The sequence below is a fragment of the Psammomys obesus genome, unplaced genomic scaffold (assembly GCF_907164565.1).
Source record: "Psammomys obesus unplaced genomic scaffold, mPsaObe1.curated_primary_1811, whole genome shotgun sequence".
In the NCBI taxonomy this organism is placed as follows: Eukaryota; Metazoa; Chordata; class Mammalia; order Rodentia; family Muridae; genus Psammomys; species Psammomys obesus.
The window spans coordinates 51,944,636-52,088,814 of record NW_026585644.1 but is presented as its reverse complement, the minus strand read 5'-3'; the positions used below and the strand labels follow the sequence as shown (position 1 = coordinate 52,088,814).

At 42.8% G+C, this 144,179-nt stretch overlaps 2 protein-coding genes and 1 long non-coding RNA gene across 5 annotated transcripts in view; 1 reads left to right on the top strand and 2 right to left on the bottom strand.

Annotated features, from left to right (window-relative positions):
* Nucleotides 1-66,532: 66,532 nt before the first annotated feature.
* On the top strand, nt 66,533-126,007 carry Lhcgr (luteinizing hormone/choriogonadotropin receptor). The gene is made up of 11 exons (XM_055623082.1): nt 66,533-66,705; nt 94,682-94,753; nt 96,912-96,986; nt 99,522-99,596; nt 101,769-101,843; nt 101,932-102,009; nt 110,705-110,773; nt 113,555-113,629; nt 115,585-115,770; nt 119,096-119,176; nt 124,855-126,007. Exons 1-11 carry the CDS (start codon nt 66,533-66,535, stop codon nt 126,005-126,007), a joined length of 2,112 nt encoding a protein of 703 aa, XP_055479057.1.
* LOC129688325 (uncharacterized) lies at nt 87,190-115,789 on the bottom strand. 2 transcript variants are annotated; one of them, XR_008721917.1, is made up of 3 exons: nt 115,730-115,789; nt 89,765-89,901; nt 87,190-87,658 (listed from the first exon to the last, which is right to left on the bottom strand). It is a non-coding gene; the product is annotated as an uncharacterized LOC129688325 (long non-coding RNA). The 2 variants fall into 2 exon arrangements; XR_008721920.1 differs by lacking the exon at nt 115,730-115,789 and adding an exon at nt 115,410-115,454.
* A 12,428-nt stretch (nt 126,008-138,435) lies between the features above and the next one.
* Gtf2a1l (general transcription factor IIA subunit 1 like) overlaps nt 138,436-144,179 on the bottom strand; it is a 56,155-nt gene continuing 50,411 nt past the window's right edge. For both annotated transcript variants that reach the window (XM_055619610.1, XM_055619620.1), the window contains 3 exons: nt 141,264-141,524; nt 140,531-140,620; nt 138,436-138,543 (listed from right to left, as the gene is read on the bottom strand). In XM_055619610.1, coding sequence (XP_055475585.1) covers nt 138,436-138,543; nt 140,531-140,620; nt 141,264-141,524 — 459 coding nt within the window. The remainder of the gene's footprint in view (nt 138,544-140,530; nt 140,621-141,263; nt 141,525-144,179) is intronic.

Below are 144,179 nucleotides of genomic sequence, written 5' to 3'. Positions count from 1 at the left end.
GGTATTTTAATGGGAATTACATTGAATCTGTACATTGCTTTTCATATGATGACCATTTTTACTATATTAATCCTACCAATCCTACCAATCCATGAGCATGGGAGATCTCTCCATCTTCTGATGTCTTCTTCAATTTCTTTCTTCAGAGATTTAAAGTTTTTTTTCATACAGGTCTTTGACTTACTTGATTTGAGTAACACCAAGGCACTTTATGTTATTTTGGCTATTGTGAAGGCTGTTCTCTGTCCATTTGTCTTTGGTATACAGGAGGGCTATTAATTTTTTTTTTAGTTAATTTTCTATCCAGCCACTTTGCTGAAGGTATTTATCAGCTGAAGGAGTTCTCTGGTAGAATTTTGGGGGTCACTTATAGACTCTATCATATCATCTGCTAATAATGATACTTTGACTTCTTCCTTTCTGATTTGTATCCACTTTATCTCCTTTAGTTGTCTTATTGCTCTAGCTAGGACTTCAAGTACTATGTTGAGGAGATAGGGAAAGAGTAGACAGCCTTGCCTTGTCAATGATTTCAGTGGGATTGATTTAAGTTTCTCTCCATTTAGTTTGAGGTTGGCTTTAGGCCACCATCTTTTTTTCTTTTTTTTGAGAATGTTGTACATATATACAATGAAATATGTTCATATCTATCTCCCGTTTACAACTTCCACCTCTTTTTTTTTTTTTTTTTTTTTTTTTTTTGCCAGCTAAGTTCAGTCAGTGCTGCTATATGTGCATGGTGTAGGGCTGTCCACAGAGCATTATAGCTCACCATGGACACTCCCTCCCCAGCAACTACCCACTGCCAATACCTCCTCAGCAAGAGTGGGGCCTGGAGGTCACCTATATACTTATGGCAGGTGTTTACCTGGCTTGCTCTTGGGCAGGCCTTGGCAAGTCTTGGGCAAGTCTTGGGCAGGCCTTGGCAGGTCTTGGACAGGTAAGCAACTACAGCCACTGAGCTTGTGAGTGGAATGCCTCCAAAGATAGCAAAGATAGCGAAGCTCTCTTCCTCACCCTTTGGTTCTTACATTCTGCTTCCTCTTTTGTGATGTTCCATGGGCCTTGGTAATGATATGGCTAATATAGATGTTCCATTTGCAGCCAAGCACTAAAATAAGAGTTAATTAATTCACTGATTAGACTTGAATAAATAAAATTTTAATATAGTAAGAAATCCACCTTCTGGAAGATTTTGCCATTTCTCTCATCAATTTGCCCGTGTATCACAATGAGTATCTGTTGGGAAACCATGCTGTTAAGGCTGAAGTCTCATGTGACCCGTTAGAGCTCAGTGCAGAAATGATAGACTCCCTTTGTCAGTAGGGCTCCCTCTTCTCTACTTGATTTAGGGATCCTGAATCCCCACATCCTCTACCTAAGGAATGTCAAGTAGTCCTTAGGAAAGAAACAAGTTCAGCTCCCTTTCTCCCAGTTAGAACCTGTTGAGCAAGTACCTGAAATTCCTGGAAATACCTTCCACCCCATGCTAATGAGATCTTAGCTTTCAACCAATGACCTTTTTCCATACCTCTAACTGTACCTGGTGATCTCCCCCACTCACTCTGCCCCATGCCTATAGAATAATTAAATATTGTACTTCCCTTCTTATGTCAGCACTATACCACTGCATGTAAATGAAGTATCCTTGGCACCCCTAGCCCCAGTGAATCAAAAATGTTCATCCTAAAAATTCCTCCCACTGCCCAAGATTTATAAATCTCTGTTCCCACTAAATAAATGGGCTACAATCATCTATATCACCAGGACCATCTGAGATTTGTCATTTATTCTGGGGAAGGAAGGGCTCCCCTCCTCACTGAAGAATCATTGGTGGACCCCCGTCTTGGCTTCTAGTAAGGCAGCCATAGCTGCCTCCATCACTGCTGAAATCTGCCATGTAGCTGTTAATTGTAACACAGTAGAAACCTCTTTTCCACACCCCCAGTGACATAGGCATCCTTGTGCATGGACCCTCACTCTGAGCACTCTAGCCATTCCTGAGAGAAGCAGAACCTGCGGCTGAGGTTCCACCTGCTCCTGCCTAGAAGCCAACAGCACCTGGACTGGCCCATGAAAGGAGTGTGCACTTCCATCAGCAGTGGTGTGGAACTCTGAATGACAGGTATCCTCTATCTTTTACATATGTACCAATGTAATGTGTTTTTCCTGCAACCCCGAGACTACCGGTACATCTTTACATATGTATGCCCTTTGGCTACCTTACTCTGTGAATTACAGCTTGGTATTCTTAGTCTGCTTTTTGCTTGTGTGTCTTCTTCTGCTGCCACTGTCGCTGCTCCTTCTTCTTCTTTTTCTTCTTCGTCTTCTTCTTCTTCTTAATTTATTTATTTATTTATTATATACATAGTGTTCTACACACATGAATGCCTCCATACCAGAAGACAGCACCAGATCTTACTATAGATGGTTGGGAGCCACCATGTGGTTGCTGGGAATTGAATTCAGGACCTCTGGAAGAGCAGCCAGTGCTCTTAACCTCTGAGCCATCTCTCCATCCCCTTCTTCTTCTTCTTCTTCTTCTTCTTCTTCTTCTTCTTCTTCTTCTTCTTCTTCTTCTTCTTCTTCTTTTCTCTTCTCTTCTCCTCCTCCTCCTTCTTCTTTTTTTTTCTTCTTCTGCTGCTACTTCTTCTGTCTCTTCCTCCTCCTCCTTCTGCCTCTTCCTCTTCCTCCTTCTTTTCCTTCTTCCATGAAAGAGTTTTGACCTAACTCCTCATACATAAACCTTTGTTTTAACAATGTGTTTTTTTTTTTTTTTTGCTGCAGTTGATATATGTTTCATCTGCCCAGACTCATTACAGTCTTTATTGAGTGGGTACATTATGGCAACTGTGATAGAGCTATTTTTGTATTTGCCGATACCATTTATTGGCTGCCTACTATGCATACAGCATATGTCACTGCTCAGTCCCTGCACAGATGCAGACAGTACATGCAGAGTGGGGAGGGCCCTGAATTCTCATCAGAAGGTCTGAGTCTAAATTTTATCCCTGAACACAGTCTCTCTCTCTCTCTCTCTCTCTCTCTCTCTCTCTCTCTCACACACACACACACACACACACATATCAATGTACACACAAGATTAGTCAAATATATCTCTGTATGCCAGTGTCTTCATTTAACGCTGTCTCAGCCAATCTGCAAGGATATTTAAGACATCTCCTTTACATAAATATAAGCTTCTACTACTGTAAGCATTCAATTAGCAACTCTTACTGGATAGTAATTACAAGGTTTGAGGGTGAAGATTCTGTTCCAACTAATCCCATCAGAAGTATCAAAGTTATTAACAGAAAATTTCATGATGTCAGTTGCCTGAAACACTCTGTGGCCTGAAGTGGGGCAGTTTTCTGTTTATGGCAGTTTGCCTATGTGAGCCATAAAAAGGAGCAGTATTGTGATCAAATAACAAGTCCTGGAACATAACTGGAAACACAGCTCAGTATAGTTCATTGGTGAAGCATATTCTGAGTATGTGCAAGGCTAAGCTTCAATCCCCAGCACTGGGAAAGAAGTAGAATCCAAGGAACTCACTTCAGAGAAAAGAAACTGTGCAGGCTCTTTTTTTATTATTATTATTGTTCTCATTAGTTACATTTTGTTAATTCTGTATCCCAGCTGTATCCCTAATTCCCTCCCCAACCCCACTCTCCCTCCCTCATCTCCTCCCTGCCCCTTTCCAAGTCCACTGATAAGGGAGGACCTCCTCCCCTTTCATATGACTTCATTTTGTCAGGTATTTTCAGGACTGGCTGCAAAGTCCTCCTCTGTGGCCTAACAGTACTGTTCCTCCCTTGGGAGGTGGGGAGGTCAAAGAGCCAGTCATTGTGTTCCTGTTAGAAATAGTCTCTGTTCCCCTTACTATGGGAAACCAATTGATTATTGAGCTATCATGGGTCACATCCGAGCATAGGTTCTAGGTTTTATCCTCTCATGGTCTTTGGTTGAGTGTCCACTTCAGAAAAGACCCTGTGCCCAGATATGTTTGGTCCTTGTGGAGCTCCTATCCTTTCCACATCAAACTCCCCTTCTTTCATATGATTTCCTGCAATCTCTCTGTGCAGGCTCTTAACCACCACATGGTTAAATACTGGCTGCAGTCACTCTTTAGTACACAACTACAGGCGTCTGAAGACGTTGTGTTAAGACCTGCCATGTACAGAACAAATCTTACTCTGCAGAGCCCACTCATAAGGCTGTGGCTATCGTGGACAATAATCACCCAAGGAAGGTAACCACCTTAGGAAAAACTAGGCTTTCATTCTAACAAAGCCTTAGGCTGAGTTAAATCTTCAAGTTATTTTATTAAATTGTTGTAATCTCATTTTTCTTGAAGCAAATCTGATTTTCTTGGGGCTTCTAGAACATGTACAAATACAGAAAAAAAAAGTCTGTAGTAAGATTAAGATCACATGTACTTGTTAATAGCAATATAAATATAAAAATTATAATATTTTATGGACACTTGGGAGCTATAATTCAGCCTGAATAGTGAACATCAGATCTGTTTTGAAGACATCACCTATCTGTCAAAACAAGACCAACTCTCCCAGTGAGCCTCTACCGAGCAAGCACTGCCAGGTTGCCTCCCCTCAGTCCTCGGAGCCATGTCTGGGCTTTCGAGTATCTCAGCTCAGTCATTCAAGAGTTCGCTGGCAAACAGAATGAAACATCTGTCCTGTCCGTGAAAAACAGTATCTAGCACAAATTTCCCCACATCCTCACCCATCATACCTGACTCTAGGAACAAGCCCACGTCTGGCCCCTAGAAACATCTGAGATAAATGAGAGATCAGTAACTATACCTTACAGTATGAGGAAAAACGCAGGCTTGTTCATGATTCTTGCTTTCAGAGAAAACTTTCACCATGATTACGGCTTGCATCCAGTAACATTCATAAATCCACAAAATAACTAATTCTTTAAATATTAAAGAATCAAGTCTTCAAAATTAACAACTTACTAAGTGCTGTTTCACAAGTAATAAATCAATGCCCAACTTAACAAATTAGACTTTCTCGGACATTCTGACATTGAGTGTATACATTTTTATTTAAGTCTCTTAACCACATAATTACAATTACAAATCAAGTATCAGAGTCTTACAAATTCATTGAACACTTCAAAAAGTAGGTGAGACTTTTACAAATTATCCTGAAAAGTAAAGAACTTATCAGATACTCTTGTGCTAGTCACACCAGTTGAAACCCTGCCCTTTCGAGAGCTGCAGCAACTGGACATGTCAGATCCACCCCACCCCCTTAAGACACTGATCTGTTGGGCTTGTGGGGTCTGAGGCAGACATCCATTGGCCTTCTGTGTTTGCTGCTTGGCTGATTGGCTTATCCGGTTACACTATGGAACTAAAGTTTTCTTATTATGTCAGTAAGACTGTAAACTCATACTTTCACTTCCAAGTAAAGTTGGGTAAGTTTCATTTTGCCAGCAGGAGCCATTGTCTTATCATTACACCTCAGTGGCCCAGCTTGTCACCATTATTAGGAGATTTCATATTCTTAATTACTACATTATGATTAGCAAATCCATCCAGGGGCTCGGTTTCCTAGGAGATGAGAGATTGAGCTGGTAAAATTACCTCTTCTCCATAGGACATTTAGACAATTACAAATCTCACCTTCACCCTGCTAACCTCTTCCTCTACTCAGTTGCAATGATCATTGTGCCAATTAAACCTTATCACCCTGTGTATGTCACTTTTATGTGAGACAGTGGGTACTGACCAGCTACTCTGGTCTTTATCATTTCTGTTATCTTATCCAGTGCTATTTAGGGGCATATGTTGAATCACCACCATGTCTCTACAATGTAATCACAAATATAATATTAATAAGATCAACAAAATGCCAGTGTATAATAATACTCTCCTGGTGAGTAAAATACATTTATATTCATGTATTCCCTTTATTATCATAACTAGGCTTGGAGTACATACTATCTCTTTGCCTTTAAGGTACTGTTATGAATTTGTGAGCTTTCACATCTGGCTTTCTTTTTTTTAATTTATTTTTATTTTCTTTTTTATTTATTTTACACCTCAAGGATGCCCCCTCTTTCTTCTTCTCCGCCCAGCCCCACCTCCCCCCGCTTTCCCACTTCCCTCCTCCCTTTTCTCCCAGAAAAGGAGAGCCTGCTCCCACATATGAGCCTTCCTGAGCACATCAAGTCACATCAGGATTGATTCATCTCTGGAGGCCAGGCAAGGCCTGCCAAAGGCAAGTTATCCACAAGCAGCAATAGAGTCCATGTTAGAAGCAGCCCTGCCTCCACTTACCAGGCAACCCATATGAAGACCAAGCAGCCCACTGGCTATATTTGTGCAGGGGTCCAGATCAATGCATGCTCCTTAGTTGATGTCTCAGTCTCTGAAAGCCCCCGTGGGACTTGGTTAGGTGTCTCTGTTGGTCTTCTTGTGAAGTTCCTGTCACCTCCAGGTCCTTCCATCTTTTCCCCAATACTTCCAAAGACACCCCCCCAGCTCCACTCCATGCTTAGCTGCAAGCATCTGTCCCAGCATCTGTCTCAATCTGCTGCTGGCTGGAGCATGCCAGATTACAATCAAGTTAGGCTTCTGTCTGCAAGCATAGCAGAGCCTCATTATTAGGGTCAGGTTTTGTCTCTCTACCATGGGTGGCCCTCAGATTGGGCCAATTATTGATTGTACTTTCCCTCAATCTTTGTTCCCTCATTACCCCTGAACTTCTTATAGGCAGAGAAATTTTTGAAGAACAGGTTTTGTGGGTGGGTTACTATTCCCCTCCTTATACTAGTCCTACCTGGCTAGGAGGCTGTCACTTCTGTCGTCATGCCCCTCCCTTTAAGAGTCTCAGCTAGAGTCACACCCATGTCTTCCCAGGAGCCAACCTTGTCGCAGGCCTCCAGCTTGACCAAGAGATGTGTCCCCTCAGTTTCTCTTCTTGTTCCCAGCCCTCTCAGCTCTACCCCCATTCTCCCACATCTGATCCCCACCTTTGGTTTCCCTCCCCATTCCATCTCCTGCCCGGTTCCCTCTCTTCATCCACATCTGCTGTCTATTCTATTTCCCCTTCTAAATGACATTCTGGCACCCTCCCTTGGGCCCTCCTTGTTACTTAGCTTCTTTGCATCTGTGGGTTATAGTACGGTTATCCTGTACTATAGGTCTAATACCTGCTTATAAGGGAACACATACCATGTGCATCTTTTTGGGTCTGAGTTACTTCACTTAGGATGATGTGTTCTAGTTCCATCCATTTGCCTGAAATTTTCATTTTGTTTTTAAGAGCTGAGTAGCATTCCATTGTGTAAATATATAATTTCTGTATCCATTCTTCAGTTGAGGAACATATAGGTTGTTTCTAGTTTCTGACTATTATGAATAAAGCCCCTATGAACATAGTTGAACAAATGTCCTTGTTGTATGCTGGAGCATTTTTGGGTATATGCCCAGGAGTAGTATAGCTGTGTCTTAAGGTAGAACTATTCTTAGTTTTCTGAGAAAGTGCCAGATTGATTTCCACAGAGGTTGTACAAGTTTGCACTCAGTGGAGGAGGATTCCCCTTTCTCCGCATTATCTCCAGCATGTGTTGTCACTTGAGTTTTTGATCTTAGCCATTATGACTGGTGTAAGATAGAATCTTAGAGTTGTTTTGATTAGCATTTCTCAGATGGCTAAGGACATTGAACATTTCTTTAAGTGTTTCTCCAACATTCAATATTCCTCTGTTGAGAATTCTCAGTTTAGCTCTGGACCCCATTTTTTAATTGGATTACTTGATTTGTAGACATTTAATTTCTTAAGTTCTTTGTATATTTTAGATATTAGCTCTATGTCTGATGTAGGGTTAGTGAAGATCTTTTCCTAATCTGTAGGCTGTCATTTTTGTTCTATTGACAGAGTCCTTTGACTTACAGACTCTTCTCAGTTTTATGAGATCCCATTTCTTAATTGTTGACCTCAGGGCCTGTGCTGTTGGTGTTCTGTTCAGGAATTTGTCTCTTATGCCAGTGAGTTCCAGACGCTTACCCACTTTGTCTTCTAATATGTTTAGAGTTAACATAAAACATATGGTTTTATGTTAAGATCTTTGATCCATTTGGACTTGAGTTTTATGCAGGGTTATAAATATGGGTCTATTTGCATTTTTCTACATGCAGACATACAGTTAGACCAACTCCATTTGTTGAAGATGCTTTCTATTTTCTATTGTATGGTTTTGGATTCTTTGTCAAAAATCAAGTGCCTGTAGGAGTATGGATTTATTTCTGGGTCTTCAATTCAGTTCCATTGATCAACCTGTCTGTTTCTACGCCAATACCACTCAGTTTTTATTGCTGTTGCTCTGTAGTACAGCTTGAGATCAGGGATGTTGATAACATCAGAAGTTCTGTTATTTTAGAATTGTTTTGGCTATCCTGGGTCTTTTATTTTTCCATATGACATTAATGGTTGCTCATTCTAGGTCTGTAAAGAATTGTGTTGAAATTTTGATGGGAATTGCATTGAATCTGAAGGTGGCTTTTGGCAGGATGGCCATTTTTACTATGTTAATCCTGCCAGTCCATGAGCATGGGAGATCTTTGTACTTTGTAAAACCTTTTTCAATTTCTTGCTCCAAAGACTTGAAGTTCTTGTTATACGGTCTTTCACTTGCTTGGTTAGAGTTACAGCAAGATATTTTATATTATTTGTTGTTATCGTGAAGGGTGTTGTTTCTCTAATTTCTTTCTCAGCCTTTTGTCATTTGTGTGAAGGAGAGCTACTGACTTTTTTTGAGTTAGTTTTGTATTCAGACACTTTGTTGAAGGTGTTTATAAGCTGTAGGAGGTCTCTGGTAGAAACTTGAGGGTCACCTATGTATACTATTATATCATCTGTGAATAACAATGCTTTGACTTCTCTTTCAATTTGCATCCAATTTGCATTCCAATTTGTAGCTGTAGCCCCCTCCCTCATTCCCTCCAAATCCCACCCTCCTCATCTCCTCTCCTCCCTGCCCCTTTCTAAGTCCACTGATAGGGGAGGTTCTCCTCACCTTCCATCTGACCCAAGATTATCAGGTCTCATCAGGACTGGCTGCAATGTCCTTCTCTGTGGCCTAACAAGGCTGCTCCTCCCTCAGGGAGGGGGTGCTCAAAGAGCCAGCCACTGAGTTCATTGCAGAGACAGTCCATCTTCCCCGTACTAGTGAAACCACTTGGATACTGAACTGCCATGGGCTACATCTGAGCAGGGGTTCCAGGTTATAAAAGTATTTTATTGAGTATTTTTGCATCAATGTTAATAAGACAGATTGGTCTGAAATTCTCTTTCTTTTTTGGGGGGTCTTTGTATGGTTTATGTATCAGGGTGACTGTGGCCTTATAGAATGAGTTTGGCAGGGTTCCTTCTATTTCTATTTTGTGGAAAAGATTTAGGAGTATTGGTATTAGTGTGAATTCTATGATAAAACCATCTGGCCCAGAGATCTTTTTGCTTAGGAGGCTTTTGATGACTGCTTCTATTTTCTTGAGGGTTATAGGCTTATTTAAAATTGTTAACCTGACTTTGATTTAACTTTGGTAAGTGTTATCTACCAAGAAACATCCATTTCATTTAGGTTTTCCAATTTTGTGACATACAGGTTTTTTTGAAGTATGACTTAATGACTCTTTGGATTTCCTCAGCATCTGTTGTTATATACCCCCGTTCATTTCTAATTTTATTAATTTGGATACTCTCCCTATGTCTTTTAGTACATTTGGCTAAAGGTTTTTCTATTTTGTTGATTTTCTTTAAAACCCAGCTCTTGGTTTTGTTGATTCTCCGTATTGATCTCTTTGTTTCTAGGTTATTAATTTCCAGCCTTGAATTTGATTATTTCCTGCTGTCAATTCCTCTTCTGTGTGTTTGCTTCCTTTTTTTCTGGAGCTTTTAGGTAAGCTATTAAGTTGCTAGTGTGGGCTCTCTCTACTTTCTTTATGAAGGCACTTATCGCTATAAACTTTCCTCTTTGCACTGCTTTCATTGTGTCCCATAGGTTTGGTATTTTGTGCCTTCATTTTCATTGAATTCTAGAAAGTCTTTATTTTTTTTTTTATTTCCTACCTGACCCAGTGATCATTAAGAAGAGAGTTGTTCTGTTTCCATGAGTTTGTAGGCATTCTATTGTTTCTGTTGTTACTGAAGTCTAGCTTTAATCCATGGTTGTCTGGTAGAATACAAGGTATTATTTCAATTTTCTTGTATTTGTTGATGCTTGCTTTGTGTCTGAGTATGTGGTCAATTTTAGAGAAGGTTCCATGAGGTGCTGAGAAGAAGGTATATTCTTTTGTGTTTGGATGGAATGTTCTACAGATATCTGCTTGGTCCAATAGACTCATAATGTTGGTTAGTTTTGTTATTTCTCTGTTTAATTTCCATCTCAATGATCTGTCCATTAGTGAGAAAGTTGTTTTGAAGTCTCCTACTACTATCGTATGGAGTTCAATATGTGATGTAACCTTTAGGAATGTTTCTTTTATAAATGTGGATGCCCTTGCATTTGGGGCATATATGTTGAGAATTGAGATGTCATCTTGGTCAATTTTTCCTTTGATGAGTATGAAGTGCCCTTTCCCATCTTTTTTTATTTATTTTGGTTGAAAGTCTATTTTATTAGCTATTAGAATAGCTACTCCAGCTTGTTTCTTCTATTTGTTGGCTTGGAAAAGCTTTCTCAAGCCCTTTATTTTGAGATAATGTCTATCTTTTTGCTGAGATGTGTTTCTTGTATGCAACAGAATTCTAGGTCCTGTTTATGCATCCATTCTATTAGCCTGTGTCTTTTTATTGGGGAGTTGAGGCGACTGATAATGAGAGATATTAATGACCAGTTGTTAATTTCTGTTATTTTGATGTTGGTGGTGGAAGAGTATGTGTGTGTGCTTCCTTTCTTTTGGTTTTGTGGCTATGGGATTATTTGTTTCCTGTGTTTTCCTGGGTGTTGGAGAGAGAGCCAAGAGTTCTACATTTGGGCTTTTGAAACCCCAAAACCTATACCAGAGTGATGCACTTCCTCTAAGAAGGCCACACCTCCTAATCCTACTCAAGTAGTTCCTTTCCTTAGTGACCAAGCATTTAAATATGTGAGCCCATGTGGGCCATTCTTTTTCAATCCACCACATCACACTCCTTGGTCACCATAGGTTTGTAGCCATATCACAATGCAAAAAAAAAAAAAAAAAGACAAGAAAAGAAAAAAAATAAAGAAAAGAAAAAGAAAAAGAAAGAAATGCATTTCATCTGACTTCTAAAGTTCCCATAGCCTTTCAGTCTCAAGACTATTAAACTGCTTCAAAGTCTAAAGTCTCTTCTGAGACTCAAGAAAATTTCAGAGCTGTAATCCCTGTAAACTACAAATCAAAAAGCAGATCACAATGGAACAGAATATACATTACCATTCCAAAAGAGAGGAAAGGGAGCATGGTGAGGAAACACTTCACCAAAGCAAATAGAAAACCAGCTGGGTAAACTCCAAAGTCTGCATCTCCATGTCTGATGTCAAAGTGTTCTTCAGATCTCCAACTCCTTTCAGCTTTGTTCACTGAAACACTCTTCTTTCTCTTGGGTTTCCATATGCTACTAGATGCTCTTTTTAGCAGGTATCCCATGCCTCTGGCATCTCTAACATCTTGAGGTCTCCAAGGCAATCCAGGCTTCATTTTCAATTTTCACACAATGGCCTCTCTAGGCCTCCATGGAGAGACAAGCCTGACATCTCAGCAGCTTTCCTTAGCTGTGGGGGAAGACTTCAAACCTCTTTCTTCTATCCTTGACTGTAAAGCCAGAACCACGTGGCTGAAGCTGCCAGGTTTTTCTGTTTGCTGGGGCTGGAACTTGCCCCCCACCTCATTCAAATACATTTTCATCAGCTTTCAGTTTTCCATCTTCACTGCTTAAGCTTGTCTTTAATTCTTTTTTGAAATTGGAAGCTTAGCTGGGTGGGGTCTTGTCCTGAGGTCACTACTCCCTTTATTTCATTCTATTCCATCAGTCTTTTCTTAAAATGTTTTATCTTTTTGAGCAAGGACTTAGCTCCATTATGCTTCCTGGTGCTCCTTCTCTCCTCAAGCTGTGCATTTTGTATTTTTCCTTGTTCAACTTGCTTTTTTTCATTATAGATTTTCATAAAAGTGGCCACTACTAACCACATAGCACAGCTAATACTAGGCTGTCTTGCAATATTATCTGCCAATGTAATTAAAACTTTTCAATTTAACTTCAGGCAGAATTTTGGACAAGGGCAGAAAACAGCCACATTTTTTGACAAAATATTACACTAACAGTCTCTAGACCACCTACTAATATTTCTCTCCTCTGGAACCTCTTGAGCTGGGTCATCATAATCTACATTACTCTCAGTACCACTGTTTTCCATGCTTCTACCAGTGTGGCCCAGTAAGCCCTTCTTAAAGTGTTTAACTATATATTTAACCTAAGTCTCAAAGTCCACATTCTGCCAGCAAGCAGCATGGTCGGGCCTATCACGGCAATACCCTGCTCCGTGGTACTAACTTCTGTCTTAGTCAGTGTTCCATTGCTGTGAAGAGACACCATGACCATGGCAACTCTTATACAGGAACACATTTAATTGGGTCTTGCTTATAAAACAAAGGTTTACTCCATTTTTATCATCACAAGAAGCATGGTGGCACTCAGGCAGACATGGTGCTGGAGAAGGAGCAAAGAATTCTATATCAGGATTGACAGGCAGCAAGAAAAGAGAGACAGTGGGACTGGCTTGGAGTTTCGGAACCCCAAAGCCCACACCCAGGGCCACACTTCCTCCAATAAAGCCATATCACCTAATCCCACTCAAGTAGGGCCTCTCCTGATGACCAAGCATTCAAATATATGAGTCTATGGGGCCATTCTTTTTCAAACCACCATACATGTGATGCTAATACACTTTAATGTGTCTTAGGAATGATGTTCTACAGCCTTGAACATAGATCACCCTCCATTATCTATTAAGATGTTTGTTCTATAAATGTTTAATAAACCATACTGAATTTTAAGATGTTCTTCTTTCTTGTCATCCTGCTTCCCAATGCAATGAGTTGACTCACTTAATCACCATCATCACATGCCAGCCAACCCCAACCTCAGACCATCTGTTCCTCACAGTTCACAAGCAGAATGGAAACATTTTATAAAATAGCTGACCTACTGGAGTGTAGTCAGCACCTAAGCCAGAATCAAAGTCACCACAAAACCCATGTTCTTCTCCCTGCCTGGAGTGACTCTCATTCTTTCTTTGTCCTCTTATTGCCTCTTAAGATACTCAGATTCAGAGACAGGACAGAGTTGTTCAGACCTACACACATAGTCAAAGCTTTTACCAGCCCTCCTCTGCTCTCATTCAAATGTTTTGTTGTTGATTTTTTTTTTTTTGTTTTGGGTTTGTTTTTATTGTTTTGGTTTGTTTGTTTGGGGTTGAAATTTTTGTGTTGTTTGGTTTAGGTTTGTTTGGTTTTTTTTTTTTCTCTTTTTTTGGTTTTTTTTGTTTTGTTTGGTTTTGGTTTTGGTTTTGGTTTTGGTTTTGGTTTTGGTTTAGTTTGGATGGTTGACTTTTGTTGTTATTTTGTTCTGTTTTGTTTTATTTCTCAACTTTTCCAGGTAGCAGCACCAAAAAGTTATGGGTAATGGTACAATACTTCTGAGCATTTAATACTCCAAGAGGACTGCTGGGCAGGACCCCTTGTCCCCTCAGTCTTAGCACAGGACAGCCTTAACTCGATGTTTAAAAGCCATGAGGACATGCCAAAAATGCTTAACTGTTTCGGTGCAGGGCAGAAGGCTTCAAGAAAATGCGAAGGAATCTCTTTCCAGCCTGTATTTCCTTTCTCGTTGCTGTGATGAAATATCTAATGAAAGTAGTTTAAAGAAATTGGCTCAGTTTGAGAGTCCATCTTGGTGGGAAACTCAGAGAGGCAGAAGTTTGATACAGTTATCCACATTGCATCCAGAGAGGGGAAGCAGAGAGATGCATACTGGTGCCCAGCTCATCTTCACCCCTACCTCTTCAGTCCAGAATCCCGGCCCATGAAACAGTGTTGCCCAAATTCAGAAAGATCTTTCTTTCTCTCCTCACTTAGCTTTCCCCGTAGAAACACGTAGAGATATGTTTCCATGGGTGATGCTGAATCCAACCAAATTAATAATGAAGACAACCCATCACACATTTGTGGGAGGACTCTTTTGTTGTTATTCTTGTCAATGATGTTTTTGTTTCTTTTGGTTTGTTTGTTTGGTTGGTTTTGGTTGTTTTTGTTGTTGTTTTTCCAAACAAAGTTTCAGGGTTTCTGTGTGTAATAGCTCTTGCTAGGCTGGAATTCACTTTCTAGATCAGGCTGGCCTCAAACTCAGAGCTCCATCTGCCTCTGTCTCCCAAGTGCTGGATTAAAGGTGTGTGCCACCACCACACAGATGCATCAATTCTTCTATGAAGAGTATTTTATTATTAACAGTTTGTATTTTAGAAATGGCACTTCGACAACTATGTGGTGGATGTGCCAGGAATGTGCTATGCAGGGTATAATCTAGACTAGAAGTGATAGATGAACAAGTGATGGAAATAGAAAGAGAGGGAGGAATTTCAAAGCTATCTAAGAAGATGATTAGTCAAAGTCAGGGGTGGTTGGGATATGGAGAAACAGAAGGTAGAAATGAAGGCTAAGGCATGTCTCAGTTCTTTGATGAGAGTTGCTTGATTGGAGGCCCTAAGCACTACTCTGAAGATGCCTGAGTGAATACAGAAGTGAAGTGAAAGCCTAGACTTACTGTTAGTCTTCTTAGGATGGAACCTACAGGTTTGGCACAGAGCAGAAACCAGGTTCTAAGATGTGGATTAGGGATCACTTGTAGAATTGGGTGTAATGAAGGGGCTGCCAGTAAAGTAGGACCAGGATGAAGTGGCCCAGGAAGGAGAGTGAATCTAATAAGCCTGGAGGACATGAACCCCAGAGGAAGATATGAACCCCAGATAACAAGGCCAGAAGTTACTGCGTGGCAAGAAATAAGAGAATCTTGCTTGGTGAGGAAAAAAAAAAAAAAAGAAAAGAAAGAAAGAGAAAAGAAAAACAAAGCACTGTGGTTTAAAATTAATTTGTTTCCTTATATTCTGCCTCATGATTGCAAAGAAGGTTTTACAAATTACAAGATAATTTGATAAGACCCAAACTAGATAAGAGAGGGAGCACAAAGAAGAAAGCAAGGTAATTCAGTTCGTGAAACTGTAAGCAAAATGAGTGTGCTAAGCGCAGGCATCAGCTTTTCAGGTACGCTCCTTGTGGTCCAAAATCATGAGAGTGCATTATGGCAGCCAAAGAGCTAAAAGGAAAACATTACTGTGTAGACATCAGTAATGCCTGATGTGTGTAGACATCAGGCATCTAATAAATGCCTCTTCCCTTGTTATTTTTATTGCAGGGCAGACATCCTCCATCTTATAGAGGCAGAAAGTAAGGTGCAGCAGTCATATGACTTACCAAAGTTCCTTTACAGCTAAAAAAAAGCACCAGAATTGGACTCAATAGCTCTTGACCTTCTACTCAGCATTTCCGATGGCAAGGATCCTAATGAAATAAGCATGTTCAAAGCTCAGGCTGGGGATATGGTTCAGTGTTAGAGCTCTTGCTTGTCCAATGTGTATAAGTCCTGGTTTCCATGCCCAGCCCTCCCAAGGCAAAAGAAAGACCATTGTTCAAATACTCCTGAGGAAAGCAGATTTGCTTGTCATTTCGGTCTAAATGGAATGTCTCCTGAAGACATGGTAGACTGCAGCTGACAACACCTCAGTGCTTTCAAACGACTTCTTACAGCATCTTTGTTGCTGAACCTCTAAATCTGCTCAGCAGAAGCAGTTAAAAGGACAAAGCAGTGAGGGCCAGGTATGCGCTTCTAGGATGAGCTGGGTTAATCTTAGGATGGATTTGGAGCTGCTGGGAAGATCTGACATCCTCTCGGCAATCCCCTGAGAACTGCATTTCTTACAACTGAGCTTTCCATAAGGACAAAATAGCAAAGCTTAAGGTCGTGGCATCTGGCCACAACCTAGGGAACAAAAATCTGAGGGCAGCACTGTAATATGTAGATATTATTATATGTGTGTGTGCATATATATTTATGTATGTATGTAGTATGTATGTGTGTATATGTATGTATGCATGTATGTACAAATCTCCTAAGTAAATTCTCTTTGTAATCCTCTTCTGAAAACCAGAGAGTGAGTACGCTGTGCCTGACAGGAGAACCTTTGTGCCCTGCCTGCGAAGCCAAGCCCTTACCTCAGCAAGTGAGTCTGCAGACTCTGCTCACAATAATGTCCAGCAAAGCCTCCCTGCCCAGGACAGCTATAGCTCACTGCAGCTAGGGATCCTCGGAGCATTACAGTCGGAGTGAATATTTGTTCTGTGCCCTTGCGGTCCTAAGTAAAGAAGGACTTTACTTAGGCTCACGGAAATAGGAAGGGAACCCCAGGAAATAAACCATTTATATACTGAAATGGGTTTAATAGTGAAAAGTGGGGGAGGGTGTCCAGTTTGTCACTTAAAACCAGACGTCAGAAAAACCTTGCCTGATTCAGCCTAATCATGCTGAGTTCTCTTCTCCCTTATTGCTGCATTAGCAGTCTCCCCTTGGAGAGGAGTCCTCGAAAGGCAGTGCTGCTCCTTGCTGCTGGCTTCAGCCAGACTGAAACCCAAAGGAAGTTCAGCAGCATCTATTAGACAGGATGCCAGCTGTCTAATACCATTTTATAAACAAAACTAATCATTCAAAAAGAAATCCTAATGAGTTGCTAGCTGGCCCCTAAAAACTCCAAAGTAGTATGGGGACAGCTCATTCTGCCTAGTCTTCTGTGACAGACTGCAGGACGCAGTTGAGGGGAGGGAACCCCAAACTGAACTAAGGAGTTACTGGGTGTAGACCTTTGAGTGGCGGAGAAGGAGTACACGTTACAGTGTGTTACAGCTGAAGAAGGTGAAGGCGATGGCATCTCCACTCCTTAAACAGCAATTTAGGTGGACTAAGCTACCGGCTCTGCTGTGCCCGGCCACAGCCTTGCCCTCTGGACTCTTGTCTGCCTGCCTTCAGTAACTGCTTCCAAGTTTAGACAGGACACCCTGAAGCACATCAGAAAATTCTTCAATAAAGGGCATAGCCAAGGCTAGTGCAACAGATATGCTTCCAGTTACTTCCACAGGTAATGAAGTTCAAGAGGCTTCCATAGGAGCCGCGCTGCTTAGAGCCGAAGCACAGGTTACATCCCAGTTTCACTGAGGAGGCCGTACTCTCAGTGAGGACAGCCTTCCTCCACTACTGCAGTCTCAAAACACCAAAAACTGAGCTCCCTAACCACCAGAACTAATACATTAGTCCCAACCACATGCTCAAGACCCCAAAGCAGAGGCAAAATATTCTTGTGCCTTTTCGATTTCGTGTGTGTGTGTGTGTGTGTGTGTGTGTGTGTGTGTTGCCTTTAATGTGAGCACATGCATGTGGCTATAGCCACATGCATAGAATGTGATACAGATACAGACAGAAACCAGAAACCAACATTGTGTATCTTCTTCACTCACCCCCCATTTTTATTGTTTGAGCCTCTCACTGAACCTGAACCTGCAGCCAGTGATCTCTAGGATCCATCTGTCTGCCTGTGTATCTGTCTGTCTGTCTAGCACTAGCATTACAAGCACATGCCACTGAACTTGATTTTTTATGAATGGTCTGGAGATCTGAACTTGGGTCCTCAAGCCTGTTGAGCAGGCACTCTCCTGACTGAACCATTTCCCCAGCTCCCTTTCATTTTCTTAGAAAGAACAATGGTCACAAGTGTTAATCTGCTGCTTAGATCTCAACTCTACAAATATCACTGGGGCACTTAGAGAGCTAACTTAGTTTGTTTCCAAGCAACAGAAATATACTTTCTGGGCTTGAATGATAACTTAGGTATGAGATAACATTTGAGAAATCTGTGAGGCTTATTTTATTATTTGTTTTTAATGATTTAATGTCTACTTTCTCAATTTAATGACTGTAAAATGCAAGGCTGCTTGATGATGTTAGAAATTTCACGGCACTGGTGGCTTTCCTGACTAGTTTCAACTCTTCAGCAATGACCAGGAGTTACTTGTATGAAACCTCTGGCAAAACAATGGTTTTCCACCCTGTTTTATGAGGTTGTTGGTAACCTGGGCGTTTCTGCCACATGACCTTGTCTCCTTGTGTCATAAGGCCCAATTCCCTCTCATTCACTTCAATAGCTGAACATTTAGTAATTACACCAAGTTGTGTGTAGTGAGGATGGTCGATGGGTCCCACACACACGTCTGGTATTGCTTTCATATTCTAGCAACTTCAGCCCACTTGGCATTCTGGCAAAGCAAACTCCAGATAGAAGAAACTTACTTAGTCACCAGAAACTTAGCAATAGGGACACCTACTGCAGATTCCAAAGCAGTGACGAGAGGAACTCTTGAAGTCAGGGCTACATGGTGGCAAGGTTGAGAACGGCCTGTCACAACTGTAAGGTAAGAATCAAACCCTAGGGAGCAGGGAGCATGGAGACAGTCCACTGGGTCAAGAAAGTATGAGGAACAGCATTTGAATCACTAGCATCCAGATAAATACTAGACAGTCACGGCAGCCAAACTGTAACCCCAGTCAGTACATGAGTGGTAGACATAGAGAATTCCCAGAGCAAGCTAACTAGTGAGACCAGCCAAACTGGAAATCTCTGGGTTGGAGTGAGAGAACTTGTTTTAATATGTGAGACAGAAAGCAACCAAAGTCAGCACCAAACATCTCCTCTTGACTTCCACACACATGCACACACAAATCCATACGCACATGTGAACATGCATGAATTCACATCGCACACACAAGCAAATAAATAGTTTCCTCTTTTAAAATGAAGAATCAAGATCTAGTGATAGATAAACCTAAACCAAATTAATCTTGTTCAGTCTTATCTGGTGAAATGGAAGTGTAGGCACAATCCTTTTTTCCGTAGTAGAATGAGAGCTAGGTTTATGAAGTAGTACATAAATTGTGAAGGGCTGTTTACACCCACGTTGGTCATGACATTGACTTTATCTTTAGCCCTTTACTTGGGCCAGTATTGTGAGAGGGCTGCAGCAGGCTGGAGAAGTCATCCTCCCCTCCTTCTCACTGACATGTTTTGCACCATTTTGTATATGGCGCTGTGTGGTTTTAATTGTAAGACTTTACTGCACACATATAACGCGAGCATGGTTTCCTCTAGCAACATTGTTCCTTGTTTGCCTGCTGGGGTGAAATACATCACCTTTTTATGGTATTCCATAAAGACCGTGGTGTAAGCAGAGTGCCGGTTTGTCCAGAGGCTCTGTCACCCAGAGTAGCTTGAGGAGCCCTGCTCCTGGCTGCCTGTAATGTACAGAACGCCTTTGCTGTTGCTGGTAGGCTTTATAGCTTGAGCATTCCGTTGTAGCTGTTACTTCTGTTTGACCTCTTAATCTTGAGCCTACAGTGCATTGCTCATAAAGCTCTTCAGCCCCTCATCATTCCTCCGTAAATTTCTTCTGTACCAGAGAACATGATGGAAATATAGAGACTCTGTGGCTTACTATAGTCGGAAAACTATAAGGAAATCAAGTTTCTTTAACTAATATTAAGACCTTAGATACATTATACAGAGCCTTGTGTGTGTTTGTGTGTGTATGTGTGTGTGTGTTTATGTGTCTGTATATGTGTTTGTGTGTGTCTATGTGTTGAGGTAAATGTTAAACTGAATAATCTGAACTTGAAAATGAGTCATGCTTACACATTATCAGATACCTTGATTATCTTTACTCGATTATTTGGTTTTTTCTGTTATAATGAGAAACAAGAATTAATTATAAATACTCTTCAAAAAAAATAAAAGTGCTACAATTTGATCGAAAGTCAAACAAATTGTAGTTTTTCCTAAGTACACATGCAGGCTGGGACAGAAATGGCAGTGTACAAAGTCTCCTTACACAGGAGACTTGAAAAGAGATGAAGGAAAATAGACACGCCCGGTATCTTCTCAGTTTAGCCAGCATCCTGTGCTGTTAGCCCTGTGCAGGCCTCTCCAGGATGGGTTCTCCATGCTCTAATGAAAATGGAGAAAGAAACAGTCACTATATTCCTGCATAGGTGATTAGAAGTGGTTAGTTATTTGGAGGAATACAGAATATGCACAGAAAGCAAACAATAAGCACCAATTTTCAGTAAGTGCCAAGGAAACAGAACACCAACTGTGGTCTCTGGGAAAAGGAAGGGATGGTGCAATTGGTAGGATCACACACACTGGATTAGGAAAGTTTCAAGAAGATTTAAAGATTTTGGACTTGATCTTGAGCAACAATTCTTAGGTAAAGCTCAGTGTTCTCTTAAGAAGTTCATGAATGAAGATTTGTGGACCAATGAACCTTTTGGATTCTCATTTACTGAGATGAGGTTTCATGGCCTTCATCAGATTCTCAATGGATGACTGGAAAGGTGAAAAGTCACTCTCTTATGAACAATTGCATACAATTTGAAAAACATTATAAATTGGAGGCCAGTAAATAAGAAAATGAACAAAGCATGCTTAAATAGAAAAAGTGGCTTCATAGTCATATAGGCAGAGTCAAGAAACTGAACTGGGAAAACAGAAGGGGAAAGAAGAGAGATTTGACTGTCCAGATTGTCCTGTGGGCCACGTTCAAGGGAATTACACAGCCACCTGGGCTTTAAAATGATTAAGCTGACTGCAAGATACAACGGTTAGTGAGCCTCAAGTCACAAAGAATCTAAATTCAGGGATGAGGTCAAGAAAACAAGTTGAGCTGGTGGCTGTAGCCAGAGAATAACTATGATGGGATTTGGGGGTTACTTTGAGGAAAACAGCTAAAATGTAATAACTATAAATGTTAGTAGTTTGGGACACAGTTGGAGAGGAGAAAGAACCAAGAATAACTGAGAGCCCATGGCTGCATGACTGGCAGATGAAGACTTATTTGTGGAAATAAGGAACTACGGAAAGCTTTTTATTTTTTTTTCCAATGTCGTCAAGCATTTGCTGTGGCCAAGCGGAGTATCAGAGATGCCTCCAATTGAGCTCTTCCTGCCTACATATCTCATCTAACTTCTTGGGGTACTCTGCACTGTTAGTTAAGTCGGGCTGTATCATTTTTGTTTGTTATTAGCAATCTTTCTCTGCATGACGTTACAACAATGTGATAAGGAGACAGGCAAGGACATAAACATTCCAGAGAGATAAAAGCAGCCCCACTTTCTAGGAGCTCACCGCACTTCAGCCTCATTAGGCTCTGTGGTGTTTCATTAGAGCCAATGTCATTGAAGTTTTTATGTTCACATCAAGGCTATTTGTTTTGACAAAGGATTTTAAGAAAAGGCAGTTGGAACTTGCTGGGTTTTATTTAACTTTACAACCATCTAATTTACTCCCCAATAAAGAGATAGCTAAGCATCCCTGTTACGTCGCTAAAATGCTCCTTACATAATTTTGAAATACAACACAAAATTCTGCAAGGAGGAAATCAGTGCCAATAAAATGCTGACCCAACTATCTAGCTTTGATGTCAAGGTCTAGGTACTTCATACTTGCCTCTTTATCACACACACAGGCTCTATAATAGTAAAAGATGCTTCTTCCACTGGTATGTTGGTGCTTTTCTGAAAAAGTATGACTCTGACCCTGCCAAATACAGGATACATGCAAGAAGCTCCCCAGAACTGACAGCCAGGAATAACCATGACTAACAAGGTGTGGGGTGACTCAGAGGTAGGGAAGAATGAAGGTGTGGGATTGAAGATTTGTCTTCAGGCTGGGTCTTTAATCCCTGCACCTGGTAGGCAAAAGGCAGGTGGATTTCTGGTAGTTTGAGGCTAGCTTGGTCTACCTAGAGAGTTCCAGGACAACCAAAGCTACAGAGAAATAGAGAGAAAAAGAGTTGTCCTCTTTTCTCAAAGATGACTCAGGTTGATTCAGAAAGATCACTGTCTGATTTACCATCTCATAATTCAAACCTGTGTTCAATGTAGCATATTTGTTCAATATTGTTCTCTGCTAGGTAGAATTTCCTCCCTATCAGTGTAGGTACAGCTAATCTCATGCCTGTTCCCTGGACTTCCTTCCATTTGTTTCAGGTTCTTGTATCACACCTTCTCTCTACCACTCAATGAGCTGCCCAACACCACCTCCACCCCACTCCTACTGAAGACACACAGGTCAGCTGGGCTTGCTCCTCATCTCCCCCTCTGACAGTCTGACCATCTAACGCAGATGATGGTAGCATGTCTTCTCTCTTTCCCATAGCATGGTCCCAGTTCTTAGGCATGATGTCAGTAAATGCTCATGTGTAAAAAAGTGCCTGGTGTGTTCTGAAGGAAAAAAAAAGAAGAAAAAGCATCTTTAGACAAATTCAGAACCCACTCACATTGGAAAGAAAACTTAGAATATCCAGCTCTACAGTTGTTTGTTTTGGTTTAGTTCTTTGAGAAGAAGGAACAAAATTGACCTGGTATAATGGTGCATGTCCACAGCTCCAGCAATCCAAAACTTTGAGGTCCCACTCCAGTATGTGGCAAGACCTTGCTATAAATTATATACATAAGAAAAAAAGAAGACACTGGAAAATGTCTCTAATACAATATACTGAAGAATGTGTTTGGGTAGTCTTGTGAAAATGAAAGTAGGCGGAAGTAACTGACACTTGCGTCTCAAAGGTCTTGTTTGGGTAAGGCTGTGTGCTGTGTGCAGGCTGCACTTGAGCATGAACTCTACCTCTTTCATCTCACCTATGACAGCAGCTGGTCTGTGCTTTCAGAAATGGCCATGCAATTCATATATTCTAAAATCCAGATCCAGAAATTAAACTTCTCATGGCATCCTCTAGACATGTAGCTTGAACTCCTTTGCAGAGTGAAATAGGGGTTTCCAACATAAGCAAATATAGATAGATGGTGATAGATAGATGGATATATACATACATACATAGGTAGATACATAGGTAGATAGATATATAGATAGGTGGAAGATAAATGATTAATAGATATTATATAGAGGGGGTGTGTGTGTGTGTGTGTGTGTGTGTGTGTGTGTGTGTGTGTGATTATATTTAGAAGAAAATAGTTTTGAGGCAAGAGAGTAGTATGATGGAATATATTCTTATTTAGTGGAGACTTTTGTTTCTGCTTCTTTTCCTGACTATAAAGTCAGTGGCCTATAGTTTCTTTTCCAATACACACTCAAAGACTCTCTTTTATTTGTTTGTTTGTTCATTTATTTAGTTAGTTTTCATGACCCCGAAATAGCTTCTGTTGCCCTCTAGAATTCAGTAAATAATTACCCACCTGAATTGCTAGCTTTTCTCACAAACATATGGCAAGTTTTGTGGGCTTCTTAACTATCAGATTTCCATATCAAATGCATTTTCTATTTAAATCTTTTATTTATAATAGTTTCGAGTAAATCCAAACCAACAGAATGTACTCTGAAGCAGAAATTTTAGCAGAGGAAGGAAGCTCTTTTTCATTTGTAACTTTCATAGAGTGGCCATTTTAATGCAGAGGAGACAGGCAGGGCAATTAAAGAGATTGTGTATGGACTCAGAGGGAAGAAAGAAAGGAAAAGAAAAGCCTTTAGTTAAGTAGCCACAAAAGAAACATTTTTTTCCAAACATATGCTTCTCCCAGTACAGAGAGGCAAAAACATGATCATGCTCTGTAATGAGAAGAATCTGTGAAATGGTTGCTGAGAAACTTATCTTTGGTTTCAGTTCTAAGAAGCCGCTGATGTTTCAGTGATAAGGTACTACAGTGCCGAAACTGTCCTCCACACACATTCCTGTGGGATCTAAAACAATGCTCTCTTGGAGCTGAATATCAAATTTGTCATGCAGTCCATGAAACGGACACTGCTCTTGTTTCATTTCTGTTGCTATGATAAAATAATAAGTTGACCAAAAGCAATGTAAGGAGAAAGGGTTTATTTGGCTCACACTTTGAGGTTACAGTCCATCACTGTCAGGAAAGCAAGGTGGGAGTGACATAAATAGCTTATCCCATCATACCCTCAGTCAGAGCAGAAAGAAGAAATTTACACATGCTACATGCGCTCAGTGTCTTCTCTACACTGACACATCCAGAGGCCCCTGCCTCGGAAATGGTGCTGCCTATATTAGGCTGGATTTCCCCACAGCATGACCACGGGTGAACCTGGTGTAGAAAACCGCTCATTGACACTCTTTTCCCAAATGATTCTATGATATGCCAAGGTAATAATTAAAACTAGGCATCACAGTCACATTTACTAATAACCTGACAATATGAACATCCTATAGCTTCTCTGAGCTTCAACTACAATAAAAACAGCTAACTGTCAGCACTGCAGTCAGGACTAGAGAATAGAACAGACCACATGATGTCCTGGAAGAGCATCACACTGTCTGACACACAGTACATGCTCAATAAATGGTGATTTCTTTTCTCTTTTTATCTTGAAAACCATTTATCTTATAGAGCAAAACTACTAAGAAATTGAAGCAGGCACTCAGATCTGTCTTAAAATAACATTTATTGTGGGAATCTTTGAAATTAGCTCTTTGTCTTAGTTGCTTTTCTATTGCTATGATAAAACACCATGACTAAGGTAACTTATAAAAAAAAAAGCATTTAATTGGATTACAGCTTCCAGGGCTTAAAGTCCATGATGGCAGAGTGAAGGAACAGCTGAGAGCTCACAGCTTAGTCCATGGTGCGAGAACGGGCATGAGCATTTTGAAACCTCTAAGCCTACCTCAAGAGACACATCTCCTCCCCCAGCAAGTCTACACCTTCTAATCCTTCCCAAACAGTTCCACCAACTAGGAACCAAGTGTTCAAACATATAGCCTAAGGAAGGGGGGGGGGGATTCTGATTCAAACCTCCATACTCTTCATATCAGTTTGCATATATGCAAAATGAAAATTATATAGCTTACCTTACCAATTTAATAAGGTGCTGTGACATCTTTGAAAAACATACAGTACTGAGATTAAGAAAAAAAAAAAAGCAGTGAGATGGAAAAATCCTGACTGACCTTTAGAAAGCAATTCTAGTCATGTGACCTTTGCCAAGCCCCTAAGCATCATTGCACATCATTTCCCTTACAGTTACTACATCGATGATAATTGCATTTCTTCCTAGGTGTGCTTAAAGGTTAATAACATAGCACAGATTGTATAGGGGTGTGGTACACCCTCCTTTCCCATTATCTCTCTTAACCCTCATACTTAAATGAACTGTGTGGTTCCTCCATCTATCACATAGGAAAAATTCTAGACCTGACTTGTTATAAATAAAAAACAGTCTATATTTTCAGAATGCATGCAAAAAAAGTCAGCAATGGAGAGCACTGACTGGAAGGTAAGAACACAGTGGACCTCTGCAATCACAAAGAGAGTTTAAAAAGCACCGGAGGAGGACAGAGTTGAATCTTCCACCTTCCACATTATCAGGTCTGTCCAAGCTTTTACTATGACAAGATGAGCTAAGGTCTCAAGCAGGGAAAAGGAAGGTTCCACATCATCTCCATCCATCTCCATGTTTATGGTTGGGCCCTTTTAACAAAAGAGAAACATTATAACTTACACCAACTTACATAAAAGATGTTTCGAGTGGCATGGAAGCTTCAGAAACAAAAACCCAATACAACAGAGGGACCTGTGAATTTCTGTACCAAGTCTGATGAGGCAATGGAAAGTTGTAGAAGGACATGACTAGACAAGGGAGCCAGGATTCAACAGTTATACACAGAAAGACCTTAGCAAGACCTCTTTGTTCAGAGTCTTCCTCTAGTGTAAGATAGATACCTCTCCTATTAGGGTCCGATGAGGTGCAGAAGAAAGACAGAAAACTTCATGCCTCAGAAGATGGAGGTAAAAGGTCAGATACCTCCCTGCCTCTGCTGTTTCCTCAATTGCAGAGGTGCCATACTTCCAATACACACACACACACACACACACACACACACACACACACACACACCTAAGTTCAGAACCTCACAAAAACACAGATATTGAAGAGGCTGAGGCAGGAGGATAACCGCCAGTTTGACGTCAGCCTGGGATACATAGGGAGTTCTAGATAAGCTTGGACTACAGTGTAAGACCCTGTCTCACAGATAGATAGGTAGATAGATAGATAGATAGATAGATAGATAGATAGATAGATAGATAGATAGATAAAAAAGAAGTAGAGAAAACGGAGGCATACACACTAAGACATCCATCCCTTACTTCTGACCACCCTAAGTTCCCCAGTCCCACAGCAGCTCAAGGGACTCACATGAGCAGCAGGAAGCTGATAGGATTATTACAATTAAAATACAACCGATGGGCCTTCTGTTTAGACATGACAGACAAAGAAGTGCATTTCTCTTCAATTCTCCACAAATCCTATTAAAACGATGGTCATGCTTAAATTGCAGGAAGTGGGAGGTAGATGGCAGGTGACAAATGATCAGAAAAAGCTAAAATGTAAAGTAAGAGGGAAGGTAGCTGTGTCACCCACTCCAGAAAAATTTAAGAAATGGAGTCATCAGCCAGGCTTAATGGTGCATGCCTGTAGTCTAAGTATGCAGAACTGCTTATGAAAGGCAAAGACCTTTTTGTGGTTCTGCACAGAGGAAGTGGAACCCTGAAGCCTGGATTCCACCTGTCTGTCCTCAGCTCGAGGCTGAAGGGAATCATAAATCCCTTCAAAATCCTGGTGTGGAGAGCCATGGTGATTGGCGATCCACTTATTAATATACCAACAGTCTTCTTAAACTAATTTATCTAACTCTCTATCTCCCTATCTATTTGTGTTATGTTTGTTTGTTTGTTTGTTTGTTTGTTTGTTTCTTTCTTTCTTTCTTTCTTTCTTTCTTTGAAATAGAGTTTCCCTGTGTAACCCTGGCTGTCTTAGAACTCACTCTGTAGACCAAGCTGGCCTCTAACTCACAGAGCTCTGCCTGCCTCTGCCTCCCGAGTGCTAAGAGTAAGGGCATGTGACATCACTGCTCAGCACAAACTTTTTCACAGCCAGCTCAAAGGAGCAGAACATCCCCTTCAGCAGTCTGTAGACACCACCAGAACACAGAGTAAGGCCAGGAGCCAAGGAAGTCAGTGTGGTCGGGAGTGTCCACATCGAGTGTTGTCAGGCCTCTCTGTATCTGCTGCTCAGCCCCAAATGGGGTCTGAAATTAGGCTTTCCATGCTCGATCTTTAGGTCGAAGAAATGCCAATATCCTTGTCAAGTGAGTGGCCTACAGGAGCTCCTTTCTCTTCATGTGACTTTATTTAGGAGAAGTGAGGTTTTGAAACAATTGTTTTGATCAACTGGGTTTCGTTATCTGACATAAATGTTTTTGTTTCCTCTCAGTTGTCCTTTCCTTTACTTTTTGAATTCTGGGATCAAATGTAAGGCCTTGACCATGCTAAGGCTAGGCAGATCTGCTACCTCTGACCCACAGCCTCAGCTGTTGGGTATATATATATGCTTGCACACACACACACACACACACACACACAGAGAGAGAGAGAGAGAGAGGGGGGGGGGGGGGCCTCACAGAGCTCAAAGTGGCCTTGAACTTGCTATGTTGTGAAGACAACTTTGAATTTCTTATTCTCCTGCTCTTCCTACCAAGGGAAGAGGCACAGCCTTGTGCCACCATACCTTTGTGGGGGGGGGGGGCAGGGTGTCCTACTTTTAAGGTCAAACTCTGGCTTCCAGACAGCCTCTGAGCTCAGTATACAAGAACAACATCCTCTTCTCAGCAGAATTCCCTCTTTGCCTGATCTGGGGAGCCCCAGATCACATAAGAACATCACATAGCCCTCAGGGAGATTACAAGCCCAGCCCTTATGCAGGGACTGGGAAAGGGAATGTGACCTGCTTAAGCAAACTATACACTGGACTTTTAAAATCATGTTAAAGCTAATCTTTCAGTATTGACCTAGCAGTTAGTGGTACAGATGAGGGTAGCAAAAGAAGTAAGTACTGTCACCTTGAAATCAATGATTGGAGGTGATATAACTAAACACTGATTTTTAAAAACAAACAAACAAACAAACAAACAGACAAAAAAAAAAACAAAACAAAAACCTCTTCTAAAAAATCCAAGGACATCCCCTTTTATTCCTGGCCAAAAAAAAAAAAAAAAAAAAAAAAAAAAAAAACCCTTGTTTTAAAAAAAAAAAAAAAAAAAAAAAAAAAAAAAACCTATGCTCTGTGAACTCTTGGAAAGTGTAGTTTCACAGCTCAACCTCTCCCCAGGCAGGGGTGAGGTATTCCTGGGAGACCATCCGGCATTACCCTCTGCCACACAGCCTTTCTCCATCTGCTGGTTCCACAGAGTGGAAGTTCTTAGAACGACAGACACACAACTTAGACATAGAATGTTTCTGCAAGGAAGTGAAACAGCTCTGAGAAATGCTCCTGTAAAGATTTCAAGAAGCATATTCGTGTGTGTGTGCATGTGTGCATATGTGTGTGAGCATGTGTGTGGAATGCGTGTGTGTTTAGAAGGAAAAATTAAGATACCTCACTTGTTTCCTGATATCTGCTTTCTTTCTTTCTTTGAGTTTTCTAAAATGTCAACTCAACTAGATTAATAAGATTTGCCTGGAACTCTAAGAGAAGAATGAGGAAGGACTCTCATAGGAAAACAAACGAAACAGGCTCCTATACCCAGGGAGTTTACATCCATCTCACAATAGTTTTTTAAAGCTGATAATGTAATAAGTACCTTAAGAATTCAGGGTGAATAAAAATCAAGGCTCCACTGAAACTGGAGAAAGACCTGAAATGTAATTGTTCTGCCTAGAACTCTAAGAATCCAAGGTGAATAAAAAAATAAATAAATAAAAAATAAAAATTGAGGCTTCACTGAATCTGGAAAAAGTATATAAAATTTAAGCTGAGTTTGAGAATAGGGGAGGGAGAGATATCCAGGAGACAAGAGTTAGTGCTAGGGAAGGCCCCCTGCAGAAAGAGAAAATGTTCACCAAGGACACTTGATGGATGGAGGACAGCCTGAGAGAGAAGTACTAGTCTATTTCATGTTACAATGATTAAATGCTTGGGAGACATCATAAGGAAAAGAAGCCTGAGGTTCTGGAGGTTGAGAGACTTTGCTGGCAGGGTCTCCTAGCAGTGTAGAGTACTGTGTGGTAATGCCAAGAGACAGGGACTGGATTCCAGTGGTGTATGTATCCGTCTGGCCTCCCTCCCTCCAAGGCCTGGAGGATTCACTCCCACAAGCCTCTCCTATGATCTAAACTAAATGCTTTGCAAAGTTCCTGCCTCTGGACACCACAGGCAAATGAAGTGTCCACCCTCTTTCTACTTCACAGAGCGGACTGAACTTCAGTACATATTGCCTGGGAGAAAACATGAACCATGTCCAAACCACAGCAAGTACAAAGCATGGCCTATGCCTCTGAGAACATTGACCCAGCAACTATGACTTGTGTCCTGTGCTCCTGCATAGATGTCCACAGCTTTTGAACACAGGGAACTTCCCAGAGACTCATACTCCAACCAAGGACTATCCGTGGAGATAATCTAGAACCCTGACAATGCAGCCACTTCTGATGAGAACTGATAGACTAAGATCAGAAAGAAGGAGAGGAGGACCTCCCCTATAAGTGGACTTGGGGAGGGGCATATGTGGGAACAGGAGGGGAGGAGGGAGGGGCTTATGGGGGAATACAAAATTAATAAAGTGTAATTAATAATAATGAAAAAATGAAAAAAACTGTTCAAACAGAGAATCTGTTACTGGTTATCTAGTTTCTAGTAACAACTTCAAATGCTTACATGATAGAGAAACAATGCAAATAGTAGAATAGGTTTGTGAATAGGACTGTGGCCTCTATTCTAGGATGAAAAATATTATTTCTTGGAGAAATTATATTACCTAATTATGTGATGGCTCAGAAGGTACTTTTCTGACCCCATATTTTTTCTGTGATTTATAACACTGGGTGAAATTCAAATACATAATGGGCATTCACAGGGAAACTGTCTCAGATAAAAACCAGCCTGCAGAGAGAGTTCATATCAACAAATGTTCTTCAAATTCCAACCATATTGGACACAAGTTGATAATTTAAACTAACATTATTTTAATGTCACAAACCTGGGAGGGCTGGAGAATTCACTGGATAGACAGAATTGGTATTCGCAGCAAAATATGAGATGATGTGATGGATACAAGCCAACCAGATGTATTTAAACAAAAATAAACCCAGTGTTTATTAAAGTGTATAACATGCAGCTTAATGACTTAAATAGAAAGAGCTAGGAATCACAAATGTAATGTGCTTCCCTGACATAGAACAGAAGCAAATTTGGGCTGTGTTTAAAGAGGTCAGTGTCCATAGGCAGGGCAGGGACATTCTGGTCTATTCTGTCCAGAAAGCATCATGTGGTGTCATCACACACTCTAGACAAGAATGTGGAGTTCCAAAGGTGGGTACAAGGACAATCTATAGAGATCAGCTTAGGAACACAATGTTGTCTTCAGTATCTGACAGTCTCACCAGGCAGACGGATTAGATTGATTTTGTACTTTGTAGCTCCCAAACTTTCCAAATCCCAGGATATGGGATGTAGCAAAGTGCCTTTGAGCCATTCTCAAGAACATAAAGCAGCCTATGGTATATCGTTTGAATACTAAGAGAGTTTCAGAACTGTGAACAACTCTTTATTTTTTATTAAATTTTCTTTTTTTTACATTAATTACATTTTATTCGCTTTGTATCCCAGCTGTAACCACTTCCCTCATTCCCTTCCAACACCCCCCTCCTCCCTCGTCTCCTCCCATGCCCCTCTCCAAGTCCACTGATAAAGGAAGTCCTCCTCCCCTTCCATCTGACCCTAGTCTATCAGGTCTCATCAGGACTGGCTGCAATGTCCTCCTCCATGGCCTGGTAAGGCTACTCCTCCCTTGGGGGGAGGTGGTCAAAGAGCCAGCCACTGAGTTCATGTCAGAGACAGTTGTTGTTCCCCTTACTAGGAAATCCACTTGGATACTGAAGCTGCCATGGGCTACTTGTGAGCAGGGGTTCTAGGTTATATCCATGAATGGGCCTTGGTTCTTGGTTGGAGTATCAGTCTCTGAGCAACTCTTAAGATGACGTTTGAAATCCGATATGATGTTCTTGGAAATCTGGGTCATATATTAACAGAATGTAATTATAACAAATGAGTAGAAACTTGGGGATGGTAACTCCTAGCTCAATGTAAGAAATAATATTCCAAAAGAAAGAACAAAAGGTAACCATAAAACAAATGCTGGTCCATGTTCTACCTATATTAAATAGACATTTTTGCGATATTTATTGTGAAGCTGATAGGTAACCAACATCAGTTCACTCAGAACATAAAGTGGAACACAAGCAAGAGAGCTGTATGATTCCCAGGGTCAGAGGAAAAATGTTTAATAGATGTTATAAAAGTTCAAACTCAGAGTCTAGAGATTAAATGGTACAGAGAGTGACACTGGTGTTCTTCTCAGGGTTGGTTGCAGTAGAAACAATGAGATTCTTCCGGAATGAGAAATACAAGTAGGAAGGCATTGACATAATACAGGAAGGATACTGAAGTGGCCTAAGTCAAAAGAGAAGTAACAACAATAATAATAGCAGAATTAACAGGTATTATTAATAATGTTGGAATAATCAAGACTTATGATGAATAACTAAGACTTTGTAATTGCTGGTGTTCCTTGAGAGATATTAGTTCTATCCATTCAGAGAAAATGCATTTCGTTAAAGATGAGTTTGGTCCTAGACAGGAATTTGAAGAAAGTGAAGAGTAACCACATGGAGTGATCAAGAAGGCAGCTGGCACTGGCTTATATTTTCAGAAGTTTAGTCCATTATCATCATGGCAGAAAGCATGCAGCCTGCAGACAGACATGGTGCTGGAGAAGGAGCTGAGAGTTTTACATCTGGATCAGCATGCAACAGGCAGCAGAGAACTGTGATACACTTCCTCCAACAATGCCACACCTACTTCAGCAAGGCCACACCTTATAACAATGTCCCAATTGGGGACCTATGGGGACCACTTTTATTCAAACCACCACAATGACAAAAAACTTCATTCACAGAATGACAAAGTAGGATTCTGAAAATAAAGAAAGGATCTTTTAAAAAGACAAATGTTGAAGAACTGGAAAATATAGCAAGAAACTTTTCAACAGCATCACTGTTCGCTACAAGGAAGGCAGGTAAGTCCACAGTATCTTCTGAGGAGATTATGCCCAATTTGTAATTCTATACCTAGCTAAACTATGAATTGAAAGTAAAGGCAAGAGGGCTAGATGCTGTCAATATGTGACAAAGTGAAGTCTCAAAATAGGAAAGAAAGGAGAGGTCCAGAAAATAGATGGTAGGACAGCTAAAAATTACAGAGAAACAGAAGTAAAAAGCACCAAGAGGAAAGGCAAGCCAAGCACAACTCCACCAGGGCACCTGGAGGCAGAAGCTTCAACTGAATGAAAGCCCTGGTGAAAAAAAATTTTTCATTGCCACCCACAGGACAAGCCCACAGCCTCACAATTGTTAGAACTGGCTGCAATCTCACTGAGCAGAGCCTGGTCCAGCCATACATAGCTCAGAAGTGGAGAAACATCAGCCCTGAGGGTCATTTCCATCACCTTGTGAAAAGGCCTGTTTTTAACACTGAGCTACCCTGGGGGCCTGAAAATGGGGAGCATTGTAATTATAGAGCCTGAAATCAACCTGCCATAGCCCCAGGATGAGAAACTGCCTTGGGAAATAAGAAAGCCAGTGTCTAGGGAAAGTTAGGCCCACCTTTGGTGCCTGTGAACAGAGGTCAGCACCTGAGAATAAAACTCAGCAGTTCAATAGCCTGGAGCCTGTAAGCAGCAGGTGTATCAGACTCTGGACTTGACTACCTGCTGTGAAGGCCACTGCTGTGAGTCCATGAACTTGGAACCTCCACAGCTCTATCTCTCGACTGATGTTCAGTCAATTTAAAAGTTCAAAGGCATGTCCAGATCTCAGTACTGCAGTTGCTTTCCCAACCCCAACTAGAACACTCGCTTCCACCTTAGGGGCCACAAACCAGGGAGAGTGAGAGAGCTTGCCTACTCTATGGATAGGAAAACTGAGTATGGCCAGTGGTGGTGCCCACCACAGAAAAAAAGGAAAATCTGCTAACGATAAAAATCAGACACTTGTCCAGTTCAGTACAGGCTAACCAGGAGGAGCTGTAAACATTGCACACAAAAAGAAATAAAGAACCTCCAGAGCCCATGAGATAGCTCCAAGGATGGTGTTTGTTTGTGTTGCAAACCTGATAACTGGGGTTTGATCCCTAGAACTTATATAATGGTAGAGAAGAGGACTTCCTTTACAAAATTGTATTCTGGCCTCCATGCACAAGCCATGGCACCCATGCCTGCAGACAGAGATATGGGAGTGAATAATAAATTCTTAAAAACGTTTAAAACCATCGTTAATAAATAGGCTAGTGAATTGAATAGACAGCTGTTAACAAAAAAAAAATGTGACTGGCTAATAACTATTTGAAAAATATCATCAATAAAAAAAATTAACTCTTTCAGCCCAGTCAGTATTGCTATCACCAAGAGAACGGAAGACAACAAATGCTGGTGGGAAGTGGGGAAGAAAAATGCTTACACACTGCTGGTGGTAATGAAAACCAGTAAGGCCAGTATGAGATTCTGCAAAAATCTAAATAGAGAAATACCATATGATACAGGTATACCATTCCTGAGTATTTACTCTAAAAGCTCTCTGTCAGGACATAAAAAGATGTTCACCAATCCGTGATAGCACTCTCTCCAACAGCTGACACACCAGCCAATATACCTAGCCACACATGGGCGTGCAAAGAGAGTAAGGAACAGATGCACAATGGATTTTATTATGCTGAACAGAGTAAGCTGAACTCAGAAAACTAATACCATGTTTCCCCTCCTAGGTAACATACGGATGAGAATTGAGTGTACTCATATGTTTATTGATGTATATGACATGAAAGTAGAAAGGATGCTATGAGAAGGGAGAAGGACCTTGTAAAGGCAAGCTAGAAGAGCAGACAGAGAGAAGTTAGTACTTAGGAAGAGCAGCAGCAGGGGAGGAGTGGGGCGATGGGCAGAGGAGCAAAAGAACAACTTAGAATGAGAAGTGTATGAAACCGTCACAATGAGACCCATTTCCCTGTACACTAGCAAAAAAAAAAAAAAAAAATTACTTAAAAGGAAGATCCAGCTTCTTATATGCAAAAATCTTTTTTAAAAAAATATATTTCCTATGTTTGCTTTCTCAGGAAACATCTAGGAGATAACGCTTCTGCAAAAACAAAAAGGTTGCTGAAAAAGAATAAAGGAAGCATGGGAGGCATTTAACAGGAGATTAGGGGCAAAAGAGGTGAAAAGGACTCAGGATATAAGAAGAAAGCAAAGCTAGTCTCTGGGCAATAACTGGCAGCCATTTTATAGGGCCCATTTCAAGATTAAAATGGGACAGCAAAAGGATCTGAGACAGGGTTCTAGAAGAAAATAAAAATGATAGATCTATGACAGGCTCATAGTGAGGAAGAATGTATTGTGAGGCATTTTACAGAGTTATAAGAGAAGTAGAAAAATTTAACAAGAGATTGGAAGAAAGCTAAGTAAAACGTGTTAAGAGGCAAAAGGAACTGCTGGAAAATCAAAAGGAGCACAAGGAAAAAAAAACACTCGTAATGTAGTTCTGGGCTCTGTGTTGAACTAGTGTCAACATAGTTACTAACTATGAAAGGAATGAATATGCATATTATCAAATGCATGACAAAGATACAAGGAGATGAAATATGTATGAGTGATGGGATGTCATATCAGAAATCTATTTCTGTCTAACACACCACTCCTAAACAGTGAACTGAAACAGCTGCTGCAGTCTTACCTGCACAGCTTCGCAATCTGGACTGGCCTCAGATGGGCAGGCCTTCAGTCATGGCTCCTAACACCTGGGGGACTCAAGGAAAACATACCATACAGAAAGGTTTCACACACATATCAAGGACTGGAGCTGGCTGGCCGCTGGCAGGACTAGAGGCCTCAGTGAGGACACTGTGCTTCTGTGTTTCATGTGGGCTACCACACTTCTATGGATAAGGCTGCGCTTATCTATTTGAAAGCCTCAGGACAGTGTCCCACAAGGGCAAGAGCAAAGGTGAAGGTTTTCTCCATCTAGTTTAAGAAATGTCATTTCCAGAACGCTATTATTCAAACCAAGTCATAAGGCCCTCCCAAAGACACAGAAAAAAAAAAGTCCCATTTCTTGACAAGGGGCATTACAAGCATGAACAGGAGGATTGTGAGCTCCCTTCAGGCTCTCAGCTAAAATGACACATAATGAGAAAGCAGTATAAAACATAATGTGAAAATCAGCAAATAGCCATTTAGAAATGTGGAAAGTAGTACAAGTAGCTAAGGACTCTGAGCTGCTGACTCTGAAGAAAGGGTGGAGCAGAGAGAGCCAGGAGAAGGGGAATGATGTCACGTAGGACAGTCTGACATTTAAAACGGCATAAGTGATTGCGGTAAAAAAGCAAAAGTGAACAATGGGCTAGCTGAATAACCATTCCAAGTACTGCCTATATTCCAAACAATTAATAGAGAGGTCTTGAACAGACAGACACATCAATGATAGTTTATCTCAGTATTAGTCAAAGTAGCCAAAGGCAGAAGCCCAAGTATCTCAACAACCAAAGTGAGATATGCATGAACAGCGGAGTAGGCAGTAAATCCTGACTGACTCCACAGCACACACGACCCTTGAAGACATTATGCTGAGAAGCCAGACACAGAAGACCACTATTGGGTGAGTACACTTTCATCCAAAGCATCTGAGGCTTGAAAAAACATTTTCTAAGCTGAAAGTAGACGCTGGGTAATGGTTACATGACAATACAAAGACACACACAATGTCCCTGAACTGTGTGCTCAAAATGGTGTAATGATTTTTTATATATTTATATAAAAATATTTTTATGTATTTATTACAACAGAAAAGAAATATAGACATGGTCCTGCCCTTTTCTCCAAAGTAAGCTTGCTCATGAAAGGATAGAAAGCTTTGGAACGGCTTTTAGTTAGTTGATGCCATGAACAAAAAGCAAGTTGGAGAGAAAAAGATTTATTTGGATTACACTTCCATATCACTGTTCAGCACTGAAGAAAATCAGGAGAGGAACTCAAACAGAGGAGTAACCGGGAGGTAGGAGCTGATTCAGAAGCGGTGGAGGGGTGCTGCTTACTGGCTTGCTCATCATGGCTTCCTCAGCCTGCTCTCTTACAGAACCCAGGGTCACCAGCTCAGGGATCACCCTCTCCCACTGATGACTAATTAAGAAGATGCTGTACAAGCTTGCCTACAGCCTGATCTTATGGAGGCCTTTTGTTAGGTGAGGGTCTTTCCTCTGAAATGACTTTAGTTTGTGTCCATTGACATAAAACTAGCCAGCACAGACCCTTACATAAAGGAATAAGTCTAGGAGTGCCTGCTTATTGTCCTTGTTTGTTTGGGGTTCCTTGTTGTTGTTTGCTTGCTTGGTTCTCTTTTCTCCTATCAGCTGAGATGACTAGTATGGACCTGAAGGTTCTCACCACTGAGGAGTATGAGAGGGAGTGTCTGCTGAAGATCTCTGAGGAAGGAAATGAAGCTTCCCCCCCACAGGATGTGAGAAAAGACAACTAGATAAGCCCCTCCCATCATGAAATTGCCACAGATGACAGCAGCATCTCCCACCATCCTTGAAAAATCCTTGTAAAGTCATACATGCCTAAAAAAAAAAAAAAAAAAAAAAAAAAAATCCTACAAGTTGAACTACATCAACTGACAGGAGCATTTACCAAGCTCTTTCCATTTATCAATCTCTCTGACTGGTGAACCAGTGTGGGGGAAGAGAGCATTTTTATACAGAACCAGAATCCTGCATATTGTCAGTGGTGTTTCTCTAAGGGGTGATCCATAAATACTTTTCTGATTTAAAGGGCAAAGTCTCTTGTCGTCACTGAATAAGTTTCCTGGCAATGTGGTACTGTGACTCCTGGGATTCAGAGTCATCCGAGTCTACTAGGAATGAGTGACAGGAGAGTACATCCAGGGGTTGAGAAAGGAGGTCAAGCAATGGAGAGAGGAGTACCCTTAAGCAACCGCAAGCCAGAAGATTCACCTGTCTTTAGTGTCTATCGCTCTGAAGACACTCATGACCACGGCAACTATTACGAGGGAAGAAAAAATTGGGATTAGCTTAAAATTGGAGAGATTTAGTCCATTACCATCATGGCAGAAAGCATGGTGGCATGCAAGCAAATGTGAGCTGAGATTGGCAGGCTGCTGCCTCCTGTTGGCTCCTCCCCTTGAGCACAGAGCTGGACTGGAGGGAGGAAAGCTTAGCCAGGCAGGTGAGTGCGATGCAGAATCTCAGCCAATGGTGAGTCTCTCAGGAAACAGCCTGAGAGAGAGAGAGAGAGAGAGAGAGAGAGAGCTTTTTAAACTGGGGGTTGGGATAAACAAAGGCTGTTTAAACCTTTGGGGGATGGGTACAGGCTTTCTGGGTGAGTGAACATCATTGACTAGGGCCAAGGTGCTGGGAACACCTTATCTGCATGAAGAGGAATTCCAAGTGCCTGTTAGCCATGACCTTATAGGGAGAGAGGAAGTTTAACCTGGCACTCAGGCTACAGGACCAACCACCTCAAGGGTGGCAGAGGCGGGGGCCATAAGGCTACATGCACTGAGACATGCAGGCCCAGGACAGGGAGGGAACAGTCCTACTCCAGGCAGTCTCAAGAAGAGATTTTCAGGGTTTAGACACACCTTGACCTCACTCTTGCTCCAGGCCGGCTCCCCAAGTCACAGGGCTTCCCTGGCCTCAAAGCAGGAAAAAGAAGTAATGTCACATGGGTGTGGCTTGAGTATCTGAGACCTCAAAGCCTGCTCCCTAGTGATACAGCAACTCCAACAAAGCCATGCCTACTCCAACAAGGACATACCTCCTAATAGTGCCCCACCCTACAGACATATTGGAGCCATTTTCTTTCAAACCACCATATTCCACTCCCTGGCCCCCATAGACTTGTGGCCGTATTATAATGAAAAATACATTAGTCCAACTTCAAAAGTTCACATTGCCTATAATCGTATAAACTTGTTTAAAAGTCCAAAGTTCAAAGTCCCTTATAAGACTCATGTAATCCCTAAATTGTAATCTCCTACAAAATCAAAATGAAAAAGCAGATCACATACTTCTAACATACAATGGCACAAGATACACATTGTCATTCCAAAAGGGAGCACAGTAAAGAAAGGTTGGACCAAAGCAAGACCCAAAACCAGCTGGGCAGACTCCAAACTCTACATCTTCATGTCTGATGTCAAAGCACTCTTTATACCTCCAACTTCTTTCAACTTTTGTTGCCTGCAACACACTTATCTCTTCAGGGCAGGTTCCACTTCCTGTTAGCATCTTTCCTTAGCAGGTATCCATGCCTCTGAAATACCCAAAAATTTGGGTATTTTTTCTATCATTGACTCTAAAGCCAGAACCATGTGGCCAAAGCTGCCAAGTTCTGCTGTTTGCTGTGGCTGAACAAGGCCCCCTTCATCAGTTACATCTCCACCAGATTTATGGTTTTGATAGTTTCCTTCACTGGCTAAGCTTGTCTGTCCTGAAAATTGATCTGTAGACCAGGCTGGCCTTGAAGTCAGAGATCCATCTGCCTTTGCTTTTGGAGTGCTGAGATTAAAGGCATGTGCCACCACCCCTGGCTCTGAGCTTTTCTTTAATTCTTTTTTACAAGTTTGAAGATTAGCTGGGTGAGATCTTTCCCTAAGGCCACCACTCCATTTATTGCATTTAACATCAGGATTTTCTATAATCTGTTTATGTCACTGAACACAGGACTTAGCTCTATTTTACTTCCTGGTGCCTCTTTATCCTTATTACTCCGTTTTCTCCCTTTAATTATAGATCACAAGAGTGAACACTAATAACCACCCAACAGAGTCAGCACTAGGCTGTTTTGAAATTTCCTCTAGCAATGCAACTAATCCAAAACTCTTTAATTTAACCTCGGTCAGACTTTTTGGACAAGGGCAAAAAGCAGCCATATTCTTCACCAAAATATCTCTAGTCCCCATGTTAATGTTCTTCTCCTCTGAACCCTTTGAGCCAGGCACCCACAGTGCAAACCATCCTCAGTACCACTGTCTGCTGTGCTCCATCTAGCCCCCATCAAGCTCTGTGTAAAATGTCTGCTTACTTTTCTAGTACAAAGTCCCAAAACGTTTCCTATTCCTCCAAACAGAAACATGGTCAAGCCTGCTACAGAAATACCCCAGTCCCTGGTACCAAAATCACAACACTCCCCAAACAAAAAAAGTCAGAAGTCTTACACATCTTGTTCAGTCTTTTCCTAATAGTCTCCTGCCATCCACCCGTGCAGGATAATATACAATCTCAAAAAAAAAAAAAAAAATGGCATCTTCAAGAGGGAGAAGAAGCCCCCATATCAGAGAAGAGATTAGTGTCCTGGAGATGTACTCTGAGACAGGACTGGCACCTGACACCTAAGTCAAAATACTGGGATATTCTGAAAGGAGCTCATTAAAATTTGATGAACTATATAAATCTGCAGTATTACTAATTTGAAAAAAAAAAACTAAAAGACAATACTGGCATCCATATAACCATCAGAGGCAGAGAAATAGAACAGCGGTAGCACTCTTTCCTAGCCTGAGCTTTTTGGGTTTTTGAAATAGCAACTTACTACATTTGATATGTGAGGGTTGGCAAAATTTCTTCAAGTTGTGAGCATTCCTCAAAGGCAAGAAATTTATCAATTTGTAAGTAAAGAACAGTAATAAAACAGTTCACTATTCTAATTTTCCAACTCTTTACCCTGAAAGATTTATTCAGCTGTCTTCCCACAGCAGATGCAAGAATAAATGGTCTGAAATAGAAGCAACAATGAGGTAGACACCATTCACTGAGTCTCTCTGTGGACAGTTAGCCGTACCTCAAAAGACTTTCTGTCCTCCAGATTCCCTCACCCTGAAATTCTAGAGGCATTCTTAGCCTCTGATCCATCAAAGATCTGCTTAGATCATTTTGTCAAGGCTCAGGGTTTGGAATCTGTGTGTTTCCATGACAACTGTGCACTGTTATAGAATTCGACTCTTCAGGCAGTATTTTATAGATTCTTTATGGAGGAACTGGGGAGCAGGGAAAGAGGGGGTGAAGAAAGAAAGAAGAGGGGCAGGTGAGACAATAAGAATTGAGAGGAGCGAAGTTAGTGTTGGAAAGGAAAAGCCACTGGATAGGGAACTAGCAAACAGTACAGCCTAATAATATAAACCATATACTGCTCAGTATCTGAAAGACATTGGAATCTTTCTATTGTGATTTTTACTTTCGCCCTCCCTCCTGCTATTCCTCTCTCTTCCCCCACCCTAAAACTCCCAGCACCATCCTAGCTTTCCTCAATAAAGTTTATCTTCATGATTGTTCATTCCTTTGGAAATTTCTATCAACCAGCACCCTGAATATTTCTCCCTTTCCTCTTGGAAATTTAATATACAAAAGTGAGCAGGGGGTCAGCTTCAAGTGGTGAAACCACTAATCATTACAATACCCAAATTACATACACCTGGCATGTGGAAAATTGATTTTTACCATGGTCAAGAGTGTATGGGGCCTCACTGTGAAGTACAGATACCAACCCTGCCACAAGGTCCCAACAGTTCCTACAAAACTCATGAGGCTGCAATGATCTTCAAGATCCTGCGGAGAGAGCATATGGGTACGCGCGAGCGCGCGCGCGCACGCACACACACACACACACACACACACCATTGCACACAACTCATTGTCTGAGTAGTCTTCCCATCACTTTACAACACCCACTCTCCCCACCTTTAATGTACTGGCAGTGACACGACACTGCTTGATAGTTCTTCATTTTTACTTACAAGCAATTACTTCAAAGCCTGTTTAAAGATTACAATAAAATATTGCTCAGTTCTAGAGAATCTGTTACAGCTCTTCTAAGGGAAGGTCAGAAAAGTAAGGGGGAGGAAAGCAATGTCATAATTTTCTTCAGAAAACTCTGTGCTAATGGGGATAAGGTAAAAAAAAATGTACCCCATATTTCCTAACGATTAATATTCTCTTCAACGAATCTCTTTAAATGTCCAAAGAAGTAGTGAGATTTTTTTTTTCCAGTGTATTATGTTTGGTTTTTACAGAGAAATCTGAGCATGTGTAATTTAGTGGTAAAAGCAACACATTAAAACCAAATTTTCGGGTTACTTTATGCTTTATCCCTCTGCTTTTCTTAGCCACCCCAAAACACTGAAAGGAATGTAAAGGAGAAAGACAGAGCCCTAGTGGGTCTGCCCCACAGAGCTGCACTCAGCAGAAAGAGGGTACCAGATCTTTTAAGGCAGCTATGGAAGGCAATGGGAGACCAGGGTGAGGGCAAGGAAGTAGGCAAATGCAAACAGAGTTAGGAGAGGCTAATAAAAATATGGGAAGAGAAGTGGGAGAAAGATAGTAAAAGCAGAAGCAAGTGAAGGAGAAAGAAGAAATAAACAGGATAATTTTAAGGGGGAGGCAGAGAATCAATGGGAGCTGTCCCCCCTCAAAAAAAGTCTATAGAACACAGAGGGCAAAGTACAACAGGCAGCAGTGGCCCAATGGAGATCTGACACATCCATGTCAGTGTTAAACCTGAAAATTGTAAAGAGAAAGACTAAATCCATAATTGTCTAGTTAAAGCAAGCTTTATTTTAAAGGTGCACCATGGACAGCCCTAGATGTGCAAACATGGTTTTTATACCTCAGCAGTAGCAGGTATCCAAATAAAGAATTTGAGGAACCAAACAGTCAGGGTTATAGGACTAGAACATAACATAAGGAACTCCCAAAACAAAGACATGATTGCAAGGTGGCCGTAACAACAGGTAGTCATAACAAGGTAGGGTGGTAAGATGGTTATTGACCTTTTGATACAAAGGTATGATTGCCATTCCTAGGAGTGGCAGTATAGAGCATTTGCAGTTAAAGTTACAGTGGGGCATAGCCCAATCCTTGAGAAGCAGAGGTTTAATCATAGGCAGGAATGAACTCAGTTCGTCTTCACAATAAGATAGTTTTTGAGCCTAAGATGGAGGCAAGCTGCTTCTTCACCAGCCTACTCTCATCTGAGATGACAGCCTCCCGAGCCTCATTTTCTGGGGTCTTGGATTGCTTCAGCCAGTGCTCTGAGGATGATCTCTTAATATGTTTGGGGCCACGACCTGGTTGCAAGGTACAACAATTCAGGATTTTCTATTCACTTCTTGCCTGTGGTTGTGGATCTTTTATCTGCTTTATCTGTGGAGCCAAATGAATTCCTATAAAGTCTTGATAGCAGTTGTCTTCCCATTTAAATCATCCCCCTGCTCCTATTTACCAAAGTTTACAGTTCAGAGTGCTGGGTGCTAAATCATCTTTTTACAACCATCACTAAATGCTGACTTTGGAAAGTGGTTATGTTGCCAAGATGACAAGGAATAAGTACAGCCCGGTGGGCAGGAAGCACGTCCTTCTCTTTTCCACATGTTGTGTCTGCTCTTTCAGATCTCAGCACACACTGGGGCTCTTCCAGGAGCTCTGCTTGCCTAACTCTTTAATGGATGGACAGCAAGAAATCTCAATTATGTCCCAGTCTTGATGTGGCTAGCCAGGTGAGTTCAGCAAGTTCTTCAAGTTCCTCAGCTGTGGTTTTCACGGTTGTGCAGTCACCTGCCTCAACCACACCAGCACTGAGAAAGGAACGTGGGTATAAGTGGTGGGTGCTGCACAAGGAGCCCTAAGTACAGAGCTAGAGACAGGTAGACAGCTGGAGCCAAGTAAGCAATGTCTTGAATCTCTCAGATTCTTCTCAGACCACACCTGTAAAGGGGGTAGAAATTACACACAAAGAGCCAAAACTCCTCATAAGGAGTTCAGTTCTTTGGATTAAAAAGTAGTAAGGAAGGGCTGGAGAGATAGCTCAGGTTAATAGCACTGTCCACTCTTCCAGAGGTCCTGAGTTCAATTTCCAGCAACAGCATGGTGGCTCAGAACTATCTATAATGTGATCTGATGCACTCTTCTGGCATGTGTCCTGTAGACATACATACAGATAAGAGCACTTGTATACATAAAATAATAAATATTTTTAAAAGATTTTTAAAAATAAATAAACAAGTAAAAAAGTTCTAAGGAAAGAAAGGTGGCTCAGTCAGTAGAAGTGCTGAGAACAAGTTCAGTCTTCAAGACCCATGTGTTTGAACGCAAGAACCAACTCCACAAGTTGTCCTTCGGCGAAACAAACATACACATTTTTTTTAATTAAGCACTAAGCAGCCAGGGGTGGTGGTGCACACCTTTAATCCCAGCACTCTGGAGGCAGAGGTAGCTGGATCCCTGTGAGTTCAAGACCAGCCTGGTCTATAGAGTGAGTTCCAGGACAGCCAGAGCTATATAAAGAAACCCTGTCTCAAGATCTCAAGAAAGAAAAAGAGGGAGACAGGAAGGAAGGAAGGAAGGAAGGAAGGAAGGAAGGAAGGAAGGAAGGAAGGAAGGAAGGAAGGAAGGAAGGCAATCACTAAGCAGTCCCTGTTGCAATCTTCAAACACCTCTTGCAGCTCTAGTCCTTCTGTGTGTCCAAATCTCCCTAGCTCTGCACAAGGTCATACCTCTGCTTTGCCTAAAGTTGTCCCAAGAAAATCCCAGGTACCTTGCAGTATGATGTCACCAGAATCACTTTCTCACGAGGTCCAACTCTAAGAATCATGCCAAATGGCATCTCCATCCAATTGTTTTGCTACAAAAGCAAAGGCTTATTAAGACAAAGCAGCCAGCCTTGGGCAGAGCCCAGAAAGCTCTTCCGTGGGTGTCCCAACCTGCCTTTGCTTTCAGAGATGAGGGAATGGTCCATGCTAGGTGAGGTTTTTTTAAGCATTCTCCCAATAGTGAATTTTTCACACAAGCAATACATCCTTATGCATAAGATATAGTACAGAACTTGCATGCTTGAGGATTTTACCAGGTCTATGGATATATACATGTGTATGTATGTATGTATGTATGTATGTATGTATGTATGTATGTGCGTGTGTATGTATATGACACCTGGATGTACCAAAAGAGGAAATTAGGTCTCCCTGGAGCTGGAATTACAGGAGGGTGTAAGCTACTGAACATGAGTGCTGAGAACCAAACCTGGCTTTTCTGAAATATATGCAAGCATTTGTAGCCACTGAGCCACATCTCCAGCCCTTTTATCAGTCTATAACATCTTATAAAAGCAAGGCTTAAGGAAATAAATAATGACTGAAGGTATACTAGGCATATTGGAACTATGGTAGATACATTGACTACAAAGCTATGCGGGATCCATATCTACACAGTGACCCAAGTCTATTTTGATTTGGCTGAGATATTACTCAGAGAATATGCATGACTTGCCAAGGGTAACAAAGTTGATTAAAATCGTGAAATTAGGAGTGTAAAAAGTATGTGGGACAAAGTATGACAAGAAGACACTGTGGAAAGGGATCATGAGCCCAGCAAGGGGCATTGGGCCATCCAAAAGATGAGTATAAGAGACTTAGTAAGCTTTGAGGGCTGACCTACAGCTCATTCGCCTACTCTAATGACACCTATGTGTTCATTTATACTGTAAACAATTAATGAATGACTACTATGACCAAGTCAGTGCATCTGCTATTGCGTGATGGCCATCAGTGTGGAAGATGGATTCTGTTCTCCACAGCACAGAGCCTGGCAGGGGTAAACAGGCATGCACAGAACCCTCTTCCTCTATTACAAAGTGGATAGGTATGCTTGCTGAGAAGTATGCAGACAAAGCTCTGTGGTCACTTGTAGGGAAGGAGATGGATTTAGATGGTGGGATTTGGGAATAGATCACACAGAAGTGTGGTTGCATTTTAGATACAGGGAAAAGGGAAAGGAAGTCTGAGTGGGGAGATAGGAAAGATGAAGATGCAAAGCTAAAAGCATAGAGCATGCATAAGAAAAAAAGAATAAAAAAGGAATAAAAGAATGAAGGAGTAGAAAGCTATGGAGTTGTGGCCTACTACCTTAAAACAGCCCGCCATGTATTTTCGATATGCTAAGATTAAAAACAAAAACAAAGAAACAAGCCTGCAGAAATGGCAAGGCCTACACAATTAAACTGTTCCTCCCCATTTTCTTTTAGACTTATTTTTATTTGTTATGTGCATGTGTTTTGCCTTCATGCGTGTCATAGGGGCCTACAGGGCCCTACCTACAGGGAGCTGCCCTGTAGGTGCTGGGAATCAAACCATGGTCCTCTGGAAAAACAGCCAGTGCTGTTAACTGCTGAGCCATCTTTCCAGCCCCTGTTTCCTGACCTCTTGAAGCAGACCTCTCTGAAACCCAGAGGAAAGAAGTACATCATCTCCAAACACACAGGCCACCAACAGAATCTAAATATAAAGTCCTTTCTTTTGCCCCAGTTCATTATAGTTTCTCTTACTCTGTTTCTGGCTGGTTGTCAACAAAGTGTGACAGGCTTATTGACATTGGGTCCTTGTTTTCTTAACAAAGTCTCTGTGACATGGAAAACTTACATCCTTTTTTTTCTGTTAATCTCCATTTTGATATATAGACCCTTCAGTGTGTAGAGAAAAAACAATGTTTCCTCCCCTACAAAAGGAAAAGCAAAATATGAAGTTGAAAATTTAACATGGGCTCAGGTTCTTCAAAGAGCCAAACAGACCTGGTGACAGTGATGACAACAAATTAAGCTCTTTTGAGGGCCAGAGTACAAAATGAGGCTGATAAAAACCCCACCCTCCGGGCTGGTTTGAACATTCAGTGGGGTAAACACACTCAGATATTTAAACAGCAGAGTATAGCACACAGGAAATACTCGGGATCATGATGAATGACAAATGAGCAGTGCTGAGGAGGGCAGTCATGTGACTCAAGCTAGGCGGAAGTGCTTAAACAGGGTAGTTGCAGAAGAAGGCAGTAAGACTGAGGGGTATAGGGATAGCAGGTAAAGAGGCACTTGTTTAAGAAAGAAACAAAAAAGTTCAAATAAATGAGATTGGCACTGAGTCAAAAATATCTCATGGAGGTCTGGAGACATGGCTCAGGGGTTAAGAGCAATGGATTCTCAGCTGGAGAGACTGCACTTGATTCCTGGGACCTGCATCTGTGATGCTCACAACCATCTGTAACTCCAGTCCTCTTCTGGAATCCTCAGGCATTACATGTGTGTGGTACATAGACATACATGCTGACAAATACTCAGATACATGAAATAAAAGTAGATAAAATCTCAGAAAAGAATAAAAACATAAAAATAGGTCATGGTCCCTAAGGGTGAACCTACTATTAGTTTGCTAAATGAGCATAGCACCAAACTGCTGTCCAGAGATACACTTTATACTCATAGATGCATACAACTCTCAGTCCTAAAAGGAGGAATTTTTGAGAAATGTCTGTGTGCGGTTAGCAGATATTAATACAGAGGCTCAAAAGTGGTCAAAGTGCAGAGAACAAATGTCTATGAAGTGTTCAGCCATAAATGGTAAGTATGTGTCACAGCCCTTCTCACAAGCCTTAGCGAACATCACAGAAGGGGAGTGGAAAGAGTCTAAGAGCCCGAGGATGAGGAAGGGTCTATTACAGCTTTATCTGGACCTGACAGAACCACTGCACTGTAACTGTGGTTGCTGCACAAGATCAAGAAAGTCAACATCTCAGCATGGATAGGAAGAGGTTGCCAAGCCCCCACACCTAGCTGGGCAGCCAGCTGTGGGCTTATAAGGAAGGGAGAGCCCATGTGCTCTAAGGATATGATCCTTTGGTATGACGACAATGCTCCAGTGTTTACACCCATGAACAGCTGTGAGCACTAACTGGACTCGGTGAGTCATAAGTTAGTTCTAGCTAGTTAGTTAGTTGGTTAGTTAGTTAGCTAGCTAGTTAGTTAGTTGTTAATAATAAGGGAAAGAAGAAAGAAAGAATTCATGGGGGCCGATGGGGGAGCAGATTCAGGAGCAGCTGAAGGAAAAGAGTGGGGATGAATATTACCGGAGACTGGAAAAAAGTATTACTGGCAAACATGAGAACCACATGTCAGCAGCTTTGTTTATACCAAATCTGAGAATGTTCTGGGATCTTTAGGAACAGTTATCTTGCAAACACCTACAAAATTAATTTGATACCACACTACACGTAAAGTCACCGTACTACACATAAAGTTATCTGTTCGGAGCTCATTTCTAAGTTGCACAGCTGGGTATAGACAGAACCTCCCAGAGAGAGGAGAGATGGAAGTAAGCAGAGAACCGGTCCTTGGGGAAGCCTGCATGCAGGACTCAGGAAAAGAAGAAGAACTGCAGACACAGTCATGAAACTAGAAGAACCAGGAGAGGGACAGCTCCTGGATCTAAATGAACAAACAAGACAGTAAGGCCAAGGAGAAAGACTGGTTTGGGCAAAAAATGACTCTGTACCTTCAGTCATCAGTGATGGGTAAGTGATACTAGAGCAAGTGGGAACAGAGGGGGAAGCTGATCTGCTATTCTATTAAGACAGGGGCTCTAGGACAGCAGAGTTACCCAAGCATCTTCCTGGACAGAAAGGCAAGAGAAGGAAAAATTGGAAGTCTATGGGAAAGGGACACTGACAGCCCTTCACCAAATACCCTGCACATAACGAACCTAACAGGAAAACCATCCTGTAACATTAAGCAAGTGCTATGGTTTAGGTCCTCAATGTCCCTCCCAGACCTATGCTTTGAAGGCTTAGTTCTTCAAGCCTATGATTCTGCTGGGGGGTAAGGGTAGAACTTTAGGGAGAAAAGGTCACTGGGGACATATTCTTGAAAGAGATATTGGGACTGAGACTCCTCCTATTTCTTCTTTAATTTCCCAGTGACCAGGATGTGAAATATTTTGTTCAGCCACACAGTCTTGGGCCATGATGCTTAGCCTTACCAAAAGCTCTGTAGTAACAGAAGCAAGCAACCAACCACCATCTTCTTTTTTATTTCCTCAAGACAGGGCTCCTCTTTGTACTCCTGGCTCTCCTGGAACTTACTCTGCAGACAAGACTGGCCTCCAACTCACAGAGATCTGCCTGCCTCTGCCTCCCAAGTGCTGGGATTACAGGCGTGTACCACCTGCAAGCAAGGAGCCACCATCTTTTTTCTATTTTTATTTTTTAACAGTTTATTCATTGTCTACCCTGATTGTAATACCCTCCCTCAACTCCTCTGAGTCCCATCCTCCCTCCCTCTTTCCCCCATCCCCTTCCCCTAATTCACTGAAAAGGGGAGTTCTCCTTTCCTGCCATCTGTCCATAACATATCAAGTCTCATCAGGACTGCTTAGATCCTCTTCCTCTATGGTCTGGCAAGGCCTCATCACCAGAGACAAGTGATCGAAGAGCAGACAATCAAGTTCATGACAGAGGCAGCCCATGTTCCCCTTGTTTGGGAACCCACATGGAGTTCAGGGAGTCCTGCAGAGACTGATGCACCAACCAAGAAGCCACCATCTTAAAACTACAAAACTATGAGCCAAAATATAGCTCTCTTTTTTAAAAGTGGTTCATCTCAAGTATTTTTGGAATCATAACAGAAAAGTGACTAACACAAGTAGTGGTTAACCAGCAAATTTTTAATTTTCTGAGGAATGTATATTTCTTAACACAGATATGCAAACATAAAAAGACTTTGATACAGCAACACAGGGGTGTCTTTGCAAACAACAGCATCTTTCTTAGCTCTTAGTGAGCTTGGCTTGGGGACCCGGGGTCCTAAAAACCTCAACCACCATCAAAGCCATTCCAGTCAGTGCTTCTTGCCTCAAGATTTTAAAGAATGAAATTCATGGGAGATGAGTTTTAGAGAGAAGTTCATTATAGATTCATAAGCAGGGCTGAGAGAGAGAGCCTATATAGTGGGAGAAAGTCCCAGGAAATAGGGTACCACTGAGCTGCTGGTCTGAAAGTTTATAGAGATCATAGAGGGTAAGGACTTAGGAGACGGAGGAGCAGTGTGGTCCTGTTGGAGCAACCACAAGGTGTCCAGGTGCCACCTACTTTATTCAGTCATGTGGTAGCCTCCAGGAGAGGTAAATGGCTAAGAGACAGCAAAGAAAGAAGAACCAGAACTGTCTTCTGGCTCCCAGACTCCAGCAAGGACATCCTCGTTACTACTGTGCTGGGTCCTGGCCCCAAATGACCAGTTTCTGTCTCTTATTCTCATTAGTTTGATTACTTTTATGTTTCAGCAAGTGACTGAAAGGTGGCATGTTGAGGTAGCATACTAACTCTCTGTAGACAGGGTGCTGAGAGAGAGTGGAGGAGCAGTACACCCCAAAGGAGACAGAACACTTCCACTCTGCCAATAGCTATCCTATGCAGTCTGGCGATGACTGTCCAGTTCCATAAAAGCGCAAGCAGAACAAACAGGACAGGTGACCACCTGGATCAAAGGAGTCTCTTTATTTGTGGCATTCCCATAGGGCTTTGTGAGAATTTGTGACAATCCCATGACCATCAGAAAAGGTTTTTTGACTGAAACTATCTCAATGAAAAAAGAATAATGTCTTTACTGAGGTATCTGGCAAGCAAATCTCTGTTCTTCCTTAGAGAGACAAAAGACAAAACATCAGATGCTCCTGTTCAAATATTGCCAATAACCTAATTGCTTTAATCTCATTGTGGCTCCACAAACGATCATCTTAAATGTGTGAGACTCCAACTTTCATTAATTAAACCTGATGTTTTCATTTGGACATTTACGTTTAATCAACCCCGATAAAGAGCTTGATTACCTTGTGTATTAATAATAATAATCAATTTGCTAATGACTTCTTTTCCCTCTAAGTTGCAGGATTAAGCACCACCATTTAATCATTCTCATTAGCATTTTCTTCACTGGCGAAATGGAATAAAATGCAAATGCAAGAGCTCATTTTTTCATGTATATCCGCACTAACTTGTCAACACATTTTCCCACTCTTCCCCGGGTTTCTTATTTTAATCCCCAGTCAATAAAGCCACTTACTTTACTCTCCAAATAAACTGGACCCCAAATCAGATGATCACCAGGAAGCTGGGGGATAGGAGGGAGGTGGTCTTGAGAGGTAGAGAATAGGGGATTGGTAGTTCAAGGCCAGCTTCTGCTACAGAGCAAGTTTGTGGCCAATATGGGCTACATGACACCAAGTCTCATAAAACAAAAACCAGGGCTATGAAGATGGCTCAGTTGGTAAAATGATTGTCATTGAACCTGAGTTCAATCCCCAGAAACATAAAAAGACCAGATATGACAGCGCTAGGGATATGGAAACAGGCAAGACCTGGATCTCACCAGTCAGCTAAGCTTGCCTGCTTGGTGAGTTCCAGGCCACTGATACACCCTGTCTCAATAAACAAGGTGGTCAGCACCCAAGGAATGATGCCCAAGATTCTCCTCTGACTTTTATACGTACATAGAGACATGCACATGTACCTACACACCCATGTATACATATACACACATACACACACATCATCATCATCATGTATACAGCACTTGTGCCACAGTCATTGTTAATGATAACAGTAGCTGCAATTGAAGAGTCAGGACAGGCAGTGTTTACAAGCTCCACCTACATCTCATTTAAAATCCTGTGGGGGTTGATATTCATGGAACCTCGACTTTCAGGTAAGGAAACTGAGACACAGAGTGGACAAGAAGCAAACAGCAGCTTGGGGGTCTCCAGGCTGTTCAGAGCTGCCTACTTTTAGAGCAAACAGAGGAAAATGAGATAGCTACCTGTAGACCTGTGAATCCATTGCACACACATTAGTTACGGACATGAACAATCTGCTGAAAGGGTTTGTTGGCTCATTTTTATTCTCTGTGATCCTTCAAAGGCCAGGAGACACTTAGATCCTTATGTCAGGAAGATGGTTTCTATTTTTACTTTACTGAAACATTATTCTACCATAAAATTCACAGTTTTAGAGTGTATATAATTTGATGAGTTTTAGCATATTTACCATTCTCTATCTTAACACTATGCAATTCCAAAACAAATTTAACACTCCAAAAAGAAAACCCTTCCTTCCTCAACCCCCAGCATCCACTCACTTACTTCCTCTCCAGATTTGCCTATCTGAAACATTACTGTGAACAGAGTAATATTCCCCACAGATCTTTCATGACCAGCTTCTCTCCCTGAACATAATGTCTTTGAAATGTATTGCCCGCTGAGATCCGTGTCATAGCTATACCACCCACTGCTTACATAGTCATCAGTTGATGGACGCATGGGTTGTTTCTGGTTTTTAACTCTTCTGCACATTGTTGTCATAACTATGCATGTATAAATAGGAACCCAGTTTTTTAGGCATTCAGATTTCTCCTGAACTATACTCCTCTCCAGCTGAATGAGCCTGCAGTAAACAATGTTCTTCCTGAGACTTCCCCAAAGCTTTCTCCATGCTGTACTTCCTGAAATGGATTGTCTACACTCTTTTCCTGGTCATCCTGTGTCTGAACTCTCAGAGGCCTAGATGACATATCTTGCTTTATTTTCTTGGAACTGCTTTTCATGGAGACAATTCTGTACACAGACTCCTGGTTAGCACTCAAGCTTGGCATCTTCTCCCTACAGCACCCCTCCATGCACATCCGTGTTTCCTCCTGGTATCTGAGTTGAATGCCCTTAGCCCACTCCTTTATCTTTATTCAATTGCTGTTCACTAGAAATGACTTAGTACATCTTTCTGTCATTATGTCCCTCTTTTATTATGCATCCACAAACGTGGTTGAATTCCTGTGACATATGTAGGCATAGTCCTGGACACTGGAGACACCAATATAACTGGAAAAGTCTGGTCTTGAGGATCTCATATTTTGAATCTGAAGCAGCAAAGAGATGAAGGGGTAAGTAAATATGTTTGCAGAGAATAAAACGGCTGTGCATATGCAGAAATGAACTATTTGCCCAATCGTATGGTGACTTGGAGTACTTTTCTTTTAACTACAGATGAAGATTTTATGAACATTTTAGCCCAGGATTTTTGATAATAAATGTTAAAGCTTGGGGTTTTTTACGCAAAGATTATAGGAAAAGAAAGGGGAGGGAGATGTAAGTAAATAGTATTCACCATCCACCCCATCACCCCACACCCCAGCAGTTTCTGAGGCTGGAGAAGGAGAAGCATACCCTGATAACCCTGGATAGCCATGTCTACACACCAGCATTATCAGAATTACCATGACAATGACCCTAGGGTCCTTCCTCAGATAAAGCCTGCAAGCACACAGCTGACTTCAGCCAGATCCAACTGTGTGCCCTTGAGGTTTGCGGGCTATTAAAAATAAAAAAATAAAATCAAGGAGAAAGAAGAAAGAAGGAGGAGGAGGTAGGGTGCACACCAAAGGAAGAAGTCAGAGAACTCTGTAAAACTTGAAATCATAACCGTTCAAATGCAAAGAGAAGTCACTCGACATCTGACTTTATCTTCCTTTTTAGAAGGTTGAGGTAGAGCCTCAAGACAAATGACAGGTATCTTAAGGTCTCAACTGTCCCAACTACTGACCACAAGAGAAGAGCTCAAGAAGAAGGGAGATACCTGCTCCCTCCTATTTCATTCTCCAGAGGCTTCTAGTTGGGCAATCTAGCTAAGACTCTGTTCTGCCCAACTGAGATATTGTTGAATTTAGTATTTAGAGACAACAGACATTACTTTCTGGACCCTCAGAGAGACCATCTAGGTTCCTAATTCACACTGCAGATCAATTCGCCTGTGCTTTACATACGGGCACACAGAGATCCAGAAAACATGGGGACTAAAACTCATCAGTTAGGGACACTGTTGTCAAAATCCAAAAGCAAAAGAAGACATAGTCAGATGATCCTTAAGTCCACCAATACAAGGGGGTCTGAGACTTGACCAAACCAACACAGCAGACAAAGAAAAATATCCAGATCAGAACTCATGTCTCCTTGACCCAGTCCAGAATCCACTGCAGGCTAAACCTTGTTTGTCATCAGCAGTATAAATTTTCAGTTCATATCCTCAGCACCTGTTAGCACCATATAAGTGTGGCCTTTGCAGCTCTCACAAAGAGAGAAGGGATGGATAGAAAGTTAAAGAACAGTTCAAGAAGACAATAATTCCCTTTCACAGCAGACATTTTCCTTCAAAGGTGAAAGTATGTACACTACAAACCAAATTCTGACTATAAATGAAAACTCAAAAGCCCTATACATGGATGGCTCGTGAATTCTAATAAAGGCCAGAGCACACATTTCGCCAAGTGAATAACCACTTGTTAGTGCATGAGTGCAGGGTGTTGAGATCTTTGTCACTCACCTCACCGTAAAAATAAGACAGTAGGACTAGCTCCAAAGAGCAGTACATCGTTTCCAAGAGCCCCAAGGCGCAGCTGCAGATTCTGACAACTCAGTTTCCTTCCTTGTTTGTCCATCTTCTACCCTGTGAGGAACTTCAGCCCTGTCTTGGTGACTAGATCAGAGTCAAGAGCTCTGAGCTGGGCCTAACTTCCTATTCTTCTTTTCTTAAAGCAAAACTTCCAAAACTTCATACTGGATACTGTCATAGGAACAGAGGCCCTTGTCTTTGACACACAGAGCCACTCTTGTGTCCCCTAATCCCCTGCCTGCTGGGTCTTATTGCTTAAAAGCAACATAAGCTCCTCTGACATTGACCTGGACAAGTACTGTACACTGAGCAGAAAGGAAAAGCACAGACCTCCTTGGAGCATGGTCTTGGTCTGCTCCATTTATGTGGGCACTCCAGTTGGCCTGACTCCCTGAGACTAGGAGAGGGACCTTGAGACTTCTAAGACTGACAAAGTACCAGCTCCCAGGAAGTGGCAAATTTCAGAAACAAGCTTCCTTTTCCAAAACTGTCAGACCCATAAAGCCTTCAGAGGAACAAAGACATGGTGTTCTTGTTTCTGTTTTCTTCAACTTCCTTGCTTACAGACCAGGACATTCATTTACCAGTTGGGTACAGTGCTAGCTCTTAAACTGTGGACAGAGGGGTGATTATGAAATATAAGGCTCTAAATGACTCCTAGCTTGAGTCTTCTCGCTCAGGCAAGACCAAGCTCTTTTTTTTTTTCTTACCATTTTTTTTTCAAGACAGGGTTTCTCTGTATAGCCCTGGCTGTCCTGAACTCACTTTGTAGACCAAGCTGGGCTTGAATTCACAGTGATCCACCTGCCTCTGCCTTCCTGGGTGCTAGGATTAAAGGCATGCCCCACCATGCCTGGCTAAAGCCAAGTTCTTAAAAACTAGAGCTGAACCATTTGAGTCCTTGTTTTACCCACAAAAGGTCTTGCTAATATTTCAGCTAACTGTGAATTTGTTACCTTTTCTAATTGAGAATTATCTTAAGTGCATTTTGAGGCATGCAAAAGAAGATATGCTTTATTTTTTATTAAATTAAATTAATTTCCATTTGAGTTCTAGGCTTACAAAAATTTTTAATCTTGTGCATTTCTTGGGTCTCTATTTTTTTCGAGTCTCCCCAGAATGCAAGAGACTTCCCCAATGTCCAATGTTAGGATTAGACCTCTCTTCTTTACCATGGTCAAGTGCCAGCAACTTCATTGTCCCAGACCATGGTGAACCCTTGATATTCAATGTCCCTCTGCTAGAAGATAAAGAGATTTTGTCATTAGTACAAGGCCAAGAATTCCTTCTTCGTGCCTTTAAAGTCTTGCTGCCACACTAGGCAAGAATTTTCATGGTGCTGTATGAATATCATTGTGGGCTTTCTCACCACCTTCTCCCAGCCCTGGCGCCCAATTACACCACTAAGGAAATGGTTTTTCCTCTCCCACTTGTTTTTCTCAGTAGCCTCGCTGAGTCTAATCAATGAATACACCAATACCACATGAGCTATGGCAGCCATTGCTGGAGCCACAGGTAAGAATTCAATTTGTTTGCTTAGAAGAGAAGTTGTCCTGTCCACTTTGGGGTAATGGATCAAAGAATCATGGGGGGGGGTGAGAGAAAAGTAGACAGTGTCACAGCCACCTGGGTCTTTCTTTGCTTACAAATAATTGAAAAAGTCTGAAGAAATATATAGACAAAATAATTTGTTGGGAAGACAGAATTCTGGCTAATGTCTTATTATCAAAGGAAGATTTGAGAACAATCAGTTCTCAAAAAGGACAAGAAAGGTGAAATTCTACTAATCCAATCAGAATCTCACATAAGAAAGATGAATGTGCCCTCTCCAGCCACCTCTGTCTACAAGTCATTCCACCAGACACAACTCTCAGGAGAAACCTGAGGGATCTAATTTAGAGATTGAGAACCTGACCTACTCAGTAAAGGAGGTGAAGGCCAAGGAGCACTTCAAATAATTATGATAAGTTAACTAAGCACATTAAAGAAGGGACAGAAGCCTTTCTACCAAAGTGGGGGGACCAGAAGCTCTCACCAAATGAAAGAGTAATAAGTAGGCAAAATGGCCAGTGCCCATCACAGGCCAAAGAAAGCACTTTCAGGAACAAATGTTGCAAGCCAATTGAAGAAAAATAATGTGGGCAATAAATAAACAATAAGCAGCCTAGAGTGCAGAAAGAGAAAAGTAATGGAGCACACCCCCTAGGATCAGGGTAATGAGAGTATATGACTACAGGACAGGAGAGATACAGAGCTGTTTTCTTAGGGATAAATATTTTACTGGTTACCTTGAAAGGAGCAATTTGAGATTTATTCAAGAATCATATCCCCAAAGCATATATCATTATTGTACAGAACTACATTCAAGCTAAGTATGTAGTAAAACACATATAAATCTCTTCACAAAGTCCCCAGTCAAAGGAACCATCTCACTATCAAACACTTATCCTGAGCTGAAATGCATTCTAGAAAAACATATTGCATGAGAACAATACCTCATTTTATTTCTCTGTGGAACAGTGGACCACACATACAGACAGCAATATAGATCTGTTTTCTAAAACAAAGTAATTCTGTTAAGGTACCATTTTCCAAACTGGCTCACCAAACATTAACTTCTAGAGAAGGTGAAACACAGAGCAGAGTTGTGTGAGTGAACAGAAGTTGAGGCCAGAAGTCTCCTTGTCAGAAACCACTGAGACAGATCATCAGGGCCATGAAAAAGACAGTGACTGTGAAAACAAAATAAGATTAAAACAAAAACATGGAAAATCTAAGTGATGTATCTTGCCTAGGAAGTAACATTATCAAAAGTGTCTAGTTATAGCCCAAGAACTCAGAAGTCATAACCCTTTGTTCTTTACCATTAGCTTATCTCAAGCATAGTTCAAGAATTAGTTTGTCAATGACATAGATAAATCTCAGAACGATCATGCTGGGTATAAGAAACCAAACATAAAAGAGCCTGTGACCAAAATTATGCAAACCAATCTGCAGAGACAGAAAACAGCTGTCATCCACTGGTTGACTGTGGATGGGTAGAAAGAATGGGGCTCAGCTACAGAAAAGCAAAGGGAATCTTTGGGAGCAATGGGTATGTTGATTTTTTTTATTATAGAAATGATTTCATATGTCAAATTTAATGTCAAATTTAATCCAATTATACTGCTTACTATTGCATAGCAACTTTGCCTTTATACCTGATAACATTTTTTAATGGTAAAAAGAGTATGTTGATCATTGAGCTTGAACATATAGTACAGGTACTCAACCTCAATGCTATTGATACTTCAGTACTGGGGGCAGGAGACTCTACCCACTATTACCAAGAACACCACCAATGACAACCAAAGATCATGCCAGACACTACTAAATTTCCCCATAGTGAGGAAAAAACATTGGAAAAACCCCAGTTGAGAACCTGTGTCTGTATGGAGATGGATGTAGCCTATGCTGTACCAGAGGAGAGTTAAGCAATGGCAAAGCAAGACTTAAGGAGAAAGGTGAGAAATATTCATTTATCTACTCACTTCCTGGAGGATGTTCATTCACATTACCTCAGTGGGGCTTTCCAAAGCCTGTGTAACATGGCTTCTCACTCACTGTTCAGATATGGAAACCAAGACCTAAGAGAACGCTCCATAACTGCTGCAGCCCTCGGCCTCCACAGAGGCTTGAGCTCAGAGTCTCATGGGCAAAAAGACTCGGTGGTATTCTCTTGCACAACTAAAACTTCCAAATAAAAGCTCTGGAGGGCCAGAAGGGAAGTCTCTTCACAGCTTGTGCCAGTCTAACAAGAAACAGGCTGTAACCTGTGAGGAACTGAGGAAATGCAGCACGAGAAGGCATTCTAGGATGAGTGTTGTTGGACAAGGAGCACATGAGTAAGAATATTTTTTTCTGACACGAAATGACTCTGAGATTCCATCTTACATTGGTCAGAATGGCTAAGGTCAAAAACTCAAGTAACAACACATGCTGGTGAGGATGTGGAAAATAAAAGAATACTCCTTCATTGCTGGCGAGAGTGCAAACTTGTAAAACCACTTTGGAAATCAATCCAGAACTTTCTTAGAAAATTGGGAATAGATATCCCTCAAGACCCAGCTACACCACTCCTGGGCATACACCCAAAAGTTGCTCTACCATACCACAAGGATACTTGCTCAACTATGTTCATAGCAACTTTATTTATAATAACTAGGAACTGGACATAGCCTCAATGTTCCTCAGCTGAAGACTGAATATAGAAAATGTGGTACATTCATACAATGGAATACTACTCAGCTATTTAAAAAAAAAAAAGACATCATACAATTTGCAGGTAAATAGATGAAACTAGAAAAGATCATCCTGAATGAGGTAACCCAGACTCAGAAAGACAGGCATGGTATTTACTTACTTATAAGTGGATATTAACCATAAAATACAGGATACTCATGCTACAACCCATAGACCCAAAGAAGCTAAGTAACAAGGAGGGCCCAAGGGAGGGTGCATGCATCACACTGAGAAGGGAAAATAAAACAGGCATTAGAGGTAGGTGGAATGAGAGTACTGTGTAGGAGAGGGATAGGGAGGGGAGCAGAGGTACGAATTGAGTAGGGAGAGAAGGAGAGAGAGGGCTAGATAAGAAAACAAAAACTGGAGGTGGGGAGCATCTCTGGGACGTGCCAGGGACCTGGGGAAGGAGAGGCCCCAGGAAGTTTTTGGGGGTCACCCTAGCTGAGACTCCTAGCAGCAAGGGATATGGAGCCTGAAGTGGCCTCCTGTATCCAGAAAGGACTTCAGTGGGGCGGGGAGGGACAAGGACATCAACCCATCCACAAAACATCCAACCCCAAATTTGTTCTTCCTACAGGATGTGCAAGGACAAAGATGGAGCAAAGATTGAGGAAATGGCCAACCAAAGACTGGCCCTACTTGCGACCCATTCCATGGAAGAGAACCGATTCCTGACACTATTAACATTACATTGTCATGCTTATAAACAGGAGCCCAACATAAGGGGGAGAAGGGTATGTGGGGAGTACTGGAGGAGAGGAAAGGGGCTATGATCAGGATGTATAGTGAATAAATAATTTTTTTTAAAAAAAAGTAAGGTTCTAGTGTGGCTAGCCTCCCTTCTCTGCACCTTTGCCTCCCACCAACTAAAACCCTTCTTTAGAAAGGCGTTACTGTTGACATGAAGTATAAAGTTCACAAAACTTAGAGACACTTAGCAAAGGGGCCTTTAAAACACACAGAAATGATGTCACAAGGCCCAGCCCCTTCCCAGACCTGAGAAATCTAAATTAGTCCTCAATGAAGGCTGACCACCCAGGAGCAAATTCCCAAGAGGCTTTAACCACAACATTCTGGTTGGAACCTTAGTTATCAGAATTTTATGACCATCTGTGTGTGTAAGACAGAGACAGAGAGAGAAAGAGAATGTATGTGTTTGTGCCCGTGCTTACAAGGCAATAATATTTTAATGACCAAGACTTGCATTTTTGAACTGTCTTTCTCCTTTAGATCTCAAGAAATGTTTCATATGGGCCTTTAAATTTTGTAATTATATATTTTAACAACTTTATAGTGAACAATAAACAGAATCATCAAAGAGGGGGAAAATGTCCCATGCCATAAAACCTGAACTGGTGTCAGGACACCACAGCCTCTCCTGTCTTTTATGTTGTACAGATATAAATTTTTCATAACTGCTATTAATATCCCCATATTACCTTAAAGTTTTATTTTACTTGACATTATGTAATCTACATGGGCTTGATAGCCTAGCTCATTTACATATTTTAAAGTGAGCAGATATTCAAATTGTTAACATAGCCAATTATTCAACAAAGTTGTCTCGGGATTTGGATATTCGCATCGCCTGAGAATCACAGTTACCTTCTAACGTCGTGTTGGTTGGCTTGCTTGCTTTTGAGACAGAGTGTCACCATGTAATTCTGGCTGGCCTATAGTTCACTCTACAAAGCAGGGGGACTTGAAATCAGAGCACCCTCCCTCTGCTTCTGCCTCTGCCTCTCTGTCTCCGAAGTGCTGGAATTAAAGGTATGCACCACCACACAAGGCACCTGGTTCATTTATTTATTCACTCATTCACTCAAGATGGATCAGAAGGATGGCAGCATTCTGAGTACTTGGCAGAACACCACTCTTATCACATTGACTGACCTTAAACTGCCTGCCTCCTGGACCCTGTTTACGTAAGCCACAACAGTGAAACTCCTGCTTCTTACAGCCAAAGACCACCCTGGCCACCATACCCTTGAACCCTCTTAAATCCTTGAGTGAGTTTCACCCCTGTTGATTGCACCAGGCCCCCTAAGGCAGGCTGGATTCCGCTTTCTCTCCTGGCTCCTTTTAGGCCAGATTATTAAATTGTGTCTCTCTTATCTGCATCCTTACTCTCTCCCTCTGTGACTTTTCCCCTATGAAATTCTTAAATGTGCTTCCTCAGGGAAGCAGACAGGCTAGTTTCTCAGGGGACACTGAATTCCAGCAGGGCTACATTTGCCTCGAGGGCTCATGCCAGTCTCTTGAGCTCTCTTTAGACTGCACTGTGGGCTAGGAAGTTTCCACCCACCGTTCCTTTTCTCTGTCCTTATTCTCCGCTCAGTCTGAAGCCACCATTTCTGGCTCCCTTTCCATTTTTCCCTAACGGAAGCCTATATATTCGATGTCATCTTGGCACATGTTCCTCGAAGGACCTGGAGTGATACACAGCTGTAGGTGAAACCATTTAAGAATGTTTGTAAAATCATAAGTAGCAGTTACTACCACAGAAATACAACCTGTAAGGCCAGCACAAAGCAATGCTGACAGGCATGGAGCTAATTTGACTAGAAGGTCCAAAAAGTCTTGGAACTTTGCAGACAGTGGGGAAGTGTGGGGATGAATACATCTCTATTAGTTGAAAGCCTGTTTAGATCAAATATTTTCTCTAGAAAGTTCTCGGTTCTGGAATTCCTTGCCTGAAGAACGTATGCCCACTGCTTTTGAAAAGACTTTGGTCATTTTACATGCACAAGTGAATTGACTTTGCAATTATTTCTCAATTCTTGGGTTTCCTTCCCATGGCTTCTTTCCTGGCTAGTTTAGGAGTAAAGTCAAATAAAAGATTTTCTTTGACTCTCTCCTTTCTTATTCTGAGCAAAATGAGCTTACCCTTAGGTGTTGCTTACTGCTTCTTGCTGTTCCTTAAGGGTGTATTCTATGTCCGTGACCATGTCTCACTCTCCTTGCAGCTCTCTGGCTTCTGTCCTCAGTCTGGTTCCCTCTTCCTGGGTTCTGCCTCTCATGCTGTTGATGTACTTTATGAAGGCAACCTCTTCCCATCCCCAAAAAGTAACCCAAGACATTTCCTAAATGGATGTCAAGTGCACAGGTATAGATCCTCCTCCCACACTGGGGACCCCTATCTCAAGAACTCATGGAACTTCTCCACAGTGATTGTTAAAGGACTGATGAAGACCATGTGTGGTCTTAAGTTTGTTGCTTATGAGGACCACAGGTATTCTCAAGTTTCTTTCCCTCATTCCAGTATTTCTTCTGCTCTGACCAGTACACTTCACATGACTCCTGGCTCTCTCCCCAGGCAGATGTCATCTTAGCTCTGTATAGCCACAGAGCATCCCTCATCACTTCTGTCCCTCATGGCCACTCAGTACTTCTGCCAAGAGGCTTCCTCTAAATTCAGGCATTCCTCTTGGAGTCAGTCAGCCTTGAGTCTGAAGCACAGTACCATGTGCTCTACTCATTGAAGCCTCCCCCTTTTGATTAAAAGAAGAAGAAGAAGAGGCCTTGCAAGCCCCAGGAAACAGGGGCCCTCTTTGTCTACATTGTACAAGATGTCCAGAAAGCAGAACTCAAAGCGGTCAATTTTAGCAACACCAGGAAGAGAGATGCTACATCTCTGATAGTGCTGGCATAAAGCAAGCAGCTGCTAAGAAGATGAGAAAAAGAGGGTGAGAGAAAAGGGCTGCCACATCCTGCTCAGTGGCAGGGAGCAACAGCGTTATTTTTTTTACTTCCTCTAGATTTTTGTTCTGAATACATCTGAGCATGCCTGGTAGGGCATTGATGCCTCCGTGATGAGAAGAAGCTTGTAATGGAGATGGCTCCCTTTCCCTGGAATTGACTCAGGTCCTCAAAAGGTAAGTCATTCACATGAAAATGTCATTGGCTCTGATTGCTCTCGTTCTCACAAATATATAAAAATGAGCCTGGGAAGGGCAAGCTAAAACATTACATGATAAAAAAAAAAATAATATGCTGACCTTACAGAGAGTAAGGAAAAGGAAGGGCCCAGAGGAACTTCCTCTCAGCACCACCTGCATGCTATGCATACTGAGGCAGCCATCTTCCAGACCAGGATAATGGTTCCTTGATGTAAAATCAAGGTGTTAAGAAGATCTGAATAAATCCCTTTATTCAAAAAAAAATTCCCACAGTAAAGAAACTTATTTAACTTGTTAAACTAAAATTTCCCAAATTTCTTGAGTTTTGATACCTTTTCCCCCTAAATACTATAAATTATCAAGAAGAAAAATGTATCCTGGGCTCCACGCTTTGATTCTACATAATTTTTTTTCAATCAAATTCTCCTTCCTTGTTGGATTTTTTCGACATTTAAGAGTTTTCTTCTTTTCTCATTGAGTTTATCTAATATTTTGGCTTTAAACCTAACTTCTAAATCAAGGTTGCAGTTTTGCTAGAAACCCTTATCTGAAATCAAAAGAATGTTTGGTGAGTTGTTTTTAAAAAACATAGCTTTCCTAACACAGGATAACATCGTCCTTGGCACTACATTTTTGTTCAGTTATTCATTCACCCATTCATGTGCTCACCCACTCAACTTCCCAGAGGCACAAGGAGAAGTACTTCTAACACAATGTGGGAAAGTTCAGTGGGGATGAAGAACTGGGAAATGCTATTTCCCTTCCATCTTGTGGAAGGCAGGCTAAGTAGATTTTAAACAAAGCCCACAGCAAGGCTCATAGGAAAGATGAGGATTTGGGGTTACAGGTGACAAGAATTCAACTCCAGCTACCTTAAGCAAAACAGTAAATGCCATAGTTTATTACCTGGGAAGTCCAAGGATGAAGATGGTGTGGGATGACCAGATTCATGGAGTCTGCCCACCCCATCTGTTTCTTCTTGCTGTTGTTCTCCACAGGATTTAACCATTTCTATGGCAGACATGAAGCAAGGCAGGAACAGCACCCAACCCGTCCACATCCCTGCACATGACCAAAAGCAAGGCTCCATTTCCATCCTTCTCTCCATCAATTTCAGAGAAGTCTCCTCATGTCCCAGATCAGCCTTTACAGCCTAGCCTTCAACCCATCCAAGGAGCAGGGCCCAGGCACCTGTGGCCTGCAGCTACAGGCTTCTCTCCTGCTTACAAGGATCTCAGACTGGCTGTGCATGTGGCACAACTGGTCACATCTGGTGTCACAGAGTGACATCAGGTGAAATTTCCATCTTTAGGGGTCCTCTTTCCACACTGCCTGGTTGGGTTGGCTTTTGCTCCAGGTGCAAGGTGAGCTGCTCAGGGGATGAAACTGCGGTTTCCTCCTCATGCTTACCCTTTCTCCCCCTCTGCACTATACTTTCTTTTTCTTCTGAGGGAAGAGAAAAGTTACTGTTTGGAAAAAACACCAGTCTCTGTGTTAACAGAGTATGTACTCAAGAATCAGAACATCTTGCCTGTGCTCGGTTCTGTTTCTTTAAATTACTGTCACTTTGCAACTGCCTCTAGCCCCAAAGTCTATCAACAAATGCTATTGTTTTGCTTGAGGTATATATAAAAAGAAATAAAGATTCCGTGATAAGAAGCAACCCCATCAATGCAACATAGTACATAATTTTAAACATTTGAACACACATACATACATTGCTGTCTGACTGTGTTCATTATACTTACTGGTTTTCTTTGACAACGAATTCCAAGTCCTTAGGCTTCATTCACAGTTCTTAACAAGAATTATTTGGTTGGTTTTGCTTTGTTTTATTGTATACCAGGCTGACTTGAAACTCTCGGCAATCCTCCTGCCTGAGCTTCCCAGGTACTGAATTACAGACAGACAACAGCAATTGTAGCCAGCTGTTAATAAGGATCCTTGAGCTGCCCTTGGCAAATTCGATTCTGGATCTTTTGTTTTAGTGTTTCTCAAATTATGTTCTGGGAACTCCCAATGTATGCATCAAGTTGTGTGAGGCTTGTGTGAAAATGCAGGCTTCTAGACCTTGTTTGGAGTCTACTGAGTTGGAATCTCTTGGGGGGAAGTCTTGGGAATCTTTGGTTTTTAATCTTTGTAAATGAGAGTTCTGCAACCTAAAATATGAGAAATTTCTGCTCAGAAATTTTGGGGAGTTTTGCTGTGATTTTTTTTTTCTTCCACATTATTTTTGTCAGTAAAATTAACTAGCCATCCTATTGGTCATGCTATTTTGAAGTTTTATGGCAAAAGTATCTACACGCCTAGTTATGAAAGGCAGAGCCCCTCAGCACTAAGATTAGCCACTTGAAGGAGGTCACATATTAATAAAGAGGAAAGGTCAATTTCACTGTAGCAAGTGTTTGTGATTGGAACAAACAATTCAATGGGATTGGATTATCGTGGATTCATAGCAAGAATTGACTGTAATAAGATCTAACTAAAATTAATCATAGACAATGACTAATTTTGTGAAACTCTCTTCCATGTAAATAACATCATCTTTTTATAAACAGGGTTTACTTCCCCAGATAAACTACACGGTTGTATATACAGCAGCACCATGGGAGCCCCCAGCAAACTTCATGCATGTTAGAAAAAGACCTTTATGGAATATGAATACCAACCCTTTCTCCTACAGAGGAAGAGACCGAAGACCAAGTCACAATGCTGACAACAGAACAAAAGAATTCGCGATTGTTTCCCTTTCCTAGGACTTCAGCTACTGGAGTACACAGTTCCTGAAATACCCACTGTTCTCAAAGATTCAGTGGTGATTGCAAACAACATACATGGGGGAGCAGGGAGTTGATACGTGCTCTGGGAACACTTACACACACACACATGCCTAGATATGTACAAGAGATAGATAGATAGATAGATAGATAGATAGATAGATAGATAGATAGATAGATGATAGATAGGTAGGTATGGTATGGTATGGTATGGTATGGTATGGTATGGTATGGTATGGTATGGTATGGTATGGTATGAAAATTAAGGCCACACATAAAACATGAGTCTTAAAACAAACATCATTCAGTCACTTTAAGTTCCTCACTTTTTCTCTCCTGCCATCAAGGTGACATGGTAGAGATGTTTTGAAAGCCCAGTGCTACTTCACCAGCACTACCAAATCTGACAAAACTAAAACTGGAGATGCAGAACAATCCCAAAGTACAGATGTGTAATTACTCAGCACTTATGGACCTAGATCTAGTGTGGCTGAGAATAAACCAAATAATTCTGAGAAGCTCTTCTCTGGTGTCTACTACAGCCCAGAGTCTGGGTGTCACTATTCATTTTAGCATTCAGCAGAGCTCTGTGGAGCACCAACTGCAGACCAAGAGCTACGACTTGCCTCTCAGTACTGAGATCAATTGACAAGGGAAAACAAAATCAAATCCTTCATTGTAGTTTTAAGGTACAAGCTTTAGAATTGGTGATAACAAGCTATGCTGGGTCTTAGAAGGCTCACATGAAAGGGGCAGCAGTCTGCCTTGGAATACAACCATGAGTTTACCTACAAGAAAAGGAGGGAGGGATCCTTTAAGCCTTGGGAAGCGTGCACAAAGACATAAAAATCTAAGTCAGAGAAGATCACATCCAGTACAGTGTGGGCAAAGCTGGGTAATTCAAAAACAAGAGCAATAAAAACAGTAATCATCTACCATCCGTGGTTGGGTGACTGAGGAAGCTGTCCCTGTGAGGGACTTCAAAAAGAGAGCTCTGTGTCCTAACTTGAAAGCTTTAGATGCCTTCTCAGCTCTCAAAGTCTACCCCATTCAGAAAAACTCTAATGTTTCTGGAGTCCAAAATCAATCCTTGAAAGAAATAGAGCCTAATATCACAGGAGAGGGGAAAAAAAAGAAAAAAAGATTCATTTTCAGGGTTGCCAAAAGATCGGGTCTTCTTTCCACGGGGTTTAGAATCACAGATTGTATAGCAGGGTTTTACATTGGTATGAGACAGTTGGGTGATAGACAGGAGTTCCTGCTTTAAGTGCCCTGCGAGTCTTGGATATGATGTGAGGCAAGACATCTATCACACCCGTTGTGGTCAGATGCTTACATAATATAGTCATTTCACCCATTCACATCACAAACCTTTCTTAACTAAAGAAAGAATAGAAAGTAAACCCAAACTGGATTTTGCTCTCAAGGGCCTCGCAGTACATTGGGGAGATAAGAGACAGACCCAAAAACTGAGGAGAACCAAGAAAAGCAGAGAGAGATCATTGTGGAAGCGGAGAGGGGAGAGATTACTTGGACTTAAAAGTGTGGAGGAGCACAGCCTGGGGCTGAGACACAGCAGGTCTGGCACCTTCGCTCTTCTGATATGTAGAGCGACCTTTCATAGAACCAAGACAGGTCTCCTTGAGGCCCAAGGCAGGGTAGAGTTCCCAACTCCTGCTCCTCACTGGAAGCGCTTGCCACACATCAGCCTGCGTTCTAACCCTCAGTTCATCTGCAGGCTTAGGGTAGAGGACCGGTCCAGTCATAGGGAAACAGCAGTGGGGTAGCTGGCCACTGTCCTAGGTCAAGGAGAGCAGGGACTGGCCAGGGGCGCGCGGTGAGAGGGGAGGGCTGGAGCAGGCGGGGACGCAGGGTGGGAAGGGGAGGGGCGGGCTAGGGGGCGGGCGGCCCCCGGGCGTTTCAGCATCCTGGCCCGGCCACGCGAGCTCACACTCAGGCTGGCAGGCCATGGGGCGGAGGACCACAGCACTGAGACTGCTGCTGGCGCTGACTGTGCTGGTGCTGAAGCCATCACCGCTGCAGTCCGGACAGCTGTCAGGGTCGCGCTGCCCCGAGCCCTGTGACTGCACGCCTGACGGGGCCCTGCGCTGCCCTGGCCCTCTAGCTGGCCTTGCCCGACTGTGAGTACACCGCCCCCCCCCCCGTCCCTGCCTTTTGCTACTCAATGTTGGGCTCCTTTGCTGGACAGCAGGACATAACTTTTCCCCCTAGCAAACTCCTCACGCTTCCCAGTGATGAAGACCCAGAGCTTGAGATTGTCTTTACTCCTCCTTCACAGTCCTGACCTGCACTTTCCCCATGGGGGAGACTGAGGCAGGTGACTTAAAACTGCCCCAAAACCACAGGAGGCCTCTCTCTGCCGCTGCCTGAAGTTCTGGTGGAACGGGAACTCCTTCACCAGCATTCTCTGCCTGAGCAGTCTGAATGGGTCTGAGCCTTGGCCAGCGGGGTCTAGGAAGGCTGCTGTGGGCTCCTTGCCTGTAGTATCGGGGCTCTTCGCTAGGGCCAGGGGTGACCTGATTTGTCGGCAGGGAAGGCAGCAGTCTGGCTTCCGGCCACCAGGTGAGCTCTTCAGTGCCAGCAGCCGTGTGCTTGCACATTGTGCCTAGCCAAGCAGTGACAGAAGCACACTGGCTTCTGCTGTGCCACTCGCACTTGGAAAAGGCGCTGCAGCATCAGTAAGCAGAGAAAGGCGACTGCTTCCTGAAGTTATGGGATGAAGACGGGAGGGGGCTACTAGTGCCAGGATACCAAATGCCCTCCGGTTTGGAAAAGCGTTCCTCATGTTGCATGATCCTGTTTACATGGAAATGGCCAGATGGATGGAAGGCAGGAAGAAAAGTCCATCCCCCAGGGCTGAGGATGAGTGGGCAACGATGGTGTCTGGTAACATGGGGAAGGCTGGGGTGATGAGTTTTTTCTAAAACTGGATTGTGGTAATGGTTTCACGTAAGCACTCTAAAACCATGGCCCTGTACACTTGAAATGGTTGAATTTTACGTTATACAACTTAAATTTCAGTAAAACCACCAAAGGAAGCAGGAGGCAGCCCACACGCACCAGGTTGGCGGAGGTCTTCCCTGGGCTTTGCACGAACCAATGACAGTCCCCCTGAGCACTTGGTCTGCCCCCTGTGGACAACTTAATGGCCTTCTAGGAATACTGTGGTTGAGAGAGACAGTTAAGGGTTGAGGGGTTTCTGTTAATTAGCTTCCATTAATTATCTTGTCAGCTCTAATCCCTGAAGGTGATGGCCACGCTGATAGAATTTGTTTCAATCAATCAACAAATGCGTGGAACCATCTCCCAAGTTCTGGCTTGTCCTTCTGTGGCAAGCCTCCCGCACTGCGCCTATGAGTGACTGTGTGACTATCAACCCTTCTTTCACGCATGGAGCTCACCCTTTAGAAGACTCTTGAGATCTAAGTAGGTGGGAATCCCTTGCTCCGTGTCCCTCAGCTATCATGCTGCAAAGAAAAACTTTATTAATTACCTATCTGCAGTTGCTTGTCTTTCTAAGAAAATTATTTTTCCTTTAATTAAAAAACTGCCCCCAACTTATTCAGCATTGGTACTGGGTGGTAACTGCCCCTGCAGAGGAAGATGGAGAAGGAATAGATGAGCCACATCCTAGCCACTTTGATGTTGAGCTGCTCACGTGTTGCCTCGGGTGAGGACCCTGACAGGCCCCTTCCCTGAGGAAAGCAGAAATGAAAATGCAACACACTATTGGACTGTCCCACAGCATGGTTTAACAAGCCTTCAAGTAGATGCAGTGCTCATCCTGGCCAGGTGGGAGGCAGGAACACCAAAATTACAGTGAGCAATTCTGATTCTTAGGAGTTGGCTCTGAGGGCTTGGAAGCCCTTTTCTATCCACAAGGGATCCTAGAGCATCCTCAGCATTCTCCACAGGGCCTACCTTAGCATCCACCACTGTGAGCATCCTCTCCTAGACATCTCAAGAGCCCCTCACCAAGCATGGCAAGGTCACACTTCCTGACCACCAGATGACTGAGAGGTGACCTTGTTCTTCAGCTGTGAGCTCTGTGGAGGTAGAGCCACTGTAGGAACAGCACTGAGAACCCAACCTCCTGGTTAAAATACCGAGGCACGTGGAAAGACAGGAAGGCTGCCAGTTCCGAACAATGTTTCTCCAAGTGTGAACGTGGGCCAGCAACACTAGCTTCTCCAGGCTAGACTGGGATCCCAGGCTCTGCCCATCATACTGAATCAGAGACTCTGTGAAATCACCATAGAACACTGAAGTTAAGAACCAAAGTGTTGCTCTTGATAATGGCATAAACTTCCTCCTGCTATATGTGCCCCTTCTCTATCACCTCCTCCATGCATATGCCTATTTATTGGAAGAAGAAGAATGCATAAAAGTAAAAAGCCCAAACTCAGAGATAGATGAGAACCAATCAGGACAATGGAAGGTTTTCTTTTGTTTTTCCTCATAGAGAATGACAGGCAGAGGACACTAGAGATGAAGGAGGACATATTTGTTAGTGTGAACTCTCAAGTAGAGTAGATAGAGAAGCCTCAGTCTAAAACCTCAAGGAAAGATGTAGTCTTAGGAAATGGGCAGTCTGTGTCCTGGAAAGAAAGCGAGTGATAAAGGTGTAAGGCGATATTGAAAGAAAGGATAGAAAATAAAAGTGGAGGGCCACAGGCTATCACCCCTCATAAATTTATCATTTGTGATGAGAAGTGAATAAAGGAAAAAAAATCACAATACAGAAAGTGCTCTGGATAATAAATTATTGGAAGTTAATAAATAGAAGAGAGCTGAGGTTTTGAAGTCAGGCTGACAAAAGGGAGCTGTGGTCTGGCATGAACAAGTATGCAGGGTTAGGCTTTGCAGAAGGGAGGGGCACCCAGGCTGTGGAGGTTCAAAAAAGGGAGTACTGCAAAGCGCCTCAGAATTCATCAGTCTCCCTCAGTAGATACAATTCTGCTTCAGTCATTTCAGTCATGCTGAAAACTCAGCCGTCCAAGCCCTTTGTCTGAAGTTCACTATTTTGTTTAAAAAGCACAAAAAGTGCATGAGTGATAATTGCTTATCACTGACAACCCGCTGCTGGCAATTTTTCAAAATGACATTGTTCAAATTATTCATATTTTTCCCTCCCTTCCATTTCTCATTAAAGACATAAGTGTTTAAAACCTAAACTATGACACAAGAAACAGCCTCCTACATTTTCATTTGTCTTAATGGGGGGTGGTAAATGAAAAAAAAATAATTTAAAATTTTCCCTTTCCTTTTTTCGTATTAGCTCTATGCAACTGGTTAGGGGAGGGGAGAAATCACCTTGCACGTAGTTATATAAAGATCTTTGTCTCTATGACAACAGGAAGGTTGATCTGCTTGATATGGAAACAGCTTCTGAAAACCTGTAAGTAAGTAAATGGTAATAATAATCATAGCAATTTATTTTTTGCATGTTGAGCCTACTGAACAGAGATTAAGCTTCTAGATGCTCAGTTATGGCACAATCCAGACTCTGCAAAGAGAACACCTGAGAACCCACTGGTTCAACACACCTGGAAGATGAGCATCCGGCACTTTCCTGATTCTCTCTCTCGGCCCCCATCCAGGGGGGCCAGCGCTAGTACAGCACTCAGTGCAGTGATGGTTGGCACACATAGGGACGGTGGCTCTGTTCTGAGAAGCTGATCAAGGGAGAAACTCACAGGAGACAAGTGTGGGAGGAGAAAGAGGGAATAAGGCTCTAAGAATCCTAAGGGACCGAGTTCTCCAGAGAAAGGCTTTGTGGCTCAAGGGTAGGAAGCTGAACCTTGACATAAAAAAAGAAGGAAACATACAAGAACTACATGTCCCACTAGAGGGGCCTGGCCAGAAAGAAAAGAACAAAACTGAGTGAGTCCTTCCTTCTCCCAGACCTGCTGGAGAAAAAAAAAAAGCATTTTAAAGGAAGATGAAAAGTCATGAGAAATCTTTGAGTAATTACCCAGAGAACTGTACAAAATGTTGTACCGTTGACTAATTCAAGTCACTGTTTGGTGCTTGCATGCAGAGAGATAAGAACAAACCATGGTTAGGAATCCCTTTCCCTTGAAGCCTTCACCATGCTTGCTACACACAGTACACACATGAGCGCACACACACACTCTCACACACACACATATACACACACTGCCCCAGGCTCTCTGCATACTTGCCTTGACAGCCTGCAGTCACATGTCTTCCATATTTTATCTTTTGTTCAAATGTGCCTCCTCTAGTAATCTAGGTATTTGAACCTCAGTACCTTGGCATTTGGGGAGTGATGGTTTGTTGTGGAGGACTGTTGGCCATCATCCCTGACCCCTGACTAGATGCCAGTAGTCACTGTTCTAGCAAAATATGACAAGCCAAAATAGAAAGGCTTTCTGAAAGCAAAACTTCCCTCGGCTTTTGATTTCCAACCAAAGTGCTGGAGTGAGAACCATTTGAAGAAGTCTGACTCAACTCAAGAGTCCCAGCATTTCATAGGCATTATGGTGATTAAAGTGTTTATCAAACTGTTCCATCATTGAATTGAGTAGACAGGCTGGGTGTGGCAGTGCAAGTCTATAATCCCAGCACTCAGGAATCTAAGGCAGAAGGATTGTCCTATGTCTAGCAATTCAGGGTCAGTCTTGTTTTCACAGTGCATGCAAAGCCAACCCAGGAAACTTGATGAGGTAGATTAAGAGAACAATAAACCTATGCAAAAGGGAGAATATATGCTAACTCATGCCACAGCTAAACATCACTTTCTAAATCTCCATCTACTCAAGGTCAGTCCCAGTGAGGGGTCTGTGGATAGTCAGGGGAGTTCTTTGTACCTTTGTGTTGTGTTAGCATCCAGACCCTACAGTCTGCTGGCTCTCTGTCTGTCTTTTGAACCATAAATAGCACCTGTATCTCCAGAAAAGCAAGGCCTGGCTGGGGGTGTAAGTATAGGGTCCCAGAGCAGGGAACACCAGCTATCAGATCACAGGAAAGTGTCTGGAGAACAGAAGAGTGAGTTTTCCAAGCCCCTGCATGCAAGAACTTAGACTCCTGCAAAAGTTTGATCTTTTGATAGCCAGTCCTGCCATGCTTTGAACGCAATCCTTACATTTGGATGAGCTGATAAATAGTCTCCTTGTACCAAGCTCTTCAAGGACCAGGCTTTGTTTTTAAAACCATCCTTTTAAAGACAGTAAATGATGCCCCTTAGCAGAATACTCCAACACAAACAGCTACTGAAACCTCAAGGAAAAGCTGAGTCAATAAGAAGCTGTTTGGCTTTGTGGGTAGATCCTTGCTTAGAAAACAGGAATGCCTTGGGCTATCTGGGGTTTTGATTGTTTAACTCCAAAATCTGTGAATCCAGAGCTCATTTCTGCTTGCTAACCTACTACTATCTGTCTCTCAAGCCCATTAGTTGTCCTTCATTTATTTTTTTTATTTTTATATTATTTATTTGAGGCTGAAGAGATGACCCCACAGCTAGCAGCACATACTGCTGTTGTGGAGAACCCAAATTTGGTTCCCAGCACCCATATCAGGTGGCTTACAACTGTGTGTAACTCCAGCCCCAGGAGTTCTGTCACCCTCTGGCCTCCTCGAGCACTTGCATACACACATTGAACATAAACTCATGCACATACACAGAGAGAGAGAGAGAAAGAGAGAGAGAGAAATTATAAAATACATAATTTTAAAAATATTTATTTATATATATGAGTGTTTGCCTACACGTATGTATATACACCACATAGGTGTCTGGTGCCCAGTGAAGCCAGAAGAAAGTATTAGGTCCCTGGAATTAGAATAACAGGTGGTTGGGTATGAGCCATCACAGGGGTGTAGGAATCAAACTCAAGGTCCTCTGCAAGCGCAGCATGTGGTCTTAACCACTGCTCTATCTCTCCAGCCCCAGACTTCGTTTCTTAAAGTAAGGCAACAAAATCCTCTTTCCAAAATGCCATCTCCCAGAGTACAGGCTCGAGGTCCCTTAACCATGAGTAACTCTGGTTGTTCATGAGGTTTTGAATCAGGAAACAGAGAGAAGCCTTGTTTGCTTAAAATGGAAGTGCCCTGGCTCTTTGAACCAATGTTCTCTGTACCTGCACTTTCTCTCGCTTTCAGAAAAAAATGCAGAATTTAATGAAGATTAGCAAATTTCCCACCAGTTCTATTCGTGATTTTAGAAGAGAATTAAGAGAACACCTCTCACCAGGCTCTGGCTTATAGGCAGTTCTTAGTGGCTTCTCCCCTGGGTCTCCATCTTTTCAGCGTCCACACTGTTGGGAGATGACACCCCTCCTAGGGAGCCAGCTGCTCACAGCTCCTCTGCACATGGCCTTGAATGATAGCCCTTTAAGGCCACCTTTGCCAAATTCAAAGAAGCCTATTTCACAAACAAACACAACTTAGAGAAGGAAGGCTTTGCCCCTTGCTGTCCTTGACTCTGATGCCGTGAGGTTACTCCTGGGCCCCTGACTTCTCATGACCATCAGCAGTAGCATCTTGAACCCTGGGGAAGGGATGCTCTGGTGTGATACGGCAGAGTCTGACACAGCGCCAAGATGGTCTGCTTAATCAGGATGACAATCCTGGGCAGTCTTGATTCTAGTACAAGCCCTCTTTCCTAATTTTCATTGCATATTTGGCCTAGCAGTAAAACCCCATGCCTTGTATGCAGAGAATGTAATGGACCCTGCCTCTGTGTGGGGCTCTGTGTGAAGAGGATAAGCATGGCAACAGAGCCAAGAGTACTAGAAAATCAAGGCTTCACACAATGACAAAGTATTGTTATAACAAACTGATGACACAGGAAGACTGAAAAACCCACAGCCCAGATATAACTGCACAGCAAATACCTACCACCCAAGGGCCAAGTCTGACAGAACAGTGTGCCGGAAAGGTGTTCATTAGAGAATATCACCCAGTGGTTCCACTCAATCTGGAAGGGAAATGCATTAAAAAATCTCAAAATAACACAGCTCATTATTGCCTGGAGTCTAATGATCTGACAACCCAGCCCAAGCTGCCTCTGAAATATCCCTCCCCAGGTCTAAGCTGATTTCAGACTCAGCTTCCCCATAGGATAGCCAAACCCCTTTTGCATACTTTTCTTTCCTCATTTCCCATCCTAGAGCCTCAGTCTAAACACACACACACACACACACACACACACACACACACACACACACAATGTTCAGCTCAGACTTACTGATCCCTCAGGATCTATACACTGAACTATGGCATCCAAAGACTCCCACACCCTGCCGTCTGGGAACTCACAGTCTTCTGGTCGGTCGTATGAGAGAGAGGAACAATGCTCAGATGCCTGATGGGAATGCAGGCGCTTACAACCTGAGAATCATAAACATGGTAGAGTTCAGAGGTAGGAACCGTCTTTTTTCTAGCTAAAGGGACAAAGAAGCCTTGGTGAAGGGCATTGACCAAGTTGAGTTTTCTAATTTGAGGAACTTAACTCCATCCTCATATTAATTAACAGTATTTGGTATATCAGCTGCAGCTGGTTTGTACATGTTCAGTTCCAAAGGAAAAGAGAGGGAAAGATGTTTTAAGTATCAGAAAGGAGAAGCTTGTAATGAATGACCAAGCTTCCTGAAGCATTTCCACTGGGTCGCTGCCCTGACAACATAATATTCTCTACCTCTGAGAAATATTTTTGAGAAATCATTACAGATGACACAGACATTCCCTGGGGAGAATTCAACATGTAGTTTCATTTGCCAGAGTTATTCTTGACATGTTATATTATTGCTGGAAGAATTCTAGTTTAGAGGGCACATTGAGTTATTTTCCTGTGTGTCTTTAGGAAACTTTAAATGGATTTTGAGCAAGGGTTTAGATGTGTTTACCATTTTCCTCTGAGGCTTTATATTTTTAATTTAGTTGGTGCACAAATGACTTGGAAAAGCCATTATCCACAGAGTCTTCTTAACATCTTCATTCACAGGGTCTTTCATAAACCCCTTGTGGAAGCTTCCTGGGTGCTCTAGAAACGGCCATCTTAGATGCAAGGCACTCAGACCACACTTCCTACTGGGGAAGCGCCAACTGGCTGGAAGTTTAAATCAGTGAGCAAATGCAAACTCTCAAAGTGGCTCCCTAGCGTCAAAACATTTCACGGAAAGTTGTTCTCTGTCTCTCCCTAAAAGGTTGTCAAGCGAGCCTTACATGAGCAGAGTCTAAGAGAAAATTACCAAGCAGGGATGCTCACATCTCCTCTCAGTTCTCCTATCCCTAAACAGTGGAGAGACAAAGTGAAAAACAAGTCACATGCCTTTAGAGATTTAAGAGTGACCCGGGACAAATAGAAGACTCACCTCCAAATCAGTGAACTCATCCATTCTAGGCCCTGCCAAGGAAGGAAAGTTGCCATGAAGTATAGTCCAGCTAGCTTCAGTCTGTCACAGGGAGAAGCTATGAATAAAAGCACATGGTGAGTTCCTTCTTGTGTTGGATTAATATTATATAAGGTTTTAAAATATAATATTTTGTTAATCCTTTGAGAATTGCAGTGTGTTTTGATAATACTCACTCCTAGACCTCCCCCTAATTCCTCTCAGATCCACCTCCCCATACCTCTTGCCAGCTTCACAACCTTACTTTAAAAAATAGCCTACCCAGTTTACTTTGAACTGCCCACACACTCATCCACTGGAGACCCACCAGGGACCACATTCTTAAAGGGAGCTGACTCTCTCTACTTCGGAAGCCATTAATTGACAATAGCACCTTAGGAGGAGTTGGGGCTAATGACCCTCTGTCCTCCGTCTTAGAATGTTGACTGGCTAGACCTTGTGCAGACCACCTAGCTGGAATGAGCTCATGACTACAACAAGCTTGCCATGTCCAGAAAGCACTGTTTCACTCTGGTCCATTCCAGCTTCTGGTACTTACAGTCTTTCTGCCCCATCCTCTGCAATGGTTCCTTAACCCTGATAGTAGGAGGAAAGGCACATACAGATGTCCCATTTCTTTTTTAGCACACCATGACACTTACTCCCTGGTCAGTTATGAGTTTCTGAACTAACTACCATCCATTAGACAAAAAAAAAAAAAAAAAAAAAAAAAAACTTCACTGATAAGGTCTGAGAGCAGCACTAATCTAAGGTCATAGAGATAGGAATCCAGAGGGCATTTTGATGCTATGTCCATTTAGAAAAATAATAGTAATTTACAGGCCTTAGGGGTCTGTGAGTGCCGCAACCATGCGTTCTCAAAAAGCCATAGCACTAGACCTGTATTTCTTCCTATGTAATGGGCCTTAAATGCGACCAGAACGCAGTTGTTTACCCTAACATTCATGCCACTATTGCATACATGGAGGATCTTGCCACATTGGTCATTGCTGTAATTGATAAAGTTTACAGCTAAATTAAACTGTTGATGACTTTTTTACTGTCAGCTGCACAGAGCACCTTCCAGTAGTATGAAAGCTAGCCATCAGGGAAGAAACCAACTTGGTTAGTACTACCCTGATTTCTCCATGTTCTGCAACCAAAGCAATATGGTTTTATCCTTGAGTTCTTGTGGGCAACTAAGAGCAGTAACAATAGCCTGTATTATTTTGGGGTCTTCATGTTACCCTGACCAACAACTTGAGAGGAGTATCCCACTCACAGCATTGGACTTTTTGCTTAACAAACTATAGCTTTTGGGAAAGAAGGACCTAGAAGTGAGGGCAGAACTTGGCCCACAGCTCAGGGTGAAGATTGCCAGGTGTAGAAACGGTGTGAATGAGTCAGGGACATGTGAGGCAAGTCCAAGAAGCACAAGCAATCAGATTTGCCTAGGGAGACACTATCCAGAGGGACAATATGAGCCATGGGCACAATTTAAAAGTTTCTAGTAGCCATATGTAAGAAGCTTTTTAAAGCTGAAATGAATTTTAGCAAACTATTTAACACAGTGTATGTAAAATATGATCACCTTAATTAGCAAGCAATTCAAAACTTATTGAGATATTTCACTTTTTTCTTATCAAGTCTTCAACAATTAGTGTTTTTGAGACTTGCAAGTCACCACAGTTCAGAAACATTCTCAGCAGATTGTGGCCTGACCACATGTGGGCTAGTGGCTGTCGTACTGGACAAAACATGTCTAAGTGTGTGAAAATGGGAGAAAGTACAAAGGTTAAGACATGAGTACACTCAGTCTAAGACTTTTGTTGATGGTTTACTAGGCCAAGAGACATTACAGAAGATACTTGAGCACTAGAATGGCTGCTGTGGTAAATAAAAGAATGAGTGCTGGGCTATATAATGTTTTTTATTGGCCCAAAGGTTATCACAGAGGTATTATTTAACCTGCTATCACAAATAATAAGACATAGACACGTTACATTTTATAATTACCTTATTTACTTTGGACCAGGCCTATACTTCACCTATGCTGGCTCAATAACTTCACCACCCATCTCCCAGCCCCCATCCAATGCCATCTGCCTTAATCCTCCTCATCTGGTCGACCTTTCATCCATAATCCCAAAGTACTTGCTTGTATTCTTCATCTGGGCCTTTTCACGACATTATTGGAGTCCGTCCTCTCAGCACACGTGCTTTGGTTTTTTTTATGTTTTGTTTTGTTTTTGTTTTTCACAGGAACCCATCATAGCATCCTCCTTCCTCTTATTCTCTCCTGTCCCGGAAGTCCAGGGACCTTAGCTGTGTCTACCCCACTCTGCCCTGTCCAGGTATAGGCCGTTTAACCAATAATCAGGTATAGTAACTTATGCAGGTTTACAGAACAAGGATAGGTTTGCATGCGAATGTGCTCTTCTGAGCAGGGACAAGATCTTGGGGGCCAGTAATTAGCATTAAAATACATAGCACCAGGCCAACCCCCAACAAGTGGCAGAATGAGAGTTGTCAGGAAGAGGAATAGAAAAGGAATGAAGAAATCCAAAGGAAATTGAAAAAGAGCCATTTAGGAGACCCAGAATGATTCGGAGTGGAGATTGGTGGAGAACGAAGAGGTTGGAAGAACAGGCTGGGTAGAAGCAGAAGCCAGCAGAAACCACGTGCTTGATGACAGAAGAGTTTGTATAAACACCTGGAAAATTCCCAAACAACATGCAGTGTTAAAAGCAGTGACGGCACTTGGCCAAAAATTGGACAAAGAGAGAAAACCCACTCTGGAGGGCTTCAAGGCTGCATCTTCAAGCTCAAGTCTGATGGTGCACCCTCAAAAACATCAAGGGCTATTTAGAAAGTAAGATTTTTCACAGGAAAAGCAAAAGACTGTATGGTTGGCTGACTTGATTCTTGGCAAATACTACACTAGAGCAAAGATGTGGAGGCCAGTATCAAGATCCGTCCTTGAATTATCATACGCCTCCAGAGTCACTGCCCTTTTCCCAGCGTGAGTCTGCCTCTGTGTAGTGAGGAACTGAGACAAACAGCCTGTGAGGAGCCCCTTGCCCTGGTTCACAGATCTAGTGCAGTGTTTCCAGCAGTCATCAGATCACGTGGTGATCACGTTGTTTGAATCGTGTGAAAGAGAGTTACATGGAGGGTTCACAAATCATGCCATGCGACCCGTTACACATGGGTGGTTTATTAGGGGAAGGGCTCACAGAGATCTTCTCTGGACAAGGCAGGAGAGAAAGAGAGAGAGAGAGAGCAGGAGCTCCGAGTTCTCTTATACGGCGACCCAGAGCATGCGTAGGTAGTTTCCGGTTGTCAGCGGGTGGTCTGGTGGCCTCACAGATACCAGATAACCAGTTGTCAGGTCCCTTGGGGCTGGCCGTAGAGATGCCTGCTTACAGATCCCAACATTCCTCCCTTTTTGTTTTATTAAAAAGTGAGAAACTAGGAAGGGGTGATGGTTGGGGAGGGCATAGGGGCAACCTTTGCTCTTCAAACTACTTCCTGCTGATTAGGGGCGTCGTCATTCTCAGGGTACAGCTGGTCCTCACCATCAGGGTCATTGTCATCTGGTTCTGTGGGCAGAGGTTGATAATCCTGTAGGAGTAACTGATTAATGGTTTGTTTGGAGAATTTTTGATTTGTTGTTGGAGGACTGTAAGCAGGGTGCAAAAAGCAAAAGCAGAAATTCAAGCAGGAAAGGTGTGACAAAGGGCAGAATCCATTTCCACATGGGGCTCTCAAAGGCCCAGGAGCTAGAGGCCTCAAGCAGTTCCCTTTGTTTTTGTAAATCTGTCTGGAGTTGTTGGATTTTGTCTTTTACTATACCCGACTGGTTGACATAAAAACAGCATTCCTCCTGGAGGAAGAGGCAAAGGCCACCTTCTTCAGCTGTGAAGAGATCAAGTCTGCGTCGGTTTTGAAGTACTACTGCTGCCAGCCAGTTAATCTGTCCTTGGAGGGTTAGTATTGTCTGAGCCACTTGCTGAAAGTCCTGGATGAACTGGGAAGAAAGCTGATAACACAAAGTTAGGGAAATGGCAAGTCCTGCTGTCCCGGTCCCAACAACTGCCATGATTTCTGCAACAGCCAGGAGGGGCAGGATTTGAATTGCCCTTTTATCCTTCTGGGCAACCATTGAGTCCACGACTGGGATTGGTAGGGGCTCCTTTTCGTTTATCACCCCCAGCTCAGGGAAGAGGAGTACCAGCATGCAAACTCTTGAGCAACAAGCAGGCAGATAATGGTAGACCTGAGTGCCACAAAGAATTGAGGTATTATTAGCAGTAGGTCATTGGGGTTGAGATGAGTATCAAGGATTATAGTTTTATTACATTCTAAGGAACTTAGCATTCCTACAGAGTTTGTCCTGGACGCCTTGAAACAGCTTGCCACGCCAAAGAGAGTGATATGAGAAAGGTAGGGGGTTGTGGCAACATCAGAGTCAGGGCAGTTAGTAAATGGTGAAGTGAGGTTATTTGACAGAGTCACCGCAGAAGCTGTCAGGGGTATTTCTGAGTCTGTCCCAGGTGGGACACACAGCCAGCAAGCTTTAAAATGGCCCGGTTGGGTCACATTTAGGAGCTTGTGGGCCAAGGTCAGGGTCTGAAGTAGGAGATGAAATGACAGGTTTGTATTATTTAGGAGAGGGGATGTCAGAGAGGTAATGACCCTAGAAGAGTGTTTAAATACCTTCTCTACTTCTCCCATCCCCAAAGATTGGGTAATTGGGACATATTTTCTCTGGATATGATCATACTTATCAGTAAATAGGGTGTGTATCAGTGGTAGAGTTTTCCAGCGAAGCCTGCTTCCCATCTGGGTTCCCACGGGTCTTGGATGTATAAGTAGAGAGTCTTTTTGTACAGATGAAGGAGCTTCTTCTGTGCTCGTGCATGGATTTAGCAAGACCAGTATAGGCAGCCTCCATACCTGTCCAGCCATTTTTTGCAATGATCCTTTGTTTGATCAAAGAGGAAGCAAACAAAAATTCTATCAAATAAGAGAGAAGAAATAAATGTGGGGGTGATGGCTATTTCAATCGGCTCCTGGCAGCCTCCCATAGAGCAATTTCCCGACCCTATTTGGAGAGACTGCTTATTATCAATGATGGTTTCTTGAACCTCGAATCTCCATATGCAGGGATTACCTTGGACAGAAATAGGCAAGAGGGAGAAGAGGAAAGATACATATCCAATCCAGTAGGGTTGAACACAGCTCCTGTAGTGAGGTCTCATTTCTCTGGAACTGGAGACAAGGCGGTTGATCCTGGTGTTTTCTGGGGCTTGGGAGAGCAGGGTCCTGTTGGAGTTGATATGTAGGAAGGGGCATTGTCTTGAGAGGGGGTAAAAGGCTTGAGGTGGGATAGATGAATTCAGTGAAGGAAGCTCTCAAGTTTAGCAGCTGTGGGGGTGACAAGAATCACTTTATTTTTTTCCCCAACAGAGATAAGAGTTTATTCTGGAGGGAGGATTTAGGTCACCCCAAATTCCATGTTCCAACACAATAACACTTTTATGAAGTGTTAGCAGTAACAGAACAAAGAAAGTAGATAAAGATAAAATACATTCATTGAAGGTCTGGAGAGATGGCTCAACAATTAAGAGTGCCGGCTGCTCTTCCAGACAACCCAGGTTCAATTCCTAGCACTCACAACAGGCTCATACCCCGCTGTAACTCCAGTCCCTAGGGATCTTACCCACCTATAGCCATCCTTGCCCAGGTAAAAGCAGGGGCCAAGGTCTCTGTCCCCAAAGGGACAAAGGATGGCTACTCAGAGTCCTCAGCGGGAACACGCCTTCGTACCTGAGTTTACCCTCTCTCTGATGCCCCTAATTGGAGTCTCCTTTCCCTAGCACCTTACAGGAATCACCTCCTTCCACAGCCCTATCTTCTAACAGAGGTTACAACAGGTCCCAGCCCTCAAGCGCTTTTAGAACCCTGTTCCTGGGGCCTGGGAAAGCTTGTATCAGATTCCAGAATAGAATGGTACAGAGACCATGCTGTCCAGCATCTAGGCTGATTTGGAAGCTGCCCAGCCTCTCTAGGGACACTCATTGCTGGAAACCACGTGCCTGCTAGGAGGAAGCATGAGTCACAGGAGAGGGGATATACAGCTGTTGGTGCTGACATCCACCATGACTCTTGCCGGATTCTTGCTGTGTAGTCAGGTGATTTGACTTTCGGGATTTTTTTTTTTTTTTACTCCGGGATTTTTGTTTTTTCTTTCCCTCTAGTGGGCCTACTTTGAGGAGGTGCTTCAGTAACCGCACTTACTTCTACTTCTTGGTTATACTTTGAGGATTTTCGACACATAGAACTTCAGGGCAGAATCATAGAATCAGCTTAACTCCGGAAGGCGCTGTGCTAGTTACTGTCGTTTAGCCCAGGGTAGCCCGCGGTGGAATCCAGAGCGTTCCACGGGGCATTGTTGCTCGGATTTGGACATCGGCTCACCCACTCTGTTAGCTCCATATTTTGTGGGTGGCTGGGTGGGGGTGACAGACCTTTACTGTGCCCCAGTTTCCTCCTCTGTAAAATAAGAGTGGCATCGTGCCCGGCTAGCAGGGTCTTTCTGAAGTGTGAGTAGGTCACCACACCTGCTTTACCGTGTCGGGGGTCACTGTTCCCAGCTCCCATTGAGAGCCGACTCATCCTCGCTGGGTGAGTCTGACTGCCAGCGTCCTCGCCTCTTAGGGCCTGAGTCACCACGCTGTGCGTCACCCGTCACCCGCGCCTCTGCTCCGCAACCTGCAAACTCACCCTGAGTCAGCGGCCGGGCGCGTCCACTGAGCGCATCCGGGGGTGCACAAGAATCACTTTAAAGGGTCCCTGCCATTTAGGAAAAAGAGATGGGGCCTTTGGTTAGGAAGAGAGAGAAGGACCTGGTCCCCAATGTTAACAGGAGATGGAGAGGGGTTAGTGTATGGCCATGGTAAACAGTGGTCAGTAAAGACCCATAGAAGAAAACAGAGATGACAGAGTCAGGGAGAGGCGAGGATTTACTTGAAAGACCAGGAGTTAGGACTGGTCTCCCATACATGAGCTCAAAAGGTGAGATAGATAGAGGTTTTGGGGGGAAAGCTCATAGCCTGAAAAGGGCCAGGGGGAGGAGTTTTACCCAATTGAGGTGAAGCTCTTGTGATAGTTTAACAAGAAAGTTTTTTAAGGATCAGTTAGTTCGTTTTATTTTTCCTGAAGACTGGGAATGGTATGGAATATGAAACTACCAAGGAATGTAAAGGGCTTTAGTTAAGGTCTGGGAAACCTGAGAAGTGAACTCAGGGCCATTGTGTGGCTGGAGGGAGGTAGGAATTCCAAAACGTGTGATAATCTCATGGAGGAGATCAGAAACTACCTGAGCTCTTTTGTTAGTAGTGGGAAAAGCCTCCACCCATCCCGAGAATGTGTACACCAAGACCAGGAGGTACTGAACACGTTTGACTGCTGGCATGTGGGTAAAATCAAGTTGCCAGTCAGTCCCAGGGAGAGAGCCTCTAGCCAGGTGGGTAGGGAAAGGGGGCTACGATATCCTGAGTTAGGATCTGAGGTCTGGCAGATCTTACAAGAGGCAGTAATGGATTTTAGGAAATGCAAGTCCTCAGGGGTAGGCTGCAGGTGAGCCCTGATGAAGTTAGACAAGGCTTGACTGTTAGGATGAAAGAGCTGGTATAGATAGAACAGAATCTGACTAGTGTCAGGAGAGGTCAGGGGAGATGTGGGTTGTAGTGTAAGGATGTTCTGTGGTGAGTGGGATGAGCCCAGGCCTTTAAGTGCCGCAGCCTTAGCTGCCTCATCAGCCCGGTTATTTCCTTTGGAAACTATGGAATTGTCTGTCCAGTGGGACCGGCAGTGGACTATTCCGATGGCTGTGGGAAGGTGGGAGGCTTCTAGCATGGCCATAATTTGGCCTGCATTCGTTACAGAGTCTCCCTTTGCTGTAAGTAACCCATGCTCTCTCCAGATGGCAACATGGGAGAGAAGAATATGAAAGGCATATTCAGAGTCTGTGTAGATAGATATTAAGGAGATTGTCCCTGGGCTAATTGGAAAGCTCGGGTAAGAGCTATTAGTTCGGCCTGTTGATTAGTGGTGTGGGCAGGGTGGGCTTGTGCTTCAACCACCTCAGTATCCGATACTATAGCATAGCCCACTTTTTGAGCTCCCTCATGTACAAAGGAGCTGCCATCTGTGTACCAGGTATAGACGGCCTGAGGTAATGTGCCCTCCTGTATGTGTGAGGGGTGGGGCAATAGCTCCTCTAAAGTTTCAGTGCAAGAGTGAAATGGGGAATAGTCAGAGTTAGGTCAAGGAAGAAGGCTTGAAATATTAAGAGGTGGGCATGGTTGGAAAGTTAAGGTAGAGTCTTCTATTAGCACCACCTGGAGGGAAAGGACCCTGAAAGGAGGTTAAGTTTGTAAGCCTTTATATGTTAAAAGGTGAGACAGATTGTGAGAAGAGAAGACAGTAATAGGTGACCCAAAAGTTAGTTTTTTTGACTCTCAAATAAGGAGCTCCGCAGCCACTAGGGCATGAATGCAGGGGGCCCATCCTTGTATTGTCAGGTCTAATTTTTGATAGGTATGCTACAGGTGCAAAGGAGGGTCCCAGTTGGTGGCCCAGGGCTCCAAGGGCATATCCCTCTTTTTCTGTTACATAGAGGGAGAAGGGACGAGTTAGGTCTGGAAGATGTAGGGCTGGGGCCTCAAGAAGAGCCTGGTGGAACCTACGAAAGGGCTTAGTAACAGGCTTAAAAAGGAGTTCATGCAAAGGGCCTAAGGCTGCCTCATATAAGGGACGGGTGAGAAGGGAAAAGGAGGGGACCCAGGACCATAAGAAACCAGCCATTCCCAAAAACGATAAAATTTCTTCTTTATTAGAGGGAACTGCCAGAGACCGTATTAGGTTTTTTCTATTTAGGGTGATGTCCTTGTGGGTCGAGGTTATTGTTAGTCCCAGGTAAGTGACCTCAGAGGTGGATAATCGGACCATGGAGGGTGAGACCTGATAGCCCCTGCTGGATAGGAAGTTTAAAAGAGCAGAAGTGTTAGTTTGGCTAACTTGTAGGGATGGATTGCAAAGGAGAAGGTCATCTACATACTGTATAAGTTTAGATTTAAGGAAAGATAAGGAGAGTAGATCAGAAGCTAGGGCTTGGCCAAAAAGGTGTGGGCTGTCCCGAAATTCCTGGGGTAGAGCAGTCCAGGTAAGCTGAGTAGAAACAAGAGTGTCAGGGTCAGTCCAGGTAAAGGCAAAGATATTTTGTAAGTGGGTGTCTAAAGGAATAGAGAAAAATGCATCCTTGAGATCCAGAACTGAGAAACGGGAAGTGCCTGAGGGGATAGTAGAGAGGAGAGTATAGGTATTGGCTACAGCAGGGTGAAGGTGGACGACTGCAGAGTTGAGAAGCCGGAGGTCTTGAACCAGGTGATAGGCTCTATTGGGCTTTTTAACACAAGTATGGGGGTGTTAAAAGGAGAGGAAGTGGGGCGAAGGAGCTTTTTTCTTAGAAGGTCAGCAATAATAGGCTTAAGTCCCCTGAGGCTCTTGAGAGGAAGTGGGTGTTGAGCCTGGGCAATATACCATGTAGGGTTCTGTAGCTAAATGACTACAGGGGAATGATGTCTCGCCACAGAGGGGGTTTGGACATCCCAGACCAGGGGGGCCACTTTAGAGGCTGGTAAAGGAAGTGACATGTCACAACTGGTAGGTAGGGTAGCTAGGAGGAGGAGAGAGGGTGCTGGCAAGCTCGGGGTCAGGCGAATGTGTGGAGTAAAGGAGATAGAAGCTCCCACTTTGGCTAAAAAGTCCCTTCCCATTAAGGGAACTGGAGAGGCTGGTATTACTAAAAAAGAATGAGTCAAGGGGACACTCCTGAAAATACAATTGAGTGGTAGAGTCTGGCAAAGCTGGCAAGGTTGTCCCTCTACCCCAACAATGGAGGAACTACAAGGAAAGGTTGGTCCCCAGTACTCTTTAGGACTGAGTAAGTGGCTCCACATGGAAAGAGATAGCCCACCCTGATACCATGATGATTACCCATGGCTCCCTTTTAATGATGGCAATGGTCGTATCAAGGGAACGTGGACACCTTCAGTCATCTGTAGCCAGGCCTAAGATATCGGCCGGAGGGCAATCTGAGAGTGATGCCCCCATATCATGGGAGAAACGTTGGCAGTCAACACCCCAATGTTCCTCTTGGTGGCATTTTGGACATGGCCCCAGTGGCTTGCGGGGGTTAGGACAAGCCTGGACCCAGTGATCCTTTTGACCACATTTGAGACAATGACCCAGTGGTCCTCATGCCTTAGAAGGCAAGGGAGCCTAGGTAGTGGCTGAGGCCGGTTGGCTGGCCAGCATTTGGTATTTTTGCTTGTGGGTTTTTTCATCTCTCCATGGTACACCTTAAAGGCCAGCACTAAGACTTCTGCCTGTGGAGTCAGAGGTCCCCTTTCCAAGGTTTTAAGCTTAGCCCTGATGTCGGGGTAACTTTGAGAGAAAAAAATAGGTCATTAAGAGTTGTCTGCCCTCTGTACCTTTGGGGTCTAAATTAGTGTGTTGTAAAAGGGCCTTTATAAGGTACTCTAGGAATTGAGACAGGTTTTCCTTTCTGTCCTGAATGACCTCCTGGAGCTCTTCATAATTAACTCGCTTAAGGGCCACCTTTCGGAGACCAGCCAAGAGGTAGGTCATGAACTGATCTCGGGCTAAAATGCCTTCCAGAGTATTATAATCCCATTGTGGATCCTGCTCGGGTACCGCCTCAACCCCAACTAGGTGTGAAGCATTTGTTTGGTGAACCTCATCTGCATGCATTCTAGCCTGTTTCCAAACTCACCTGCATTCCTCAGGTAATAGGTTATTGGTAAGAATCATATATATGTCATGGAAGGTGAGACTATAAGATTGAGTGAGATATTGAAATTCTTTAATGAAAGTAGAAGGATTAGAGGTCTAGGATCCTAATCTCTTTTCTACTTGAGAAAGTTCAATTAATGAGAAGGGAACATGCACCCTAATTAAGCCGTCTATACTAGCTACCTCCTGAAAGGGAAGAATTGAGGCTGGCTTTGCGAAAGAGCAAGAATGGGTAGCAGGGGTGATAATAGTTATCGGTGGGGTGAATGTGGGTGCCAGAGTAAGACGATTGGGACAGCCTATTGCTGGGGAGGGGGGATGAGAATTTTGGAGAAGCCTAAGGGGAAGAGGAGGGGGAAGACACCAGAGGTTGTGAGGATTTTGGAGAAGCTGAAGAGGAAGAAGCTGGGGTTGAGTTCGGTGAGGTGAGGTTCATCTGCAGGGTCAAAGGTAGAGAACTCTTGAGATTGAGACTTTATAGCTAGAAGAAGTTGGGTAGGAGAACAGGAAGACCAGCGAGTGGAGAAGAAAGCTTGAACATAGGGTACCTCCTTCCATTTACCAGATCGCTGAGAGTAATTAAGAAGATCAGTAAAATATTGGGATTTAATGTGCCGTTAATTGGCCAATTTGTACCCTTATCTAAAGAATATGTAGAACAAGTTTTATTACAGATGTGTATGAGCTTAGAGGCCTTTAACTCAGGCTCCATGTGTAATGTTTTAAAATTCTCCAGAAGACATCCCAGTGGGGATGCTGTGAGAACGGATGTCTGGGTGTTCCCCACTGGGAGACAGAGAAGTCAGTGACCTTCCAGAGGCATCCCAAAGACAAGGTGTGACTCAGTCTAGATGGTCCTACCTGATCCAACAGCTAATCAGCTTTTGACCAGAGATCAGGGGCACAGTTACCCAAAAGAGCACAGTCCACATAGCACTAGAATTTTCCTGTGCAAGTGAGAGGGGAGGTTAGAAGAGACTGTGCGTGGGAGGCTCTCCCAAGGGAAAGGGGGCCCTAAATTGAGGTCCAGCAAAAAGGGTCAACTGTAGCCAGTGAAGACGGTGGTTGGGGGTTCCTCTGCCTCAAAGGGTACTGGGAAGTTGCCGGACTCTAACCAATGGGGGGAACTCACCAATTTAGCTGGTGTTGGATGTCATGGTAGCAATCTGGTTGCCAGAAAGTGGGGGTCACGGCGGATTTGGAACAAAATAGGTCTCCAGCCCTGGTGGGGTGCCAGCACCCCCCACATGGTGTGCCCACTGGAGGAACCTATTCCCGGCCAACACACCAATGCTAGAATTGTGCGAAAGAGAGTTACACATCGAGTTCACAAATCACGCCATGCAACCAGTTCCATGTGGGAGGTTTATTAGGGGAAAGGGTCACAGAGACCATCTCTGGATGAGGCAAGAGAGAAGTGGGGGGAGCTCCGAGTTCGCAACGGTGACCCAGAGCATGCGCAGGTAGTTTCTGGTGGCCTCACAGTTGCTGGATAACCAGTTTGTCAGGTCCCTTGGGGCTGGCTGTAGAGATGCCTGCTTACGGATTCCAACACACGTGGGCATCATTTTCGGGGTGAAGGGGCCACTCCAAGATTTCCAGATGTAAAGCTTCACTAACAGGTGCCCACTTATTCCGACCTCATGTTGAGTTAGTGCGGACGCCTCAGCAACCTCCAGGTCAAATCTACCACCTAGAGGCTACCCCTAGTGATAAAGTCACCTTAGTAGCGCCATCCATTGGAGCACTCCACATGTAAGTCACTTAAACAGAGGAAAACCATTTCTATTCCATTTTAATTGAAAGCAAGCTTTGTTGTAATTGCTGAAAGGGTCTGAAAAGAGAAGGGAAATCTTGTATCTGTTAAATGTAAAACAAACCTTATTTACTAAACATAAAAGTATTAATTAGCATTCTTTGAATTTAAATACACATGCCCATTTTGCAACAAGTTTATGCACAAAAAGTTTTTTAAAAATAAGCTTTGACCTCTGAGTTTTCTCATTTTCTCCATTCTAAAATTCAGGGTGTAGCTTTAGCAATAAGGTAATGATCTGTAGAAAATACATACGTGTTTACAGCATTCTCAAAAAGATAATGTGAGTGGTGTTATTAAAGAGTCAGGAGGTGGTTAATAAAGCCATTTCACTTCTGTCCCACACTGGGCCGCAGGAATGAATGGTAAGAGCTCCCACAAGGTGATCAAAGAATCTACGCAGGCTTTGCGGACTTCAGGTGAATGCTGGATTTCTCCTCATGCCTTCCTCTCCCTCTCACACAGCTCTGTCCAGGAGTCCCGGAAGGTGGGGCTGCCCAGGGAAGCAGGCTGCCCCTCAGGGAGGTGAGAACCCTGCAGCGATCATTTGCTTTCTACAACCAGAACCTGTCTTTATTTTTTTAAGTGTCAATTGAAGTCTATGTTTTTTTCATTCACCTAGAGAGTTTGCTATTTAAAGGAACCCTGCAGTGAATCCTTCTGTAGAACAAAGACCTTTTGATAATTCAAATATATCTCAATTGATAGGTTTTCTTGACTAAGGATTTCTAAATCTGTCTGCTTCCTTAAACACAGGGCACTGGAGCCCTCCTGAACAGTAAACTAACCTGACTTTGAGAGTTGGTTAACAAGCCAGTGAACTGGACAAACTGGCTCCTCCCAGTGGAGGAGCTGTTTCTGCTATTAAACTCAAAAGAAAAAGAAAGAAAAAAACAGAACTAATCCCATCTTTGAGGACCTAAGAGACACTAAAAATGACTACAGAAGGTATAATAAACTGACCTTGTTTTCTTCAAGGAAATTGGTTTTATCTGAATGACATGAATTTTCAGTTGCTTAATTCTGTCACAAGGTTCACTAGGGTGTCGGCAATTGGGGCTGGGTAAAAACAGGATACAGTTACAGCCTGAGTGTTTTTTAAAGTGCCTAGCATGAGCTCCTGAGATAGGATGGTCCTTCTGGGATGGCCCCCATGAGAAAGAAGGTGGTGCTTGCCTCTGGGGCTCATGAAAGAATTACGAGGTAGCAATCTTAGGATGAGGGCATATGCCCTGGAGCACCATTCCATGGAGGTGGCAGATAAAGAGTGAGCCTATGTCTTAAAGGATAATTTTGGCAGCCCACCAGAGCACCTACTGAAAGAAATAACTGGGCAGAATGCAGCCCAGTACGGGGTCCTCATCTGTGCCTAGAGGCACAGTTTGACAACCAGACCTCAGCAGCATGAGCTACTGAGTTAATCCTATGCAGATAGCTAAGAACTGGGCTGGGGTAGCAGTGTTCCCTCGGGAATGGGGATCTGGTGTTTGGGATAACAGCAAGGAAGGACTAGATGGGGTCTGAGGTTTACAAGCAGACAACAGGATAAGGCAATTGGGTAAAACGAGCATAAAAATGGCATGGAAGGGGCAATAGGGGCATCCATGCTCTCCAGAGATGGTTGTGTCCCACTTAAACATGCCCATGGCTTAAAGGAGTAGCAGTGTTCTACTTTCATTCTGACAGAAAGCAACTTGAGGGGGAAAGTTTTATTTCAGCTTATGTTTTCAGGTAACAGTCCCTCATTGAAGGAAGGAAGGGCAGGAAACTTGGAGCAGAAAGCATGAAAGGACACTACTTACTGGCTCCCCTCTGGCTCCCTCACACTGCCTTCCTAGGGATGTGCAGCGCACAGCAGGCATTCATCAAGACAGCCTCTCACAGACAAGGTCATTATTTGTCTGAGGCTCCCAGATGACTCAAGCTGGCAGTGAAACTAGCCAGGACATGCAGCCACTTACAGGACCCTTGGACTACGAGTGGCTTCATTCCAACCCCGCAGATTTGAGACTGCTTCTTCAGTTTGAGCCGCATGTGGTTTGGGACCCACAAACTGGATTACTAAATAGAAAAGCTCCCAGAGCTGACAAAGCTGAGGCAGCCTTGCCATCCCGGCTAAGTTACCTGTCGTAACCTGTACTGCACAGGCAAGTGGGGTTCCATCATGATCCAGGTGTCATCAGCAACAGCGCATGGTGCCTAGGCTGTTCTCACTCAGAGAACACCCATGCTGCAAGTTGGACTCTGTGGACCCAATATTCCTGTGTTACAAGCAAGAAGATAGATACGTGTAGTTAGAATACTTTATTATGCTGAGGGTCATTACACAAGGCTCACACTCTGTATAAGGAATTAACCATTCTGTATAGATTAATTAAATGCAAAACATTAACACAGCAGCAGTTTTCTTTAACCAGCTAGTTTCCCAATGATTGACACAGAGAGACTATGATTTATTATTAAGCTGTAGGCACTACACTGAACAGATTTTGAGCTATTACTCTTAAAACCTACATCACTTGCCAATCTGATGAATCCTGGGTGGTTTCTGCTCCATCAGTATGTCTTCATGGCATACTTCCCTTGACCTTGTGCTCTAATTCCATCCTGTCCAGCCATGAAGCTCCTTCCTCCTTCTCTTCTCTCTCCTGCTACTTCCTCTGCTCCACATGGTCTCCTGACCCCAATCCAGGGAACCTAAGCCGGATCTACCTCTTTTCTGCCCAGTCATAGGCTTCAGCATCTTTATTAACCAATTGGTGATAACTGGGGAACATTCCTTACATCACATGGACAGAAGAGATAGTTTAACATTCATAGCAACGCCCATGACAGGGTGGTAACCAGGTCTCTGAGCACTGAAATCAGCATCTGAAAACAGTGCACAAGACCCTCCTCCAACAACACTCTAAATCCCTAACTGTGGTCCTAAGCCCACCTCCCCAAGCTCACCTGTGAGACATATCCTTGCTGAAAGTCAGGTCCAGTCTCTAGCAGAACTCTCTTATTTCAGGATCAGGATCCTGGGGGAAATTCCCCAGCTGTAGGGCAAATCTAGGTGCCATCTCTCCAGATGTGCTAAGCAGAGCATTGCTCTTGGTCGCTGCTTATATACTGTGCAGTGCTCATCATGGGGCTTTAGGGATATGTCTGGTTATCTTGAGTGAGTGATGTCATTGGGTTCTGGTTATCAGGTGCATCCTTGGGTGTAATAGGGATCCTGACTAAGGTATTTTTAAATATCTAAAAGACCTTTTTTTACTATGCTTATTACACTCTGGGTTCTTCCCACTCATCCTAGACACTTTGCTTCTTAATCATGGCAGCTAATGATAAATGAGGAATAAGGCCCCTTCTGTGGCTGCTTTTCCTTATTCTCAATCACCAGGTCCCCACCCCTGCATCCCTCTTCCTTAGGAATAGATGTATAGTTAGGAGTGCCATCCATTCGCTTTAGACAGAACAGGAAAGGGTCTTCTTTCACCTTCTCTGCTATGTGCCTGGCGTCCATTCTTTTCTAGATGCTGTCCTTGAGAGCTGCCGTCCTATCCTGACTCTAGACTCATTTCCCCCTTTCTTCTTGACTTCTGCTCTATTTTAACTTTCTACAGGGGTTTCTGACAGCCACAAATTTTGGAGAATGAATGTATGTCTAACTTAAAAAAAAACATGTGAATGGAAAGAAAAAGAAGCACTCAATCAAAATACAAATTTTTCATCTTTTACTTCTCAGGTACAGGGATTTAATTAAGCATATTTCTTCATTGAGTTAACATCATCATTGACCACTGGAGTCTCTGATTTTAGTTAATTCTTGAGTCCCTTTCTCTGGTTTCTGCTCTCTCTCTTTTTTTTTTTTTCAACATCAGTAACAATCTTAAGGTGTGTTCATGTGTTTTATTTTTAAGTGTTTAGCATTCATGGAAATAGGATTGTAGGCTTATTTAGATAATTGTTCCTATTGCTAAACGTTCCTGGCACCATGGAAAGAATAATTTAGGCATCCATCAGGAAAAGGGACAGTCAAATGGCTTTTAACAAATCACAGCCAGGTGGAAGGAATAACTCCAACAGGGGTATCAATCAAGAAGGCAGCACCCTCAAAGAGAGGACATCCAAATGGGTACTAACAAATCGCAACAAGGAAGGAAGAAGAGCTTTACTCTCCTCCAGCACAGTAGGTTAACTATGGCAACAATTAATTGACTGCTTCAAAATGGCAAGCAGACGATTTTGAATGTTTCCCAATTTCCACCACACACACACAAACACAAATGATGTGTGTCTGAGGTGGTGGATGTACCAATTACTCTATCTAACCCATTATGCATTGTATACCTGTGTGAAAATGTCATGATGCCCCTCATAACTATGGGTCAATATTTGAAAAGAAATGTGGGTCATGTCATGAATGGGTACTTTCAGAGATGAAAAGCAGACACTTGACTGCACAGAAAATGCTGTCAATTGAAGACCAGTCAGAAATGAAAACATGACATCTTGGAATAAAAATATGTGCCAGTGGGAAACCATTTTGAATATGGATCCATGGGACCATGTTGCCTGAGCTGCTTCACAGGAATGCTTCCGCTGTGAGGGTGCTAGGCAGCTCTTCGCTCCGTTCTTTCCTCCTCCTCTGGCCCCACCTCTTTTGGCCCTAGGCCTCTTTCTTCACCTAGCCACATCCACAAAGACACCTGCTGTCCACTCGGGTCCTTTTGGTGGTGGGTACTCTTTATTCTCATCTCAGCTGCCTCTCTTCTGCAAAATCGACATCAACTGGAAATTTTCATCTTGCACTGGGGACAGCCAGTGCATGATCTACAGCTACTCTCACTTCAGTCCAACCTTTGCTCCTCATCCCTCAGGCCTACATCAATCAAGAGCTCAGGCAACCTCTCTGGTCAAATCTAAACCAAACTGCTCCTGCGGGAACCACAGCATACTCCCATTTGGAAGAGGAGGCTGTGTGCCCAGAGGCTTCAGCTGTGAGCTCCATTTGCATGAATAAACAGCTCTGAAGGGTTCAGCTGAAGCTTTTGTGTAAACACTCTCCAAAATATGTTCTGTGCTGCATTATCTGCCGCAATAAAGACTCTGGAACCGGAATTTGGCTGTCAGTTTTATTGATGCTGCATGGGGTACAGTAGAATACAGCTTTCTTTTTTGGAAATTTATTGGCATGGCAGTGCAGAGAGCAATAAAACTGTGTTTTTAATCAGTAAGCCAAGCGGACATGATTCCAGGAGAAATATAGGAAGCAAACATGCCATGGCAAGGAGGCTTCTCCCTCCACTGCCTCTGCTCTTCTGAGAGCTCTGGTTAAATAATGATGGGAGAGCTGCTTGGTGGGACTGCCCTCAAGAACAGAACTAGAGAAGCTTGTTTGCATGGCTTTTCTCTGTGGCCTCTAAGAAATGGTTGAGTGAAAGCATTTTACAGAAATAAGTTTTCTGAAATTCCTCTGCATTATCTCCAAGGAAGGAACTACTGGGAGGTGGCTTTGTGAGAGGAACAGAGAGGGCAGAATATTCTTCCAAGAGAAGAAAGCTATGCTGCCTCTTTCCCAGGAGAGAAGGGGTTAGGGTTCAAAAGGGGTTAGGGTCCCTTCAGTGCGGTATTGCCAGAAGAAAGGGCATTCTGAGGCAGCCTGCTTGGTTGATGGCCTGGTCGATTTACTCAGTCAACCTCTTTGCAACTCAACGTCTTCTGTTGCCAAAAGGAAGTTCTCATTTCCCTCCACTGTCTCACTGTCATGTGGAATAAATAAAGCCATAGGTGGTGTGCATAACTCACACACACTTACAAAGGCAGCAGGTCCCCTCTGTCACCTGCCGATTGAAGCCTATCAGAGGTGTGCTTTCCTGATGGCTAAGGCAATCACTACTGTACAGCTGTGTGAGCAGCCAGGCTAGTCTCATGTGCGCTTTTGCCGGAAATGTCCTGATCCACTTCCTTCATAGCCTTGGGCCATTGCAAGTACTCATCAAATGGCTGACTATTCATCCTTGCCTGATGTAAGTTATCTCACATCAGGTTTTTTGGGGGCTTGTGTGCCACTAGGCACTGGCTTTCTGTGACTGACTATCACTTGTTTATCGATACTTAAGTCCTGTACAGCTTCACAAACAGCTGTAAGAATGCTTAGGTAGTCGCTGTGGCTGTGAGTGTCTGAAGAAAAACCTCTCATAGATACTCCCTCAAATGATATGAAATGCCCATGAATTAAGCATAGGAGGAAAGGGACCAGGTTCAGAAACTGGCATCAGCTGCCTGGGGAAGGTAATGGCAGTAGAGACAGGAAGATATGGCCAATGAGATAGAATCGTATTTTCAGTAGAGCTTTCTTCTTCCACCCACATGACTTCTGACTGTAATTCCCCCACTTGTTTCCTCACAACTCCAAATAGCTTCTTGTCCATCTTCAAAGCCAAGCAGAGAAGAACACTTGGGAACTGTTGATAGTTGTCTACTTGATGCCATGCCCTGTCTAGGGCTATCTTATTGAACTCTCCCAACAGTTCTATAAGATGGGAATTGTTACTCCTATTGTATTGATGAAGAAACTAAAGCAGAGTGCTTACATGAATGCTTGGGCTATGTAACCAGGACGGGGAGATTATATACCAACATTTGTCATTTTAAGCACCAAATTACACATTTTGATAAGGACCAAGAATGACCCCTGGCATAATCTTCTACTGACATGGCTTAGACCTACTACCCAGGAAGTGCAAGCACATGTGTGCATGTGTGCGCACACACACATGCACACGCACACACACAAACACTACACACACACTACATACACATACTATACACATACAGACACCACACACACATACCATACACATATTGCATACACACTGCATATATACACGTCACACACACAGACACACTTCACACACACTACACACACATACTACATCCTACACATACTCACATGCGCGCGCACACACACACACATCACATACTATTCATGGACTTGAAAAACAGCTATTCCTAACCCTTAAGCTTTGACCTTTTTCTTTTCTTTCCCAGATCACTCACCTATCTCCCTGTCAAAGTAATCCCATCACAAGCTTTCAGGGGACTTAATGAGGTCGTGAAAATGTAAGTAAGATACTGCATATCAAAGACATTTATAATTGAAATAATGATTTTTTTTTTCTAAGAGAAAGCACAGTTGCAAGGGGATAATTTTTTTAGGAGAGAAACTGTGTTTAGGAGACCCAACTATTTTTATCTTTATAATACAAATAATATCTATGAGCCTTTGAAGAAATGGTATGATTTTCAAGAGTCATTAAAATCCAGATAATTAACCTTGCTTCAAAGAATTGAATGCATTTTGATAAGTGATGATATTCTTTTTAAGTAGAAAAGAGATAGATTCCAATCATAAAAGTTCCCTTTCTGCTACAGCAGCTATTCCCTGATGTCACTTTTTTATAACTCCCACATTGATGAAAATGTTAGAAATTTATTGTGTATCATAAGAAAATCATTGTGTCTAAAATAAAGTAAGTGCTTAACAAAAGCACAGTATTTATAGCTGTGCTAATGAAAGGCATGAACCATGTGTGAAGCAGTCCAGTGATGCTGTATGATCTCCTGTTCCTCAGAGGGAACTTCAGTCTCTTGTTCTGGGGTTTCCACTTCTAGAGGGGCATAGACCTCAAACACAGAAAACTCCCTAGGAAAGAGAATATTGCATCATCCTCGTTAACATAGCCTGAGCCAAGGTAGCCTAGCAGCCTTTTCATCCCCACAGGCCACCACTAAATAGTCCCAGGCACTGCCAAGTAGATTTGCATACCCAAAGAAGACTAAACTGACTGTCTGAGCTCCTTAGGAAACCTCTGTTGTTCCTTAAGGTATCAGTAATGATAACATTTAAGGTATAATCATTATCAAGAGTATTTCCTGCTCTTGGAAAGGACTGGAGTTCAGTTCTCAGAATCCATGCTGTGTGAACGGTAACTGTCTGTAATTCCAGCTCCAGGGCCATCCAGTGCCATCTTCTGGCCTCTGACAGTACCACTACACCCATTTATATACACAGAAGGAAATACACACAACACCTAAAACAAATCTTAAAAACTGTAAGTCCTCAATAACAGTGTGTATTACAGGAAACTCACTTCCATCTGCCAGTGTGGGCTTCTGTGCCTGACCCGCTCTTCTGCTCTAAAGTTTAGGTGTTGAGTTTTCATAACTTTTGGTGCACTGAGACCTTCTACTAAAAGCAGGCACAGTGGAGGAAGCAAACCATCAGACAGAGAAGAGAAGAAACAGCCCAGGAGCCATCCATTACAGAGTCGTTGCCTTAGGCTCTGCCTTTCTGTGAGCTGAGGGTCTTGTGGCATCTGAAGTCTTCAGTGAGCACTAACCTTAGAAATGCACAAACCCACACTTGAGGACTGGAAACTTTGTTCTCAGCTGGCAGCAAATGACAGCTTTTGTGAGGATTGTGACATTACCAGCATGCTTGCATTTGGTCTATGACAAAACTGATTCATTTACATTTGTACCTTCCTAAAGAAATAAATTTAATCAGTAGTCTACTTGCACCCTTATTCATTCAATCTGTAGCTATGTACAAGGCAATATGAAGCCACAGGGGACTCAGGAATAGAAAGCATTCCTTGTCTTCAGTTTGCTCACAGAATGAAACATTTGAGGAAAAGGATGATTAGAATCCAGGATGTGATCTGATAGGAGCTAACTATCTTGAAAGAGCCTCAGAAAAGAATTTTGAGAAAACAAGAGTTAAAAGTTACAAAACAACTACTTCAATCCAAATTAAAACCTTGCTGAAGTGATGACCGGTACCTCAGAGATCTCAACCATAGCCTTGAAACCTCATGTAAATTCCATTAGGGTATTGCTTTCCAGAGCTGTCAAGCAAGGAAACCTGACCAGAGATTTTTTTTTTTAAAGGGCCTATGAGCTTCCAACAATGTATGATTCAGAGTATGGTACGATAATAGACTTTTGTATAAATGGGGGAACTGAACTTATAATTCATTTGCACTGGAGTTATAGACACCCATTGGTGCTTCTAAGGGAAATGTTAGCCCTTAAAGGTGTAGGGACAACTTCTACATTCCCGTCCCTTTTCAGAGGACGCAGAGGTGTATCTAGGGACTGGGTCACTCGTGCACGAGCACACACACACACACACACACACACACACACACACACACATTATTATCACAAGAATACATTCATTTCTGTCATATTTATTTTTATTTTTTCTCTCTCCTAGTGAAATCTCTCAGAGTGATTCCCTGGAAAGGATAGAAGCTAATGCCTTTGACAGCCTCCTCAATTTGTCTGAAATGTAAGCATCAGCTAACATGGCTGCACGCGATGGCCCTGGCTGGTAGGAACCTGCTTGGTACTTGTGCTCAAGCGTCCAATGCTAGGGATCCAAGAGGGAAAGACTGCAACAATTGCTAGGTCTGGGTGGGCACTAATCTCGCCCTGCAGTGGCCTGGGGTTGCCGTGGTGACCACTGCTTCTCCCTAGGAGCTGCATAAACTCTGAAACCTCGCAACACAGTGCTGGAAATTAAGACTGACATTGTGAAGTCCTGCCAAGTCGCTCTTGCCTCATGGGGGTTTGCTGGGGTGGGTGGATATTGAACACTTGGAGCAGGTGAGAAGTTGGGAAGGAGCTCAGAGATCATGAGTTGGTTCATCAGGGGCTGTTGAGGCATAGCCATTCCCTCAAGTAAGTGCGTCTATGGCAAGCCTAGTGTTAAGCCTGTCAATGTTGGCTCATTAGGCTTTATTGGTGGTTGTATTGTCAGATTTATTCTTGAAAGTACGTGTTTCCAAACGACCATACATAGACATGCCCAACTCAAAAGGAGATGGGAGAAGAAAGGCTGGATTCAGCTTCCAAGTGATGCACGTATGGCCCCAAAACTTTAATGCACTTGGTTGATATCATGCAGCAGGTTAGCACCAGAGCTGGACTGGACACTAGGTCACATGACTTAGAAACCAGACTTCTTATACCACCTTAAGAGGCTCCCACCAAAACTTCTTGCAGCATCCTCGAATTCCCCCATGGGAAAGTCAAAAGGAAGAGAATGGTGTACAGCAAGCACCCGTGAGCTCTTGTACTTGGCATTCCCTCTAGGTTTTATCACTACCCTCATGGCTACCCAGCATGGTTAGATGATTACCCTTTGTCCAGAGAAAGGAATGGAAGCTAGGAGAGTGTGTGGATCCTTTAGACTCTGGCTGGGCTAGGACTGAACTCTAACCCTACCTTCCTCCAAAGCTTTTATATTTCTCATTATACCAAAAGGCCTCCATCAGTGGTCCAGGGAATAGCTATCTAAGCAGACGGACTAAATGATGACTACCTGCGTACCTGCTGTCTGTTTGTCTTGAACTAGGAGCTGCTGAAACACAGAGGAGCTGAATACAAATCTTCACAGAACATGACAGGATAGCCAGAAAATTGAGAGTAATTCACCAAATGATTACATAAAAAGCCAAACAATAGCTATTTAAATTCCAAAGAAGCAGTGCATTGTGCTTAGGGCTCATTATTTTGTAGGTGACTATGTAATCCCAGACCTGAAATTCTGCAGCATTGACTGGCTTCCTAGCTAATGCTGAAGCACCATCAGGACGGCAAGTGATAAAGGAAGCAAGCCATCAACTGAAAGGAAAATAAAACACTCTACAGGGGATGTCTGTGCATTCCTCCTGAGGCTTGCATGCAACTTCATGCCGTCTCCGTGCTTTGTCCACAGTGGCATCTTGCAGAGCTAGGGCAGTGCTAGACATGCACAGACACTCAGTACATGCTGATAAAATGCAGCCTGTGTGAGTAAATGCTCTATGGTTAGACCTTAGAGGATCTTAATGAGGTGACGGTTCCTGCCTTTCACGTGTCTGGCTGATGATCGCTTGATTCAGTTATTAAAAGAATAGCTACCACAGAATACCACTCACATCCAAAGAATCTACACCTTATGCCCATGTTCCAAGTGTCAATAGTCACTATAGTATGGCAGAGTGACCATTACATTTGGAATCAGAAAAACTAGATCCCATTCAGGTCCTGTTACTCTTCAACTAAATGAAGAGACAAATCTTTCAAATTTCACCATCAACACTGGCAGAGAATTTAGTGTAAACCAGTCACATTTACTTTCCAGAACCCACCCTAAGGATGGATTACATGTAAAAGGAAAGCAGAAGGGGCACTAGCTGGGGAGAGAAAATAAACCAGTGGGGTAAGAGTAATGGGGGAGGATATTATTATTATTATTATTATTAATAATAATAAATGGACACACTAGCTTGGGGAAGCTAGAAAGACAGGAATCCTACATAGCAAATTATCTGTAGGATGGGCATCACATAGATTCCAGAAACCTGAATCCCAAGGCTTCTGTCCTGTGCAATTCTGGATGCATGCCCATCTGGATAACTTCTCAGTGTGCTTACTAACTCAACATGAACACAACTGGGTTGCCTGCAAGGCATCATGTTTATTTGTTTATGCTCCCGAAGGAGGTAGAACCTCCTATCACTCCCAGTGTGCAGGCTCTATAGCAGGCAAGCTCTACTTGGCCAGGAGCCCTGGACCTTGGTGTTATCTAGTGAAGAGGGGCAAATGTGGTGATAGCACAGATAAACTCTCAGCCAAGATGCTACACCTGCCACTTTGGGGAGGATAGGCAAAGCTTCTCGGAATTAGTTGGCCGGGCTCTCGGACACTCCCGAGTTCCAGAGCTTGTGTTAGGGTTAACAGTAGTTGATTTCATTGGAGGGATTTTAGTCAAAAATGCCTGGTGACCAGTAAGATGCAATCCAACACCTATTAAACCAATTTCCCCTTCTCTTTACAGACTGATCCAGAACACCAAAAACCTGGAATACATTGAACCTGGTGCCTTCACAAACCTCCCTCGGTTAAAATACCTGTGAGAAAATTTTCCTTTACAAACATTTGTGGAGGGGAAGATGGGTATCTGATGAAACTGGAAGTAATCAAAATGTTGGAGAAAGATTTTGTTTTGTTTTTAAAAGTTTGGTTCAATGTTTTAATTATGTGTATGTATGTGGGTCTGAGTGTGGGTTTGTACATGAGTGCGGTGCCTACAGAGACCAGAAAATGGCATCAGATCTCCTGGAGCTTGAGTTCTGTGTTTGTGAGCTGCCTGACATGGCTGCTGGGAACTGAACTCTGGTCCTTTAAAAGAGCAACAAGCAACCTTCACAACATAACCACTGAGCCTTCTCTGTGACCTCCTGAAGAAGGTTTTTTTGGTTTGGGTTTTGGTTTTTTGGTTTTTTTTTTTTTTTTTTTTTTTTTTTTTTTAGCCTATAGTCAACATTGTGTTTGCATGTCCCTCATTCCTAACCTTCTGGTTTAAATTTAATCAGTATTTCTTGTTACTATGCGGGGAGTTTTCGCACATGCATAGGTAGCTCCCAACATTCCCTCTGCCCCACACACCTGACAGGAGCGTTGCCCTTTGGCAGTAGTTTTCAAAGTTGGAAATGGGAATGGGGGTTCACAACACTTTGTAAGAGACAAATGAGACCTTGTAAGGTGAGTAATAGGAAACAAAATGGGGAGCATTTGACTTCTTCCATTGCACGTGAGAATTTCCTCTTTGATCTCATTTGCTCATCCATTCATCAAGGGAGAATTTTCTAAGTATTGCCAGAGGTATTTCTAAGCACTGTACCGCATAGACTCAGTCATTGTTTTCCATGTCCCATTAAACCCTCCCAAGTCTGCTGATGAGCATGACAAATTGAGTCCAACTATAGCCCAACAGTAACGGGCCCTACCAGCAATGCAAAATCCCAAAAATGTCCTACAGTCTGTAGCTGTGTGGCATCCTTGATCTACAACCTCCTAACAGAGACACCATTCTCTCTACTTTTTGACAAACTAAGTTTCACGATTTCCCAGGGAACTACCAGTCCCATCACCACTGCTACCCAAATGAAAAGAAAACAGAGATTGAGGAAAGGGACCTCTCTGTGATGACCTACACAGTCAGTCTTTGTTTCCAGGTGCCAGGCTTGAATGTGATTTCTTTGTCCTCTGTGGATAAATGTAAGCACATGTGCTGTGTGCTTCCCAGCCTCCTAGCTCAGCCACATAAGCATCCACCTCTTTAGAAGGCATTAAGGATAACCGAGACACAAATTTGACCAGCACAGCCTATTAGCCCCACACGTGGAATTCTCCAACCGAAGTCCACATTCTAGTCGGAGCCTCCTGCCAACCTCAGTGCAGACAAGGCATGAACTCCCCGCGAGCACTTTTATCCCTTTAACACATTCATTCAAACAAATTCTCAGGAATATGGAGCTAAAAGAGCATGGAGAGAAACCCATGTGTGTCATTGTCATCAGAGAGCCAGGCAGCTCCTGTCAGTCATCCAGAGCCTGTGTGTATTGAGTTTAACACTCCACTGGGGGAAGTCCAGGTGACAGCCTGCCTCTGAAGGGATCCCATTCTTATAATAAAGTATTCTTCAACTTCATCTGTCTCATAAACCCCTCTCTTCTTCAGAGGTTAAATAAAAGGCTGGAGCTTTGAGTGCCTTCAAATACAAAAAGAATATTCAGTGGTTTCAATGAGGTACGAGGAGGAACTTGCTGAACACAAAGTAACTAAAGTTTCTAATAATTGAGGGGGTAGGTTTCTCAAAAGAGTAATCTTCCTGCCATGTTGGAGTTAAAATCTACTCCAAGAGAAAAAGGTTCCTTTCTAGATCTACCAATAGTATGGACTAAAGTAGTTATCAGAAGGAAATGGAATGCAATCCAACATGAAAATGCAAAGGCTTAGAAGGAAAGATGGGCTGAAAATAAAAAGCAAAAGACCCAGAAGCTTGGTCTCAGGCCTTAAACCTCGAAACAGGAGCCATGATGGGAACTTCTAGCAACAGAGCCTTTCAATTCTGACAGCCTCCATCAGCTAAAAGTGTAATTCATCAAGCCAAACTCAAAATTTTAAAATTTAATGTGAAAATGGTGTCTGCAGAGTGTTTTCCTCTTTGCCTTTATATGTATGACTTAATGACAATCACTTGTATTCTCTGCCCACATCACCACCCTGCCCCAAATCGCAGGAGCATCTGCAACACGGGCATCCGAACCCTTCCAGATGTTACAAAGATCTCCTCCTCCGAATTTAATTTTATTCTGTAAGTATCAGGATGATTGCTATGCATAACGGCTTCCTATTTGCAGCTAAAATTTGGAAAGTAAATATTTCTCATTTCTTTTCCCAAGGGAAATCTGTGATAACTTACACATAACCACCATACCAGGGAATGCTTTCCAAGGGATGACTAATGAATCCATCATGCTGTGAGTAGACCCCCGGATTCTTACTCTGCCACACAGCCTGCTGCAACTCTCACTTTTAGTTTGAGGTTAACATTCTGCTGTATTTCGCCACATTCCTCACTCTCTGGTGACAAGGTTCTTCTTAATTAGGCTGCCAACAGTGGGAGGCGTTGTATAGGGTCATATGCTACAATGTCATATGTTCACATGACAACTACGCCAAGACTTCCATTTTGCTTTGATCAGCTGGGTCGTAGGATTGGCAGTATTGACTTCCAGTTGGTCAAGTTCTTTCTTCCTGCACAAGGGCAATTCATTGAGGCTGGGCCTTTATTCAAAGATCAAAATATAAAACTTCCAGCAATTTAAACTTAAACTTAGTCAGGAACCAAGAGTTACTCCTCATGGGAATATTTATATGATGAGAACAGAGCCAAACAAGAGTGAAAGGGTAGAGGCCTTCAGGATGTGTTGGGACAATCCATGGGGAGCCGTGAGCTCCCAGAGAGCCTTTTCCATAGAGCATATTTCTGCATGTATGCAAAGGAGCTGCATAGTATTGGTTTTGCAGAGCTATTAACTATGTTGGTTGTGATTTTAAGAGCAACAGTGCACACCAGTAGTGTGTAATTGCCCGTTTTCTGAGGTTAATGGGGACTTCGGGATCCACTCCTCCCAGTGCGCATGTGGGCCATTGTGCTCCATCTTCCTCCCTGTTCTTGGCCCTTCATCTCAGGGGTGGGATTAGTCATTTGCTTGGCACTTGTTCTCAGCTGAATGGGCCCTTGTATAACTGAAGGGTCCTGTGGAGCACCCTGCTGGATAAAGAGTATTACACTTGCTGAGGAAAGCCTTATTTTTCCCAGCTATAAAGTTCAACTCCTTAATTAGAAAATAATGAAAGCAAGCCTTCTATTTTCATCATTAGCTGGATTTGTGATTTTGCTCTTGGTGGAGCCAGCCCGGCCCTCCCCCACCCAAATCTTTACCAACTGTGAACTCATTTAATGAAAACAAAACACTTCACATGGCGCAGGCAAAACTCCGAGGGGCTAAGGCTAAAACTGTGCATTATGCGTGTGTGCCCCTTCACAGCCACTGTGGCTTTTCATTAAATCTCCTCAAGAGGCCACCCTGATGCCTCCCATTCACCTTCCCCCACCCCCCAGCAGCACTTAGCTTTGCAAATTTTAAAATAGTCTGAATGACGATGGGTTCAGCCAATCTCACAAAACAGCCTTGGTTTTTCATTTGAACCCCACAAGTTACGGAAAGGTCATGGCAATTACTTTCCCTAAGACCCTTCCTGTAAAATGTGACAGAATTTTTGACTGCACCTGCGGCAAGCCAATGACAAAGGCACTGGGTGTGGTGCCTCAGTGTTTGTCCCAGCTCCATGTATTGCCAACCAAGAAATTTCTATCAGGTGGGGTCTGCCTGTGCAGGCCCTTTACTCAGTGGGACTGTTAATGTCTCCTGTGCAGATCCAATCACTTGTGTCAACTACAGTCACCACAATTAACCACAGTGAGCAGCTAACACTAACAACCCAGAGCAAGTCAGTTGTTAGAGACCATCTCCAATAGCTCACCATGTTTTAAGTGTTAGGGTTTTGTTAATGCTGTTCTAGCTTGATTTTCTATTGCTGTGATAAAACACTCTGGCCAAAAGCAATTTGGGGGAGGAAGGGTTCAATTTTTTTTTTTTTTTTACACTTCCAGGTCTCAGTCTATTATCAAGGGAAGTCAGAGCAGGAACTCAAAGCAGGAACCTGGACTAGAAACCATAGAGGAATGCTGCTTGATGGCTTGTTCTCGGGCTCTTTCCAGGCCTCTGCTCCATTAGCTTTCTTGCACAGCCCAGGCCTACCAATGGAGCTGCCAAAGGGAGCTTTGCCCCCCTGCGTCAATCATCCATCAAGACAGTGCCCCATAAACATGCCCATAGACCAATCTGACCTAGAATTCCTCAGTTGAGCTTTCCCTTCCTGGGTATTCTGCTTCACTTACTATTGCTGCAAAACACCATGACTAAAAGTAACTTGAGAAAGAAGGACTTTAGTTGACTTACACATCCCAATGACAGTCAATCTATAAGGGAAGTCGGAGCAGGAACCATGAAGGAACAGATTTTTTTTCTTTAACACGTAGGATCTAGTTTGTGCACTCACCTTGCATGCCTCCTCTCCTCCCTGCGAGGTCCCTGTGCTTCCTTCTGTTCTGTTAGGATCTGCATCCTTCACAGAGCACAGAGCAGGTATATAAATTTTTCTGACTGCATTGCTGTGACTAGATTCAGCTCAAACATTGCCACAGGAGCACTGCAAGGGCCGTGTTGTGCCTCTCTTGCTGAATCAAACCAAGAAATACATCTTGTCACACTTGGCCACTTGTGTGATCTATAACAAATATGTTCCCTTTGTTCTTTCAACTATGTTGCCATTGGCCAAACCTTTTATCACCTGATGTTTCTTTAGAATTACAAAGAGAATTACACAATTATTATTTGTAATTCCATTATTTTTCTATATTTATTGCCCAACATTTTTATTTATAAAGGCTTCTTTTACTATTATTGTTTCTCCTGCATGTTCTTTCTTATTTTATTCATTTTTAAGTGTTGTTTGGAATGTGAATGTCTCAAAACTGTACCCGCCACGTTAGAATCCATTACTGCCATCCTTCTTTATGAAATATGCCACCGTCTTTAATTCGGCATATGGCGAAGTCATGTAAATTGACATGCACTTGACTGAGATAGCGGGGAACATGAAAACAGCTCAGTGCTGCTGAAAGACAGGCAGCTCAGCCAGCTCAGAGACTGGGAGGCCCGCAGAAATGGAGAACCCTGGATATTCAAACTAGGTTCATAGCAGCACATATGAGTCAGAAAGCAGCAGCTATCCACACAGCCCCTGCCAGGACATCACTGGGAAAGGGCTTTGTCCACAATGACTTATTCAGATAAAAATAACTCCAGTCACATTGGAGACAAGAGGCGAGTTTGAGGTCTCTCTTCTTTAGGATACTTTTCCTATGGTCATTCGGTTTACTAGAAAGAAAGACAGCAGGAAGGGAGACAGAGAAGAAAACGAAAAGGTTGCTTACACACGTCACCAGCAGGCAGAGTCCTAAATTGCCATGCATTGTCTTTCCACAATAGGACACTTTCTGAGGTCCTAGGGATTTGCAAACATAATCTTTCTTCTGTGAAATCAACCAAAAGCTAGGTGGCCATGTGATCCAAGAGAATGTCTAAAACGGTTAATATCGCCCCAAAAGAAAGACAGTGCTGCACCCCAGGATTATTCAAAGGAGGAGGCAGCATTCAGAGGTGTAGTATCGTCTGTGATTAATTTCTAACTCCCAAATCTTATTTGGAATTAGGAATTAAAAGACACCCTTCTCTCTGTTTGATTCACAATTACTGAACAAAGAATCTAGACAATGCCTGCCAGTGTGCAGCAGCTCCTGTGACAGAGCAGCAGAGGGACCCTCGTCTCATCTCTGTGCCAAGGAAGCCTTGCTCCTTTCATTCTGACACCATGAGGTTTGGGGGAAACAGTATCTGAAGAGACTTTCCAAATGTTTTCAAAGGCGTTGACAGCGTTGTGCGGGCCTGACAATGTGAGGCCTCCCACTCATGTCCACAAATTCTCCAAGCCAAGGAAGCTGTTCTTTTAATCAAGGCAAGACAGCATCCTCTATCCTGTAGTGCTGCTGAGAACAGAGAAGACTTGCCGCTGAAAGGGAAGCGGAAAGCCACAGTCCAGAAAATTCCAACAAGTGTGACCCAGACTATTCAAAAATAAAAACAAGACATGAAAAAAATAATCCATGACAGTAGCCCAGAGGGGAGATTGAGGCCAACAGCCCAGCCACTGACCTGGGCCTCTCTACAGAAGCAGAAAGGCTCTCTTCCAGTGAAGGGAAGTAACAATTCATTTAAACATGGGCCCACAGCTCAGAGAAATCCTGTCCAAATCTTGTAAAGGGAGCCTTTTCTCTCGGCTCCAGTCAGCAGGCTAGAGACAACTGCATTGGCTGAGTCCCAGAACCTACTTCTAAGTGATTAACATGTGTTTACTCATGGCAGTTTCATAAGGTTAATACTGTTATTACCATCCCAGTTTCTGGATGAAGAAATTGAGTCAGGAGACATTAAGTGACTTCCCCGAAGTAACTCAGCCTGTAAGAAGCAGAGTGAGACTGAAGCCCAGAGAGTTGGGTGTGGTGCCTACAGACTTAGCCACAAAGTCGCCTGTCCATGCTGCCTTCGTAAGGCCAGCAAGAACTGACAGGATCTTGACATTTATCAGCATTGAAATCGTAGGCTGCAGAGCTGCTCAGCAGTTAAGGCTGCACTTCCAGAAGACACAGGTTCAGTTCCCAGCATTCACATGACAGCTCCAGTCCCAGGGAATCTGGTTCCCTCTTCTGAACTCTGTGGGCACACGACGTGGTGCACAGACATACATACAGGCAAAACCACCATATATATAAAATAAAATAATAGGCGTGGTGCAGGCAAAACTACCATAAACATAAAATAAAATAATAGTAAAATACACACACACACATATATAATTTTTTTAAAGCAGTCAGAATAGCAAACCAGGGCAAAGGGGAAGGGGTTTCCAGGCAACTAAAAGCAACATTTATTTGCTAAAGGAATGCTTTGTCTTAACCCTCAAGAGAGGTAACTCTATCACTTTGAGTAGAGGAAATCACAGAAGGACTAGACTGGGGACTCAGTTCTGAGCAAAAGCCCACCATGTGATTGGCACCTTGGAAAAGACCCATCACACTGTGATATAGCCGTGGGAAGGGGTTTCCAGCCTGGTGCAATGGGGCTGGGCTGGGCTGCACATGCGGAGGGACTGGGTCTCCACCTCTGAGAATCAAGCTCATGTGATTCTGCCTAGAGGCATGGTGGTGCACGCTTCAGCAAATACTGGCCTAGACTCTGAAGACTTGGATTTCAGCAGTACTAGAGGAAACAGTTGTGACTCTTTTGTTGAACAGAGATATCTAAAGAAGAGCCCCTGCCATGACTATAGCTTGACAAAGGATAATATTCTAACTCTAACACTTTTTAAAAGCTCCCATGGGATTCAGCTGCCAATAGGGTGAGAAAGCTGTCTATGATTACCCAAAATAACAAGTCTGGAAAGGACCTGTCCCCTTACATTTTATACTAGAAAAATGGTAGAGAATACTATTGGAAAATAGCATCTAACAATCTAATATGGGTCACAGGCGCTCCTGCATGCATCTGTATAAAGAGAAAGAATGCTAAGCTTACAGCACCTGCTAGACCCCCAGAGTATTCAAGGCTCCATGTTTGGCAGAGGTTAATAAGGGAGTGACTACTGTAGTTTTAAAGGTTATGGAACATAGAGCAATATTTCAATAATATATACAATATATATCAATGAGACCAGAGCAATTAGCGTTTCCATTTCTTCGCTGTTTCTGTGTCTGGAGCCTTTGTGTTCCTTCTTCCCAGTTCTTCATAAAATGTGTGACAGGGTTGACTTCAATGCTCCTCTGGTCTCTCTGAACTCCATCTAATGAGGAGGCCATGGGATTGTGTGTCATTTCTCAGATTTCCTGAGTTTCACAGTTGGAGCATTATACTTCACATGAGCGCTGCCCGTTTATTTGATGCTGTCGAGGGTTCGCTGTGTGTGGTTGGTGGGAGGAAGTGACGCAGCTACATGCTACACTCATGCCCACCCAGCGGGAGGTGCACACCTGTATTGGCCTGAACTATAGAGACTAGAGGAACTTAGGACATCGGTGTCTCAGGGCAGGTGTCTGAGCGACTTCTCAAGTCATCACTCATACATCCACCGACGCTACAAAAGAAGCCGCAGCCTGGCAGACAGGGTGCTCTCCACCATGTCACACCATGGCCCTTCTTAGGCAAGGTCTTATTTCGTAGCTCACAAAGAGCTGACCCAGATATCAGCAAGTACGATGGTGGCTCTCAAATATGTTTGGTTATGACTCATAGCAAGACAGCATCCATAGACACATTTGAATGTTTGTGAAATTCATTTGACACATTTATTGTAGTGCTCTGAATCACGCATTGCTCAGGGTACAAGAGAGTCTACAATGAATGTCATGGTTTGAAATCCTTGTTGTCATGACATTATGCTCTGCTGAGAGAGGCAGGCAAGGCATGAGTAAAGGTGACAAAAGTGTTACATGTTTCATGTACACGTTACATGGTGACAAAAGTGAGAAATATATATAATCAATAGGGAGGGTTGGGAATGAGAGATTGGAGTCGTAAACAGGAAGGCCATATTAAGGTATATGTGGCACTGACCCCAGCCCATTAGAGGAGGGTGAGTACATCTTGAGGTCATGGGACCTGGAGAAAAAAACAGTCAGCAAATCTGATGTACTGGAAGTAGCCTCCAACAGAGTGTGCCATGGCGCCATCTCGTCACTCACCAGTCTGAACCCATCTCCTTTGTAAGATGAAGAGGTTCACTTTGGAAATCAATCTGGCGCTTTCTCAGAAAATTAGGAATAGTACTATCTCAAGATCAAGCTATACCACTCCTAGGCATATATCCGAAATATGCTCAAGTATACAACAAGGACATTTGCTCAACCATGTTCGTAGCAGCTTTATTCGCAATAGCCAGAATCTGGAAACAACCTAGATGTCCCTCAACTGAGAAATGGATACAGATACTGTGGTACATTTACACAATGGACTACTTAGCAATTAAAAACAAGGAAATCATGAAATTTGCAGGCCAAATGGTGGGAACTAGAAAAGATCATCCTGAGTGAGGTATCCCAGAAACAGAAAGACACATATGGTATATATTCACTTATAAGTGGATATTAGACATATAATATAGGATAAGCATACTAAAATCTGTACACTTAAGGATGCTAATCAAGGAGGAGGACCCTGGGTAATATGATCAATCCTTACTCAGAAAGGCAAATTGGACATTGGAAGAGGAAGAAAACAGGGAACAGGATAGACGCCTACCATGGAGGGCCTCTGAAAGACTCTACCCAGCAGGGTATCAAAGCATGGGCTGATCCTCAGAGCTAAACATTGGGCAGAGTACAGGGAATCTTATGAAAGAAGGGGGAAACAGAAAGACCTGGAGGGGCCAGGAGCTCCACAAGGAGACCAACATAGCCAAAAACTCTGGGCACAGGGGTCTTTTCTGAGACTGATACTCCAACCAAGGATCATTCATGGAGATAACCTAGAACCTCTGTACAGATGTAGCCCATGGCAGCCAAGTGTCCAAGTAGGTTCCCTAGTAATGGGAGCAGGGACTGTCTCTGACATGAACTCTGTGGATGGCTCTTTGATCACTTCCCCCTGACGGGGGGGGGGGGGGGGGGGAGCAGCCTTGCCAGGCCAGAGAGGAAGACAATGCAGCCAGTCCTGATGAAACCTGATATGCTAGGGTCAGAGGGAAGGGAAGGAGAACCTCCCCTATCAGTGGACTTGGGGAGGGGTATGGGAAGAGAAAAGGGAGGGAAGGCATGATTGGGAGGGGATAAGAGAGGAGGCTACAGCTGGGATACAAAGTGAATAAATTGTAAGAATTTTTTAAAGCCAAAAAAAAAAAAAAAGGAAAGAAAAGAAAAGAAAGGTATCGGGGAAAATGTAAATGTTGAGCTGTGGTTTAATCAGAAATTATTTGTACAGAAGGTTGTTGGATTCCAGCTATATGAGAGTTGTCAAACAGTTGCATTAAAACTGCATTTTTATTTAAAAAGAAAAAAAAAGATGAGGAGGTTCTTTCTGGCTCTGGCACTTCTCAGCATGGCTGGAGGCTGGAGCTTCTTGGGCAGGTGTGTGTGTGTGTGTGTGTGTGTGTGTGTGTGTGTGTGTGTGTGTGTCTGGGTGTGTATTTTCATATGTGTGTGTCCGTATGTGTATGTGTATGTATGTGTGTCTGTGTGTGTCTGTCCACGTGTGTGTGTCTATGTTTGTGCATCTATGTGTGTACATGTCTGTGTGTATGGAGGGTATAAAGTTGTGGAGCAAATCCAATAGCACCGCACCCTGACTGCTGGCAATTCACTCCCACTCTCTCCCTGCTCTGCTTCACTTCCCTTTTTAAAATGCCGGCTGCACTCAGCTACACTGATTTCACCGCCTGCTAATGGGGATTCAAGAACTGTTTGCAGACACTTAGATCTTTTGGGCTATGGAGCCAGTTTGGCATCAACAAAACCATGAGCACACATACAGAAATAAAGAGCAGGTGGCTCAGAACTAAGCTTTGCTAGGCAGCCCACCAAGCCCGCAGCACCCAGGGATCCACAGACGGCCTGTGAGCCAGCCTGGCAGCTTAGCCTTGAACCCCACTCTGCCCCTGTTCCCAGTAATCATAACCCCAACAGCAGCAGAGCTTGCCTTTCTTATCTTCCAGCAGAAGCAACAGCCATGAGAAGTAAATCAGAAGATGGTCATGCCAGGGTCAGGCAATTACTCAGCACTAGTAAATGTTTTAGAAATTGGTGGTGGTGATGGAGGAGGTAGAAGAAACCAGAGCAGAAGGGGCAACTTCAGTCCAGAATGCTGGAGAGACAGCTAGCTGTTGGGAATGTCAGTGGTTATCTTAGCAGTAAATGTCATAGAAGGGGGAAAGGCTGCTTCCAAAGTGTGCTCTGTCAGCTCATTCCCATCCCTAAACCCTCTCTCCTCCCTCCTCCAGCAAACTGTATGGAAATGGATTTGAGGAAGTACAAAGCCATGCATTCAATGGGACTACGCTAATCTCGCTGTAAGTATATGCTTATTTCCCTGGCTCATGAATAAAGATGAAGTATTACTCTGGCTACCAGATCACATTCAATCTTCAGCAACTAACTCAGGGCAAAAATAAACTTTCAAGTGGCTAGTCCTCAGAGTTGCATGCGTGTTACCAAGCAACCGGCTGGCTGGAAACCCCAAAGCACCCTGATTTCAAAGAAGGAAAGCAGCCTCCATGCATTGAAGTTGACAGTTTGCTGAAATATTCAACATCCTACTTTGTGCCTCCGCCATCTCGCAGTTCCCCTCTCTAGCCACCTCACACTGGTTGATGGTATGTTAGAGGCAGAATATTTCAGAGAGACTCTTCCCCAGACCCCACTGCAGGGAACGGGGTGACACCAGCCTAATGAGCCAGACAGCTTCATTTGCCCGCCTGCCTCCTGCTGGCGGGGAAGCAGCAGCTCTCCGCAGAACAGGGAGGTCCGGCTCTTCCCTACTTCAGTCCAGCCTCGGAGTAACAGCCATTACCTCAGGGAACTGATCCTAAAGATGGCTCCCTTCATTGCTTTCAATCTCCCCCTCCCCAAGGCATCCTCAGGAATAGTGGCAGGTTCACATGTTTACGTGGACATGTGGCTTGTCACAGAATAGAATGAGGTTCTGACCACTCATGTCATGAATAGCAATACGTAAGAGCACCTGAAAAGCCAAACTAAAGATCAAGTTAGTGAAAACAAACAAAGGGTTTTTTTTTAAATAAGTTAGTAGCCAGTGAGGTGGCTCAGAATTTAAAGAAGCTTGCCTGACAAGCTGATGGAAGGAGAGAACTGATTTCCAACAATTGTCCTCTGATTTCCACACACACACAATGGCATGGGTAGACAGACAGACAAAGAAAGAAAGAAAGAAAGAAAGAAAGAAAGAAAGAAAGAAAGAAAGAAAGAAAGAAAGAAAGAAAGAAAGAAAGAAAGAAAGAAAAAGAAACATAGATAGATACATAGATACACAGATAGATAATGTAACAAAAACTTTTAATAGAACTGTGTGGAGCATGATCCGCACCTATGGTTCTCAAGTGTCACACATGTGAACATTACTTCTGCTTGCTAATACAGATTCCTAAGGAGCCAACTATACTGGCCTTGCCTTGTTGGATCTCAAGGGGATGAGAATTTGCACTTTTAACAAATTCCCAGAAGCCCCTGCTATGTCAAGGTCTAAGGCTAAGGAGCTCGGGGCTGTATGACATACTAGGATTTTAACTATGGATCTCACATAGGAGCCTACTATGCTGAGCCCATGTGGTATGATGTTGTAGCTGAGAGGCAAGGCCTAAGGGTCACTAGCTGGGTCTGAACTCCAGCCTACTCTTTATCAACTTGTATCACCTTGAACAAGTTAACTTGCCCTAGCCACAGTGTCCTCATCCAGAAAGCAAGGCTGCCAATCGATTATTTGTTTTGAGCACTGGACCAACAAAAATGAAAGGTCCTCTTTTCATAAGGTCCCTTGGTACTTTGTGTGGTGCCTCAGTAAGTGCCCACTGATTGAGTTTACTCTGTGACTCTTGTGAATGAGTAGATAAAGATCTGTATGCACTCAGCTCAGGGTCTAGAGCCTACCAAGTTCTGAAGAAATGGAAACTGTGTAAACAATATCCCCATGGAGAGGATTTGTATATTGTCTTGTTGACTTGACAGTCATGCAAAGAGTTCATTAATTCATTAATAAGAACTCCAAGATTCGATCTGAAGCATCACAGCCTCCCAGGTGTCTCATTCCATTATTCACTCAACAATCCACGGTTCTACTGAAGGGGACATGCTATATTCCATAGGAGATGAAAATGAATAGCTGTAAGCCATAGGGTTTACCCACAGGGATTCACAGCATAAGAAAAGGCAGCTCCAAATGGTGTGTGGCACGTACCTGAAGGGTAATTCAAACAGAAGGTGGTGTGGTATGCTTGCCCTGAGTGGAAGGAAATCCTCCAGGATTTCAGAGGCAGGGGAAGGGGTTACAGAACATGGGGAGTGAGGGTGCAGGCTTTGATCCAGGCTAATGGGGGTGGACAGGCAAAAGCAGAAGGCAATCGTCTCCCAGACGGAAGCCAGAAAGATGAGTGGTCCACAGAGGAGATGTGTTCAGACCGGCAAACAGAGCTTTTCAGAACTTCGAGGGTCAAAGCAAGAAGGCTTAGCTAACACAGGAAGAAATTTGGGGAGTGTTCCTCTGTTGGCAGAAAGGACAGAGGCTGCAGCAGGAGAAGGATCCTGAGGTCTTCCCAATAGATGGGGCCTGAAGTCCTTTGTAACTTCAGCCCTACACACAGGCTGTGCCCACTCCCTGCACACACCCACTGAGAACTCACATCTCAAAGGAATCAGATTATATTATGAGAAAAACCGCTTGGAACAAGCTTTACTCTTCGGTTTGTGGCTTTTGACAAATCCTGAGCCTTCCAAGGTCTCAGCAACTCAGAGAATGATAAGGAGCACACTGCACTTTAACCCAGTAGCCTTGGACGTCAAGAAGCATTTTAATCCTCCCCCAGCTGCGTGGTAGCTACAAATCCAACAGGAGAGGCTGAATCCATTAAACCACTGAATAAACAAAGGGTTCCACCGAGTGAGAGGGAAGGGCAGACAACAGGTGAAAGCAAATACACACCAGCAACTTCACAGCTTCACCCAAGACTTCCATCCTTCCAGTTTGTCCAGACCTCCCCTTTTCCCTCTGCCCCACCATGCCCTGCACACAGGCTGATGTGGGCCGCAGACATGACTAAAGAAACTGTCTTTCCACACAGGGAGTTAAAGGAAAACAGCCGCCTGGAGAAGATGCACAGTGGAGCCTTCCAGGGTGCCACGGGGCCCAGCATCCTGTGAGTACAGTGGTCAGCCTCCCTCCCCGCACAGTGCACCCCGAAAGCCCTGCTGAGGAGCCAGGCCTTCAGGCTGCGCAGGCTGGCAGCGTCTACGGCTGAAAAGGACCTCGTGTGTCAGGGCTGCCACACTGAAAGGAAGCAGTGCCTTTGACAAAGCCCCACGTTGTCAGGGGCTGCAGGTCCACAGTGGAGGGGGCAGCAGGTTTGGTGCCTCTAAAGAAACATGGTGCTCAGCCTTTCTCTTACGGGCCAACGGTCCCTCTCTCAGTGTGCAGAGTTAACTCCAGTCTCCATGCGTTGCTGCTATTGTTGGGTGTGTGTCTATCTTCTCCATTAATTCACCTTCCCCTAGTTTTATTAGGACACAGGCAGAGTGGATTACAGCCTACCATGATGGCCTCATTTGATCTCAGTAAAGAGCCGGTGTCCAAATAAGATATTCTGAGCTTCTAGCAAGTAAGACTTCAACATGTGAATTCAACCAGTAATACCAAACAGGGGGTGTGGCCTCAGGGGCTAGTGGAAGGTGGCTCCCCACTTGGAACCCACTCAGAGGATCCACTCTGACCGGATAGAGCCCTAGAACCTGGCCAGCCATGGCTGAGATGAGATGAGGTGGGTTCTTCCTACAGCAGTGTGAGGAGTGGGCCTTGGACCCCGTGAACTGGGCTTCACCACAGGGCTTGTACAGAGAAAAGCTTCTCTGACCAAGGCTGGGAGAATACCACGACTATGGGTAAAAGCAGAAACATTTCAAAGGCAGTTTAAAAAATGTGACCATTTAGCAGAATCATAACATCAGGTTCCAATCTAGGGCTGATGGCTTCCCCCTCCATATGAGGCACTAATTTTAAATACAACCACTCAAAACAAAGCAAAACAAAAGGTTAAAAAAAAAATTTAACCCCCACATATGGGAAAAGTCTGGAGCCTGGTCACTAATAATCCATGTGAGGACTCTAAAGCAGGACGGAGCACGGTTTCCTAAAACAGTAAGTGCATAGAAACAGGAGGGAAGCCAAGAGCCCTCAGGCAAAGTCTCCTGCCTGCCCTGTTCCTCCAGAAACCTATACCCTGCACCCTTCCCACTCAAGTTGTTTCCCCACCGTCACTATGATTCCTGCTTGCCCTGGGCTCTGAGCCTCCATGGTGGTAGACTGTCCAGGATGGGAAAGGCTTGGGCATTAACTATTTAGAAAACAGGAAGGATTTTAAAACTAAAACCACAACCAACTCCCTCTTCTTGAAATTTTGCACATTTGCCTTTCCTTAGACTTCGCCTTTAGTCTAGGAAAACCACGGAGATTTTTGTAAAGGCCGGAGCCATCTGCACAGTTGTGCGCCCTCGGCATGGTGCTTGCTTGCTGTGGATGGACACATCCGACTGGTTATGAGAGCACACGTGCTCTGCTTCCTAGGTGGATGATGGCTAATGCCCCATGAAGTTGTTAACAGGGTGGTCTGTCTGCACTTTATGAAAACCTGCCCTGCAGAGATTGATCAACCAGAAACTGAGGCGTCAAAGCCCTGAATATTTGCCCCTGGAGCAGAACACAAAAGCTGATGTCACCTATGTGCCCACCATGTTAGAAAGCAAGAAGCTGGTTTTAGCATACTAGGGAGAAGGCAGGAGGGAGGTGGGGTGTAAGGTGGACATAGAGAGGAAGAGGTGGAGGGAGTCAAGAGTCAAGAGAAATCAGGATCAGAGAGATTCTAGTAGCCACATGGAAGGTATAAGGACATACAGGCAACCTTGAAAAAAATAGTGGATACTCACAAGATGAAAATCCCAGAACACTTCTTTGGAATTCAGATCATCATGAGAGTAACTGAAATGAAGAATTAAAGGAAAAACAAAACAAAGGAAAGGTTTCTCAGTCCCTAGGGGAGGACTGTTGAGTAAAATGTGTAAAATCAGTAAATAAAATGCCTTTCTCCCCTTTTCGGTTCAGGGATATTTCTTCCACAAAACTGCGGGCCCTGCCGAGCCACGGGCTGGAGTCCATTCAAACCCTCATCGCCACATCCTCCTACTCACTGAAAACACTGCCCTCCAGAGAAAAATTCACCAGCCTCCTGGTTGCCACGCTGACTTACCCCAGCCACTGCTGCGCTTTTAGGAATTTGCCAAAGAAAGAGTAAGTAAAAAGCAAAGGGGACAGAGGCTGCTCGGATCGAGATCTGGTTCCGTGGTCCAGTGCTGGTTCCTTTACCGGAAGCTTTCCAAGCAAACTCTGCGGCAGAGCCGCTTTCAGATAGGCAAAAAGGAAATGAGCTGTGCCTCATTCTAATCTCTCCCTGAGCTTCACAAACCTGCCAAATGGTTGAAGGACCTCTGCAGAACCCAGTGTCAAAAAGAACCAACCCGTTCTAACTCATTTTAGCCAATTAATCTTGAATTTAAAATGGTCAGAGTACTTACATGGTTTGGTTTGTTGTTTTGTTTTAGAGCACGTATACACCTAGAGGAAATTCAGTTCTATTTTTTTAAGACTTATTTATACATTTTCTGCCTGCATGTGTGCCTACATGCCAGGAGAGGCATCAGATCTCATTACCAATGGTTGTGAGCCACCACGTGGTTGCTGGGAATTGAACTCTGGACCTTTGGAAGAGCAGCCAGTGCTCTTAACCTCTGAGCCATCTCTCCAGCCCCTTGGTTTTGGTTTTTAACTATTGTCTCCCACGGAAAGCAAGTTCACTGAGGAACAGAAACCTGGCTCCTACTGATTGGTTAGTGTGCAGTCCAAAAGGGCGGGAGTGCCTAGCTTCTATGTGTCTATCAGAGGACATCTGACCGCTCCACTGCATGCTAGGCTGCCGGTGGGGTGGAGGTGAGAGTGGGAGGAGTTGAGGGGCAGTATTTCATTTCATACAGCATTGTTTTTCAGAGGTCTCTGCTGAGAGGCACCTTTCTGCATGTGACTCCCATCCATGTCACAAATAAATGAAAGGAAAAAGGACCAGCTGACTTTTCAAATTTGCAGTGTCGTCATGTGACACTTCCTGCTCTCTCAGTCTTCTGTCTCGTGCTTGTTTGTTTTCACTGCAAGCCTTGATGTGCTCTATTGTTTTCATAACCCGTTACTGGGTCACAACTCCCAGTGGGAAAAAGCAGTTCTCTGCAGAGTCATTACTGCAGCCTGCAGAGATGTGCTCAATCAATTAATTAGATAAAGCACAGTGCATCACAGCAGGCTGCTACTGCCTTGGTTTGGAACTGACCTATTTATAGCCCATCAGCCAGCCTGTATTTTTTTGCACCATGAGTAAGTAGACTCAGTTCTACCTAAAGATTTGGGGCAGCTGAGCATAAAATAACCCTTGATGTGTTTAAAACCCTATACCATTTTGTTGAGGAGGGTGAGACAGGATCTTACTATGTAATCCTGGCTGTCCTGAAACTATGTAGACCAGGCTGGGCTCAAACTCACAGATATCCACTTGCCTCTTCCTCCCACATCCTGGGATTAAAGGCCAGGACACCACCACACCCAGCTCAAGTTCTACATCATTAAAAGAGCTTTGGAGGACTTGAATTGAGCACGGGCCATGTCCCCAATGCACCAGGTTTAAAGACAGAAAAGAAGGGAAATCATGCCAGCCCTTAAAGAATGGACAAGTGGTGGTGTCAGTGAATGTTGTAACAACAGAGAACATGGCCAATGCTCTAGGGCTGAAGAGAAGTGTGTAGGGTTCACCTTCGCCAGGAAGGTGACTTTTGCTGAGCCTTGAAGAGAAGGCTAGGGGAAAAGCATGCCTGGAAAGGCTCACATGAAGGCACAGAGCAAGATACATTAGATGAATGTTATTCCAAAAGCAAGCATGGAAAGACAGTGAGCACAGGAGGGAAGATGAGTCAGGAAAAGCAGCCCAAGGAACTGATGGGAACTGATGGGCCCAGGTGGGCTCTGAGCTAGAAGAGAGGAGCTGCAAAGGTTACAAAGTGATATTATGCAAATTTGCTTTTACAAAATCTCAGTAGGGCAGCAGAATGGATGGGCCAAAGGTCACAAAGCTGGTAAGAGACAGACTGACTGACTGACTGACTGACTGACTGACTGACTGACTGACTGACTGAAAGATATGCTGGTTTAGGGGAAGGCTGATTCTGGTCACCACATTTGTGGTGAAGGGTTCATCATATTTCTGAAATTACTGACATGCGAATGTTTAGCTCAAGACCTTTTCTTCCAGAAGACAAAAGAGACAGCTCTAGGTAGAAAGGGGGTTACTAGATGTGATTACTACATCTGAGGTTGGAAACCTCCAATGATTCACAGGTGCTTCTGTGACTGTAAAGCCCCACAAAGCTTTAGCGGCCAGTGAAGCTAAAGTCGGGTCTGTGGGATCTGGTGAAAACTGAGGCACCCTGTGGATAATGCACAAGGCTGCCTGGGCAAAGCTTTCTAAGACATTCTTGGTGACTGTGAGGATAGAATGGGTATCATCAGTGTTATCATTTGAAGGCCAAGTTTTTGTTAACTGTGGACTTGTCTCCATACAGTTTCTCTGTCAAATACTGAGCCAGAACCACACCCCACCATTACACACTCACACAGGGTTGGGTGAAGACTGCGGTGGGGACAAGGACTTGGTTCAAGTTTATAAACATAATAGTACCCCTACAGTACCAAGATGATTAGTCTTTGAAAGGCCATTTGGTCAAATCATTCTGATATCACTCCCTATCTTTCCACATTTGCACAAAATCATTACTACAAAGACTTGTTTCACTGATGCTGGATGATAACAGCACGGTGAAATGCCCACTCTAGACTGCCTCATCCCTCCATTCTCTTCAATGAAGGGTGAGGCACTGGCAGCAGCTCCCATGCCCTCATCCTTATTTCTGAGCCTCCCTTAGGTTTTGTGCCTATACATCAGACTTCTTCTACCTCCTTGCCACATCTCCTTTTTCTTAAGGCAAACTTCCCAGAGGGAAAGAGAGAAGAGAAGGAAACATCAACATAAGGTTTTGCACAAAAGCTGAAGGCCTAAAACACACAACAGCAGCACACCCAGCCCCACGGAATCCTGACAGGACAGCTTCCAGTTACAACTCAAAGCCATGAATGCCAAGCAGTTAATCAAGGCCAATGGGAGGGATAAGAGTTGGTGAGGAGCAAACCTGAATACACCACAAAAGGGAGCTTTTAATAAGAATTGAAAAAAAAAACCAATAATTCAATACAACAAATTTATGTGGGTTTTCCCCCCTCTCTGGAACCCACACAAAACACTTAGCATTCAGAGGCATTTTCTCTAAGCTGGCAACACTGAGGACAATGCAGGAGGGCTTACACTCTCCTTGGGAAGCATTTCAGTCAGGACAATGCAGAATCCACCGAGGATAGGAGACATAGAGAATGCGGATGAGTAAGGCATAAATAGACATGATCAGGTTAAAGGATCAAAAGCTCAATGGCTTGTTTTTCTCTTTTTCTACCTCTTCTCTTTCAGACAGAATTTTTCATTTTCCATTTTTGAAAACTTTTCCAAACAATGTGAAAGCACAGTAAGAAAACCAAATAATGAAACGCTGTAAGTATTCACATGCAGACGTTCAGAGAGCCACATCTTGTTCTGTGGGCACCTTATTGTTATTTGCTGTGATGATTTTCTTTTGATAAAAGTCTTGGTGAGAGGATGTTTGCAAGGTGTTTTCTATAGTTTAAAATGGGAATGTTTTTTCTTTGCAAGTAGCAGCTAGTTGTACATGCTATCTTAGCTGTTTTTAAAAAAAAAGAAAAAGGAAATGAAAAAAGTCTCTTTTAAGAATATAAGGAAGTTGTTACTATATACATTGCTGTGTATAAGAGTGCACTTTATTTTCAGGATTTGGGTGTCACTCTGGGCTACTCTAAACGATGGCTTCATCTGAAGTAACTGTCATTAGTCATATGCCAGAAAGACAAACTGATTGCGGACATAACTTCTAAAGGACAAATTGACCACTATGCTCAGGAGTGTGATCTTACTCTTGTGTTCCTGCAGACCAGAGGCCAGAGGTCACCTTGGGTGTCATTTATCAGGAGCCATCCACTTTTGTGTTTTTGAGACAGGGTCCCTCCCTGGGACCTGAAGCTCACTAATTAGGTTAAGCTGACTGGCCAGGGGGCTTAGGGTCTAGGGATCAAATCCAGGCACCAATAGCACCATCTCCCCAGCCCCTTAATATTAATCTTAATATCATCATTACCATACACTAGATGGCAGCTATATGTCTACTCTACTGACGGGCTTCTAACACTTTTCCTGTTTTAAATGCTGACTGCCCTGGCATTTCACTTACCGTCAACTGTAAAAGAGCATGCCTCAGAAGACAACTCCTGTGTCCCTAAGCCGCACTTATTGTTATTCCTCCCATGTGCCCTGAATGACTACAAAACCAGATGGCCTTCTCAGATACTCTGCAAATCTCTTCTACTCTCTCTCCTATCAATCTCAGAGTGCTATGGAGGCAATGTGGGTGTGAAGGGAAGACCGTGGACCTGGGGGCATCTCAACGTTAGATGTTACCCTTGGCAGTCCTGTTCTTGCAGCCCAGAACTTGATGTGGACCTTTTGAGAATAGTTCTGGACAGCTCCTGTGCTTTCTCGGACATCATCCTTCTCAATGGGGAGCAGTGGAAATGAGCCTTGATTTTCAGAAACAGAATGAAGGGCTTCACCACAGCAACACTCAGGATGGGTGCCAGCCTGTCTCCTCCTCCCTTGCTTTCCGTTAAGTTGCTACTTCCTGCCCTGTGATAGTCCTTTCCTCGTGCATCCCTCTGTGTCTCTCAGCCTCCTTCCACGTGATTCTTTTGCATCCACGTGGCATCATAGTTATAAACAGGAATCCATTTCTAAGTACAGTCAGCTGTGCTGCCAATGGGTAATTATGGGGGGAGGATACTCTAACCCATCCTCAGCAACTGGCATCAGCCCTGCTCCAGCCTTTCCATGTGTATATCACCTTTCAGTTCACTCTGCTAAGAAGCTCCAAAATCTAGCTCACACACTTCAGACTACCAAAAATTAGCCAACTAACCCAACTAAGAAACATTGCTTCCAGTGGAAAGTTTTTTTATATATATAATATAGGAACTTGTATAGCCTCAATTGGCCTCAAACTCACCATGGAGTGAAAAATTACTTTGAACCTCTGATGCCCCTGCTTCCAGTCCTGTATTCTGGGAGTGCAGGCATGCACTCTCATGTCCAGTTTGTTTTGTGCTGGGTGCTGAATCCAGGACCCTGTGCATACTAGGTGGGCCCTCCACCAACTGAACTATGTCACCAGCTCCTGAAAGCACATTTTTGATAAGTGCAAAGCTCCACCAGATAGTCATTCTACAGCTGCCCCCTGAGCCTCACCTGTTCTTCCCAAGAAAACTTAGCATTCTCACCACCATGCCTGGCCCCACTGTCCTCCTAGAACCCCACATTTCCTCTTTCTCTCTCAGCTGTCACTGAAGCAACTGCTGCTGCCTCCTAGGCCAGCATTCCTAAGTCCCTGAGTCCATTCACACTCCATAACAGAACTACCAGGACCTGCCATTGTCAGTAGCCATGACACTGCCTTGGGAGCCAAACCAAGAGAAAATCTACCAGACATATGCCTGGCAGACAAAAGACCACGTAGGGAGTGGGGAGGAGTACATGGGACCACTTACTTATAGTTGTGCAGAAATAATGGCAGGATTCTTAGAAGTTTTAAATTAGCACCTCAAACCGCTGAGATGATTTGATAAGGCAAAAAGAGTAAAAGAAATCAAGGCAACGGTGGTTGGAATATTTTTACCTAGTTTTGTGCTGCTATTTTGATGCCTCTACACAACCTGCTTTAAGTACAGATTCCTGGGCATCTGGATTTTGATCTGCATTTTTAACAAGCACCCTGGTGGTTCACACAGACACTGATCCACACACCACACTTTGGAAACCACTGACTGAAAGATCTCTGAGCTGAGGAATGGGAAGGTCAAATCCTAACACTGTCCCCGAAAAAGAGCTTGGGCATATCCCTATCTTATTTAATCTTGGTTCCCATAGGGATTCAATCACATGATCTATAAGCACCAATATTAAGAGGGATTCATTTCCTTAATTGTTCTTTATAACATCTTCTGGAAAACTAACAGTATGAAATTATATTGATGTCTATGATACAAACACTAGTAAGTGTGTTGCTTTAAAGTTATCTAACAATAAACAGACAAGGTTCCTCAGCTGTCCTTTGTGTGGCCACAGCCCTTCCCCAAATCTGAGTCTTGCTCTAGTATTTTCATGTCTCTTTAAAAAGAAAAAAAAAATCTACGTTTTTCCCTTTAGTACTGAATACTTCAAATATTTTCTCTCATCAACTCAGTGAATTAGGTACAACTTCTAAGTATAAAACATGAAATACATTTTAATTTATTCTTTGGGAATTTTATATATTTTGATCATATTCACACCCACACCTCCCCCAAATCTTCCTACATCTACCTCCCATCTCTCCACCCCTCCTAAGTGTAAGGCTACCCACTGGAAGCCTGACTGACCTACTAGGAACCACAGTCTTAAATGGCTTATGGGGACTCTCCCTTCCCCATAAGCCACTGACTGTCAGTAGTAGCAGTAGTGAGCCTCTTCCTACTCCACACTGGGATGCTGACTGGCTTGATCTTATGCAGACAACCAAAGCTGCTGTGAGTTCATGGGTGCAGCCATCCTGCAATATCCAAAAGATAGTGTTCATTCTGGTCCTCCCCAAGTCTGGCTCTTACACTTTTTCCACCCCCTCTTCTATGATGGTTCCTGCGTCTTGGGGGTAAGAGTGGTTAGGTGAACTTTTTGTGGCTAAGCACTGCACTGACACTTACTCTCTGACCTTTGACCAGTTTTAAGTTTCTGCATTAATGACCATTCACTGCACAAAGCAACTTCTTTGATGAAGACTGAGAGCTGAACTTATCTATGGGAATAGAGACTGAGTTTAAAGAGAAGTTTGATATTATGCCCACTTAGAAAAATAAAAACAGTAGGTTCACCCCTGCAGCTCCACAATCATAAGTTCATAGCCAGATTTACAGTTCTAGGCATGTAGTGTGTACCTTAAATTCACTCGGAAGGTGGTTATCTCTATAACACTTGAACCACTATTACATCTATGGTGTATCTTTCCACACAGGTCATTATTATAGTTCACAGGGTTCACAGATGAATAAGATTATTAATGACTTGTTTTTCCCCATCAGCCATACATAGCACTCTCCTGTACTATGAAAGCTGGCCAGTAGTTAGGAAACTAGCCTCATTCTTCCAGGCAAGGGAAAGATACTTTTAATGAGAAAAACTCTAAGGTGAGATACATAATTACAATTTACAGAAAATTACACCCATTTCTTCCACTCCCAAGTTTATCAGATTATGAATGAAGTCAATACTCACTGAACCCATATCATCATCAAATATACACTCAGTGTTCCCATGCCCTATTAATTCCTTCCAGAACCAGGGTCTCCTTAGTCTAGATTGATTCACTCCACAAAGATTAGGTGAAACCAAAACTCGGGTAGACACCATTACCTCAGAAATAAGATCTTGGTCTTGCTAAAGTTTTTGTCTTGCAAGCATGACTACCTAAGTTTGATTCCCAGAACCCACATTTTAAACAGAAAAAAAAAAAACTGCCATATAGGTCATGTAAGCTAGAGAGTCAGAGACAGGCCAGCCAGCCTAGCCTACCTAGTAAGCTCCAGGCCAATGAAAGACCCCATCTCAAAAAACAAAGGTAAACAGTTGCCTGAGGAAAGGCATCCATAGTTTTCTGTCCTACACACACACACACCCCAAAATAAACAGTCAGCCAAACATGATGGCTCATACCTATAATCCAACACTTGGGAGATAGGATCAAGAGTTTAAAGCCAGCCTTGGCTATGTAGCAAGTTGAAGGTCCGCCAGGGCTACATGGAATCCTGTTTCAAAAACTAAGATATTAAACAAGATAAGCACACATCATTATTTATTGGCAATATGTTTTGATAACTAAGTGCAACTCTAACAAAGAGGAAGGATAATAAAGTCTTTAGCAATAGGACCAAGATTGGCCTCCTCAATGAACTTGTCTTTCAGGATGAGGCAGAATTTACCAGAGAGATCAAAAGAGAAAGAACATTTCCAGAAGTAGGCAGGACCCAGGCTAAGCAAAGCCTTGAGGCTCATCAAAAGGAGTGTAGATTTTTTTTTTCTCATAGGTTATGGGTACATAAAAAAGGGTTGAGTTAGATAAGTAGAATTCAGAATTCTGCTTAATAAAGGTTATTCCAGAGGGATGGAATAAGAGACAAGTAAAATTGGATAATGGCTGTCAGGAAAAAAAATCAATAGAAGTGCCCCTAAGAGAGAGTGTGGATGTGAGCCCAGGATTGCAGTGGGGAGGTGCTCCACAAGGAACAGACTCGCACCCTAAGGAGGGCTGGATTTCATCCTTCTTTCTGTTGTCCATGTTCTTCTTCCTCTAATCCTAAATTTCTACTAATCTGCTGTTGTTTCCTAGTTCCCATTTGGGTTTTTTTGTTGTTGTTGTTTGTTTTGTTTTGTTTTGAAGACAGGGTTTCTCTGTGTAGCCTCAGTTTTCCTGGACTCAATTTGTAGACTAGGCTGACTGTGGACTCACAGCGATCTGCTTGCCTCTGCCTCCCTGACTACTGGGACTACAAGGTGTGTGTCACTGGGCCAGGCCCAGGTCCCATTTGGAACACATTGTTATCCAGGTCCTTCACTGCAAACAAGTCCCCACTAACTGATGATTCTTAATGCTGCAAACCATCCAATCCCACTGTGTGCTGCTACAAACAGCTTGGTAGCAATTTGGTTAGCAACTAAATGAGATAAATAGCTAAGAAAATGCCAAGAAAGGATTCTTTTAGATGTAAGTGTATATATTATGTCTCTAAACTTGATTTCCAAAGAAAATCATCCCTTGTAATCAGCTTCATCAAGTCTTTGCATCAGTGTGTTAAATGGACATATATTATAACATTTAGATAACTTTTCATTTTCTTTTGAAAGAATTCCACCAAATGAGATAATTTAACAAATAAATATAAGGCTAAGGCTTCAGTGGCTTTGTTTTCTTTTGTTTCTCATGCTTTAAACCCCCACTAAGAATGATTCTTGAATTTCTCTTAATTCTCAGAATCATAGGAACCTCTTATGTTTCCCTTAAGCTAATGTCTGTCTTGCAGTTATTCCGCCATCTTTGAGGAGAGTGAACTCAGTGTCTGGGATTACGATTATGGCTTCTGCTCACCCAAGGCACTCCAATGTGCTCCTGAACCAGATGCTTTCAATCCCTGTGAAGATATTGTGGGCTACGCCTTCCTTAGAGTCCTGATTTGGCTGATTAACATCCTAGCCATCCTTGGCAACTTGACAGTCCTCTTGGTTCTCCTGACAAGTCGTTATAAGCTGACAGTGCCCCGTTTCCTCATGTGCAATCTCTCCTTTGCAGACTTTTGCATGGGGCTCTATCTGCTGCTCATTGCCTCAGTGGATTCCCAAACAAAAGGCCAGTACTATAACCATGCCATAGACTGGCAGACAGGGAGTGGCTGCAGTGCGGCTGGCTTCTTCACTGTGTTCGCAAGTGAACTTTCTGTCTACACCCTTACGGTCATCACCCTAGAAAGGTGGCACACCATCAGCTATGCTGTTCAGCTGGACCAAAAGCTGCGACTGAGACACGCCATCCCAATCATGCTTGGAGGATGGCTCTTTTCGACTCTGATTGCCGTGTTGCCCCTCCTGGGTGTCAGTAGTTACATGAAGGTCAGCATCTGCCTCCCCATGGATGTGGAATCCACTCTCTCCCAAGTGTACATATTATCCATCTTGATCCTCAATGTGATAGCATTCGTCATCATCTGTGCTTGCTACATTAGGATTTACTTTGCAGTCCAAAACCCAGACCTGATGGCTACTAACAAGGATACAAAAATTGCTAAAAAGATGGCCGTCCTCATCTTCACGGACTTCATGTGCATGGCACCTATTTCCTTTTTTGCCATCTCAGCTGCCTTCAAAGTGCCCCTTATCACTGTCACCAACTCTAAAGTTTTACTGGTCCTTTTTTATCCTGTCAATTCTTGTGCCAATCCATTTCTATATGCAATTTTCACAAAGGCATTTCAAAGAGATTTCTTTCTGTTGCTGAGCAAATTTGGCTGCTGTAAACAGCGGGCTGAGCTGTACAGAAGGAAGGAATTTTCTGTGTATACCTCCAACTGCAAAAATGGCTTCCCAGGGTCCAGTAAGCCTCTCCAGGCTGCCCTGAAGCTGCCCACCGTGCACTACCGCCATCCCGCTGCTCTAGAGAAGACTTACCACCAAGAGTGTTAATTTTCAGAAACTGCAATATCGAGTTGTACTTAAACATGCAAAAGAAAAAAGTCTACCTGGGTGAGGAACTTTAATATAATGTGTTTTAAAAAATATATTTATTGTTAGGCACTGTAGGAGAATTGTACCTGGTTCAGACAGTGGTCAGTGACACAGTGGTCATGGCAACTGGGCAGTGGGAACTGCCTCTGAAACTTGATGACACAGATTTCAGGGGGATTTAGAAATGTTTATAATAATTTAGACAGAGTAATTTTGTTTTTTGAATGTAATATTAAGAAAATCTAAGTTGTCATTTTCCATGTCTCTGATCTTTTTCAGTTCAATCTTATTTTCATTGTAATCTCCAAACATATTAGTTCATAACAGATTGAAAATTTAAAGTGGTCTTTGTCCTCATACAGTTTGATAAATACATTCAAGAGACGCACTGTGCAGTGTGGTAGCCATTAGCCTTGAATGGTGGGTAGAAGCTTCGTAGCCATATTCCAAGGGCTTCACGTATCTGATCAGTAAGGGCAGCACAGATACAATCTGTCTTCATCAGTGCAGGAAAGTCCCTTAGACGGCTCTGTTCTAGAGGCGTCCATTTCCCACTTACAGTCTATTTATCTAACTTCCCATGTGAAGGCACATTGCTGCATACTTGTTTGGCTTGCAGAACATGAATGCATCCTAAGCAGGAACCCATCTCAGTCCATTTTGTTTCCTCAAATCTTATCTCAGGATCTTGGAAATGATACACAACAAACATGCCCAGTTGAACTCACTTAATCTACATGGAAAAATATTTTTAGGACCTTCACTATTTTAAACACAACAAAATATTTAAATGTTAAAAATGGTTAACATACATTATTTCCATCCTTTGAAGTTTATTGGAAATATACATAACACTTATCAGAATAATTTTTTACTTGTTACAATTGACTCATGGAGGACAACCAAACTATGGGTCTAATTGCACTGCTTTTGGTTTCTCCTTTGACTTTTTAATTGAACGTTCATTATACATCCAACATCTTGGTAAATGAATTATGTAATCTCACCAGCCAAATCTGCATGAAGTTCTGCAGTGCAGATGCCATTAATCTTATATGACAGAAAAACCTATTTTTAAATCATTTTTGAAAGTACAGAAAACTAGTAAAGAGTCAAGTAAGAAGATTCTATCTCAAAGCTCTACCTCAAAACTCAGCCTCTTAATGATTCCCATATTGGTAAATCATGGTTTTTCAAAAATTACTTTCAGGTGAAATAAACACACACAAATATTCATTGATGGAGAAGCAGACAAATAATAATTGAATAGGTAAGTTTTGTTATCCAAAAGTTTATATACATTTAAAGTTCTTTAAATTTTCCCAATATTTTATTATGAACATTTTCATATGTGTAGAAATGTTGATGGAACTATGCAGTCAATCATATATATATCACCCATGTATCATCACCATTTATTGCCAGCAATATTTTACTATGTTGACTTTTCATACATTACTATGCAATTATCTGTTATCTATCCATCAATGTCTTATATTTTGATATTTTAAAATAATTTGCAGATATCACTCTTACACAAGAGTATATATAGTACATTCCCACATATATAAACTTCAGTACTCAGTACTCAGCACTCCTGTTCTACACATCATGTATGTGCAGCTATATAATAATACATATGCTTTCTCACACGGCTTCTGGGACCCAGTATAATGTTCTTATTCTCTGTACACGTAATTGCTTGAATCCATTCATACCTTTTAGTTGCTGATTAATATGCTACCATATTGATGTTAAAATGCTCTTCTCCTACTGATATCTTGACTATTTCCAATTTTCAACTCCCTGTGAGCATTTTAATAAATAAATGCCTAACCATAACTAGACTCTACATATTTAGTTTGTTTTCAGGTCTTAAGTAAATATGTTAAATAAATCAAAAAAGATTGTAAGATTTATATTTTAAAATCTCTTCTGTGCTCTAACCAAGGACCATTCATGGAGATAACCTAGAACCCCTGCACAGATGTAGCTCATGGCAGTTCAGTGTCCAAGTGGGTTCCATAGTAATGGGAGAGGGACTGTCTCTGACAGGAACTCAGGGGCTTGCTCTTTGATCACCTCCCCCTGAGGGGGGAGCAGCCTTACCAGCACACAGAGGAAGACAATACAGCCACTCCTGATGAGACCTGATAGAGTAGGATCAGAAGGAAGGTGAGAAAAAGATCTCCCCTATCATAGGATCCCCTATGGGTTCCTGCTTAGGAGGACAGGGGGAGAGGCATGAATGGAGAAGGGGGAGGGAGGGTGGAATTGGGAGAGGAGGAGGGAGGGTGCTACAGAAGAGATACAAAGTGAATAAATTGTAATTAATAAAAATCAAATTTTAAGAAAATCTCTTCTGTGTTTACATGTATGACCTTTCTGCTCCATTACAAATGACTAGGCATAAATCCCAGGAACAAAGCAACTTAGTAAGAAAAAAGTAAATTAAGGAGAAGACTTAAACCCCACCTTGTAAATAAGCTCTTAAGCTAACACACACTCTAAAGAACTCATAGTACACTCAGAATGCAATTCATGACCTCTTACACAAATAATTGAGCGTTATTTTCAACATTAAAATTTAAGGTTTAATAAATGAAATCGTAGTTTGCTGTCCCCCTCATTCTCATATCTTCCTGCCCATAAGTGCTATGTTTGAATTATCCTCCAACCCGGTTCTTTACTTTGTATCCCTAGTGCCAAGCGTATACCTCAGGACATTCCCCCCTTACTCCTGGACTATGCCATAGCTGTCTAATTTGCATTTGTCCCCAGTCTTTTCCAAGTCTTGAGCATCATACACACCCAACCTTCTCAAAATCCTATTTAATTTCACTATGTGCCTGCACATAATTCTCAAGCAATTCATCAGCACCTGGAAAATGCACGTGCCTACTCCTAGGCTATCACTTGGAGAACTATAGGATCTGTCCTCAGATCTGCTCATCCTTTCTTCTGCTAATTTCTTTATAAAACAAACTGACCCAGGCTCTCTTCCCTAAGCCATTCCCTTCCACCTCCATGCTGGAGCCCATGCCATTATTACCTGTAGGCCTAGTTTTTCACCAAACCTACTTTATTTAGGGTTCTAAAACACCTTTACCTCCCTCCCACCACTACCCCCACCTTAGATAGGAGATTAGTAGGGAAGAGGGCTGTAGATCTTTTTTTTATCTACTTCCTGCTGAGTAAGGTTGATGGGTCTTTAGAGGATTACCAAACTCAGTCATCCAGCAGTCCAGTCCAAAGGCCAGCTCAACGAATCAGCTAAACAAGTCAGCAAAAGCTGTTAGATTCAGTCAGATTGCCCTGAGAAGTTCTCTGGAATGTTTCTCTCTGTGAAGTCAAGTGTCAAAGCACGAAGATCAGGGCAGCGATGTCAATCTAAAAAGCGCAGCCTCACTGTGTGTGGGCCTCTATATATCTCCTCTCCTCAAAGTCCACCCATGGATCTTCTCAACTCGCCAAAGTCACGCCCCTCACATGAGAAAGCTCACAGCAAAACATCACGTGCCCAGCTTGTAGCAAAACATCATATGACACAACTGAGTCTTCCCAGATACCAGAAAGTTCCACTTCCCATCACAAGTTTACCTGCTTCATCAGCTCTTCTTGGATCTGTCCCTTCCCTAATGCATTATAGTTATAACAGCTCCTATGTGAAATAACAGAATGAATACGTGACTCATGATAGTCCCTTCCCTATAGCCTTCTTACATATATGCATACAGCCTGCATGCATGTCTGTGTGACACATGTGTATACATGCACGCCTGGTGCCCACAGAGGCCAGAAGGGGGTGTCATAGCCCCTGGAACTGGCGCTACAGATAGTTGTGTGGGTGCTACAATTCAAACCCTGGTCCTCTGCAAGAGCAACCAGTGCCCTTAACCACTGAATTACCATTCCTTCTTCTACAGGCTTCTTGACCATTCTTCTGTATCACTTCTTTTCTTTTCCCCTATACTGAGTATTAATTATCTACACAAGTCCATCCTTATTTCACCTATGTTAGGAAGATAAACTACTTTCTAGTAACATCTCCATTTTTCAGACTGGTTCTTTTTCATAACTAAAACATAAAACTGCCTTTGTTAAGAAATATTTTATAAATAAAATGTCTAGAATGTATGTTACTATTCTGTATAACCCTTCATGGCTAACTCATAAACAGAAAGACACTCTTTCTTATATGTTTTCCACCATCGGTACTATTACAAATAGACTGTAAAAATGGCTTTAAAAGACTGATCAACCTGGAATAAATCATCTAAACTTATAAGATGACTTTTAAAAACATTGGTATTTTGTTCTCCGCTTACTACATTTGTTACAAAAGGCTTAGTTTTACTTTTCTTATCATACTCAGTCTAAATATAAATTAAGAACCTTTTTCATGAAGTGTTTCAATAACTAGGCTTCATATAGGAAATAATCTTTTCTGGGTTGGAGTGATGCTCAGTTGAGAAAGAGCTTGCCACACAAGCATGAGGACCTGAGTTCAGAACTCCATCACCCACATAACAACAAGGATCAGCAGTGTGCATCTGTAATCCCAGCATTGATTGGAGATGTGGACAGAGACAGAATTCTGGCGCTCACTGCTCAGCCAGCCTAGCAGAAGCGGTGAGCTCCAAGATCAATGAGAGACCTTGTCTCAAAAATTAAGGTGAGCGTGACCAAGGAAGATACCCAACGCTGACATCTGGCCTCCTCATTCAGGCACTTGCACATCTGTACATGCAAACATGCACACAGACACACACACACACATACACACATTCATACACTACATAAACACAAAATATTTTCCCTTCAAAATGGGTGAAAAATCACCCACAGGCCACCAGCCTGAAAATATTAAATAAAAAAACCACCAGAAATAAGCAATTGACACATTTTTGATTGACCACTTTCTACGTGGAACAATGAAATCCCATACCATCACACTCAGTCATGTGAGGACTGGATCATGAGTTGGTGTAGCATATCTAGCCTAAACTGTCATTTAACAGTCATTTTGGTTATCAGTTTCTCTGTCACAATATCACATTCAAATAATTTTTGTTTTACTTAATGGCAGGACAAAGCACAACAGTGGCAATGCAAAGACAGCTCTAATACAGAACAAATTAACTCTTCTACTATGTAGCAAAAAACACATACAGAGAAAAGCCTGCTCCACACAGGGTTACGCATTGTCCGAGGTTTCAAACATGCCCTGGGATCTTGAGATGCACTATCCCTGAATAAGGAGAGATTACTGCATTCATTTTCAATCACTGTTTTTCCCTATAAGTTATACTAAAGGCTTCCTCCCTGTGGTTTAGGTTTCTAGTTATAAATTACAGTGTTCCCAGTTGGCCCATAGGACATTTATGTGGTCAACAGTATAGCATTAGCCTGTTAGAGCATGAGTTAAAATAAAGTCTCCTGTTAAATAAATTCCCTGCCTCCTACTATAACCAGCTGTTGCTATTCACCCCAAACTTAAGAGTTCCCATACAGAACTTAGGTGGCAAACACTGAGAGGTCAGCTAAGATTAGAAGCTCAGTGCTCTGTGAAGTCTGTGCTGTAAAGGGGCTGTTCACACATCTTCCAGCACTGACTGGAGTGCTCTGTACACTGAATAAAACAAGCAAAAGAGGAGGACCAGCCAAGGTCAGTTACTCAGTCCTTCAGAGACTAATTCTGTGCAATTTCAACAAAATCTTGGCTTGCAGGGAAAGTACATTTAATAGCACTATCAGAAGTGAGCAGGAGAAAAGCTTCGCGAAGTTCTCAAACTATACTGGCACCGAATTAGGACATATGATACTCTCACAGACATCCGACACAGCAAACTCTAGCCTCACAAGAGAAACTTTCTCCATCTATAAAACAGCATATGACAACAACCATTATGGTATTGTCTCCAGGCTTAAAATCTTACACTACGGCACTCTGCTACAAAATGCAGTAAGAAATATTTACCTTGGGTATATGGTATAAAGATTTAAAGGGAAATAATAGAACAGGGAAGATCAGAGTTGGAGATGGATGGCACAAAAAAAGAAGGAATACCAGAAGAAGGAATAAATAGCAATAACCACCTTTTGAAAAGGTCACATGGAAACTTACTGCTATAAAAGCTTCCTAAATTATATACATACATAAAAAGAGTCTAAATGGAGTTACCCGATGATGGGGTAACCATCGCCCCTACTAGACACCACACTAACAAATAAAAAAGCAAGTGTCAGGAATGGATTTCCTCTCTCAGAGTCATTGGCCAGTAAGAGCCTACAAGCCCCAAAACAGTACACACTATTGTCAAAAATGTTTGTTCCTCTTCAGAATATGCACTTGAGACATAGAACACTTCCATCAAGCTGATCCTGGCCTGGAAGCTTCCACTACTGGCTAGCCTTCAGAGTGATGGAAGACGTTATTCTCAGTGCTAGAAGAGAACAGTGACCATCAATCTTACCCGATGGGAAGCCTGGGAACTACAACACCACGCAACCTGGCCAAACATGCCCAATGGCACTACAGTGGCACAAATGCAATGGGCATAACAAACTACTTTCTGGTTGGATTTAAGGCCTACTCCACAAGCTGAAACCCATAACTTGTACCATTACTAGGTCCAAGAACCTGTAGGTAGACAGGTAATAGGTCTTGGAGAGAACCTATTACTATTACTATTACTATTTTGCTAAGTGGACATAGTATTATACCAAATTACCATTATGTGTATAGGTTAGCCAATCTCTCAGCCCTCATCAGAGACACTTCTGTTTACAGTAGGTAGCTAGTAGCACAGCGACCTACAATGAGTCAAGGCACGGAGAATACGAGACTACAGGGTACTCAGCCACAAACGGGACATGCATATGGCACCCCACGCTTTCAAGCCTTGGGAATCATTGTGGATGAGGGGGCAGAGAGACTCTCAGAGCCAGGAGGTAGGTGGCTGTAAGGAAACAATACTTTCCTGGCATAGCAGAGCAATTACATGTGTGAACTCTGCACAAGACCTGTGTAAACCAGCAAATTCCAGCAAAGAGAGGCAAAGCAAGCATCAAGTCTCACCCTAGCCAAGGAACCATCGGCAACTGACAGCTTCTGAGACATGGACAGTCAGTTTTCTCAGGGTTTGACCCCTAGTTAGGCTGACCACGCTCCAGTTGGAAGGCCACATATCCAAGAATTTACAAACTGCACAATGGGCTGAAAAATAAGTGGAGGACACAGAGCTGAGAGGGTAGGGAAGGCAGGTAGATTTGGAAGGAGATGGAGGAGGGCAGTGAACATGATCTAAACATACTCAAAGAATTGAAAATAAGCAGTAAAAGCAAACAGTAAGACAGCCCAATCAAGTCCTAAGGGAACACAGCTTAATGAAGAGCTATTTTTGAAAACTGATTTAACTCATGATATCTTAAACATAGTCATTAAAGATATTTCTCATACATAGAAAAGTTTTCAAAACAGATGAATTTCACTTTTTGATGATGTTTATTTACAACTTCCTTACAGTGAAGTTTATTTTTCATTTTCAGAATTTTGTATGGTATTTTTTATCATGTTCTTTATCCCCTAATACTTCCCAGATCCTACTCACCCAACTTCAGGTTCTCTCTCTTACTCTGTGTATGTGTGTGTGTCTGTCTGTCTCTGTCTTTCTCTCTTTCTCGCTCCCTCTCTCAAAAGACGAGAAAAGAAAAAGTCACTAAAGACATGGGCATCCTTTTTTGTGTTAGCCAACTACTCGTGAGCATGGGGCCTGCCCTGGAATACAGTTGCCATACCCAATGTCTCTACATTGAAGAAAACTGATTTCCCTCTCCCAGGATGTATCAACTGCAAATAGCCTCCTGGTTAGGGGTTGGGCTTTGTGCCCTCCTCTTCTCAGGGCTGGAAATTTTTCTATTTTGAGCTTGTGTAGATCTTGCGTGTGCTGTCACAGTATCTGTGAGTCTGTATGACATCAGTCCTGTTGTCTAGAAGACACTGCTTCCTTGGAGTCGTTTACTACCTGTAACTTTTCCTTTCTTTCTTTTTTTTTTTTTTTGAAATCCACTTTGAAGACCAGGTTGGTCTCGAACTCACAGAGTTCCACCTGCCTCTGTGGCCCAAGTGCTGGGATTAAAGACATCACCACGATGACAGGCTTCCACCTCTTTCTGCCTCCCCAACCCGATTCCTGAACCTTGAGAGGAGGGGTGTGATGAAGATGTCCCATTCACAGCTGAGTAAAGTCTCTCATTTCTCTGTTCATTTTCCAGTTGCGGGTTACTATGTTAATTACCTTCGGCAAGGAGGAATTTCTCTGATGAGAGTTGAGTGGTGAACTGAGCTATGGGTGTAGTTATGTGTCCTTAGGAGTGGTTTTACTGCTCAGTTCATTTATCAAAATAATAGTATTGGGTTTTCCCCTTGGCCCATGCCCTATCTAGCCTGCGGTTCTTGGCCTCACTAATAGTACCGAGTGTGGGTTCCATCTAAAGGAGTGTGCCTTAAATGCAGTTTTAAAGTGGTTTGGGGTTGGGGATTTAGCTCAGTGGTAGAGCAGTTGCCTAGCAAGCACAAGGCCGTGGGTTCGGTCCTCAGGTCTGGGAAAAAAAAAAAGACAAAATAACAAAATGATCAAAAACAAAAAAAATAAGGCAACATTAAAGTGGTTTGTTGTTCCCCATTCAGCGGGGACTGGGGTAGCTCTTCTTCATTCCTGGGACTGGGACCATCAGGGCATCTGGGTAGTCCCCAGAAAGTGGCTATCATCTGATGTTCCCCAGAAGCGTTGTTGTCCATCATGACGCAGGGGCTGCTGGGTTCTGCTGGGCAACGATGGAAGCCCAGGCTTCCAGTTGGAAATGAGATCAAAGGGTCACAAGTCTCTCAGAACTGGCTGGAGTGATTTAGGCAAGGCCTGTGCACTAGGCTGGGTGTGGAAAGAGTTTTTCATGGAGTGTTAGTTAATTAGCCCTTTCAGAATGAGGTTGTCGGTATCAGAGGCAGTGGAAATTCAGGAGTTCCAGAAGCCCGTGATGATACTGAAGTGTTACAGCCCTCTGGTTAAACTGCTGTGTTAATGGCAAAGATTCAGGTGAAAGCCCATGTCTGATCAGCTTGCAGCTGAGACGCAGGCCTGGTGAGGTCCAGGCCCAGCAAGCAGGGAGGTAGGTCAGCAACTCGATGGCTGCAGAGGCAGTTCCATAGGCCAGTGAATAGCAGAAGCTCACTGCAGCCAGAAGTAGGTGGCCCACTGACCAGCAGGCAAGCCCCAGGTGGTCCAGAAGCTGCAGGCTGGGTAGGCTCTAGCCAACTTAGCTGGCAGCCAAGCCCCAGGGTTTCAGCGGTACAGCATGCAGCATCTTTATTTCATGTGAAATCAAGGATTTATAAACCTTGGACAGTGGGAGGGGTTTCTAGGTGTTCAGCCTGCTGGGGCTAGAGGTACTAGGGATACTTGATTTACAGGGAGTAGTACAGTACCCCATTTACATGTAATAGCACTGTCCTATCACAAGAACACAGCACTTAATTATCCTATGGGTGGGGGAAAGTCTCCATGTACAATTGAAGGTCATTGTTGGAAAGTCAAGACATCTTATTACCATAGGGTGGATATATCTAGAAATCCCCAGGAACTTGCTAAACAGGTTTTCTTATCAGGAAAGGGTCTGGCCTATAATCTTCTCTGAGGGTTATGTGACTCTCCTTATAAGAGCTGGGGTTGCCATATCAGGTGGAGAGAACCCAGCTTAGAAAAGAAAGTCTACCATCATATACCAGGCATGGAGACTATCTGGAATTGTCAGACTTCAGCCTTATCCAGCAGAGTTCCAGTTTGTAACCACCATAACATTTGTGCTACTATTGCACTGTAGACAGGTCTTATAGGCAAATCATTATTACAGCTTAACAAGGTTTGTAGCTGGGTGATATTGATGATTACTTTTCTCCCACAAGATCTAACTATACCAGTCTTGGGAACATACCTAAAGGACTCTACATCTTATAATAAAAGATACTTGCTCATCTGTGTTCACTGTTGCTCTATTCATAATAGCCAGAAACTGGAAATAATGCAGATGTATATCAACGGATGAATTAATAATGAAAATGGGGTACTTTTAGTCAGAATATTATTCAGCTCTTAAGAAAAATGAAATATATATATTGTATAAAACCTTTTTAAATTAATATCCACAGATAAGAGAAAACTTGCAATGTTTGTCCTTCTGAGTCTTGGTTACCTCACTTAGGACAATTGCTTCTGGTTCCATTCCTTTACTAGCAAATTTCATAATTTCAACCTTACATTAAAGCAAGAATTTAAAATGTAATAATTTATTAAAAAGAAAGTTGATTTGAATATTGAATAGTGATAACTAAAGATTGGGAAAGGCAGTGGGGAGTGGAAGGAGGAAGGCTATATTTGATTGATGCATGCTATAAATGTGTATAAAAATATCCTACCAAACCATGATAACATTATTAATGAATAGAATGTTAATCAAAAAATAATATAGAAAAGAAAATCATGAATAAACTTGCTGAGAACTGGATCCTATAAATAAAACATCACATCCACATTAAATCAAACAATAAAGCCATGAACATCAGTGTGACAACTAGTTTTTATGTGAACTTGATATACAATAAGAGTCATCTGAGAAGGCAACCTCAACTGAGAAAATACATCCGTAAAGATCAAGCTGTAGGTAGACAAGCTGTAGGTAGATACTTTTTTAATTAGTGATTGATGGGGGAGGGCCCAACCCACTGTGGGTGGGGATACCCCTGCTCTGGTGGTCCTGGGTTCTAGAAGGCAGACTGTGCCAGCCATGAGGAGCAAGCCAGTAGGCAGCAGTCACTCCTCCACGGCCTTTCCATCAGCTCCTGCCTCCATTTTCCGGCCATGACTGCCCTCACTGATGAACTGTCATGTGGGAGTGTATTTGATCATGGTATTTTAACACAGCAGTGGAAGTGCTAACTAAGACAGTCACCGTGGCAAAAGAAAAAAGTTAACCCAAACTGGATAACTCAGCAGATAAACATGCTGCCTGCTCTTCTAAAGGGAGCAAAATAGATTCCCAGCACTCACGTGGCTGCTACCCACTGCACATAGGTCCAGATTCAGGAATCTGATGCTGTCTTCTAGCCTTTGTGGGCACTGATGAAATGTTATGCAGATATGTAATATTCAGGCAAAATATCAATACACATAAAATTAAAAATAAATAAATCTTATTTTTAGAAAAGTGTAAACTGTCACAAAGTGAAATCAACTTTGTGAGCCAAAATTATCTAAATGTTTTAATTAAAAAGCCCAGATAAGGGAGGTCCTCCTCCCCTTCCATTAGACCCTAGTCTATCAGGTATCATCAGGACTGGCTGCATTGTCCTCCTCCATGGCTTGGCAAGGCTGCTCCCCACTCAGGGGGAAAGAGATCAAAGAGCCAGTCACTGAGTTCATGTCAGAGACTGTCCCTGTTCCCCTTACTAGAGAACCCACTTGGAGACTGAGGTGCCATGGGCTACATCTGTGCAGGGGTTCTACGTTATCTCCATGCATAGTCCTTGGAGTATCAGTCTCAGAAAAGACCCCTGTGCCATAAAGAGTGAATAAAATGTAATTAATATAAAAAACTAAAAATCTAATAAAAAAAAAAAACGCAGAAAAAAAAAAGCCCAGAGTCAAACAGTACAGAAGGCCGCCATGCTGAAGGCAAGTGTGACTTCCGACACTATGATGCACTTCCGTTCTGTGTGTCCGTGTGCATTCAAATGGAGACTTCACTTCCAACGAGTATTCCAATGTGGATTCCAACATGCCGTGTGGGTTCCGGCCAAAAACCTTGACTCGGGACCCAGATAACTCCACAAAAGCTGGGATTTTAAAACAGCATCATCTGAGACAGGGGAGTGAGTACCAGATCCAAAATAACCTGGAGAACTCTTACTTCTTTCTGTGCTCCCCAAACCTACCAACAGTTAGATCAGTACCCAAAAAGAATGAATATCGCACTCTCTCTTGCAGCTTAATTTTACACTGATTTTGTTTACATTTTTAAAAGATAAGGGGTTGAGGGCATTCAGGCAGGACGTCGGTGACTTTTCTAATCACTACGTGTGACACCTTCTAGTACTGTCAAAACCAATGCAATTATGCTTTGTAATAATAGAGGTAACGAAGAAAAACAAAGTAAATGTAAGGTTCTATATTTGTAACTGCATTTGAACTATAATTTTATTTAATTCCATGTAGTGAACAAAAAAGTCAATCCACTCTATGTTGGGCTAAATATAAAATAAATGTGGGTTACACATACAACATGCTAGTCCCACATAGGTTCACAGAGCTGATGTGCCGAGCTCCTGCTGCTTACCACTCAGCCTCACCAATGGCTTTTGCAAACACATAGTCTTTCCCTCCAAAGCACATGACGCCATCTTTTAAGAAGAATTTCCATTTGTTCTTGCTGCGGTGAATCTGGAGAGAGAAAGATACTCTAAGTCCACACGCTAGAGGATTATATATATTCTTTAAAGTGGCAAATTAGATTATGCTGACCTTAAATAGAAGAACCTCTCAAGAGAGATTATTTACTCTTTGGCAAACATTTGAGTTCCCTTAAGCCAAATACTAGTTTCAGTGCTGGAGATACACCAGTCATCCATACACAATGGGAACCATCTCTCTATTCCACAGTATCCCTAGCCACACAGTCCCAAGGCTGTGGACTGCTCAAGTCCCTTATAGAAATGGCTTTATGTATTTCATACCTATGCACTTCCTCCTGGAAGATTTACATAATCTCTAGGCTATTTGTAACAGATAACGCAATACAAATGCTTTTAAGTAACAGTAACACTGAACTGTTGAGGAAATAGTGACCAAAAATAAGTCTGCACATGTTCATGAAACATGTAATTCTTTTCAAATGTCTTTAATCCATGTGGTTGGATCCATAGAGGAAACTGGGACTGACCGTAGACTTTAATGTATTATGAATGTAAAAAATTCCTGCTTTGAAGAGCTTATATTTTAATGGAAAGGGAGACAAAAACCTGATAATTGCCATTTTCTATCTATATAAAATGTTTTAAGGACTAAGTTGAGTTTGTTGAAGAGTTTGTTTTTATAACAACTAAAACATTATCCTCTGTTTTCTTTATGTATATCAAATCATGATTTAAAAACAGCAAAGATGTTAATATCTACCTCATACACACTAGGATGTCAAGAATCTAATCATCAGTAGTAGCAAGGACGTGGGTGTCCCATGTGCTGGTAAGAATGTCCCCTGTACATACAGCTCCCCTTTATTTCTCCTCTGTATCAGGCATCAGGTGTATGCTCCGTCTGCCTTCTGTCTCTACCCCCATGGTACTAATCATCAACCCTGTTTCAAAGGCCCCCACTGCCCATGAGGGGCTCATGAAGAATCCAAGAGCAAATGGTTTCTTGTGCTTCCTTGACACTTTTAGGCCTCGCCGTGTGCCATGTGTCTTCCGGTTGGATTCGTGTGACACCAGCACTTGCTCGTACTGTCGCAGCATTTGCCCCACTCTACTCACACCTGACTTGCTTGCCATCTTAGCATGTGCAATTTCTTTTTCTATGAGAAAAACTGTGTTTGAATAAGACTGTCTCCTCAAGACAAGACTATCATTTAGGGGCTGCGGGTGTGGCTTGGTGAGAGCTCAGGGCAAAGCCTACTGGGGGCTGGGCGAGGCTAGCAGCTTAGAGCACTTACACAGCATGTGCTACATCCTAGGTTCAGTCCCCAGAACCACGCTGGGGGGGAGGGGCGGTCACTTTCAAGTGTCCCTATTCCACACAGTACACAGTGGGAGATCCAATACACCCCCTCAAAACAGAACTGGGCTGTAGGAATGCTCAGTGGTTAACTTGGTTGCTACACACACATAAGGACCTGGTTTTGAGACCCAGATCCACAGTAAAAGAAGCTGGGCACAGTGGTGCAGACTGGTCATCCCAGTGCCAGGGAAGCAAGCATGGGCAGATCACTGGGACTTGGTGGACAGCCAGCCCATTTGGTTAGCTTCAAGCCAATGAAAAGCCCTTCGCTAAAGCAAGGTAAAGAGTGCCTCAGGAACTACATCAGTGGCTAGCCTCTGTCCATGCACACCCACACATATGTACATACACACATGCACCCATACACACATGTACCCACACACATACACAGGTGCACACACACGCACATAATACACACCTACACATATGTGCACCCACACCCACAAGTACCCACACACGTGCTCGCCCACACACACGTGCTCATCCCACACACACATGCACACAGACACACAGAAATATTTCACAAAATTAAACAGCTGCTCCATGAGTCACTTGACCGTGAACTGGAACTCACTATCATATTTTGCACTGTTTTATGTACCTTCCAGTCTAAGTTCAATTAATAAACCCAAAGTCCAAGAAGTGAACTCGGTACCTTATCATACTGACAGACAATTATATTATCTGTGTCAAACAGGTCTGGCACATCCTGCTCACTGACATCATCTCCAGAATTTAGAGGATCCTAAAGATGAAAGATGATCACATTAACGGATTTCATGATGCTTCAAATTTTTTTTAAGGATAGAAAGACATAGATGAAAAAGGGACCTGAAGAGACAGAATAGTACTTCTGCTTTCAGTCAAGTAATCTAGCTTTGCATTCCAGACTGACCACTTCATAATTACATGCTTGACCTCAAGCAAATTACCCAAACTCCCTGTATCTCAGTTTTCTCATCTATTAAATGACAAGTTCAATGAGACCCACAGGATACTGGGACTGTTAAAGATGGTAACTCAGAAGAGACATTGCCATAAGCAGAGAGTTCAAGGCAGCCACAGTGAGAGGCCACAGCCCTCACAAACTTACCACATTTACTCAGACTTCATCACATTTATTAGAAAAGGGACAGACTCTTGTCTCCCAAGCCCCCTACTATATCTGCTTAAAAGCAACAGACATAAATCCAGTTCCTAACCACTTAATACCAGTTTAAATCACAGTTTAAATCTGAAGTGTTATGGTCCTGCACACAAATAACTCTGATTTTAAAAGACTAAAGACACAGTTAATCTGAATTAGAATTATAGTTTGTTGTGTAGTACATGGAAGCACGAATTCTGTTAGATAATAAGCCGAGACTCAGCTCAGGAGGGCACCTCACCTCCTCCATGGTGTCTACTTGATGATCTTCATTGTCACTGCTACTTGCAGTTGAATCTTCATTTGATACACTGTCTGCTTCTTCCTCAAGCAACTTGAGGTCGCCTGCTTCAATGATCCCCGGGAATTCATTCTCATCCACATCTCTTACACTTCCCACTTCTTCAGTAGAAGAGTTATCACCAGTTCCATCTATTTGAATTATTTCATTAATATCATCATCAGTTACCTGAATATTCAGGTCTATCTCAGAAGTAGAATTCTGCAAAATGAAGAGGCACAATCAAGTTCTTCAAGTCAAATGAGGCATTAAAACATTGAATCTCAATCACAAATGACTGGCAAATACCACACAAGAGACCATTTAAACTTATCTCTGCCTTCTAAGATCAGCCTCTCAATCTGGAATTCTGGGATATCTTTAGCATTTCTAACAAGTAAATACATAAACAAACTACCACACACCGGCACCAAATGATATCACTGCTTTCACAAAATATTTGCTAGCTTTTATATACACACTTGGATATAACTGAGCCTTAACTATTACACTTGATTACAATGGCAAATGAATGACATAGAGAGACAATTACATGCTCAAGAAATGAATGCAAATTCCAAAGGACTACATGGGTCAAAGGAGCCAATACAGAACAGCTATATTATTTCACTTAACCTGAGATGCCTATTGTAGAAATGTTCATAGAGACAAAAGTAAAACAAATACTACCAAGGCATGGGAGGAGGAGATGGATGAAGGAAGGGAGTATTGTCTTAGTTATGGTTTTTATTGTTATGAAGAGACACCTTAACTACGGCAACTCTGATAAAAGAAAATGATGCAGGATATTTAATCCCATTGTGAACCCCGAGATTGTGAACTATAAACACCTGTTTCTAATTGTGGTATGGCTCAGACTTTGATTCTAGAGTTTCCTGTTTACTGTAAACAAGTACTTGTGGTGTGACTCAGCCCTAGCACACACCTTTCATCCAAGAGCTAAATAAAGTCAACCATAGGTCAAGAGGTGGAGCAAGGAACCAGGTGACAGAGATTGAACATTAAGTAAACAGAAAAGAGGGCCACTGAGGAGGAGGGTATTTAAGACAGCGTGGAGAAAGAGAAAGGGTTTATTTCTTCTGGGACCTGAGCTGAGTAGGAAGGGATTTTTCCTTCTGGGACGTTGTCTAAGTAGAATGGTCAGCTATGTGCTTTCTCTGCCTCTCTGAGCTAGCATCTAGATCCCAAGTATTTATTGGTAAAATCATTCATGTGAGATTTTGTTTTGAAACAACAAGAAAACATTTCATTGGAACCAGATTAGAGTTCAGTGGTGTAGTCCATTTTCATCATGGTGAGAAGCATGGTGGAGGCACACAAGCAGACATGGTGCTGCAGACCTAGCAAAGAGATCTACATCCAGATTAGCAGTCACCAAAAACCAATTGAGTCACCAGGCATGGCTTGAGCATCTGAGACTTCAAAGTCACTCCCAGTGACACAATTCCTCCAACAAGGCCACACCTACTGCAGCAAGGCCACATTTCCTAATAGTGCAACTCCCTAGTGGCTTGTGGGGCCATTTTCATTCAAACCACTACACATATCATTTAATGTTTAAATAAGGCACCAGTCTTCATTTAAGATTAAAAAAAAGAAAAAAAAAAAACTTCTAGAAATAGATAGTGATAATAGAAGTAAATTTTATTACTAGCTGAATAGATAACTATAACTTTTATCATTTTCTCTCTCAAATAGAGCTTACAAGAATATGATAAATATTTTGTGTTTTCTAATTTAAATCTAATTGCAACATACTGAGATAAAACGCTATGGCTTACAAGACCACAAAGGCTGCAAAGAGTGAGACAGAATTAAAGTCCAAGTTTGATTATAGAAGGGTCACCTCAAGCACAAAATATGCCTTCCCATTAGTCTGACACAGTAGACTAGAGCTCCTCCAAAAGCCCAAGTGTGTCATAGGCAGGGAGGAGTTCTCCAAACCTTCAAGCTTTATAGCAAGAAGAGGTACTTTATGTAACCAAAACTACCACAGACTTTACAGTTGAATTCTCATCTTTTTGCAAAATGAGCCCCTGAAGAAACTAATCAAAGTGTATACATTTAAAAGGGAATATGCATTATGGGCATGGTTGAAAGGTATTTTTAAACCTGGATTAGTATTAGGGAAACTAAACTACAGATTAATGTATTCAGCCACAGTCTTCAGATGTATAACATGTTCATAAGAGACTTAGGCCCAACATGAGCAGAGTTGCAAAATGATAAGTGATTTTTAAAACTCCTCTCTTTTGTGAAGATGACTAACATAAATGCTGGTTTTTTCTCATTAAAATTATTTTATGTGGATTTAATAACTTATTTTAATGAGTGAAAATAATTTTTAAATTAATAGAAGTCCAGATCTGGTGCTGCATGCCTCCAGCCTCAGCACTTTGGGGTCTAAGGCACAGAACGTCTTGGGAGCTCAAGGCCACAGTCTCAAAAATGAAAACTTGGTTGGCTGGAGAGATGGCTCAGCAGTTAAGAGCTCTGTCTGCTCTTCCAGAGGTCCTGAGTTCAATCCCCAGCAACCACATGGTGGCTCACAACCATCTATAATAAGATCTGGTGACCTCTGGCATCTACATGTTCATGCAGATAGAGCATTCATATACATAAAATAAAAATAAATAAAATTTAATAAATAAATTTAATAAATAAATAAAATTAAAAAGATGAAAACTTGGGAATGAGCTGCAGGTTGCATAAGGCAGCACTTGGACATGCTGGCTGTATAGGAATCTGGTGGACAGGTGGAAAAAGATGATCTAACCAGGGCTACTTCAGCTATCAGACTAAATGCACAAGTACAGAGCAAGGCACAGAAAAGATGGTTATCAGACCTCAAAGAGA

Coding starts and splice junctions, on each gene's coding strand:
- Lhcgr (XM_055623082.1), top strand. CDS start 66,533: ATGGGGCGGAGGACCACAGCACTGAGACTGCTGCTGGCGCTGACTGTG. Junction 101,844..101,931: donor TCCGAATTTAATTTTATTCT/GTAAGTATCAGG, acceptor TCTTTTCCCAAG/GGAAATCTGTGATAACTTAC. Junction 102,010..110,704: donor ACTAATGAATCCATCATGCT/GTGAGTAGACCC, acceptor TCCCTCCTCCAG/CAAACTGTATGGAAATGGAT.